The sequence below is a fragment of the Phoca vitulina genome, unplaced genomic scaffold (assembly GCF_004348235.1).
Source record: "Phoca vitulina isolate PV1807 unplaced genomic scaffold, GSC_HSeal_1.0 scaffold11, whole genome shotgun sequence".
Lineage (NCBI taxonomy): Eukaryota > Metazoa > Chordata > Mammalia > Carnivora > Phocidae > Phoca > Phoca vitulina.
This window is the reverse complement of record NW_022589714.1, coordinates 45,319,059-45,462,860: the sequence shown is the minus strand read 5'-3', so window position 1 is coordinate 45,462,860 and position 143,802 is coordinate 45,319,059. Positions and strand designations below refer to the sequence as shown.

Sequence of the window (143,802 nt, the reverse complement as noted above, 5' to 3'; positions counted from 1 at the left end):
ACCCCCTCCAGAGCCACCCACCCAATTCTCTCCATTCTTCCCAGCTCCTCCTCCACATGGCTCATCTCAATACACCTTTGAGATCCATCCTTGCAATCTCCATAAAGCTGCTGGCCCCACCCTCCTCCTTGAGACTCCTCCTCTGGTTTCATAACCCCTGGTTTGCCTCCGACCTCTTGGCCCCTTCCGCCCAGTTTCCGCTCACTCTCCTTGCCTTTAAACTGGGGTGTTCTTGGGGCATCTGGGTGACTCAGTCTGTTAAGCGCCTGCCTTCGGCACGGGTCATGGTCCCAGGGTCCTGGGATCGAGCCCCGCATCGGGCTCCCTGCTCCTGCAGGAAGCCTGCTTCTCCCTCTCCCACTCCCCCTGCTTGTGTTCCCTCTCTCGCTGTCTCTCTCTGTCAAATAAAGTCTTAAAAAATATATATTAAAAAAAATTTTTTTAAAAACCTGGGGTGTTCTTTCCCTTCCTCACCTCCCCCCCCAGCCCCCTCAGGTCAGGACTCTGGCAGGAAGCAGATGGCGTGCGCGCTTGCCTAATGTGAGGAGAGGGTGAAAAAGAGCAATTCACAGAGGTGTGGGGCGGGTGTTGGGAAAGGCGCACGGCGGTAGCCCGGGGCTAGTGACAGGGGGAGAATTACCCCCCTCAGGCCCCAAGTGTAGAGAAGGGAGCCCCACCAGCGTGGAGAAAGCCTGCCTGACAGGAGCTGTGACCTTCATTCGAGAAAAGTAGTCCGCCTGTGGTAAGCCCACCCGGAAGGGGCCAGCGAAGTAAATACCGTGGCCGCTCTCTCTTTCCACCCTCCCATCTCCTACCAGGGCCTCCTGTTGGCTGAGCTCAAGGGCTGAGCTCAATGGAGCCACCAGAAGGCAGGGGAGTCTAATGTGGTGCAGTCCTCACAGGTCAGCCTCTGGGGGCACAGAGCTAGATGGAGAAGGCAAAGGGAAGAAGATTCAAGAAGATTCCAGACGTGGCAGGATTGTGCCTCGTACCCAAGCTTCACCGACCATCTTCTCCATGATGATTCCCAAGAATCCAGCACACACGTCCCTCTGAGCTCTGGGCCAGGGGATCGATAGCTTCCTAGATACAGTGCCAGGGGCTCCCAGGAGCCAGGAACCGAACATCACTCACGCGACTGCCGGAACATGCCAGCCTCTGAACCCTATCCTGCCACAGCTCGCCTCTCAGATCCACTCATGAAGTTCCCAAGAGACACAGATGTGCACATATTTTCCAAGGGAAAATAGTTGTTTTTTTCCCCTGCTTATAAAGATGACACATGCTTTTTAGTAAAAATAATGGTATCAAGTGGATTAAAGCTATGTGATGAAATCCTTTTTAACACATCCAGACATCATACATATATATCCATCCATCCATGCATATATGTAAAATATTTGTATATATACACACATATTTTAGATTTATTTCTTTATTTTAGAGAGAGAGGGTGGGTGAGGGGCAGAGGGAGAGAGTCTTTTTTTTTTTTTTTTAAGATTTTATTTATTTATTTGACAGAGAGAGAGAGAGAGAGAGAGAGAGCAGGAACACAAGCAGGGGGAGTGGGAGAGGGAGAAGCAGGCTTCCCGCAGAGCAGGGAGCCCGATGCAGGGCTCGATCCCAGGCCCCTGGGATCATGACCCGTGCCGAAGGCAGGCGCTTAACGGACTGAGCCACCCAGGTGCCCCTTGGGAGACAGAGTCTTTTTTTAAAGATTTTTATTGATTTATTTGTCAGAGAGAGAGAGAGCACAAGCAGGGGGAGCAGCAGAGGGAGAGGGAGAAGCAGGCTCCTCACTGAGCAAGGAGCCCGATGTGGGACTCGATCCCAGGACCCTGGGATCATGACCTGAGCGAAGGCAGACCCTTAACGACTGAGCCACCCAGGCGTCCCGGGAGAGAGAGTCTTAAGCAGACTCCAGCTGAGCGCAGAGCCCAATGCAGGGCTGGATCTCACGACCTGAGCTGAAACCAACAGTTGGATGCTCAGCTATATATAGTTGAGCCACCCAGGCGCCCCTATATATACACACACATATTATCTATATATACTTCTACAGAACAGAGCTCAATTTCTGGTAACTTACCCCCCCCCCCCCCCCCAGTTAACAATGTACTATTGAAAAGTTTCCATTTCAAGAACTATAGATAAATATAATCATTTTGATATGGCCATAATATGGAAGTATATTATTAATTTGTGTAATTCCCAATTTTCTACCATTATATATGAAATATTCTGTTCCCAAATAAGGCTTTGGGCAGAGATTAATTGTTTCCTAGGCCAATCCATTATCCTTTTCTTCTTTGGTAATAGAACCTCTGATTTTTAACTCATCATATGGCATTCCTTAATACATATATATATATATATAATTATTATTATTTTTAAAAGATTTTATTTATTTGAGAGACAAAGAGAGCATGAGCGGGTGGGGGTTGGCAGAGGGAGAAGCATACTCCCTGCTGAGCAGCAAACCCAATATAGGGCTCAATCCCAGGACCCCAAGAATATGACCCGAACCAAAGGCAATCTCTTAACCTACTGAGCCACCCAGGTGTCCCTATATTTTTAATTTAATTAAAAAAAATTTTTAAAATATTTTATTTATTCATTAGAGAGAGAGAGTGCACAAGCAGGGGGAGAGGCAGAGGGAGAGGGAGAAGCAGACTCCCTGCCGAGCCAGGAACCCAAAGTGGGGTTCGATCCCAGGACCTGGAGATCATGACCTGAGCCAAAGGCAGATGCCCAGCCATCTGAGCCACCCAGGCGCCCCTAATTAAAACATTTTTTATGATTATTTTTAAAGGAGGCTCTCCACCCAATGTGGGGCTTGAACTCATGACCCCGAGATCAGGAGTCACATGCTCCACCAACTGAGCCAGCCAGATGCCCCAATATGGCCTTCCTTAAGAAGGAGGACTAAGGGGCGCCTGGGTGGCTCAGTCGTTAAGCGTCTGCCTTCGGCTCAGGTCATGATCCCAGGGTCCTGGAATCGAGCCCCGCATCAGGCTCCCTGCTCAGTGAGAAGCCTGCTTCTCCCTCTCCCACTCCCCCTGCTTGTGTTCCCTCTCTCGCTGTGTCTCTCTCTGTCAAATAAATAAATAAAATCTTAAAAAAAAAAAGAACACTTTAAAAAAAAAAAGGAGGACTAAATTCTTCAGATTTCCTTGCAGCTACCTGTGGACACACAACAAAGTTATGTCCAATGAGCAGACTCCGGGAAAATTCCTTAAAAGACATCTGGTGTGCCCCTCCCCCGAGGAATGGAAGAGTCATGTGACAAGATGGAGGATGATGGTGGCAGGGAGGCAGGCAAGTAGACACACGTGACAGGCACCCTTCTCTAAGCCCTCACTGCTTTAATTTCACCAGAAAAATTCTTTTCCCTTTTAAGTTGGTGATTTGGGGAAAATGTGTGGTACTTTAAGTATAGTTTCCTTGTGTCTTGGTGCCAGAGTCTATCTGCCTTCACATCCCTTGTGACACGTCCTTCCAACTTCATAGTACAAGTCAGTTAAAAAGAGAGATTTCTGGGGCGCCTGGGTGGCTCAGTCGTTAAGCGTCTGCCTTCGCTCAGATCATGATCCCAGGGTCCTGGGATCGAGCCCCTCAACGTGCTCCCTGCTCCACGGGAAGCCTGCTTCTCCCTCTCCCACTCCCCCTGCTTGTGTCCCCTCTCTTGCTGTGTCTCTCTCTGTCAAATAAATAAATAAAATCTTTAAAAAAGAGAGAGAGAGATTTGAGGGGCGCCTGGGTGGCTCAGTCGTTAAGCATCTGCCTTCAGCTCAGGTCATGATCCCAGGGTCCTGGGATCGAGCCCCACATCGGGCTCCCTGCTCTGCGGGAAGCCTGCTTCTCCCTCTCCCACTCCCCCTGCTTGTGTTCCCTCTCTTGCTGGGTGTCTCTCTGTCAAATAAATAAATAAAATCTTTAAAAAAAAGAAGAGAGATTTGAGGGGCGCCTGGGTGGCTCAGTCGGTTAAGCATCCAAGTCTTGGTTTTGGCTCAGTTTGATCTCAAGGTGGTATTGAGCCCTGGGGAGTCTGACACCATGGGGCTCCGAGCTCAGTGGCAAGTCTGCTTAAGTTTCTCTGTCTCTTTCCCTCTGCCCCTCCACCAACTCTTTCTCTCTTTCTCTTTCTCTCAAATAAATAAATCTTTAAAAAAAAGTGAGAGAGATTTGAAAAGAAAAAGAGTTTTGATATCAAACCCGTTCTCATTTATTTACACCAATCCATGGGGAAAATTATACAGTCATATGAATAATCTAAAATGAAAAATAAAATGTATATTTGGCTCTGGAATGTGTTCCCTTTTCTTTAAAACTAATTAATTTCTTTTTTAGAGAGAGACTGAGAAAGAGAGCGCGTAGGGGGAGGGGCAGAGGGAGAGAGCCTTCAAGCTGACTCCCTGCCGAGTGCGGAACCTGAGGTAGGCTCTGTCCCATGACCCATGAGATCATGACTTGAGCCAAAACCACGTGTGGAATGCTCAACCAACTGAGCCATCCAGGCGCCCCTGGAACATGTTCCTTAATCTAACCCATTTTCATTGATGGAGAAAGGAAAGGAATGAACTTAAAAAAAAAAAATATTATGTATTTGTTTATTTTAGAGAGAGAGAGACAGAACACGAGTGAGGGGAGGAGCAGAGGGAGAGAGACAAGCAGACTCTGCTGAGTCAGAGCCTGATGCGGGGCTTGATCCCATGACCCTGAGATCACAAATCAAGAGTTTGACACTTGACCAACTGAGCCACCCAGGTGCCCCAGAACTTTTCTTTTTTTTTAAACCAACTTTAGGGGCGCCTGGGTGGCTCAGTCGTTGGGCGTCTGCCTTCGGCTCAGGTCATGATCCTGGGTCCTGGGATCGAGTCCCGCATCGGGCTTCCTCCTCGGCAGGAAGCCTGCTTCTCCCTCTCCCACTCCCCCTACTTGTGTTCCCTCTCTTGCTGTGTCTGTCAAATAAATAAATAAAATCTTTAAAAAAATAAATAAGCCAACTTTACTGAGGGATCATTTACAAACACTAAATTGCACCCTTTTTATTTTATTTTTTAAAGATTTTATTTATTAGAGAGAGAGAGAGAGAGCATGAGCGGTGCAGAAGGAGAGGGAGAAGCGGACTCCCCTGCTGAGCAGGGAGCCCAATGTGGGGCTCGATCCCCACTTAACCAGCTGAGGTAACCAGGCGCCCCAATAGCATCCATTTTAAGTGCACGATTGGATGTATTTTGACAAAAGTACACACCTGTGTAAACACTATCACAATCAAGCTATAGAACACTTCCACCACCCTCAAATGTTCCCTTGGTCCTTTGCAGTCAATCTGTCCATCCCACCCCCACCAGCCCCAGGCAACCACTGATCTACTTTCTGCCACTATAGATTAGTTTTGCCTGTTCCAGAATTTCATTTAAATGGTGTCATATGGCATGGGCTCATTTGTGAGGATGACCATTTATTGGGTGCCTAGCACATAACAGACACTTGACAAGTGTATAATCATTTCCCTTTCAGAAATGAGAAAACCAAGACTCAGGGATTAAACAATTTACCAAGGTCACATGGCTGGGAAATGGCAGAGAGTAGAATTCTAAGTTTATCTGTCTCCAAGTTTAGGGCCTTTCCTTATATACCACATTGCCACTGCCCTTGGTTTTCCAGAGATCCTAAAAGAGGAGTATATTAGGGGCAGATGTAAGGTCAAGGTTTACCATCTTCTGAAAAAGCAAGAGCAAGGCCCGCGGAACATCTGGAGAACAGACAAGAAGATACATAATCAAATGATGAAATAAATTGTAACCAAGCACCACAAATATGTTGTCTGCACCGTACAGATACAAATAGCTACTGGAGGCCTAAGAAGAGAATGTGGGCTAAAGGTGTCAGGTCAGGCTCTCCGTGAGGCAGGATTATCTATCACCCTAGGCATTTACTTCAGACAAAATCACGGAGCTGGACTGGGCAAATCTGACTCCAGTGGGGGTAAGGGGGTGCGGGGCAGATCTCGGGTCTTCTTCTTTCCTGTCTGGTCAAACCCATGTTGGAATCCGAAGTTTAGAAAATTATCATTTAATAAGGCAAACACAGACCTCGTCCCCAAATCCCAGAACAGTGGCAGGAGGAGGGCAGCTGGGACACTCCAAGGAGTTTAAGGACAAGGAAAAAGAAGAACGGACAATTCTCCACCTTCTATAGGGTCATGTTTCAGAAGTTTGTTTGTGTATCGTGTGTTTGAAATTCAACCCATCTTCCCAGAGAAACCCCATTACAAATGGATGTTGGGCACTCAGATCCGCCCTTAAATGCTGAGTTAACACATGAGGTGGCCAAAATACCACACAACTGCTATGAAAACAATGCCGGGCCGATTCTAGAACTCAGACAAAACAGTGGCTTGCAGCCTTGTAGACTTGAGCTGTTGTCTAGACCTTCGTCCTATCTGGTCTAGGGATCTGCTCCACCACGTCCCTGTCCGTACGCATTCTACCTTAGCTGGGGCCACCCCCCCCCACCCCCGCCCAGCAAGACAGAACATTCTTCCTTTTTTCAAGCTGAAGTTTGTCTTCTGCTACCTTCCCCGCCTTGGTCCTAGCTCCGTTCTTAGACTCTGCATGAATCTGATCACCTTCTCATATGACAAACCTTCAAAGAGTTTAGGAATTGTTCATTCTACTGTTTTTTCAACTTTTCTGTAGATTGACCTTTTCATCATAAAAAGTTGTAGGAAATTTGGGAACAAATTTCAAGTGAGTAAGTATTTTCAGTAAGTATTTTCTCTTTGAAATTGGCAAGGACAGAATCTAGTCATCGGGGAAAATTATCGGCCTCCTTGAAAAAAAATGTGACCACAAATTACCCAGCTAATCAGACATCTGTCAGGGGTGAGAACATGGCAGAAAAGCCAGCCAACTTCAACACTTACATGACTAGTAGAAACTCAAGACAAAAACCTTTTTTTTTTAATTTATTTTTTAAATTCAATTAATTAACATATAATGTATTATTTGTTTCAGGGGTACAGGTCTGTGATTCATCAGTCTTATATAACACCCAGTGCTCATTACAACACATACCCTCCCCGATGTCCATCACCCAGTTACCCCATCCCCCCACCCCTCTCCCCTCCAGCAACCCTCAGTTTGTTTCCTAGGATTAAGAGTCTTATGGTTTGTCTCCCCCTCTGGTTTCACAAAAATCTTTTTACTAGGATGTTGTAAGGAGTACTTGAGACCATGTCAAAGAAGGCATAGGGTGGGCCAGACATGCAGAAGGCACTACTAAATGCTGTCAATTCTCACTTTTCATAATAGCTGTGTTCTGTGAAGTCGCTGTTGAACACTGAACCAGCACTCCTAGGTGAATACAGGGTTGGGTTCCTGTGAGCCTCTGGTCACCAACATTCCATATGTGTTTCTGTTTAAAGACATCTGATTTAATATATATATTAACTCATTCACATTGAACTCATGGCCAACAGCCTTATAAGTCATGTCTGAGGGAAGCTTATCTAACACATGTGTTTTCGCCGTGAGGCGTGTCACTTAGGGACACTGCACCACCCCAGTGGGGGCAGTTTTAAACAGCAAAGTCACCAATACAAAGCACAAAAATGTGAAAAACACAGCACTAAATATATCACAAGTACTGGTTTTTGTGGGGTTTTTTTTGCAATTAACCTTTCTTTCATATGTTTTGTTTCTTTGGGAAAACGTGAGGTAGGCAAGGGAAATGGTCTTTTGTTTGTTTGTTTATTTTCTTTTTCTTTTTTCTTTTTTAAGTAATCGCTGCATACAACATGAGGCTCGAACTCATGATCCTGAGATCCAGAGTCACACGCTGCACAGCCTGAGCCAGCCAGGCGCCCCAAGGGAAACAGTCTTATCCCCATGTTATAAATGTTTAGGGTGACAAGACTTAAGTGGCAGAGATAAGACTAGTGCCAGGACTTTACCCTTCTGTTCTAGGACTTGTCCACTACAAGTGGGTTTTGGTTTCAGTTACCACTAAGTGTCATTATTCAAGCCCACCCAACTGAATTTTGAAATCTTTATATTTCCAGTCATCTAGATCCTCAGTTGAGGAGATCATTTGTTTCTGCAATGATTGACTTTTTTATTTTATTTTATTTTATTTTATTTTATTTTAGAGATTTTATTTATTTCTTTGTCAGAGAGAGAGAGCGAGAGCACAATCAGGGAGAGCGGCAGGCAGAGGGAGAAGCAGGCTCCCCGCTGAGCAGGGAGCCCGACGCGGAACTCGATCCCAGGACACTGGGATCTGACCTGAGCCGAAGGCCGACGCTTCACCAGCTGAGCCACCCAGGTGCCCCTCCTAAGCACTTTCTTACTTTCTGCCACCACAAGATGCTCCAGGCTCATCTGGGGCTTTCCCTTCCCAGTCCTGGAATCAACCACTGCTCCAAGGAACCTTGGTTTCTTTCACTGAAGAAAGGTATTTAAAAACAAGTCTGGGCCTTGGATGTGCTCCACTGTGACTGGGGCGTCAACAGCTTCTTACAGCCTCTTAGGCATCAGAGCTCGGAAACACACGGACGCGTACTCATCCGCGCGTGGACACAGAGCCATACTTACTTCTGTGTCTATCTATGATGCCAGTTAAGGAGCTTTTCAGGAAGGTCGTTCCTGTCTTTACAATCCAGTATATGGTAGGTTTACAACAAATATTTTCTGATTTGAATTGAGTTAGATGATTAGAGAATAATGTGATGCAGAAAAATGTTTGAAGATTGAAAGCGAGAGCAAGGTAAATGAATCTTTGTTGACTGGCGACATTGAAGGGGCCTAGTCAGGGGGCACCTGGTTGGCTCAGTGGGTAGAGTATGTGACTCTTGATCTCAAGGTCATGAGTTCAAGCCCCACCTCAGTTGTGGAGCTAACTTAAAAAAAAAAAAAAGTCTGAAGGGGCCCAGTCTTGGATAAAGAGATCAGAGTTCAAGGACCAGCTCCTGCCACTTAGCTCCAGGACCTTGAATCAGTTATCTAACCCCTAGGGGCCTAAGTTTCCCTATCAGTTAGAAGAGGGAGTAAGTGGGCTAAGTGATCCTTAAGATTCTTTTCAGCTTGGGAACACAAACTTACCACATTTCTCACTTGCTTAAAACAGCTTTTAAGGACAGGCAGTTTCTCTCTCTTTCTCTCTCTCTCTTACCACAATCCATAGTAATGAGTATAATATACAATATGGCCTGGGGGGTGTGTGTGTAAACACATATACCTATATGAACACGTGCATACATGCATACACATACATATGTGCACTAGGGATTGGTCTGAGATAATGTAATATAAATGTTAGCGTGCCTTAAATAAGATAGATGTTAACTTCTCTTTCATGTAACTTGATTCCTCTTTTATAGTCTGGGGGTGTTGTGCCTTTCAAGGACTTAACACACTCAATGCAGAGCTTCTAACTCTGGGCCCAAGGTGACTGCTCCAGTTCCTACCATCACATCTCTATCCCAGCCAGTGGGAAAAGGGAAAGACACAAAGAAGTCAATTCTTTTAAGGAGCATGCTGCATTGGCCAGAACTTACTAACATGGCCACACCTGACAGCAAAAGAGGCTGGAAAATATAGTCTGGGCAAGCAAGTGTCAACACTCGAGGATCCGATATTAAAATTCAAAGAGGAGAATGGATTGATGGAAAGCTTGCAGTATCTGCTACCCTGTATATAACTGAAATAACATTTTCACAAAACGGTACTTACTCTTTTTAAACATTTTTTAAAATGCCCCCTTTATTTATTTTTTTTAAGTAAACTCTGTCCCCAACATGGGGCTCAAACTCACGACCCCAAGACCAAGGGTCGCATGCTCTCCTAACTGAGGCAACCAGGCAACCCTAAAATGGTACTTACTTTTTTAAACTTTTTTTTGGTACTTACTCCTTTTATTGCTATTTTGAGAGAGAGAGAGAGGAGTGGGGAGAGAGGCAGAGGGAGAGGGAGAGAGAGAATCTTAAGCAGGCTTCACACCCAGCGCGGAGCCCGGACACAGGGCTCGATCTCACCACCCGAGATCATGACCTGAGCCAAAACCGAAAGTCGGACGCTTCACCGACTGAGCCACCCAGGTGCTCCTGGTACTTACTCTTAATACCAAAAGTATTGTATCTATTTATTCTTGTCTATTCCATTCAATTTTCTTTTCCTTTTTAACAATACTGGTCTTGACCTACTAAATCGATTTCACATCCTCAAATGGGTTACAACCCTCATTGTGAACAACGCTTCCCCGGGGCACAAAAGCGCAAACCCTTCGGCACAGCGCGGTGGTCTCTTCGAGACATGGCTGCCCCTCCCTCTGCAGCCTCCCTTCTAGCAGCTGCCGCTAGCACTGTGGCAGCCCAGCTGAGCTCCCACGCCCTCAGACACATCTTCGTGTTCCCCACCTCCTTGTCTTTGCACTTGCTGTTCCCTCCGTCTGGGATGCCTTCTGCCCTTCCCTCAATCTGCGCCCACGCCAACCCCACCCAAACTGGCAGCCTGGCAAACCGTCATCATTGTTCAAAGCCCCACTCGTATGTCCCCTCCTCTAAGAAGCCTTTTCTTACCCGGAAGTCCCCTGCAGGGTTGATACACCCCGTGGGCTATCTCTGCTTCCGCCTACTTGGAAGCCCTTCTTATCCCACATCACAATTAATGTTCTTAGCTGTCAGCTTCCCCTCCTACCTAGGAGCCCGTCAAGGGCAGGAAGACAGGTCTCCTTCACCTTTCTACGCCCCGCACGCTTCTCAAGGACCAGCACAAAATCCAGGTCCGATGCGCATTTGCCGAATTGACAGAAGATGCACGATTTCTTTCGGAGGAGGGGAAGCCTGCCCTGATCCCCTCAGGCTGAATGACTTCTGTCTTCGCTTTGCTCCCCTAACACTGTCATGGAGACTCACACATTGCCTGGATGCGATTAGCTGCAGAGGCTCTGGAGCCAGGTTGCCTGGGTTCAAATCCTGGCAGTGCACTCGACGTGTGACTCTGGAAGAGTGACTTACCCTTCCCGGGCCTTAGTTTTCTCACCTGTAAGATGGGGCAAACAATAGGACTTATTTCAGAGCATCGTTGTAAGACTTAAGTTAGTTCATGCATTTGGAGGAGTGCCTCGGAGACCCTCTCCCAGCATTCGGTATTTGGTCTGTCTGCATTTCTCCTTCCTAGACTCTCGGCACCTGGAGGGAAGCTTTGCATCTCCCTTGGTGCTTTTTGTACGGGTTTGCTTATAGTAACACCCCGTGAGTGTTGACTTCAATTGGCAAGTCACCTGGAAATTCAGAGCAGTATCATTTCCATATCTGGTTAGCCTGTGGGAATTGTAATAAAAGGCAGGTCAGTGAACATCTAGCCACATATAACCTACTCAGGCAAAGACAGCCAGAGGAAACCAAGCCTGTCACATCTACTCACATTTTTTTTTTTTTTAAGCAATTCAACAAGGATGGCAAACAAAAGGAAACTTGTGGACTTGTTTATTAAGACCGCCAACAATTGGGTCCCTGGGTGGCTCAGTCAGTTAAGCGTCTGCCTTCAGCTCAGGTCATGATCCCAGGGTCTTGGGATGGAGTCCAGCGCCGGGCTCCCTGCTCAGCGGGGAGTCTCCTTCTCCCTCTCCGTATACTCCTCCCCCTGCTTGTGCTCTCTCAAATAAATAAATAAAAATCTTAAAAAAAAGAAAAGACTGCCAACAATTCTTTGACCAAGTTTGAACTACCCTGAGGTAGTGAGGGGACGTGTTTTGTTACAAGCAGGGAGTTGGCTCTGTGCTAGGAGACAGGAGGCGGGATCAGATGGGCACTTGTCTGTTTAATGGAGGGATCTCCCCCAGGTGAGCACTGGGTCTCCCAAACCCCCAGATCACTCAGGACCAGCTGCAGGAAACCAAAGACCACTACATTGAGGCAGAAAGGGATTGCACATAAGGAATTGGTTCCTTCACAATCTGCGGACGGGCACAAGAGGTTTGGTGCTGGGCCTCTGGGGTAACCCATGGCATCACCCTGCCAAACCACTTGCCAAGGGATCAGCTGCTGCTGCCCCCTCAGGAAAGTGGGGATCAGGAGGCCACCCTTGGACCTGTTGATTTCCAGAAAACACCACAAATGTAACCCAGGGACCGGGAGGTTCCAGCAGACAGCAAAGCTAGTGACCAAACACTGGAAGGTGGCTGCTTAGAAACAGGGTTGGTTACTCCACAGTCTTGTTGGCTGGCAGCAAAATCAAAGGCAATAGGAATGTAGCCTCTGCCTCCCCCCTTTTATTAATTAATTAACCAATTACTCAATTAATTAAAGAAATCTGAGTATAGTTGACACACAATGTTATATTAGTTTCAGGTGTACAATATAGGGATCCGACACGTTTTCTTTTTTCTTTTTTTTTTTTTTAAAGATTTTATTTATTTATTTGACAGAGAGAGACAGTGAGAGAGGGAACACAGCAGGGGGAGTGGGAGAGGGAGAAGCAGACTTCCCGCTGAGCGGAGAGCCCGATGCGGGGCTCGATCCCAGGACGCTGGGATCATGACCTGAGCCGAAGGCAGACGCTTAACAACTGAGCCACCCAGGTGCCCCCCGACACGTTTTCTATTATGCTATGCTCACCATGAGTGGAGCTACCCTCCATCACCATACATTGCTCTGACAATATCATTGATTATCTTCCTTGTTCTGTGCCCTTTTCTACCTATGACTTACTCATTCCACAACTGCAAGCCTGTACCTCGCACTCCCCTTCACCCTTTTGTCCAGCCCACCATCCCTTTGTCTTGCTTCTACCTTCCCAAGACCACACTCCGTGTCCAGTCTCCAGGACTGTAGCTGCAAGGGAGTCTGGAACATCGGGTTTGGGGGTTCCACTCTGAAGGCACATCGGAGCGGTTGAAAGGAACACAAGACTAGTTGAGCCACCTTATCCCTCCAGGCCCTCATGCACTATGCTCCAGTCACTGGCCTTCTGACTGGTCTTTGAAGGCAATAACCTTGTTCCTGCTGCTTAGAACTTGCATTTGCTGCTCCCTGTGGTTGGAATGTCCTTCCCACAGATCTTCCCAGTCCTGTTAAACTTCGCCTCTCCAGAAGGACATTCCTTGTCCAAAGGCCTCCTAGATGCCCCTCTCCACTGGGTCTCGGGGCTGTTCCGGAGACAATCACAAGAGGCAGTAATTACTAGGACTGGTGAAATCTCACTATCTGGGATGAAGGGCTATTTTATCACCTTGTTTCATTTTCTTCTTAGTACCCATCACTAGCTGAAATTATTATTATTTTTTTTTCAAGATTTTTTTTTTTAAAGTAATCTCTACACCCAAAGTGGGGCTTGAACTCACAACCCTGAGATCAAGAGTCATACACTCTTCTGGCTGAGCCAGTCAGGTGCCCCTGAAATTATTGTATACACTTACACGTTCCCTTGTTTATCACTTGTCTTCCCTCCTTAGAAGTTTCATGAGAGCAAGAACTTTGTTTTCTTCTCCCCTGAAGCTCCAACATCTAGAACAGGGCCTGATGTGCAGCATGTGCTTAGTAAACATTTGTTGAATGAACCGCTGAGAATAGAGATAACATAACACTTTGCACTCACCTCCATTACCTGATTTATCATATCATATCGTAATTACTTCCTCACATGTTCCCCTTCTTGATTCAGGGCTAGGACTGCATCTCCTTTTTTATTTTTGCCTCAGTTCTTGGCACAACGCCCAGCATACAGTTGGCAAACCATGCGTTTTGATGAATGAATAAAAGAAGAAAGAGAGAGAGAGAGAAAGCATGAATGCACATGTTTAGGGAGCATAAGTGTGTTCCAGGATGTCCGAGGGTGGAGAAGGAGAGTGGTTATTTTACAAAGGTGATACAATGATAAATAAAATCGTCTCAATTAGGGGCATCTGGGTGGCTCAGTTGGTTGAGCATCCGACTCTAGGTTTTGGCTCAGGCTGTGATCACAGGGTCGTGGGATCGAGCCCCTTGTTGGGCTCCGAGCTCAGTGGGGAGGCTGCTTGAAGATTCTCTCCCTCTGCCCCTCCCCCCACCCCGCTCTCTCGCTCTCAAATAAATAAATAAATCTTTTTAAAAAATCATCTCAGTTCAGAAAATGCAAGAGATCCTCAGATCAGAGGGTGAAGCAGGTGGGGTTGGGTCAAGGTCAGCTTGGCTGGCAGGAGCCTAGCCCGGGCTGAGGAAGGAAGATGGAAAGAACTGGGGATGCTTGGCCAGGAGTCGCAAACTGTCTACTTGCAGAACTGAGAGGACTTCTAGTTGCTTGGGCACTTTTTACAACTGCTTTCTCCCAATCCCTCTGAAAGGGATCATTTGTTTCCCTAAAACGCTGAGAAGCAGGATGGCTCAAATCCCAGTCTCCACATCATTCATAGACTATGTCTTGTCAGTGTTACATTGTTGGGGCAAGAGAAAAACCAAACATCCCCTTTTATTTGATTTTATATTTGTTTATTTATACAAGATCTTATTTATTTATTTATTTATTTAAAGGTTTTATTTTTAAATAATCTCTATACCCAACTTGAACTCACAAACCTGAGATCAAGACTCACATGCTCCACTGACTGAGCCAGCCAGGCGCCCCCAAACAACTTTTACAGAAGATGCTGTCTGGTGTGGCCCCTTTTGGGAATTATTTCTGGAGAGGAAAGGCAGCCTTGATAGGAGGCAGAAGCAACTGTTAGAAAAGCATAAAGCCTGAGCATTTTTTTTTTACCTTTTTATATCTTTATTTTTATTTTTTATTTTATTTTTTAAAGTAATCTCTACACCCAACTTGGGGCCTGAACTCACAACCCCAAGATCAAGAGTTGCATGCTCCACCGACTCAGCCAGCCAGGCGCCCCAAACCTTTTTATATCTTTAATGTGTAAGTTATTTCTGGGCACCTGGGTGGCTCAGTTGGTTAAGCATTCAACTCTTGATTTCTGCTCAGGTCATGATCTCAGGGTTGTGAGATCGAGCCCCTAAATGGGCTCTGCACTGGGCGTGGAGCCTGCTGAAGATTCTCTCTCTCCTTCTCCCTCTGCCCCTCCCATCCCCCTCTAAAAAGAAATGTAAGTTATTTCTGACAATCACCAGATAATTGTTTGACTCAGCCTTTTACACATACACAAACACACAGACAATATGTCATAAACACAAATACATAAATATGCACACACACAAACCACAACATATACAAACACACCCGAACATTCACATACACAAACACATACACAGAAAGCCCTTGTTTGTGAAAATTAATATGGTCAGAAGGCATTTGTAAAACCTATGTCCAGGGAAGAAAATCATAATTCATTTAGGAAAAAAAAAGTAAGCATTTTTTAATTTTTACTTTATTTATTTTTAAAGATTTTATTTATTTATTTGAGAGAGAGAGACAGAGACAGAGCATGAGCAGGGGCGAGGAGGCAGAGGGAGAGGGAGAAGCAGGCTTCCCACTGAGCAGGGAGCCCGATGCGGGGCTTGATCCCAGGACCCTGAGATCGTGACCTGAGCTGAAGGCAGAGGTCTCACCTACTGAGCCACCCGAGTGCCCCTGTGAGCATTTTTTTAGGGTTCGAACTCACAACCCCAAGATCAAGAGTCACACCCTCCTCTGACTGAGCCAGCCAGGCGCCCATATTTAACCATTTAAACAAGTTCCTATTTTACTAACAACTGGTGAGGGGATGGCAGGGAAGGGAAAGGACGCTGGGGAGGGTTTCACTGAGCAGCTTACCCACGTGAAAGGCTGTCTCAAGAGTCAGGGGCTGGCTCTCAGAGGCCTTTATTAACCTCTTATCGGGTGGGCCAATGGATTGGAAAAATCAGCAAAGCATCAGGCCATGGGTAGAGACTGGTGGTTGGGAGAGACCAAAGAAAGGGAAAGAGAGGGGCTTTGAGGGGCGCCTGGGTGGCTCAGTTGGTTAAGTGTCTGCCTTCAGCTCAGGTCATGATCCCAGAGTCCTGGGATCGAGCCCCACGTCGGGCACCCTGCTCAGCGGGGAGGCCTGCTTCTCCCTCCGCCTCTGCCCTTCCCCCCCCCGCTCTCTCTCTCTCTGTCAAATAAATAAATAAAATCTTAAAAAAAAAAAAAAAAGAGAGAGAGAGGGCTCCGAGGGCTGATGATAGTAGCAATTGATGTGGGCAGTTCTGGGAGAAAGGAGGCAGGGGGAATGGGGACCTAGGCCCTGAGAAGAAAGAAGTAAAACGGATGGAAACATTTGACACATCTTGAAACCAGGGGGGAGAAGTGAACCCAGAATGAAATCTGTCCTCAAGACGTGGCTGCTGGGAGAAACTTGGAGTTATAGGTGAGAGCAGCGAGGCAGAGAAGACGTTTAGAAATATTTAGTGGTCGTGTGCTTAAGAGGAAACACCTTCTGGGAGCAGCCAGCAGAGGCCGTGGGAAAAGGGGAGACCCTCTTCTCTCTGGGGAAGTTCGTGTCTGCTTGCTTCCTCTTGACACCATCGTCCCCCACACAGATCCGCTTCCTTCACCCTGAGGTAGCTCTGCTCTCCCAGGGCTATCTGCACCTTCTCAGGCTGCCACCCTTCTGTTTCCTCTCCTCTCTTCTCACGGCTCTTTCGGCTACACCTTAAATGTCTCTTCCTCCAAGAAGACTTCCCTGACTCTCCATTCTTCAAGAGTTAGGACTCCTCCTGTGGCCCCCAGTGCTTCCCTCAGCACCCATCATATGGGTCCAAAAGGCCCTGAGTGACTCAGCCCTCCTTAGGCTGGGAGCTTCTTGAAATGCAGCCTGTGTCTTACTTTCTAGGATATTCCCCAGTTCCTATCTCAGGGCCTGCGACACAGCAGACACTCAGCAAACCTAGCGAAGCAAGGGAGGACAGAAGGCCAGAGATCTTCACGGCCCTGGGGGGGAGGGCGTGGCGGTGACAGCTCTCGGAATATGCCCTTCCCAGGGACACCTGCTCTGTTTGGGAAAGGCTTGTTTTAGGCTTGGTGAGGTTGAGCTGCAAGATGAGGTATTTCTAGTGTCAGCAGCTGGTGCAAAGGAAAAGAGTTAGGGAAGGAGGGGAGGGATAAGGAAGCTGAAATTGTATCCCTTGCGAATATTTCCCACCTGTAACTTTCTGCAGACTCCAGAAGTGAGAGAAAAAAGAAGGAAGAGGAGGCTGAAGAGCTGTAGGACTTTGCCTGTGTCTGCCATAATGACCAGGTGGAACACGGGCGACAGTCGCTCTTTCTATTCTGCCGAAGGTCTGTGTCCATTCATTCCACAAATATTGATCGAGCACATGCCATGTGCCAGGTGTTGTTCTAGGTGCTGGGAAAACAGCAATGAAGAAAATATGGTGCTTATATTTTGGGGGGTAGAGGAGGTAACTATGTATAGTAAGTCAGGTGATAATACGTGTTATGAAAAAAATAAAGCAGGCAAAGTGGGTTACAGAGGGAGTGGGGAGGGGCTGGGTTCATATAGGTTGGTGGGGAGAGCCTCTCCCATGAATTTTGAGCAGATATCTGAAAGAAACAAGAGAGGAAGCCAGGGGATCTGGAGTGAGAATGTTCCAGACTGAAGGAAAAACAGGTGCAAAGGCCCTGAGGCTGGCATGTGCTGGGTGTGGGGGAGGAACAGCAGGGAGGCCAGTTTGGCTGGAGCAGAGGGAGGGCAGAGAGCAGTTAGAAGGGAGATCAGAGGGATGACAGGGAGCATTTCCAATGTCTGGAGGTCAGGGAGATGAGAAGGGCCAATGAGGCAGATGGCAAATGGAGAGTGATGGCCCTGGTGTCCCAAGACCAAAAGAGAGAGCGCTGTTTGCAGGTCAGGGAGGTCAAAAGCCATGGAGCAGTCTGGCACTCTAGAGAAAGCTGAGTTCAGGACTGGGCAATGCGGAGACCACCTTACCAAGAGCAGACTCGGTGGAGTGGAGCACCGGGTTCTAGAGAGAACGGGAAGCTGGGATGGGGAGGCCGACAGACAGACAATACTTTGAGGAGTCCTAGTGTAGAGGGGTGCACAGCCTTGTATCTGATCATCTTAAGCTTCCCGGCGTCAGGTAACTCTTAGCTGAGCTGATTCTTGGAACTCTGCTTCCCTCTCCATCTCTTCTGTACACAGGTCTCTGGTCTCCCAACCTCCCCACCGGTACCCCAGCTGAGAAGGGGGACTAGAGCCTGAAGTCAGCCCATGTTTTATTTTTTGTTTCTGGTACCAGTCAAGGCACGCCTTGTGAGACTAGGGCGGGGACGCACACTGTTAGTCCTCAGTCATCAGCTTGAGGCTCCCTAAATCCCTCATCAGCCACCCCTAGAGGATCTGGTTGGGAAGGCAAACAGCGCTAAGCAAAAGCTTATTGCTGACTGCCATCTGGTGGTCATTTTAGGAACTGGCCTGGGTCCAAATCTGGGACTCGCAGGGTGGTGCGAAGAGTTGAGTGAATTGTTAGAATAGCACCAGGCACTTATCAAGTGTTTGGTAAAAGTGGGCTACTGTCATTATGCTCGCGGTTTGGAGGAATGTGGTTAAAATAAATGTGTCCCTTGACTTCACTTCCAACAGTTCTTGAATGAAAAGGAAATATCCTAAAAGGAGGTCCCTCTTTTTTTTTTTTTATCTTGGTAAAGATAAGAGTGCTTCAAGGAACCAAGTAGGATATTGTGTATACAGTCAGATGATCTAGATTCAAATCCTGCTTTTGCTACTGTGTGACCTCAATCAAATCACTTAAGTGCCCTGAGTCTCTGTTTCACCAAGCCATAAAATGGGAGCATTAGAATTAAAACAACACCAGGTAGTGAATGTCAAGAGCTCTCAGTAAAAGATGCTCTCCTGGGGCGCCTGGGTGGCTCAGTCGTTAAGCGTCTGCCTTCAGCTCAGGTCATGATCCCGGAGTCCTGGGATCGAGCCCCACATCGGGCTCCCTGCTCCGCGGGGAGCCCACTTCTCCCTCTCCCTCGCTCCCCCTGTGTTCCTGCTCTCGCTATCTCTCTCTCTGTCAAATAAATGAATAAAATCTTAAAAAAAAAAAAAAAAAAAAGATGCTCTCCTTTAGTTAATAGTAGATGGTATCGTCTCTCAACATGTATACACAATATCCTACTTGGTTTGCTGAAGCACTCTTATCCTTACCAAGATAAAAAAGAAAAGAGGGACCTCCTTTTAGGATACTTCCTTTTCATTCAAAAACTGTTGGAAGTGAAGTCAAGGGACACATTATTTGCTCTAACGTAGTGGTTTTCAGGGCACCTGGCTGGCTCCTTTGGAAGAGTGTGCGACTCTTGATCTCAAGGTCATGGGTTCGAGCCCCACATTCGGTGTAGAGATTACTAAAAAATAATGAATAAACTTAAAAAGTAAATAAAGTAGTGGTTCTCAACTGGAGGCCATTTTGTCCTCCCAGGGAACATTTAGCAACGTCTGGAGATATTTTTGGTTGTCACAAGGGTGAGGGGATGCTACTGGCATCCAGTGGGTAGAAGTCACAGATGCTGCTAAACATCCTCTAATGCAGGGAACAGCCCCCTACAGGACAGAATTATCCCATCCAAAATGTCAATAGTCCTTAAACTGAAAAAAATCCTGGAGCTTTCTTAAATGCGGATCTTCTTGCCATGTTATGGACCAATAGGACCATACCTATCGGAAAAGTACGAGAGTGCAGAGTGATATATGAAGCTGGAAAGAGATTCCTTGTACTTATATGCAGGAACAAAATGAGGCTCCAGATTACCGTGCTCTCCCATATGGTAGCCATGAGCCGGCCATATGTGGCTACTGAAATTGAAATTACTTAAAATGGAAAAAAGTTTTTTATTGATCCCTGGGTTGTAATAGCCACCTTCCAAGTGTTCCATAGCTGTAGGTGACTAGTGGACAGCACAGATACAGAACATTTTCATGAGCACAGAAAGTTCTACAGGACAAGCATTGCTCTACAAGGGCTCAGCAGAACCAGGCATTGGTGGGACAATCCCCAAAAGAAAAATGAGAAACTAAGGATGTGCAGGGAGTGGGGGGAATCATGAGAAGTAACAGCCTACACCCATGAGCTGGTTAAGAACAAAGGAGGTATATAATAAAAGGCGAAAACAGGTTACAAACACATGCACAGTAACTGATCCAGGCAACCCACCCTCCCCCAAGAATACTCTTCAGTGCACAGAACTCAAGAACCCTGAGAAGGTAAGCAGAATCAACAGAAGGCAGGCTAGGGAGAAGGGGAGCTGTTGCTGGGGAGCACCTCTCTTTCTCTTCTTCCTGGCACGGTTCAGTTCAACTTGCGGTACAACGTTCCCATCCCAACAGGGGGCCACGAATCGACCATACTGATGGAGGAATGCCTGCGGCGGCCTATTTTACTTAAGATCTTGGGGTCCTTGTAAAGGGTGTAGGTATGCTTGGTGAGGAAAGGCAGACAGAGGAAGTGCAAGAGCATACGGGAGATTTGGAAGATCAAGTACAGGTAACTCAGCTCCTTGAACTGCTCTTTGATGATCCTGTTGATGCGCATGACCATGGAGAAACTGATGAGCTCGTAGGTGATGACCCACATGCTGTAGCACAGCAGCCCCATGTACTTGTTCCAGCGGATGCTGTAGAGAAGCAACAGGCTGAACATGATGGTGATGGTGGATAAGACAACGCTGATGCTCTTCTTGTGGGTCATCATCCAAGACACTACCTCAGATTTGGTTTCCATGTAGATGTTGACTTTGTCCTCGTAGCCAACGGCTGTAATGTGGTTCAGGTCAAAGATGAGGAACTGGATGGTGTTGAGGACAGAGAAGATGCCCACCACGAGGCAGAACGTCCTGTCGTTCATTTTATACGTGTTTCACCACAGCATCCACTGCAGGGAAAAAAAAAATGGAGATGCATCACAAGATGGTAGAGTCAGCCCTCGACAAATTCCTCGAGCCACTGATGTAAATGGGAGAGCTAAGAGTAAGTTGGTATATGGGTAGGCAATGGGCCCAGGGTCAAGGGACATGGCGTCTGGCCTAATGAGCTATAGGTCACGTCACTGGCAAGTGAGGGCCTCATTGGCCCAGGACACTCCTTAGGTAGCTCCCAGCTCTGCTGTTTCAGGGGCAGCTGTGCTTTAAAGTGGCAAAAAGTGTGTTCCTCTTGGTGCCTGGCTGGTGGGAATTAGGAAGCTCCTATATCTAGAATGATGATGGAGTCAGTTCTGGATTCTTCTCTGGGATAATTGTCTCTCTGAAGTCAGAAAACTAGCATGGGTGTGCCTGGGTGGCTCAGTCGTTAAGCATCTGCCTTCGGCTCAGGTCCTGATCCCGGGGTCCTGGGATCGAGCCCCGCATCGGGCTCCCTGCTCAGCGGGAAGTCTGCTTCTCCCTCTCCCACTCCCCCCTGCTTGTGTTCCCTCTCTCGCTGTGTCTCTCTCTGTCAAATAAATAAATAAATAAAATCTTTAAAAAAAAAAAGAAAGAAAACTAGCATGGCTCCTCAAGGGCCTGGAATCATCCCTGCATTTTTTTTTTTTTTTATTCTGTCAGTAGCAATTGTTTTACTGTGGTAAAATATACATAACATAAATTTGTACCATTTTAGTCCAGTGGCATTAAATACCTTCACACTGTTGTGCAACCATCCCCACCAACCATCTCCAGATTTTTTTATATTCCCCAAGAAAAAATCCTGTACCTATCAAATGCTAACTCCCCGCGCCCCTCTCCCCAGCCCTTGTTCACCACCATTCTACCTTCTGTCTCCACAAATTTCACTACTCTTGGTACCTCATCTAAGTGCAATCATACAGTATTTGTCCTTTTGTGCCCAGCTTCTTTCATTTAGCATAATATTTTTCAAGTTCATCCCAAATAACTCTTTGAAAGATTTATTTACTTATTTGGGGGGGGGGTGCACAACTGGGGGGAGGGGCAGAGGGAAAGACTCTTCAAGCAGACTCCCTGCTGAGCGCAGAGCCTGACACAGGACTCCATCCCACGACCCCTGAGATCAGCACCTGAGCCGAACCCAACAGTAGGCCGCTTAACTGACTGAGACACCCAGGCTGTCCCCAATATCCTTATACCTCATTCCCCACTGTCGTTGCAACTCTGTGTGACTCCAGAGTTCAGTCTTTGATACACAAACCTCTTGCTGCACTTCAGGCTCTGGAGGCTCCCAGGTCGGCGGGAGGGGGGAGGGAAGAAGCTGTGTGTTGGCTGGCAGAAAGCTGCATTGAACCTTCCCTGTCCCCACCAAGCAAACTGCACTGTGTCCCCGCTCACAGAGCAACTTCCAGAGCAGCCGCGTCCCACGGTATACTCTCGTGCACCCCTCAAAATGAGGGCCCCAAACCACACAGGCTTATTCCTTGGTTTAAGACTGTTTTGCAGATTTCAAGCCATTGTATTTACAAATCCCATTGGCTCTTTGTCCCTCCTGCCCCAGCCTTGGTTTTAGCCTTTAATGCCGCCCTTCTGGTCACTGTAAAAACTGCCTCACTTCTCTTTCTGCCTCCAGTCATGTTCCTCTGGTACATTCTAGTCACTCAGCATTCACTCAGCAGACATCTAAGGAGCATTAACTATGTACTGGATACTGAGCGTGGTACTAGAAATGCACAGAGAAATGTCCTGGTGAGGAAGCTAGACAAAAACAACAAAAAAAGCAAATAAAGTGTTTTTAACTTTTTTTTAAGGAAAAGAAAATTTACAATGCATTGTGATAAATGCTGTGGAGGAGGTGGTCCAATGCCCTCAAGATGTAGAAAGATCTAATCCAGAATCACTATCTTGTACACCTGAAACTAATAGAACACTCTATGTTAATTAAGTGGAATTAAATTACAAACTTAAAAAAAAGATCTGATCCAGAATGAGAATGAGGGGAGGCTTTCTGGTGGAGGCAATCATTAAGCTTGTGTCTTAGAGGATGTGGCCAATAACTGGGTGGAAAAGGGAGGGACGTCACCTCTGGCAAAATGGACAACACCCAGGTAGGCACAGGGACAGGCAAAAGCCATTTGGGAAACAGCAAATTTGGTGTGGCTTGAGCAGAGGGGTAGGCTACAGGGGACGGCAGGGGCCAGAAAAGAAAGGGGACTTACCAGCCATTTGGAAGTTTCTCTGGAAGGCAGTGAGAGAACTGGAAGCATCTTATGGATGTGTGTGTGTGTGTGTGTCTGTGTGTGTGTGTGTGTGTATGACGATCTGATTTGCATTTTAGAAAAATCTTTCTTTGCTAGTTTGGGGACCATGGGTCAGAAAGGAGGCTGGAATGGAGGTAGGCAGAGCAGTTGAGAGACTTAAAGGAAATGGTGAAGCAAGGCAACATGAGGTGCTGGGGGCCTGGGCTTGTGGGAGGAGTCTGGGATGAGCACCTGGGTAAAGGTTGGCCCATTCAATGAGGTGGGGAGCACACTTAGGATGGGAGTGGGAAAGATGAGGAGGAGGTAGATTTGTGTTCCCCTGGGACATCCAAATAGACATGTCTATTATGAAGTCACCTCCATCAACCTGGAACTCAGAAAGAAATCTGAGCATTTCTGAAATACAGCTTTGCTGGATACAGGATTCTTGGTTAACAGTGTTTGGGAGGGGGGAATATTTTGAAGATGTTATCTCACCACCATCTGGTTTCCATTGTTTCTGCTGAGAAATCAGCTGCTAATCTTATTGGGATTCCCTTATAAGTGTTGAGTCATTTTTCTCTTGCTGCTTTCAAGATGGTCTCCTTGTCTTTGACTTGAGCATTTACTAAGCAGTGTCTGTGATCTCTTTGAATTTATCCTAATTGGAATTCTTTGAGCTTCCTGGGTGTGTAGGTTAGTGTTTTTCAATAAATTTGAAAAGTTTTCAGGCATTATTTCTTTAAATATTTTTTTCTGTTCTTTTCTCTCTTTCTCTTTCTTTTAGAGAGAGAGAGAGCGCGCGTTCATGCACACGAGAGCGGGGGAGGGAGGGGCAGAGGAAGAGAGAGCATCTTAAGCAGACTCCACACTGAGCACAGAGCCCAACATAGAGTCTGATCCCTTGACCCAGAGATCACGACCTGAGCCGAAACCAAGAGTTGGACACTTAACTGACTGTGCCACCCAGGCGCCACTAGAGAGAGAATCTTAAGCAGGCTCCATGCCCATTGTGGAGCCTGATGCGGGCCTCCATCTCATTACCCATGGATCATGACCTGAATCGAAATTAAGAGTCAGTCACTTAACACTGCTGAGCCACCCAGGCGCCCCCTCCTGTCCTTCTAATACCACCATTATGCATATGTTGGTTGGTATGATTCTCACATTTTTCTGACGCTCTGCTTATTTCTCTTCACATTTTTTCTCTCTGTTATTCAGATTGCATAATCTCTAGCAGCTATCTTCAAGTTCACTAATTTTTTCTTCTGTCAGTTAAAATCTACTCCTGAACCTCTCTAGTGAATTTTTTCACTTCAGTTATTGTACTTTTCAACTCCAGAATTTCCATTTGGTTCTTTTTTTTTTTTTTTTTTTTTAAAGATTATTTATTTATTTACTCGTTAGAGAGAGAGACCGAGCGCAAGCAGGGGGAGCAGCAGGCAGAGGGAGAAGCAGGCTCCCTGCTCAGCAGGGACTTGATCCCAGGACCCTGGGATCATGATCTGAGCCGAAGGCAGACACTTAACTGACTGAGCCACCCAGACGTCCCCATTTGGTTCTTTTTTATAACTTTTATCTCTTTTATTGATATTTATTGATATTCTGTATTTGATGTGACATTGCCATCATATTTTTCCTTTACTCCTTTAATCATGGTTTTCTTTAGTTCTTTAAACATATTTATAATGGCTACTTTGGAGACTTTTTCTGTTAAATCTGATATCTTGTCACTCTCACAGGGAATTTCTTTTTTTTTTTTTTTTTAAGATTTTATTTATTTATTTTGACAGAGAGAGACACAGCGAGAGAGGGAACACAAGCAGGGGGAGTGGGAGAGGGAGAAGCAGGCTTCCTGCTGAGCAGAGAGCCTGATGTGGGGCTCGATCCCAGGACCCTGGGATCATGACCTGAGCCGAAGGCAGACGCTTAACTGACTGAGCCACCCAGGCGCCCCTCACAGGGAATTTCTGTTCCCTGATTTTTTTTCTGATATATGAGTCAAACTTTCCTGTTTCTTTACATGTCTTATATTCTTTTTTTGTTGGAAACTGGACATTTTGGACAATATATTATAGCAATTCTAGGCGAGGGAACACCTGCAACCCTCCACTAAGCTTGTTATTTGCTTCTTGTTTAGTGACTGGCTGGATTATTTTGGTAAATGATATTCTTCTCCCTTGCACCTCAACCCCCCAAAGGGTGAAGCTTTTTTTTAAAGTAATCTCTACACCCAACGTGGGCCTCAGACTTAAACCCCAAGATCAAGAGTCACATGCTCTACTGACTGAGCCAGCCAGGTGCCCCATGGTGTGAAGCTTCTGATGCTGCTTGTCAGGGAGGTGCAGCTTAGGGTGTGCCCACAGTCACTCTAGGATGGAGTGGTTTCGGAAGAACTCTTCCCTCTTTTCCTAATCATACCTCAGCTGTTAAGGTTTACTAATTGCTGGCTGATTGCTTGATTGTTTTCAATAATGCCCTAGGACAGAAATTGCTCTACAGACGAATCCAATCAAATTCAGGCTCTTTTGAAGGAATAGTTTCAGAAGTCAGTGTTTGATATTTTTTCTGACCTCAGGAGGGTTTCTCCTAGTTATTTCTTTCTCCAGTTCTCTCCTGAAAACTAGCTAGCCTACAGTTTAGCCTGTAACTTCATTGGATTTACATATCTCCTACCAAGTGCCTTTTGCCACAGTCTTTACTGTTTATTTTATTTCATTTTATTTTATTTATTTCTATTTGACAGAGAGCGACACAGCGAGAGAGCAGGGGGTGTGGGAGAGGGAGAAGTAGGCTTCCTGCAGAGCAGGGAGCCCATCTGGGGCTCGAACCCAGGACCCTGGGATCACGACCCGAGCCGAAGGCAGACGCCCAGTGACTGAGCCACCCAGGTGCCCCGTCTTTACTGTTTTAAAGAGTGTCTTTAGATTTAAACCTCTCCATGCTCTGTTGTAAATGAATCCAGTTCCTTTGGGAAGAGATTATGAACAATCTGTTTTATGGCTTACTTCTCCCCTGTCCCAGACAAAATATCTGAGCCACAGCCCTGGAACGGCAAGTGGGGACAATTACATGCTTCTGTCCTAGTGACATTCCTGCATTAGGAGCTGAGTGCTCTGTTCAGGAGGGAAGAGATCTGGATAAACAAAATGTGGTATACACATACAATGGAATATTACTCAGCCTTAAAAAGGAAGAAAATTCTGACCCATGCTACAACATGGATGAACCTTGAGGAAATTATGCTAAGTGAAATAAGCCAGTCAAAAAAGGACAAAAGTTGTTTGATTCCCCTTACATGAGATAGCTAGACTAGTCAAGTCATAGACACAGAAAGTAGAATGTTGGTTGCCAGGGGCTGGGGTTGGGGAGAGGATGGGGAGCTATTGTTTAATGGTTATAGAGTTTCAGTTTTGCAAGATAAAAAGAGTGCTGGAGATCTGTTGCACAACAATGTGAATGGACATAACATTATTTAACTCTACACTTAAAAATGGTTATGATGGTAAATTTTATGTTATGTATATTTTACTACAATTTAAAAAATTAAAATTATTTAAATCTTAAGAAATGAAAACATAATAATCTTTTTCAGGTATAGAAAAGCTGAAAGAATTAATCATCAGCAGATCTGCACTACAAAAAATGTTAAAGGAAGTCCTGGCAGAAGAAAAATGATACCTGTAGAAATCTGGATCTGTACAAAGGAATGAATAACCCTGGGAATGCTAACAATATGGGTAAATATAAAAATAGAAAATAAAGATTTTTTTCCTTGTTATTTAAAGCTCTTTGAAAGACAATTCAAGCAAAGATAATAACAATATATGATGAGGTTTATAAAAGTAAAATGTATGATAACGATAGCACAAATAAGAGAGGAAAATTGGAAGTATAGTGTTATAACATTCTTATACTATATGTGAAGAGGCTTTATATCACCTGAAGGTAGACTGTGGTAAGTTAAAGCTCTTTACCATAAACTCTTAAACAACCACTAAAATGCACAACAAAGAATTACACATAGATATAAGTTGGCAAAGGAGATAAAATGAAGCCATAGAAACATCAAATTAATCCAAAAGAAGGTTAAAAAAAAAAGAGGAAAAAGAAACAGAGAATAGATGAGACAAAAATAAAACAAATAACAAGATGGCCACTAAATGTAAAAGATCTAAATACTCCAACAAAAAAGTAGAGGTTGTTAGATTGGATTAAAAAGGAAGACCCGGGGATACCTGGCTGGCTCAGTCAGTAGAGTATGCAAACCACCCCCCCCTTTTTTTAAAGATTTTATTTATTTATTTGACAGAGAGAGAGAAAGATCACAAGTAGGCAGAGCTGCAGGCAGAGGGAGAGGGAGAAACAGGTTCCCCGCTGAGCAAGGAGCCCAATGCGGGGCTCAATCCCAGGAGCCTGGGATGATGACCTGAGCCCAAGCCAGATGCTTGACGGACTGAGCCACAAAGGCATCCTGAGTATGCAACTCTTGATTGCAGGGCTGTGAGTTCGAGGCCATGTTGCAGGTAGAGTTTACTTTTAAAAAAGCTAAAAAATATAAAAATAAAAATAAATACCCAACTACATACTGCCTATAGTTAGAATACTTTATATATAAAGACATACACTGGCTGAAAAAAAAGAGATGGGAAAAGATATACTATGTCAATACAAATCAAAAGAATACTGGAGTGGCTGCTTTAATATCAAATAAAGAAAATTTCAGGGCAAAGAATAATCTCAGCAATAAAGAAGGTCATTTCATAATGATAAAGGGGTCGATTCATCAGAAGGATATAACAATTCTAAACATTTATTACCCATTAATAGAGTTTCAAAATATATGAAGCAAAAACTGATAGAATTATAAAGAGAAACAGACAAATCCATAATTATAATCAGAGATTTCAATACATGTCTTTCAGTAATTAATAGAACAAGTAGACAGAAAGTTAGAAAAGATATTAAAAGATTTGAACAATATTATCAACCAACTTGATCTAATTGACATTTGGAGAACACTGCACCTGACAATAGCAGAATAAATATTCTTTCCAGGAGCACATGGAACATTTATCAAGATAGAACATATTCTGGGCCATAAAACTATTTTCAATAAATTTAAAATGATTCAAATCATAAATGTATGTTCTCTTATACTGAAATTAAGTTAGAAATAATTAACAGAAAACTTTCTGGAAAATCCTCAAATATTGAAACAAAGTAGCACATTTATAAATAACCCATAGATCAAAGAAAAAAATCAAAAGGAAATTAGAAAATATTTTTAACTGACTAAAAATGAAATACAACATAAAAAATTTGTGTGAAGCCATTAAGGTAGCACTTGGGGGAAATTGTATAGTACCAAGTGCCTATCTTAGAAAATAAGTAAGGTCTTCAATTAATGGCCTCAGCTTCTACTTTAAGAAAAGTATAAAAAGAAGAAAAAATTAAATTCAAAGTAAGTAGAAGAAGGAAAAGAATAAAGATCACAGTGGAAATCAATGAGACATAAGACATAAGGAAGAGATAAAAATCAATGAAACAAAAAGCTGGTGTCATTAAAAACTTAAAACCTCTAGTCAGGCTGATCAGAAAAAGAAAAAGAGAAAAAAATTAACAATATCAGGAATGAGAGCAGTGACTTCACTGCACATTCTACAGATGTTAAAAGGATAATAAGGGAATATTATGAACAGCTTTATGGCAATAAACTTGACAACTTAGACAAAACGGGCAAATTAAAAGACACAAACTAGGGGCACCTGGATGACTCAGTCAATTAAGCATCTGCCTTCGGCTCAGGTCGTGATCCCAGGGTCCTGGGATGGAGCCCCGTGTTGCCCTCCCTGCTCAGCGGGGAGTCTGCTTCTCCCTCTGCCCCTCCCCTCACTGGTGCTCTCTCTCTCTCTGTCAAATAAATAAAATCTTAAAAAAAAAGAAAGATGCAAACTTCTAAAGCTTACTCAAGAAGAAATAGATAACCCCAGTAATCCTTATACCTTTTTTTTTTTAATTGAATTTGTAGTTTAATACTTCCCACAAAGAAAATTCCAGGTCCAGATGACTTCACTGCTGAATCCCACCAAGCATTTAAGGAAGAAATAAATATCAATTGTATATAAACTCTTAAAGAAAATTGAAAAGGAAGAAATACTCCTTTCTATGAAGTAAGCATTACTCTGATACCACAATCTGATGAAGACATTATAAGAAAACTACAGACAAATATCCCCTATGAACATAGATTCAAAAATTCTAAACAAAATTGAACAAATCTAATTCCACAATATATAAAAAAGATTATACAGCATGACCAAGTAGAGTTTATTCCAGGAATATTCATGTTTGGTTTATTTATTTTTTATTTTTTAAAGGCTTTTTTTTTTAAAATATTTAATTTATTTATTTGACAGAGTACAAGCATGGGGAGCAGCAGGGATAGGAAGAAGCAGGCTCCCCACTGAGCAGAGAGCCCAACGTGGGGCCCAATCCCAGGACCCCGGGATCATGACCTGAGCCAAAGGCAGACGCTTCACCAACTGAGCCACCCAGGCATCCCTGAATCTTTTTTTTTTTAAGATTCTATTTATTTATTTGAGAGAGAGAGAGAGAGAGCACGTGTGTGTGTGAGCAGGGGAAGGAGCAGAGGGAGAGGTAAAAGCAGACTCCATGCTGAGCACATGGAGGTTGACAGGGGAGGAGGGCTCGATCCTATGACCCTGAGATCATAACCTGAGCCAAAATCAAGAGTCAGACGCTTAACAGACTGAGCCATGTACTGACCCCACAACATGGATGAATCTTAAAGGTATTAGTCTGAGTGAAAGAAGCCAGACCAAAAAAGAGTGCATACTATATGACTCCATTTATGTAAAATTCTAGAAAATGCAAACTAATATATAATGACAGCAAACCACTGCCCTTGAGATGGTGGGGGGGGTGCAAGAAGGGGAGGGGGCAGGTATTAAGAGGAAACTTTTGGGGGAGATATGTTTAGGAATTCAGTTGTGATGGTTTTACTGGGATATACTTACATCAAAACTTATCAAATTATATATTTTAAACATATGCAATTTATTATATGTTAATTATACCTCAAGAAAGCTATTAAATAAACAAACACTTAACATAATGCCTAATGGGGTGCCTGGGTGGCTCAGTCGGTAGAGCATCGGGTCATGGTCTCAGGGTCCTGGGATCGAGCCCCGCATCAGGCTACCCGCTCAGTGGGAAGCCTGCTTCTCCCTCCCACTCTGCACCCCCCTTGTGCTTGCTCTCTCTCTACTTGAAGTAGAAATTTGCTCAATTTGTCTTCCATCCTGGCTCAAACTTCTGACAGTTTCTGAAACTGAATGCAAAGTGATGTTTGTTGATCTATGGTAATGCATAGTCTTGTGCTGTCTTATATGATTGGCTTATTAAGTCATCAACAGTGATTTTGTTTCTTCCACTAAACTGCAAAATCCTCAAGGTCAGGCCTTGTACCTTGAACTTTTTTGTATCCTCCCACGAAGTCCAGCATAGTGACAGACAGAAAAGTTTAACAAATATCTTTTGGTGAACCAAGTGCAGTTTGTGCTTTTTGACAAATTTGGGGGAGGGGGGACTCAAGACAGAAAATGAAGAATGATTTTCTCTATTTTTTATTCTTCTACTTATCTGGAATATAGCATAGAGGACATAAGGAGAAAGACCATGGCACAAACCTACCCCAAGGCACCACCTCTACCCCTTATGCCACAGCTACCTGAGATATAGATACAGATCTGCCTGTCCCAGGGTTGGATTAGAGAGCTGTGGGTTGAAGGCTGATGTGAAGACAAGCACCAAGGTGAAAGGATTGCCAGACTGCAAGTCAGCTTCGTTTCATTCCCTTGCTGTCTTTATTTTGACCTCTAAGGTGGTGCTGACCGACAAAGGAAGGAGGAACTCAAGGAGTGCTTGAAATAGAACCATGTCCTTTCACCAAATGCCTTCAATGAGCAGGTGGTCCCAGTTGTGATTATAATGACATTTCTCTCCACGTTCCCCCCAAAAGGTGGCAGTAGGGGCTCTACAGCCGAACAGATCAGCAAAAGTGAAAGAGATGGAGCTACAACTACCATCAGAACCTGGGATTTTTGCCTGTGGAGGGGAGAGACAAGGGTAAACATTATCCACTATAGTGGTGGGTAGAGTTGATGATCTTTGATTTCCGTCGTGGGAACTCTCCATTGCCTGTAGAAATACGTCTGTTGTAGGAGATTATATTGCCCTGGCTTTGACTTTTATAGATTATGTGGGCATAGGAGATGATATAAAACATCCAGAAACAGTGCATGAATATACGGGACAGCAAGCCAAACCAGCGCACGACCCTGACCTCTTCAATGACAGAGTCATTGTTGGTAAGGATTTGAACTACAATGTTTACAATTTCATAGAAAATGATCCAGATGATGTAGATCACCAAGCCCTGGTATATTTGGGCATATACCGAGTATAGGAGGAAGCAGCTGATGATGATGGTAATGAAAGACAGGAAGAAGACAACATTGGAAGTCCAGCAGATGATGAACTGCTTTACCAGGACGCCTGCGCTCTTTGTCTGTACATAATTCTCAATGCAGTCGTTGCTCTTTATGTACTTCTGTTCGAAGATGAGGTACATGTTGGTGGCCATGATGGTGAAGACCCCTGATAACACGGTGCCCATCCTGGCTGTCATCCCAAACCAGTGCTGTTGTCTCATGCTGAGACCTCCTGTGAAGACAAACAGGATGCAGGACAATCCTGGTTCCTGCCAATGTGGTAAATGATCAGGGTTTCTGCTCCCTGCCCCAAAATCCACCCTGGAAAACCAATAGAGAGAGATATGGAAACCAGGAAATAACAGCTTTGGGAAGACATTAGACTCTAAAATCGCTTGGGAGTGGGAGTGGGGAGGAGGGAGGATGCAGTCTGGGGCTGGTGGCCAGGAGCAGATAAATGAGAGAAGTGGTTCCTAGCCCTGGCTTCGCATTCGAATCACTGCAAGTACCCATGCTCAGGCTCCACCCCAGACCAATGAGAACATTCTCTGAGTTCGACCTAGAGATCGGTATTTTTCAAAACTTTCTAGTGATTTCCATACGTAGCCAGTCTTGGAAAACCTGGAGTAGAAAAGGTAGTTTACTTATGCTCTTATCTTTCCCGGCGTTGCCTTAGGCAACCATTCCTGCCCCCTGAGGGGGGAAATTGGCAGCACTTGCCAGACCTTGAGGGCAGGTGTCTCAGGAGAAAAATTAGCAGTACAATAGCCCTGCTGGTGTGAGGAGTTGATGAAAACAGGTGGGCACCAACAGGCTTTCAGCAATCGCTCCTGCACTACATATCAAAACTTAAAGACTACAAAGAAAGGTGTGCTTGAAGGGAAATTTACAGCTTCAAGGATGGAATAGCCTAATAATAGAAAAGAAAAAGCAATAATGAGCTGTGTGTTCAGCTAAAAGATTTAAGGAAAAAGACCAACACAACAATAAGAACAACAAAAAATAGGAGAAAAAAATAAATAGAAGGGCAGAAATCATTGAAAAGGAAAGTAGAGGGATTTCTGATTGGGTTATGGGGGTCAACCTGCTACTTAAAACAACTAAAAATGCTGGATAAAATAGTTTTTAAATATTCTTAAAAGCATAGAAGGGCTGGCAAAGTACGAGGTAGGAAGCCAATCTCGAGGAGTTCAGAAATGGGGAGAGGTAAGCAAGCATGGGAGGCAATTTTGCACTGAGGATATTTACCAATCTGAGCAAACTCTGTAGGCTAAGGATGAATGAAGTCAAAGCTCAGGGTTTACCAAGGTGGGTAGTCTATTAGAAAGCCTTCCTTGTATTAGTCATGGCTCCCCAAAGGGCTGTCATTAAAGGTGAATCAGAAGTAAACCTGACCCACATCTTTCTCTCAAGAGACTCCAAGAAAGAGAACTTAGTACGACACTGAACATAAGGGGAGAAACTCTCCTCGGGACTTTGTAACCGTAGCTAGACTTTTTGTCGATTTGTAATCCAAATTATATGAAGTATTCAAAAAAGCTTGTAAGGGGCACCTGGGTGGCTCTGTTGGTTAAGGGTCTGACTCTTGGTTTCTGCTCAGGGTCGTGGGATCCAGCCCCGCGTTGGGACTCCGTGCTCACCACTGAGTCTGCTTGTTCCTTTCCCTCCCCCTCTGCCACTTGCGCGCTCTCTCTCTCTTAAATAAATAAATATATAAAATCTAAAAAAAAAAAGCTTTTAAGTTACAAATCTAATTTAAAGTAGTCCTGAGCTGGAATTATCTCTAAGTTCCTGGCAGAAACAAACTCAAATCTTCTCTGGAGGAATGCATCTTTGTGCTGGTCCTCAAAGAATCTCCATCAGTACATCTTCAGGGACAATGACTACTACACAGTAAAGAAGAACCTAGCACACAAGGAACAAGGCACTGCAAATGAGAACCAGCAGAAATAACAGAAGAAACAGAACTGCAAAAATATGAAATTATGAAACAATTATAGTTACTACATTTTTTTGCATTAAAATTTTAATTTTATTTTTGATTATGGTAAAATACACATAAAATGTACCATCTTAACTATTTTTTAAGTTTACTTATTTATTTATTTTAGTAATCTCTACTCCCAATGTGGGGCCTGAACTCACGACCCAGAGATCAAGAGTTGCATGCTCTTTCAACTGAACCAGGCTGGTGCCCCACCATCTTAACCATTTTTTTTTAAAGATTTATTTATTTATTTTAGAGAGAGAGAGAGAGAGAGCCCAAGCAGGGGCGGGGTAGCACAGAGGGAGAGGTGGGAAGAGAGAGAGAAGCATACTCCCCACTGAGTGTGGAGCCTGATGCCGGGCTCGATCCCATGACCCCAAGACCATGACCTGAGCCAAAATCAAGAGTCAGATGTTTAACCGACTGAACGACCCAGGTGCCCTGTGTACAGTCCAACAGTGTTAACTATATTCACATTGTCATGCAGCCAATCTCTAGAACTTTTTCATTTTGCAAAACTAAAACTTTCTACCCATTAAACAACTCCCTATTTCCCCTCTCCCACAACCTCTGGCAACCATAATTCTACTTGATTTTCCTTTTTTTTTTTTTAAAGATTTTATTTTTTATTTGACAGAGAGAGACAGTGAGAGAGGGAGTACAAGCAGGGGAAGTGGGAGAGGGAGAAGCAGGCTTCCTGCCGAGCAGGGAGCCCGATGCAGGGCTCAATCCCAGGACACTGGGATCATGACCTGAGCCGAAAGCAGATGCTTAACGACTGAGCCACCCAGGCGCCCCTACTTTATTTTCCTTTTAAGTAGGCTCCACACCCAACATGGGGCTTGAACTCATGACCCTGAGATTAAGAGTCGCATGCTTTGGGGCGCCTAGGTGGCTCAGTTGGTTAAGCATCTGCTTTCAGCTCAGGTCAAGATCCCAGGGCTCCCTGCTCAGCAGGCAGCCTGCTTCTCCTTCTCCCTCTGCCCCACCCTCCCCTGTTGTGCTTTCTCTCTCTGTGTCTCTCTCACTCTCATTCTCCCGCTCTGGCTCAAATAAATAAATAAAATCTTAAAAAAAAAAGTTACACGCTTTACTGACTGAGCCAGCCAAGTACCCCATCTACTTTTTGTTTCTGTGAATTTTACTACTCTGGATATAATATATAATATACCTGGATGTGATATATTCAGAGTAGTAAAGTGGAATGATACAGTATTTGTTTTTTTGTTTCTAACTTATTTTACTTAGTGTAATGTTTTTAAAGATTTTTTTTAAAACATTTTATTTATTTATTTGACAGAACAAGAGAGCACAAGCAGGGGGAGCAGTAGAGGGAGAGGGAGAACCAGGCTCCATGCTTAGCAGGGAGCCTGATGTGGGGCTCAATCCCAGGACCCCGGGATCATGACCTGAGCTGAAGGCAGACGCTTAACGACTGAGCCACCCAAGCACCCCTACTTAGCATAATTTTTTCAAGGTTCATCTATGTTGTAGCTCGTATCGGAATTCCCTTTGATTATAACATTTATATAAATAAAAGATAATATTGAAAATATATGTGGAAACCTGAAACCATAGAAAATAACCTAGCAGATGTGAAAGAGAATCAGATAGAATTCCTAGAGATGAAAAACTTAAGACCTGAAATTAAAATTTTGGTGGGCATATTGGTAGCAGATTAGACACGATGAAGTGATAATTAGTTAACCAGAAGATAGGTCAGAAGACATTATCCAGACTGTAGTACAGAAAGACAAAAAGATGGAAAATATGTATGAGAAGTTAAGAGACATGAAGAATATAATAAGATGGTCTGATGAGAGAAAGAGAGGGAGAGAGAAAGGGAGAGAGAGAAAGAGAAGAAGGAGGTAGGGGAGGAGGAGGAGGAGGAGAAGAAGGAGGAGGAGGAGGAGAAAGAGAAGGAGAAAAAGAGGAGGAGGAAGAAGAGGAGGAGGAAGGAAGAGGAGGAAGGGAGGAGAGAGAAGAATAGGGTAGTATATTTGAAGAGATAACAGCTGAGTGTGATATTGTGATTTATTATAAGAAATATATATTTGGGGTGCCCGGGTGGCTCAGTCGGTTAAGCGTCCAACACTTGGACTCTTGGTTTTGGCTCAGGTCATGATATCAGGGTTGTGAGATTGAGCTCTGTGTTGGGCTCCACGCTCAGTGTGGAGTCTGCTTAAGATTCTCTCTCTCCCTCTCCCTCTGCCCCTCCCACCAAAATAATGAATGAATAAATCTTAAAAAAAAAAAAGAAATATATATTTGGTCTTCATCCCTGGTCCTGGCTTATAGTTCCCCAAACCCTTGACACTTCCTAAGTGTTGAGAAGGATAAAGGTGTCTTTTGTCATGTTAACGAGTCCGTTCCCTCTACCCATCCCCACTGCTTGTGCACCTGCACTCTCTCTCAAATAAAATCTTAAAAAAAAAGAAAAGTAGTTGATAACTGTGCAAGTCTTTTTTATTTGTGAAATGTTCTGAAAATAATACATTATTTCAACTAAGTACACCACTAGAAGTGATTCTGATTCCATCTTTGAATATTGACATTAAACAAAAATTTGAGAGAGAGAGAGAGAAGAAAGGGGGGGGAGGAGTGGAAGGAGAGCGAGAATCCCAGCAGACTCCACAGTGAGTACAGTGCCTGATGCTGGCTTGATCTCATGACCCTGAGATCATGACCTGAGCGGAAATCAAGAGTCAACAACTGAGCCACCCAAGCGCACCTACATTTTTTTTTGAAGTAGGCTCCACGCCCAGTGGGGCTTGAACTCATGACCCTGAGATCAAGGGTCACATGCTCTACTGACTGAGCCAGCCAAGCACTTCGAATATTGACATTTCAAATGCTTTTAAATGAAAGATATGTCTACATTGATTTTTAAATGAACTATACACTAGAAAAATAAAAAATTATTAATATGACAAAATATTGTAAAAGAGTTTACTTTTATCCTTCCACTTCATTTTAACATTATCCTTTTTTAACTGATTAACATTTATAATGTTTGTTTAAAAATATTTTCCATTTTTTAGGCCCTGAAGTAAACTTTTATCTTACTTGAGTGTTCTCATTTGACAACCTGCAGATCAGTCTAGTTTTTTCTGAGTGGTCTATATCTAGGACATCAGCAAGTATATTTTTTGGGGAGCACTGCTCTCCCAGGTTCAATCCCAGGGTTGGGGGAGCAAGTTAATTAATCACATTCTGAACCATCAAGGGTATCGTGAAAATTGCAAGGGAAGAAATAGCTTTGGGGCGCCTGGGTGGCTCAGTCGTTAAAAGGCTCAGGTCATGATCCGAGGGTCCTGGGATTGAGCGTCGCATCAGGCAGGCTCCCTGCTCAGCGGGAAGCCTGCTTCTCCCTCTCTTACTCCCCCTGCTATTGTTCCCTCTCTCACTGTGTCTCTCTCTGTCAAATAAATAAATAAAATCTTTTTAAAAAATAGCTTTACAATTTGTAAGGGGGGCATCAAGGTTAAGAACAGCAAATTTTCAAGTCAAATGGTCAAAGTTCAGATCTTGGCTTTTCCATTTACTGTATATTTATCCTCTCCAGGACTCAGTTTCCACATCTTTTTTTTTTAATTCATTATTATTGGGGCGCCTGGGTGGCTCAGTCGTTAAGCATCCTTCTTTGGCTCAGGTCATGATCCCAGGGTCCTGGGATCGAGCTCTGCATCAGGCTCCCTGCTCAGAGGGAAGCCTGCTTCTCCCTCTCCCATTCCCCCTCCTTGTGTTCCCTCTCTCGCTGTGTCCCTCTCTGTCAAATAAATAAATGCAACCTTAAAAAAATAAAAAATAAAAAATAAAATTCATTATTATTATTATTTTTAGTAATCTCTGCACCCAATGAGGGGCTTGAACTCACAACCCCAAGATCAACAGTCACATGCTCTTCCAATTGAGCCAGTCAGGCATCCCCAGCTTCTACATCTTTAAATAGGGTGTATTAGTTCCTATTTTTATTTATTTTTTTACTGATCTTACTAGTTTGCATTAAAAATTACCCTAAAACTTAATAGCACAAGACAACCACTTACTATGCTCATGGCTTCTGTGGATGAAGGTTTTGGGCATAACATAGGGTTAGCTTAACATTGTGTGTGATGAGGAATTTGGACAGGGGACAACCAGGATGACTTCACACCACTTGCAAATTTGGAGGGGGGCGGGGGGCCTCTTCCTGAAGACTCATTCACTCACATGTCTGACAATTGCTGTGGGCTGTCAGTTGGGGGCCTCAGTTCCCCTCCATGAGGTCTCTCTGTGTGGGCTCATTTGGGCTTCTTTTTTTTTTTAAGATTTTATTTATTTATCAGAGAGAGAGAGAGCACAAGCAAGGGGAGCAGTAGAGGGAGAGGGAGAAGCAGACTCCCCACTGAGCAGGGAGCCCGATGCGGGGTTCGATCCCAGAACCCTGAGATCATGACCTGAGCCAAAGGCAGACGCTTAACCGACTGAGCCACCCAAGCGTCCCTCCCTATATCAGCTTTTCTTAACTGGGCCTTGTAAGTCCCACGGCATAGTTTCTACCGAAGTTTATTCTTTAGAGCCACCAGGCTGGCCTGTATTTAAAAGAAGGGGAATTAGATTCTGCCTCTTACGGGAGGAATGTTAAAGAATTTGCCCAGGTACAGGGGATTCCATGATCCCAGTGCTCATAATACAAATTCTCAGATTTGCCAGGTTGCCCAGGGAAGCAAAAGTGATCATAACAAAGAAATATTCACCAGTGGACTAACATTCTTCACCTCTCCCCACCCCCCAACATTCCACTTGAATGGAACTAAGGGCTCTGTGTGCTAAGCCCATCAAATCAAAGTCTTTATTGGTCAGCTTCTCTCTGGTAGCCCAATGCAAACAACTGACAACACAAGGCAAATCATTTGCAAAGCATGATTGCAAGTCTTGCAGAAGAGGCAGGATTTTATGCAGCCATAAAAAGGATGTAGAAAAATTGCTCAAATCCCACAAAACTACTAGTGAATGGATGTGACAGAGTTAGACCAGTTAATACCCACAGAAGAAAAAAATCTATAAGCATGTAAAAGGTACTCCAATAAAGAATGGTTTGAGGATGACTACAACTGCTATATATTTATACAATGGGATCTTAAGTGGTCATCAAAATGAATGACTATAGCAACACACAATATGAAGGAATCCTAGCAATGTAACAGTAACGAGGAAAAGTAGCAAAAGAAGATACACAGTTAAGAACAGTTATAGAACGGGGCGCCTGGGTGGCTCAGTCATTGGGCGTCTGCCTTCGGCTCGGGTCGTGATCTCAGGGTCCTGGGATCGAGCCCCATGTTGGGCTCCCTGCTCCACGGGAAGCCTGCTTCTCCCTCTCCCACTCTCCCTGCTTGTGTTCCCTCTCTCGCTGTGTCTCTCTCTGTCAAATAAATAAATAAAATCTTAAAAAAGGAAAAAAAAAGAATAGTTACAGAGGGGTGCCTGGGTGGCTCAGTCGGTTAAGCCTCTGCCTTTTGCTCAGGTCATGATCCCCGGGGTCCTGGCATGGGGATCCTGCTTCTCCCTCTCCCTCTGCCCCTCTGCCCCTCCCTGGCTTGTACTCTCACTCTCTCTCACTCTCTCTCATAAATAAATAAAATCTTAAAAAAAAACAAAACTTTAGATATATATTATAACACATGCACACATACATTTTATGACTGTATATATAGGTGCAATAAAACTATAAAACTGTCTAAGAAAACTATATAAGGAAAGCAGAGGAATGATGAATTTAGGATTCTAGATGATGGTCACCTCAGGTCAGGGGAGGCAGCAAAATGGTTTGGGCAGACCAGGCAGTCAGATCCGAATTACTGACAAGATCCTAATTTTATTTTGGTTGGAGGATTTGAGGGTACCTATCACATGATTAAAAATAATATTTAAAAAGTAAATAAAAGAGCCATGACTGGAACAATGAGGAATACATCATGAACCAAGGATTATGGTAAGTCTAACTGTGAGTACATGAGGCATGATAAAAAATACTCACATAAAACAAGGATAATAACACCATTTACCTCAAAGTTACTGTGAGGATTAAATGAGTTAATTAATTAATTAATTAATTTTAAAATTTATTTATTTGACAGAGAGAGACACAGCGAGAGAGAGAACACAAGCAGGGGGAGTGGGAGAGGGAGAAGCAGGCTTCCCGCAGAGCAGGGAGCCCGATGCGGGGCTCGATCCCAGGACCCTGGGATCACGACCTGAGCCGAAGGCAGTCGCTTAACGACTGAGCCACCCAGGCGCCCCTAAGTTAATATATTTAAAACACTCAGTTAATATATTTAAAACACTCAGAACAGTGCCTGGAACCTAGTAAGCATCGTACTATGTAAGTATTTTTGCTATCATTATTTTTTGTTTTATGCCAAGCGGTAACTCCTTTTTATTATGTATGTAAAACTACTATTTATTAAACAGTGTTGCAGCAGACACCATTAGCTTCATTCCCAATACCCAGTTCCTTCTTCTTTACTAATAGAAGTCTGGTTTTGCTCGGGATGGCAATGAACCTAGACACAGGCAAAATATTTGCTTCTCTAGATATTTGCTTGTATGCGACACAGTTCTAGCAAATGACATACAAGCAGAAATCCACTGGGGGCTCTAGGAAGACTTTTGCTTTTTCTGATAAAAGAGGGTAATGTGGCTGATACCATTCCTACCTACCTCTTCCTTTTTCTTTTTTTTTTTAGATTTTTTATTTATTTATTTGAGAGAGAGAGAATGAGAGAGAGCAAGCACAGGAGAGGGGGGAGGGTCAGAGGGAGAAGCAGACTCCCTGCCGAGCAGGGAGCCCGATGCGGGACTCGATCCAGGGACTCCAGGATCATGACCTGAGCCGAAGGCAGTCGCTTAACCAACTGAGCCACCCAGGCGCCCCCTTTTTCTTTTTCTTATTTTTTTATATTTTGTTTTTTTAAGTAATCTCTGCACCCAATGTGGGGCTCAAACTCACGACCCCAAGATCAAGAGCCGTATGTTCTACAGACTGAGCCAGCCAGGTGCCCCAGTTTCTCTTTTTCTTAACTTGAATGTGGTGTGATGCCTAGAGTCTCTGCAGCTCTTTTGTTACTACGAGGCAATAGGCATGAAGACAAAAGCAGATCTGCTAGGCATATCAACACTGAAAGAAAGTCTTTTTGCATTTTATTGCTTACCCCTAAAGTTGAGCATTCTTCTAGGTATTGATAACTGATTTTAAAATCTGTCTAAATAAGTCTAGAAAATCTTTTTTTTAAAGTAGGCTCCATGCCCAGCATGGAGTCCGATGTGGCACTTGAACTCATGACCCTGAAATCTAGACCTGAGCTGAAATCAGGAGTCGGACACTTAGCCGACTGAGCCACCCAGCCACTGCAACAATTATTCTGATGAGTAGAAAATAAAAATTCAAAGTGATAAGAAAGCATTGAGACATAATTTAATTCATAATATTGTTCCCTCCAGTGGTACCTGAAATAAAAGTGCATCTTGCAGTTGATGGCATTTTAGATTTTCTCAGTGATGGTAAGAATTTTATATTTTCTGTTCCTCTCATTGTTTGACTTGTGATCCCAGCAGAAGACATTGCTACTAGCTCCTTCCAGCTGAATCTCTTGCGTTATTGGGTCAGGGGGAGGAAAATAACAGTGACAAGGAGCACCTTTATTTTATTTTTTTTAAGATTTTTAAATTGATTCATTTGAGAGAGAGAGAGATAGCTAGAGAGAACACAAGTGGGGAGCAGGGGAGAAGGAGAAGCAGGCAGGGAGCCTGACGAGGGGCTCGATCCCAGGACCCCGAGATCACCCCTGAGCTGAAGGCAGACACCTAACAGACTGAGCCACCCAGGGGCCCCAAGGAGCACCTTTAGACGGCTTTACAGCCTAAGGCACCTGTATCAGTTAAGGGTACATTTGACTGTAGAGAACAGAGATTCAAACAATAGTAGTTGAAACAAATAGAGATTCACTTTCTTTTCATAACAAAAAAGCCTGGTGGCTGAATCGGGCTTTGGTCATTGGCCTCTGAGGGGCATGTCTGGGTGGCTAATGAGAGGTAGGATAGAACACTTTTTTTTAGCTCTTTAAGTGTATTTTACTATTCCCCTGCCCCCAACTATTGTATATCTATTTCTTTTTTTAAAATATATTTTATTTACTTATTTGACAGAGAGAGAGCACAAACAGGGGGAGGGGCAGAGGGAAAGGGAGAAACAGACTCCCCACTGAGTAGGGAACCCGATGCAGAGCTGGATCCCAGGACCCCGAGATCATGACCTAAGCCAAAGGCAGACAACGCCTAACCGACTGAGCCACCCAGGCGCCCCTGTATTAGTTATCTATTTCTTTGTAACTAATTACCTCAAACTTTAGAAGCTTATGGTAACACATATTTGTTATCTCATAATTTCTGTGAGTCAGGGATGTGCAAGTGGCTTAGCTGGGTGGGTCTGGCTCAGGGTGTCTCCTGCATTTGCAATCCAGCTGTTGGCTGGCGCCGTGATCCTCTAAAGGCTTGGCTTGGGGAGGAGATTTCTTGTCCAAGCTCACTCTTTGGGTTGTTGGCAGGAAGTCTCAGTTTTCTGCTGGCTGTTGGTCAGGGACCTCAGTTCCTCACCTGTGGGCCTTTCTATAGGCTGCCAAGTGTCCTCAAAACATGGCAGCTGGCCTCACCCAGAGCAAGCAATGACAGAGAAGAAGAGAGAGAGAGCAAAATAGAAGCTGCAATACCTTTTATTGCCTAATGTCAGGAGTGACATCTATCATTTCAGCTGCATTCAGTCTCACACACCAACCCTGGAGGAGAGTATGGGGAAGGGGCTCCACAAGGGTATAAACAGCAGGAGGCAGGGATTATTTTTTTTAATTAAATTTAATTTAAATTAACATACAGTGTATTATTTGTTTCAGAGAGGTAGAGGTCAGTGATTCATCAGTTGTATATAACACCCAGGGCTCATTACATCACGTGCCCTCCTTAATGTCCATCCCCCAGTTACCCCATCCCCACACTCCCCTCCCCTCCAGCAACCTTCAGTTTCTTAAAGTTAAGAGTCTCTTATGCTTGTCTCCCTCTCTGATTTCATCTCGTCTTATTTTCCCTCCGTTCTCCCGTGATCCTCTCTTTTGGTTCTTAAATTCCACATATGAGCCAAGTCATATGATAATTGTCTTTCTCTGACTGACTTACTTTGCTTAGCATAATACCCTCTAGTTCCATCCACATTGTTGCAAATGGTAAGATTTCATTTTTTGATGGCTGAGTAATATTCCATTGTGTGTATATATAACATCTTCTTTATCCATTCATCTGTTGATGGACATCTGGACTCTTTCCATAGTTTGGCTATTGTGGACATTGCTGCTATAAACACTGGGGTACAGGTGCCCCTTTGGATCACTATATTTGTATCCTTTCGGTAGATACCTAGTAGTGCAATTACTGGGTCATAGGGTAGCTCTATTTTTAACTTTATGAGGACCCTCCATACTGTTTTCCAGAGTGGCTGCACCAGCTTGCATTCCAACCAACAGTGTGGGAGGGTTCCCCGTTCTCCGCATCCCCGCCAACATCTGTCATTTCCTGACTTGTTACTTTTAGCCACTCTGACTGGTGTGAGGTGGTATCTCATTGTGGTTTGGATTTGTATTTCCCTCATGCCAAGTGATGTTTAACATTTTTTCATGTGTCTGGTAGCCATTTGTATGTCTTTTTTGGGGAAATGTCTGTTCATGTCTTCTGTTCATTTCTTGACTGGATTATTTGTCTTTGGAGTGTTGAGTTTGATAAGTTCTTTATAGATTTTGGATACTAGCCCTTTATCTGATATGTCATTTGCAAATCTCTTCTCCCATTCTGTCGATTGTCTTTTGGTTTTGGTGACTGTTTCCTTTGCTGTACAAGAGCTTTTTATCTTGATGAAGTCCCAAAAGTTCATTTTTGCCTTTGTTCCCCTTGTCTTTGGTGATGTGTCTAGCAAGAAGTTGCTGCAGCCGAGGTCACAGAGATTGCTGCCTGTGTTCTCCTCTAGGATTTTGATGGATTCCTGTCTCACATTTAGGTCTTTCAACCATTTTGAGTCTATTTTTGTGTGTGGTGTAAGGAAATGGTCCAGTTTCATTCTTCTGCATGTGGCTGTCCAATTTTCCCAACACCATTTGTTGAAGAGACTGTCTTTTTTCCATTGGACATTCTTTCCTGCTTTGTCAAAGATTAGTTGACCACAGAGTTGAGGGTCCATTTCTGGGCTCTCTATTCTGTTCCATTGATCTATGTATCTGTTTTTGTGCCAGTACCATACTGTCTTGATGATGACAGCTTTGTAATAGAGCTGGAAGTCCGGCATTGTGATGCCCCCAGCTTCAGTTTTCTTTTTCAACATTCCTCTGGCTATTTGGGGTCTTTTCTGGTTCCATACAAATTTTAGGATTATTTGTTCCAGCTCTGTGAAAAATGATGATGGTATTTTGATAGGGTTTGCACTGAATGTGTAGATTGCTCTGGGTAGCATAGACATTTTAACAATATTTGTTCTTCCAATCCATGAGCATGGAATGTTTTTCCATTTCTTTGTGTCTTCCTCAATTTCTTTCGTAAGTGTTCTATAGTTTTCTGAGTACCGATCCTTTACCTCTCCGGTTAGGTTTATTCCTAGGTATTTTATGGGTTTTGGTGCAATTGTAAATGGGATTGATTCCTTAATTTCTGTTTTTTTCTGTCTCATTGTTAGTGTATAGATATGCAACTGATTTCTGTGCACTGATTTTATATCTTGCCATGTTGCTGAATTCCTGTATGAGTTCTAGAAATTTTGGGGTGGAGTCTTTTGGGTTTTCCACATAGAGTATCATGTCATCTGTGAAAAGTAAGAGTTTGACTTCTTCTTTGCTGATTTGGATGAGGAGGCAGAAATTACTGAGGGCCAACTTGGAGTGCCTACCACAACTGTGTGTGTGTGTGAAAAGCATAAGGTTAATTTAAAACAAGAAAGTAAACAATTACAAAAATACTAGATATAAACAAAATACCAAATGATTGTTACTAACTCACTCTTCCACCAAAAATACATATGTATACTTGTTTTAGGACATATTTGCCATAATTTGGTATTATTATTATTTAAAGTTTTATTTATTTAGGTAATCTCTACACCCAACATGGGGCTTGAACTCATGACCCTGAGATCAAGAGTTGCATGCTCCACTGACTGAGCCAGCCAGGTGACCCATAATTTGGTTTTATTTATTTATTTATTTTATTTTTTGTTATTATTATCTAAAAATTCTTTTTTTAACTTATTCTTTCCATTCAATCTATATAGTAGGTGAAAATTCATATTTTAAATTTTTTACTCTTCAGTTTCAATATTTTAAAAGTATTCATTAAGCATTTTTATTACTTTTTACCAGTTATTTATGTCCTTTACCTAATACTTTCATGTGTTAAGATGCTATTTTTAAAAATTTGTATGAGTTCTTTATATGGTAAAGGTATTACTGTTTTTAAAAAAAACATGTAGGAGGTGGGTAGCCGTTGAGACCCTGCAATCCTCAGTGGTAGAGCTGCAGGCTGGGAGCAGGACCTCAAGATGCATGTCCGGATATTGTATCTGGGGAGGAACGAGGCCTCGAGGACTAAGAACTCCCCCCTTTACCAAACTTGAGTCAGTCTCTTGAGTCTTCTTTTTTTTTGTTAAGATTTTATTTATTTATTATTTATTTTAGAGAGAAAGAGAGGCCGCAAGCAGGGGGAGGAGCAGAGGGGGAGGAAGGGGGAAAGAATCTCAAGAAGACTCCACACCAAGTGCAGAGCCCCACTCAGGACTCAATCTCACGACCGTGAGATCACGACCCTGAGATCATGACCCTGAGATCATGACCTGAGCCGAAACCAAGAGTGAGACGCTCAACCAACTGAGCCACTCAGGCCCCCCTCCTGAGTCCTCTTTTTGACTAGGCCCTGACCTTAGGCTCTGTCCTTGACCTGCTAGGTCCAGTTTTAGTAAGAATGCTGCCACGTGAGTTGAGTAAGAATTCTCCATCCTTGGTATCTGATCACGATGTCCTGCCTTTGGCAAAAATACCACTAGCCTTGATGTTTTGCCTTGGTAATTTTCCATCCACCGAGCCCACCCTGCTACTTAGCTATAAATCTCCACTGGTCCTTGTTGTACTTAGAGCTGGGCCCCCCCTCTCTCTCCTACTACAAAACCTCCATGGCAAGTGGTCCCTCTTGAATGAAGTCATCCTTACAGTCTTTCAGAAGTGTTGTGAAAACTTTTTTCAACACCTCAGTGAAGATGTCTATATCTCACGTGGGGCTCGGATCAGGAGCTGGTGGGCTTCAAGGCTCCATTCTGTGGGCTTATGTGAGGTGCCTGTCAGCACCCCTCATGATGGCTGCCAGTAAGAGGCTGGCCCCTATTTCTGGCACCAGGTTTTACACTTGGAATCTGAGGCATCCCTGAGAGCCAGAGGATCCCCAGTGGTACAGATTGGATTTTCTTCTAGCCTGGCAGTATCAGGCCAATTTAATTAGATTTTTAAAAAATGAAAATGGATGCTTTGTATATATGAACTTGAGTTCCTAGAGACACATCTATACATTCTTGTAAAAAAAAAAAAATCTATCAATTTAAAAAAAAAGCTATGGAGATAATTTATGATCTCTTCTCATTCCCTTTCCCTTGGCTTTATATACCACAGAATTAATTTATACCATAATTGAACACTCTAATGTAAGAAGTAGCCTTATTATTTTATTTTTTTAAAGATTTTATTTATTTGTTTGACAGAGAGAGAGACACAACGAGAGAGGGAACACAAACAGGGAGAGTGGGAGAGGGAGAAGCAGGCTTCCTGTGGAGCAGGGAGCTGGATGTGGGGCTCGATCCCAGGACCCTGGGATCATGACCTGAGCCGAAGGCAGATGTTTAACGACTGGGCCACACAGGCACCCCTATTATTTTATTTTTTAAAAATAATATAAAATCTGACTCAGCCCTCTTCCTCAAGGTGTTAGGGAAAAATTCTATCTCAATCAGTTTTTGTTTTTTTTTCACTCCCTCCTCCCCGTCCCTTGCTGGAGTCATATAGAACTAACTCCCAAGTTCACCCAATCCTAGAATCTCAGGGAAAGGCTCTGGACTTCAGGCTGGTATGGTTACTGTGGAGGCTTGATGTTCAAGCCTCAGTGGTCCCACTGCTCATAGCCCTGAAGGCTATGGCTTAGAGCTTAGTTCCCAGCCTGTGGTCCTCACAGCCAACCCATCAGACATCCTGTCACTCCAGGGTCTGGGAGGGAGTCAAACATAGGCCGCATGGTGAGCAGAACCACACACCTCTCCATCCTCCCAAGGGTAGGGAAATCCCACTGGCTCCCATCTTCCCCAACTTTTCAAATCAGCATCCCCTACCGACCCTCATAACCTAGGGCTCTGCCTTTGAGAGTGTAGTTTCCAAAACAAAAGTCTTTCAACCCTCCAGTGGGGAAAGAGATGGGCAGTACTCTTAAACCTACAAAGAGAAAATGCCTGTGTCATACTTCGGTGGTGAAGCAGCCAGCAAGCAAGGAAAGCAGCCCCAACACTGAATGAGGTAATGCTGACAAATCACACTGCTACATACAAAGTCCTCACAATCTGACTCCCATCCAACTTTCCAGGGGCATCTCTGAGCATTTCTTCTCATGTATTTAATGCACTCACTTCCTCAAATATCTTTATCCGCCTGGCTCATCTCCTCTCATCTCTCAAGGTCATTTGAATCTGCAAAAGGTGTCAGGCTGTAGGTTAGCATCTTAGTTCTCTTGGCCTTTCTTTTATGGCCATAAACCGACTGCCAGGTGCCTCGCACCAGTATCCCAAGCAGGACTGTGCCAGTAAGCTGTCTTTACGTTTGTCTCTTTCATAGGAAGGAAAGCATTTCCCGGAACCTCCCAGCAGCCTGCCCTTCATGGCTCACTGGTCAGAACGGGGTCACATGGCCACCTATAGTTGCAAGGGAGGCTGGGGAAGCCAGTTCCTGGCAAAACGGAGTAGGATTGCCATAACTGGTTTAGCCATATCGTGATTGATGCCCAGACTGAGAACACAGTTACCCCACCCCTCCAAAACATGAGTCCCCTTAGCAAGGAGAAGGAAGGAAATGGCTAATAAGTCTACCACAGAGATCTTGCTCCATTAATTACTTTTCTTCTCCACTGACATGGCAGGAAACACTGCTATCTATTTGCCCCTTCTTCCAGAGAAGCAGAATTTTTAGGTATACACATGGTTGGCTGGAATAAGGTTTGCTTTTCCCAGCTTTCCTTGCAGCTGAGTGTGATCATGTGACCAATTCCTAAGAATGAGTTGAAAGGGGAAGAAATGAATATAATTTTTTTAAGATTTTTTTTTGGGGGGGCGCCTGGGTGGCTCAGTTGGTTAAGCGACTGCCTTCGGCTCAGGTCGTGATCCTGGAGTCCCCGGATCGAGTCCCGCATCAGGCTCCCTGCTCGGCAGGGAGTCTGCTTCTCCCTCTGACCCTCCCCCTCTCATGTGCTCGCTCTCTCTCATTCTCTCTCTCTCAAATAAATAAATAAAATCTTTAAAAAAAAAAAAGGATTTTTTTTTTTAAGTAATCTCTATACCCAGTGTGAGGCTTGACTCACAACTCTGAGATCAAGAGTCACACACTCCACGGACTGAGCCAGCCACACGCCCCCAAAAGGGGAAGAAATGAGTATAAGCACCAGATAGTAAGGAGAAAGTCATGTTTTTCCTTTCCCTTTCCCAGTGGTTAGAACACGGATGTGGTTGGGAGTCATCTTGGACTCACTGGGCAAGGACATAGTGGAGCGTAGAGAGAGGGAGCCTAGGCTTCTGAGGATTTCACAGAACACAGCTACCACGCTAGCTTAGACTTTTACATGAGAGAGAAAACCTGTAAACTTCTCTCAGGTTTAAAGCACTGTTATTTTGCAGGCGTACTTATATCCTAATAAATACAACTGCCTCCAATCCTCTGCCTGAAAGCATGCTAAAATCTCCCCCACCTCAATCTCTCCCTTGACCCTATGTTTCTAATTTACATTCAGTCTTTCCCTGTGTTAGAAAAAGCAACAGATACCAACCGTTGCCTGATTTAAGCAGAAAAGGCATAGCTCATAGATTGTGGAGAGGGCCAGAGAACCATCAGTTAGTTATCTATTGCCACAGTAACCCCAGTGGCATATTAACAATGAACAGTACTTAGTTCAAAAGTCCATGGGGTTCGGCTTATCTGGGGCTGGGCTGAGCTGGGCTTTCTCAGCTGGATTCCCTGAAGTGTCTGGGGTCAACTGTTGGTTGGCTGGATAGTTCTGTTGATTTTGGCCGAGCTCATTCACATGTCTGAGGCTCAACCGGTTGTTGGCTCATCTAGGATGGCCTCAGCTGGGATAACTCAGGGAGGCTCGGCCGAGTGCCATATGTCTCTCATCATCCAACAGGCTGGCCTAGACCTATTCTAACAGCAGTGCTGGGGACAACAGTGACAGTGCTACAGAATGAATGCTTATAGCCCCCCAGAATTCATGGGTTGAAGACTTAATGCCCAAGGTGATGGTATTAGAAGGTGGGGCCTTGGGAAGTGATTGGGTGGGGCTCCACGTTCATGAAGGAATTAGTGCCTTTATAAAAGAGGTCCCGGAGAGACCCTCGCTTCTTTCACCACATAAGGACGCAGAAAGAGGTTGGCAGGCTGCAATCTGGAAGAGGGCTTTTACAAGACCCAATCATGCTGGCACCTGGTCCTGGACTTCCAGCCTCCAGAACGGTGAGAAATCAATTCCTGTTGTCTATAAGCCACTAGTCTGTGGTATTTTGTTATAGCCACCCGAACAGGCTAAGACAGAGAGCAAGCACAATCACACCAGGGCTTCTCAAGCCTCTTCTTGTATAACATTTGCTAACATCTGTTGACCAAAGTAAGTCACAGGGGTGAGTCCAGACTCAGACTCAGAGAGGGAAGGTCCGACGGGACAGCATGGATGCAGGGAGAGGCCATTAACGTCATCAAGCTACCACCCACGTTCAGAGGTCTCGCTCACGGGTGGTAGCCAACAGCAGAGCACAGGGCCAGTCCGCTACAGACACTGCTAGTGCTGCTGCCGAGCGTTTGATGCTCTAGTTACACTGAGAGACCCTGTGGTACCCACGCTGGGCGCTGTCGCCGCCGCCATGGCTGCTCCCCCAAACCAGGTGCTGCTGTCACGGCTGGTGCCGCCCACCGAGAGCATGGGCTCTTTTCTGCTGGTGTTTCTTTACACCACAAGCTCCTCCTCATTCAAAGTCTAGGTTGGGCGGAGTTTATCCTCAGAGCCTATGACACACGCACGTGACTCAGTTCACAGGGAAGGATGGGAAAGTGAGCAGCTGGCGTTTTGAGCTACGGTCCCGGGAGATGGGCTTTGCTTCCTGTGAAGTTTCATATAGTGAAAAATCCTCTGTATGTGGGAAAGGGGCTTATGTCCCGGGCAGCTAAAGAACCAAAACAGAACAACAACAATGAGGAGGATGAGGACAGAGAGGAGGATACTAGCCTCTTATCCCCTTCACAGCTAAACCTTTTTTTTTTTTTAAGATTTATTTATTTTATTTGGTGGGGGAGGGGCAGAAGGGGAGGGAAGAATCTGAAGCAGACCCCCTGCTGAGCATGGAGCCTGATGCAGGGCTTGATCCAACAACCCTAATCACAACCTGAACTGAAATCAAGAGTCGGACGCTCAACCGACTGAGCCACCCAGACGCCCCCCACAGCACATGTCACGCCTGAAGTTCTGGAAAGAGTACGCCTGGCTCACTTTTCTCATCTACTTCTCTTCCATTTCACTCCTGTCGTAATCAAGTATTACCACCCTAATGATGCAAAATCCACTGGTTTACAACCACTAGCACTTATTTTTCTCACTCATGCTTCAGGCTGCATGTTGGCTGGGTTTAGTTCCAGGCTTCAGTTTGGGTTTTTGTCTGCTACACATGCCTCTTATCCTCCTTGGACCAGCAGCCCCCAGGGTATGTTAGGATGGTGAATGGTAGGAGTGCAGCAGGGTGCACAGAAATCTGTGATGTCTCTTAAGGCACACTGTTATTTTTGCTCACATTCCATTGGCCAGAAGAAGTCTAGCAGGGAACAAGACTCCACCCACCCTCATGCACTGCAAGGTCACATAACAAGAGGGAGTAAAGAACTGTGAACAGTAGTCCAGCTGAGCCATTTGGGTCCATAAGAACTCTACAATTGCCAAATCAAATAGAGAGTTTTCAGAGGAGGGGGGAGCAGGCACGTACCTGGTCATGCAGTACCTTTTAGGGCATGGTTAGGAGTTTGGATTTCATTCTAAGTGTAGTGAAAGCCATTTAATGATTGGATAGGTGACTAGGTGGCCTTTCTACAATGCAAATCTGGTCGTGCCATGCCCCTACTTGAACTTTCATTGAATGTCCCATTGTCTCAGGAAAATGTCCCACAACTCTCATATGGTGTTGGAAGTCCACCATGATAGGTAGGCTCTTGCTCCAATGTCTACTATCACTGCACCCCATTCTTTGCACTCTTTATTATTACCAGGTAGTGCTACTTAGGTTTCATTTCAGTTTTGACTCTCCCAGGAGCGATCCTGAGACAAGGACTTAAGAGCAAGTAGTTTATTTGGGAGGTGATGAAAACACCAATGGAGAAGAGGTAGAAAGTGATACAGGGAAGGAAGACAGCCCATAAAGGAAGAGCTATTAAGCCAACTACCGCAGTGAATGACAGGAGCTTAATCCTGTTAAGAAACTGGGGAACACATGCCTCAGAATTATCCCATCCGAGGAATGAAGGAGCTGGGGGAATTTATACACCAACTCCTGAGAGTCGTTGGTTGAGGGCTACTCCCAGGAGGAGTTAACTCCTAGGCACTAATAGTACACCATGAGTATGGGCAGTATGTTTTTTTGTTTTGTTTTGTTTTACAGTTTTTGGGAGCTGAAAGAAGAGCCTTTGGGCAAAGAGAGCATATAGAGAGGTTGAGGGATATGGGTGAGGTACTGACAGTTTTTCCTATGTGGTTTCCCAAATGCAACTTCTCTTGTACTCCCATAGTTCCATAAATGTTTTGTTCTTCTGCCTAGGATGCTTTTCCCTCCCTCTCTGCCTGCTAAACTCCTACACATCCTTCAAGACCTTTCCCATCTTCCTAAACAGAGAGGACCACATCCCACTCTGTTTTCTTAGGTCATTAGTACACACCCCTATTTTTATCACTTATCAGACTGCTTTACATAGGAGACTGCTCTCCTACTAGATAATACATTTGTTAAGGGCGGGAGCTGTATTTCACAGCTCTTAATATAGTTTGGTGCCTGGAATATAGTAGATCCTCAATAAAAGCTATCTGGATGGAAGGACTAATTTCTATCTACAGACAGAGTCTGGCAAGGATCTGGTGGAGTGCTACAGTGAACTGTGGTCAACCTGAGGTTAAATAATAACAGTTTTTGTGCTCCCTTATCATCTCCATGACTTTACCCTTCCTTCATTCACCTAATATCCTCCTCTTCTCTCTCCCTATCCTGACATCAAAATCTGCTCCTCATACTTCTTTTTTATCAAAGGAGGATAGAACCAAGAGATAGGAAACCTGAGTTCCTGTTCTTCTTTGGCACTGACTGATTTGGAGGTCCTTGGGCAAGTTTCTTCCTCTGAGCTTCAGACTCCTCATCTGTAAAGTGATCTTGAATGTCTTGCCACCTATGAAGGGGCTCTGTAAGAATATCTCTAGAAGGATGACACACAAGGAACTGTCAGGAGTGATTGCTGCTGGGAAGGATGAATGGGTGGCTAAGGGTCAAGGATGTGAGGGAGACCAACTTTCTCTTTATATCCTGTGTTAGTTTCTTAGAACCGCTACAACGAGGTACCACAGATTTGGGGGCATAAAACAACACAAGTTTTTCTCTCACAGTTCTAGAGGCTGGAAGAGCAAGATTAAAGGGTTGTCAGGGCCATGCATCTCTGAAGATTTCAGGAGGAATCCTTCCTTGCCTCTTCTGGGTCCTGGCTGACTCCAATCTCTGCTACCATAGTCCCGTCACTTCCCCCTCTTCTGTCCGTGTCTTCTCGTCAGGGGTTTAGAACATTTGTCATTGGGTTTAGGACCCAACCAAATAGAGGAAGATGATTTCATCTCAAAATTCTTAACTTTATTATTTCCACAAAGACCCTTTTTCCAAATAAGATAACATTCACAGGTTTCAGGGATTTGGATGTGGACATATCTTTTGGGAGGCCACCATTCAATCTACTACATACCTATTTGCACGTTTTGAATTGGTAACATGTACAATTTGAAGAAAAGAAAGAAGGAAAGAAAAAAGGAAGGAAGGAGACAAAGAAGGACTCCATTGACAGAATCATAGGAGATTTTTTTCTAGGGTTCCTAATAGTTCAAACGAAGGTGGTCCACTCCCATTATTGATCACAAGCCCAATAACTCCCATGTCCATGATTTCTTTTCAGGAAATCTCCATCATTTCAAACAGCAAAACATTTGCTTTCAGTACAAATTTCAACACAAGAGAGTGGGGAGGAAAAGGAAGTAAGAAAGAAAAAGAAGAGGATTTATGTGACTCAACAGATATTATGTGACTGAACAGAAAAAGGAAAGAAGAAAGGAAAAGAAAAAAGATTTATGTGACTGAACAGATATTAAGATTTCTATTTTTCTGCTTCCAGTTCAATCCAATTTTGAAGGATCTGGCTTTGATCTATCTTTCTCCCCCCATTTTTTATTTACTGTTTGAAACCATGTTATAGGAAATGAAAATGGAACTCTTACCCAAGCAGTTAGAAGTATAAAGTAGGACAACCACTTTGAAACACAATTGAAAATTATTTTGCAAAACTGAACATATGCACACACTCCAGACCAGCACTCCCACTCCTACCTTGATCTCCTAGAGAAACCCTTCCACTTGTCCACTTATTCAGGAGACATGGATAAGACTGTTCATAACAGCAGAGTTCACAGTAGCACAAAATATGAAGCAACTGAATGCTCATCAGTAGCAGCACAGATAAACTGTGCTATTTATAAAATGGAATAACAGGGGCGCCCGGGTGGCTCAGATGATTAAGCGTCTGCCTTCACCTCAAGTCATGATTCCAGGGGTCCTGGGATCAAGCCCCGCATCAGGCTCCCTGCTTGGCGGGGAGCCTGCTTCTCCCTCTCCCTCTACTGTTCCCCCTGCTTGTGCTCTCTCACTCTCTCTGTCAAATAAATAAATAAAATCTTTTTTTTTTAAAAATGAATATTATACAACAGTGAAAATGAGCGAACTCTAGCTACACTCCTCAACACAAACAATAACTAAATCTCAAAACCCTACTGCTAATAGCAGCAAACAACAGAAGAATAGATACAATACCATTACTACAAACAATATATTATTTAAGGTTACAAACATAAGTGGAAAAGTATAAAGAAAACAAGAGGACGATACAAAATTCTTTTTTTTTTTTTTTAAGATTTTATTTATTTATTTGACAGTGAGAGAGACAGCGAGAGAGGGACCACAAGCAGGGGGAGTGGGAGAGGGAGAAGCAGGCTTCCCGCGGAGCAGGGAGCCCGATGCGGGGCTCGATCCCAGGACCCTGGGATCATGACCTGAGCTGAGGGCAGACGCTTAACGAATGAGCCACCCAGGCGCCCCTACAAAATTCTTTTTTAAAAGAATTTATTTATTTATTTTAGAGAGAGCGAGTGCACGAGCAGGGGGAGGGGTAGAGAGAGAGGAAAAGCAGACTCCCCGCTGAGCGTGGAGCCTGAGCAGGGGCTTGATCCCAGGACCCTGAGATCATGACCTGAGCCAAAATCAAGAGTCCGACGCACAACTGACTGAGCCACCCAGGTGCCCCGAGGTCAATACAACATTCTGCACAGTGGTTGTACCTGGAGTGAGGGGAATGCCTATAGGAAGGGACCGACCCACCCACCCCCATGCAAGAGGCTTTTAAGGTACTGGTGATGTCCTACTGCATAGTGTGGGGAGTGGGTCCATGAGTGCAAATGTTATTATTCATTGAACTGTATGTATTAGTTTTATACATTCTCTTGTGTATATGCTATATTTAACATCCCATGAGAAAGACCTACTATAGGTGAGGATGGGGAGCAATGAAAACTTACTCATTGCTCTAGGTTGAATATAAATTGGAAAAACCATTTTGGAGAGCATTTGCAATTTATAGTAAAGTAGAAGTTGTACATATTCTGTGATTTAGCAGTGCTTCTCCCAGGTATTCCCTATGGACCTTAAAGCAGTGGTTTTCAAACTTTCTGACAATCACCTGTAATTAAGAAATACATTTGACATTACAATCAAGCAGACACATACGCACACAAACACATGTACGTATAAGTGTGTATAAAGTTGAAACAACAATTTTGCAAGACAATGCCTATCCTCATTACATGCAGCACACTCTGATCTTTTCTAATCCCATCTATTCTTCTTAAAAATTGAGATATAACTGACATATAACATTGTGTAAGTTTAAGGTATAACTGTTCTTGTCCATTCTATTTCATTAAAGGTCCCAAACTTTAAATTCATTTTAACTCACTAACAGTTCACAGACTAATTTGAAAAATACTGTACTAGAGAGAATTTTGCACATGGTAATATGTAAAAGAATGTTAATTGAGCACTGTTCAAAATTAAAAAAATTGGGGAGAACAATTGAGGAATATTCATAGAGTGGAACACAATATTGCAGCTCAGATAAATAAACTGGAGCTCCATTTATCAAGAAAATACTGAGTGAAAAAAGCTAGTGGCTGAAGCTTATGTACAGTGCAGTAATATTTATAAAGTTTCAAAATGTGAAAAACATGTTTATGGATACTCACATATATGTTAAAATTTGCAACGTGCATAGAAAGCTGAACACAGAACTCAAGATTGTGGTTTCCAGTGGAGAGAGGGAGGGGAATGGGATCAACGAGAGACAAAAAAGAGGACTTAAATTTTATTGTAAAGTGTTTTTTTGTTGTTGTTTCTTAACCTTGTTCTTATATGTTATTTATTCTTTATTCTTTTTTAAAAGATTTATCTATTTATCCCAGAGAGAGAGAGAGAGAGAGAGAGAGAGCAAGTGGGGGGGAGGGGCAGAGGGAGAGAAACCCAAGCAGACTCCCCACTGAGTGCAGGACCCTACACGGGGCTCGAGTTGGGGCTCCATGGGGGCTCGATCCCACAACCCTGAGACCATGACCTGAGCTGAAATCATGAGTCTGAAGCTCAACTGACTGAGCCACCCAAGAGCCCCTATTCTTTATTCTTTATTGCAGGAGTTGGCAAACTACCACCCATGAGCCAAATCTGGCAGGCTTTTTTTGTATGGCCTGTGAGCTAAGAATGGTGTTTACATTTTTTTTATTTTAATTTTTTTTCAAGATTTTATTTCTTTATTTGACAGAGACAGAGACAGAGACAGAGACAGAGAGAGAGCACAAGTAGGCAGAGCGGCAGGCAGAGGGAGAGGGAGAAGCAGGCTCTCTGCTGAGCAGGGACCCTGACTCGGGACTCGAGCCCAGGATTCTGGGATCGTGACCTGAGCTGAAGGCAGACGCTTAACTGACTGAGCCACCCAGGCACCCCTGGTTTTTACATTTTTAAGTTGTTGAAAAAAAATTGTAAGAATAATATTTTATGTTGTGAAAATTACATAACATTCATATTTTTGTGGCCACAAATAAAGTTTTGTGGGAGCACATCTACAACTAGTTTATTTTCATATTGTTGGTGGCTGTTTTCATGCTACAGGACAGAGTTGAGAAGCTGCAACAGAGATTGTATTGCCAGAAAAGCTGAAAATATTTACAGTCTGGCCCTTTATAGAAAAAGTTTACCTACCCCTAGTTAAGTATCCGACATATATTTCTTTCTAAGATTTTATATATTTATTCAGAGACAGAGCATGAGTGGGGGGAGGGGCGGAGGGAGAGAGAGAATCTCAAGCCGACTCTGTGCCACGCATGGAGCTGACCCAGGGCTGGATCTCACGATCCTGAGATCATGATCTGAGCCGAAATCAAGAGTTGGATGCTTAACCGACTGAGCCACCCAGGTGCCCCTCCGATATATATTTCAAAATAACAAAAGACATGGTAGCATTAAAGAAAAATTCTGGAAATAAAAAGATGTATAATCCCACCATCTACCAAAATTTCCTTAATTTTCCTATGTTTTCTTCAGTCTTTGACAAAACCCATCTTTTCTAATTGAAATCAGGCCAAGACATTCTTGCGTTCTGCTTTTTCCCTGCTGTACATCATTTCATAAACTTTTTTGATGTGCTATGAGGCATTCAAATTTGCACGACTTAATGACATAGCATGGTTCAGTTTACAAACCACACATCATACTTTGTGTAACTACCATCTCATATTTAAACCTTTATATTCTTTTCATTCTCCCCCCCTTTATTATTGGTTACAAGGCCAAGATCATCTTTGTACACAGAGCTTTCCCCCCCTCCTTTTGACTTTCTTAGAACAAATTCCTAGGAATGAAATTCTTAATCTTCCCTCCACCCCCCAAACTGTAACCACTCTTCCTCTCTTTACTCCAATAACCTCTTGCTCCTTCAGCCACTTTGCTTATCCCTTTGCTTTCTCTAATATAATTGATCTCTCTCATTTTGCTCTTTCTAGAGGATGTTTAGGTACCGAGACACCTCTGTTGCCTTTAGATTCCAGATTGACTTCACCATCCCTTTGGTAACCCAGCACAACATTCTGTGGTGCATTGTGAGAGCTGCTTCTTTTTCTTCCTTTTTTTTCCTTTAAGATTTTTATTTATTTGGGAGAGAGCACAAGTGGAGGGAAGGGGCAGAGGGAAAGGGACAAGCAAGACTCCCCGCTGAGCAGGGAGCCCAACATGGGGCTCAATCCCGAGATCTCCAGATCATGACCTAAGCCGAAGGCAGACGATTAACCAACTGAGCCGCCCAGGCACCCGGTGAGAGCTGCTTCTTGCTCACCTGTCTTAACCCTGCCTCTCACCATAGTGTCCACTCCACTCCTTTGCTGAGGTTAAAGTCTGCCAGCGATCTCTTCGTAACTAAGTCCAAAGGATTTTTATCTTCCCCAATCAAGCTCCTTTCTACTGTTCTTCAAGCCTTTCTCTCTCTCTCTTTTTTTTCCCTGCATGTCTCTACTCAGAGCTTATCTCTTCCACAGAACTTACTCTAAGGATTGTGATACACCCACCTCTTTTGAATCCACATGCAACCCACATGTGGCTCATTCCCTTAACTCTACTTTGCCCCCAATTAAGTTGTTTTACTCTCTGAATGAAGATGAAGTTAAGGAGGGAAAAGTTAAAAACTTGCAGGCAGATAACATTGAGAGTCTTCTATTTACATTTTCAAAATAATCAAATCCGGGGCACCTGGCTGACTCAGTCAATAGAGCATGAGACTCTTGATCTTTGGGTCGTGAGGTCCAGCCCCACACTGGGTGTAGAGATAACTTTAAAAGATAAATTTTAAAAAAATAATCAAATCTTTGGAATAAATTCAAGGGTCACAGGTCATACTGTGCTAGAAACAGACCTACAAAGTGAGGTCCACAAATGAGCAGCATCAGTGTCACCTGGGGGCTATTAGAAATGCAGAATTGTAGACTCTAGCCCAGACCTGCTGAATCAGAATCTAGGCTTTTAACATAATCACACGTACTCTGAGGTATGAGAGGACTTAGTGAGCCAGCAAGTATCTGCACTGAGGCTCCATCAAAAGTGCTCCAGGGACCCCTTGGGAACCTCAAACCAATGATTTTCACCTCCAGTTGGGCAAAGTTTGCTGCGAAGATAATTTGGCTTCCACAGCTATCACCCCTTTGATGGACAGGGTTGAGTCAATTCATCTCTTGGCTAGGTGGGTGGCCTCCCTCCCTCATCATTTTAGGTACAGCTTCATTTCTCTGAAGCTAAAAGAGTTTGAAGAGGACAATCTTTCCCAAGATAGGAAGATTGCTCTTCAACCAAGAGCACAGGCAAGCTTATAGAAACTTTGGTAAAGTGGACACATCCTACTAGCTGTTAGAAAACATGGTTTCTATCATCTTTTCCAACAAAAAAAAATGTTTATGAACAACAGAGGGCCAAAAGACAAGAACAATTTATACTTTTCATTCTCTTACTTAGTACATATTAAGTGCTTGTGCACTATGTGCCAAGTGGTATTCTAGGTGACAAGAGCAGAGAACAAAACAGACAAAATTCTTGCCTCAGTGGAGGTTACATTCTAGGAGATGGAGATAGACAACAAAAATACAGTGGTGGAGACTGTTTAAGATGAGTGGTTAGGGGGGCACCTGGGTGTCTCAGTCAGTTGAGGGTCTGACTCTTGGTTTCAGCTCAGGTCACGATCTCATGGGTCGTGAGATTGAGCCTGTGTCAGGCTCGGTGCTCAGTGGGGAGTCTGCTTAAAGATTCTCTCCCTCTGCCCTTTCCTCTGTGCACGCTCTCTCTCTCTCAAATAAATAAATAAAATCTTTTAAAAGTTAAAAAAAAAGATGAGTGGTCACGGACGGCACCCCCCCCCATGTGAAGACTCTTAGGAATATATCTGAATGAGACAAGAGAGCAAACCATCCAGATATTTGGGGGGAGAGAATTTCAAGCAGAGGAAGTGGCTAATACAAAGGCCTTGAGGTGGGAATGTACTTGGAGTACTCAAGAAGCAGGAAAAAGGCCAATAAGTGTGGTTGGAGCAGATGAAGCAAGAGAGTAGAATCAAATCATTTAGGTTCGTTGAGGAGCTTGCATTTTATGCCAAGTGTGATGGAGTCATGGTATTGAGCAGAGGGATGACACAATCCAACTGACATTTTAAAAAGGCTCACTCTGAATGCTGTGTGGGGAATAGACTCTAAGGGGGCAAGAGTGTAAGCAGGAAGGACTGATAGGAGGCTGCTATAAAAATGTGGTTGGTTTAGATTCTGGTGATGATGATGGCAGTGGTGAGAGAGGGCCCAACAACCTCAACTTCCTTAATAAAGATGATTTAAAATGTTATCAGATGACTACAGGGAAATATTTTTCTTTTTCTTTTTTTCTTTTTTTTTTGCTTTGGATGAGAATTTGTCTTCGATGTAGAAGACAAAGAGTAGGAATAATAGAGCTTCTCCAGATCGAACAATGTTAACAGCATCCCCTGGGAATCTGTGTTATTTAAGATTTCACAAATGATTAAGAAAAAGCAATACTTGGAGACATTTCTAGGTACACAAATTATACTCTGCTTTCCACACAGTGAAATGTCAAGTCAATGGGGAGCATCTTCTGGAACATTTCTAAAGTGATGTGAGTAGGCTGGAAAGTGGCGGGTGACTTGCCACGTGGACAAGTGTGAGGCAGCTCACATAGGGGGAGACAATTCAGATGATTCCTTAAAGATAAAGAACTCTGAACTGCCTGCCAGTTGCCACCAAAGAAAGGGATCTAGAAGTTGCTGTACACGATTTCTTCAAGATGTCAGCTCTTGTAAAGTCCAAAATGCCAGCAAAAGTTCTGGCTGTTCAGATTAAAGACAAAACATCAGCTTCAACAAAAACCTCAGGAAACTCTTCCTGGAGCTCAGGGAGCAGTGCTGATTACTGCATTCTAAGAAAAAGAGCCAAAGAAAGGTAGATAAAACGATTAAAAGACTAGAGGGGCTTTTGTTTGATGGATTAAATGCCCGTGAAAGTGACTACCTGAGATGATGAAAGTCTATGGAAGTTTGAAAAAATTAATAGAAAGTAAAAACAGCCCCTTTCATACAATATCATGGTTGTAAAATTAGGGTGTAAAAGAAGCTTGAAATGAGGGTAATGTCTACATAGTAAATGGACATTTGAGGGCATACGTTCTTTTTTAGACAGGGCGTCCTTAGATGTTCTCCAATATGTGGAAGGGCGTGTTGCAGCCCTAAACCAAAGCAGAGATGGAGGACAGGAGCCCACCTCAACAGTTCTTTGTTGGGACAAAAACTACTCTGGACTGGGTACTCCCTGCCCCCCCTTCACCCCTCCCACCGCAATCACTGTGGTATACAATCACGGAAACTCAAAAAGAGCAAAAACACCAACAAAACATTCAAAAGATTCAAAATGCTATATCAAATCTCATTCTGAGTAAAACTAGATTGAAAATTATTCAAGGGTGATAGATTACATTAAAGATGTTTGGGGGTATATCTTTAAATCTTCGTGATTCGCGCCTTGGAGATATGCTATGTCCTCGCAAGAAATGTTACTTGGTAGTCTGAATTGGATGGATAAAATAAGAACATACCTTAACACTCTCAGTATCTGGGTTGTCATAGTCAGAAAGTGGCAGTTAATGGTGAAACAGGGATTAAATCATTTGAATTTTACCCACAGCACACAATCCTTTAATGTGATCAATTACCAGAGGAGTGGGAGACCCTTATGAAACAACCGTTACTCACGTGTTGAACAGTTAGCAACCCCGGTCTACTGGATCCGTACTGATCTTCCTTCATAGATTAAAAAAAAAATCGGACCCCAAACGGAACGGGGAAGTGTGGGGAGGATAATAACTAGTGTCGTTGATTGAGAAGATGTTAAGAATGGGCTGCAACCAACACATGGGCCCTTATTTTTAGGTCAAAGATTTATGTACCTAAATACATATGCTCTCTCTTTCCAAAAAAATATTAGGCTCAGGAACCTCATTCTCCCTCCCCCCACCCCCCCAAAAAACAGTACCCTTTCTTCCTTCCCATGGGTCCTTTTCTTTACCTGCTTCTTCCACTCCTGGGGTTAGGGAACTTTCAGCCCCGCCTCCCTGCTTGTCCAAGCTCCGCCTTCCCGGTCCACCTGTGTGCCCAGTCCCTGACGTTACCGTTAGGCTTCAGTGGCCTGCAGGATTCCGGCTTCCTATTGGTCCGTCTGACCACGGCCTGCGCAACCACCAATGGCAGCGGCGCTGGGCTGGGGGGTGCCCACATCCAAGATGGCGCCCCCAGGAGCTGGGAGCGGGTGACCGGCGGCGGGGAAGCGGCCTGGGTTGGCCCTCCGATTGCGGGGTCCTGGGGGCATCTCGCCGGGTACCCCCCTGGCCCGCCTACAAGGCCTTCCCCGGCCAGAGCAATGGCCGCCGAGAACAGCAAGCAGTTTTGGAAGAGGAGCGCCAAGCTGCCGGGAAGGTAAGCCCAGGACGCCGAAAGGAAGAGGAGATTGGACCAAACCCTCCAGATCCTAAGCCTTAAATCCCGCGGCCCTGGGGCGTCAGCGACCCCGAAAGGCTGGTTTGGGGAACCTGGACTGGGGGAGCTGGGACTGCCTGGTGGCGGCGGGTCAGCTGTCGGGCAAAGGAGCGGGCAGCGAGCTTTGGGAATGGCTGGGTGTGGGAGCAGACCAGGATCTGGGGGCGGAGGGCGCTGGAGCGGCTGCCCTTAGCCGGGAGGTGGCCGCAGTCTGGCATAAGGGACAGTGGAGTTGGCTGAGTAGCCAGCGTCCGTCCTGGGTTTGGAGGGTCATCACCAAAACTGCCTCTCACTTTAAATAGAACTCCTTCTTGGGGGTCTCCACCACGCACGGGTGGTTGTTTGCATAAGGATGGCCGCTTCCCTTGCTCCCTCCAGGTCAGTACATGAGAATCTTTCTCTTGGACTCCCAAAAGGTTCTGGTGGGAGCTTGGAATTGTATCCAGGGGGATAGGAAAAGTGAGGAAAATTCTCAAGCTCGACCTTACTTTATCTTGAGTTGGCCACTTCCCATTAGAAATGATTACAGAGTGACTCAAGAATCGAGGTTATTTCTTTAACATTTTCTGTGAATTTGTTCAACCCCAAGTGACCTCTTACCCCCCCCCACCCGTTGTCAAGCTCTTCTTGTGCAAATGCTTTCATTCTTCAGTTGTTTAGTTGGAGAGCAGACCTTCTAAGCTACTCGCCCCCCTTCCCTTTTTGATGTATGTTGAGAGCTTAGCATTTGTTCATCCATCAGTCCGCTGTTGGTTTATAGTTTCAGTGTGTTTTGGCCAGAGCCCTGAGAAGTATAAGGAATGTGTATTTCAGTCGTGAATTTAAGATTTCTGCCAGCCATAGTCTACTTGGTGATGAAATTCATGTTTGGTTCTGCCCCACATGCTACCTTTCTTAATTGATTAAGGTCTTTTCCTTTAGGGATAATCCTTTGAATTTGTGTGTGTGTATGTGTGTGTGTGTGGTTTTGTTTTGTTTTTAATAGCAAGGCAGAAATTAGGGTCAGTGGTGGCTATAAGCAGTCTTATTTTACTTAGGATTCTATTAGACATATGGAGAATGGGAATCAGCTTTTAGTAATACAGTATTAAAATAATGCAAGGGAATGCAGAAATAGCTTCAGATTAAAGAGCTGTGGAATGACAGTGTTAATATTAATGCTGAAGACTTCTATGTTTTTAGATAGGCACCACTTCCTGGCAACTGATTCCTTTTCCTTCCTGGTCTAGTGAGCTCTCTCTCCAGTCTCACAACTGCTGTTCTCTGGGGTTTTCCATGGTGAGATCATTAAATTTTGACCTCCTAAGGTTGTAATCAGAATCAGTGGGAAAACTGTTAAATCAGGAAGCAGTATTTGAAATGCGGGACATGGCATGGTCTTTTGTGCCTGCTGACTGCTGGTTGTTATTAACAATTTTTTGTTTTCTATATTTCCTGTTTTGGACTCTAGGAAGAGTCAACTTTTTTTAGAGCATTGCTTTTGTGAGAGGAAGAGGAGTCTTTTCAGTTTCTTCATGTTTCTGGCTTTTTCATTTTGAAGAGGAATATTGAGGAATAGAGAACATTTGATTTCAGAAAGACGAGTTATTATTTGGACTCTCATACCTGTGTGATCAATGACAAATGATTTATTCAATAGCTCTGGGCCTCAGTTTCTTTATCTATGAAATGAGAATAAAAATAGCTTCCTCAGGGTTACTGTGAGGACCAAATTAGACATCTATTTGTGAAGAACCCAAGACAGTGTTTATTTGGCGCATTATAGTTTCTTGATAAATACTAATTATGAGGATTCCTGTTATTATTAGAGCAAGTAAACATTTAAAAGAATGTTTCTCAGATCCTTACTCCAGTACTAGGTATTTATGTTCATTGTTTATCTTAAGGCATTAAAATGTTGTCACAATTCATAACAGTTTTTAGTACCTTGCTGGTTGAAGAGAACTATTATTTAGCTGGGTGCTTTTAGTGCGGAGCCCTAGCAGCCGCTGGTTATGGGAGAAAATTAAAGTTTTTTTTAGATAGAAAGTGCTTTGATTTAAGGAAAAGATTAGGGCATTTTCTCAAGCATAGAACTTTTTCATTTACACTCTTTCAATGTTGGTGAAGAAAAACTTTCTCCTGGGGAGGGAAATGACATAGATGGCTGTTTCTGGGTCCATGGCAACCTAGAAGTGAAACTAGTTTTCTCTGCAGATTGAAAGGTAAAAATTCAAAGTGATGGCAGTTACTTTCAGTTTCTTTGATTGTGGTCTGGCAACCTTAATGACAACAAGTAGGAATTTTATTTAGTAAATTAGCCTAAGTTTAAAATGAATTAAACATCCTTTTAAAAAATAACAGCTTTATTGAGATAATTCACATACTATAAAAATGCACCCTTTTAAAGTGTACAATTCAGGGGTATTTTGTATATTCATTTAAAGTATAGGTGGTTCCATGTAACCATCACCACTAATTTAGGTACATTTCATCACCCCAGAAAGAAACCTTGTATCCATCCCCTCACCTCAGCCCCTGGCGACCACTAATCTGTCCTTATGTATGTATGTATGGATCTACCTATTCTGGTAAATCTATTTCATATAAATGGAATAATGTGAAAAGAGGCCTTTTGTGATTGGCTTCTTTTATGAAACATATTTTCAAGGCTCATCCATGTTGTAGCATGCATCAATATTTTATTCCTTTTTATGTCTAAATAATATTCCATTGTGTTACTATACCTCATTTTGTTTATCTATTCATCAGTTGATAACATTTGGGTTGTTTCCACTTTTTGGCTATTCTAAACAACGTTATGAAGTTCATGTGCAGGTTTTTGTTGGATGTGTTTTCCATTCTTTTGAGTTATTGTAGGAGTGGAATTGCTGGGTTATATGGTAACTTGATGGAATTAAACATCTTTTAAAGTTCTCTCAGTTATTCGTGGGAACCTCATGTGCTTATTACATCAAATGGTTCTTGTATAGATGTCTAGAAAGATAGGGGACACTCTATACCATGTGGTTAAGAATGCAGGCTCTGGAAACTCAAAACTAGTAGATAAGTTCTGGGGATCTCATGCACAACATAGTGATTATAGTTAACAGCACTGTATTATAAACTTCAAAGTTGCTAAGAGACTGGGTCTTAATTGTTCTCACCACAAAAAAGAAATGATAATTATGTGACTTGATAGAAGTGTTAGCTAATGCTAAGATGGTAAGCACATTGTACACTTTAAACTTACACAATGTTATATGTCAATTATATCTTAAAAAAAAAAAAAAGAATGCAGGTTTTGGAACCTGACTGCCTGGGTTCAAATCCGAGCTCTGCTACTTTCTAGCTGTGTGACCCTGGGCAAGTTATGTAACCTGTCTGTGCCTCATCTCCTATCTCCTTATCAGAGTACCTATCCCATAAGGCTGTTTGGAGGGTTCATGAGATAATGCATAGAAAGTGCATACGAGGTGCTCAATATTATTATGAACGCAATAGTTGTGATTGTAGTAGTTCCTTTTTTATTTTCCTTTATTTTCTTATTTTTATTTTTAGTTTCTCCCCCTTGCTTTAGTTTCTGAAACTGGAATTCAAAAACTTTGATCAGTGATGTGTGTGGAGCCCCCAGTGAGTCTTGGGTTAAAAAACCAGAAAACAAAGCACCACCTATTGTTCATTAGGCCGAGGGTTTACAGAGGCACAGAGAAGCCTAATGCAGGGCGGCTGTGGCTATCAGGTGTTCATTATTGATGAGCAGTGGTCCTCAAACTTTAGTGAGTCACCTGGAGGGCTTGTTGAAACATAGATTGCCAGCCCCATATCCAGAGTTTCTGACTCAGTAGGTCTGAGGTGGGACCTGAGGAGTTGAGCTTCTAGAAGTTCTCAAGTGATAGTGCTGCTGCTAACCTGGGGGCTGCACTTTGGGAACCACTGGGATTAGAACCCTGAATTAAAATGAAAGAAACCTGAGTCCCAATGTTGGGAGCTCTTGCCATGTGGATCTTGAACAATGAATGCATCTCTGCTTGGCTGTCTGATAGGCATCTCACACTTAACACATTCACACAGAATTCTTTTTTTTTTCTTTTTAAAGATTTTATTTATTTATTTTACAGAGAGAGAGAGAGACAGCGAGAGGGAACACAGGCAGGGGGAGTGGGAGAGGGAGAAGCAGGCTTCCCGCTGAGCAGGGAGCCCGATGCGGGGCTCCATCCCAGGACCCTGGGATCATGACCTGAGCCGAAGGCAGACGCTTAACGACTGAGCCACACAGAATTCTTGATTTCCACATCTGCCCTCTCCTGCAAATCCATTCATTCAGTTTCACTTAACGGTCCCACCGTTCACCAGGTTCCTCGGACCAAAAATCCTAACATTTGATTCTTCTCTTTCCTTTCCTGCCACACCCAGTTCGAAAGCAAGTCCTGTTGGCTGCTCATAATATACCCTGAAACTGAGTCGTTCTCACCACCTCCACCTTGACTGCTATGGATCAGACTGAGTCCTCTCTTGCCTGAACTACTGCTATAGCTTCCTGCTTCTCTTCTTGCCCCTCCGCAGACCTCACTTTCATTTGTGATTAGAATGAAATCCAAACTCTCTAAGTCTTCCAGGCCCTTCATGTTGGAAAGAGAGGCCAAGTTAAGGACTTTGATATTTATCCCAAGAGCAGTGGGATGCCATTAAAAGGTTGGTGGGGGCTGTGACACGATCACGTTCCCATTTATAAAAATATTCTGGCTGCGCTGGGCTGCCTGGGTGGCTTAGTCGGTTAAGCATCTGCCTTCGGCTCAGGTCATGATCACAGGGTCCTGGGATCCAGCCCCGCATCGGGCTCCCTGCTCTGCGGGAAGCCTGCTTCTCCCTCTCCCTCTGCCTGCTGCTTCCCCCACTTGTGCTCTCTCTCTCTGTCAAATAAATAAATAAAATCTTAAAAAAAAAAAGAATTAAAAAAGATATTCTGGCTGCCCTGAGGAAAATAGTTTGGACCAGTGTTTTCAACAGTTAGGGGTGGGGAACACACAGTTGGTGTTTTGGGTGGGTTAATCAGAGCTCTACTGGATTCTGGGATGTTTAACATCCTTGGCCCTTGCCCACTAAATGCCAGGAAGACCCACCAGTTATTAGGACAAATGCCCTTCGAACGTACACCTTTCCAAACACTCCAGCCACCACCCACCTCTGACCCCCACTGGGGATCAGGGTGAGTATAGTTAGGTGGCCACTGCAGTCAATAGAAGGAGAGGTGATGATGGCTTGGACTAGGGCGATGGCAAGTAGGGGTCAAGTTAAGAATATTGATAGGACTTGGTAAACCATTAGATTTGGGGAGTGAGGGAAAAGTTAGGAACCAAGGAGTTGCTACTCCCAGGTCTCTGACTTAGGTGGTCAGGTAGGATTGTGATGTCATAGACTCAGAGAAGAAGCCAAGTTTTAGGACAAAGTACTTAAATACTCCATGTTCAATTTCCTTATCTGTGAAATGAGAATTTTGGATTCAGTGACCTCTAAGGCTGAAGTTGAGTGTTCAGTTTAAAGTTAGTGGCTTTAGGGCGGCTGGGTGGCTCAGTCGGTTAAGTGTCTGCCTTTGGCTCAGGTCATGATCCCAGAGTCTCTGGGATTGAGCCCCATGTCGGGCTCTCTGCTCAGCGGGGAGTCTGCTTCTCCCTCTGCCTCTCCTCTCTCTCTCTCTCAAATAAATAAATAAATAAAATCTAAAAAAAAAGTAAAGTTACCAGCTTCAACTCACATCAGTGGATATTTCTCTTTGTCACTCACAGCAGGCATGACTGATAGGTAGTAGTAGATGGTGTGGGGGGCACTGAAGGTGGGCTTTTCTATATTGTGCTTTTGGAAGTAGGGAGTTGCTGGCCCCATGAACATCTGAGTGTCATGAAATTGTAGAATGTTAGAATTTGACTCTAAGGCCACTGCAAGTAAGGAAACTGAAGGCAGAGAGGGAAAGTGACTTGCCCCAAATCACATTGCAGAACTGCAGATTTCTTGACTCTAAGTCTACTGCTCTTTCAGTGCTTCTTCTGCCTTCCCTCAGTCTCTGCTAAGATTAGGACACCTGTTGAAGCACCTCATCCAGTCCAGGGGTGTGGGTGCTTCCAGGGAAAAGATGTAGATAAGACCTGGAATGGGAGAGACAAATGTGAGCCAAAGCCCAGCTTGTTTCCCACATTCTGATTTCCAATCCTTCTGGGAAGGCCTTACCACCCCCCCTTTTCTTTTTTAAGATTTTTTTTTTTTTAAGATTTTATTTATTTGACAGAGAGAGACGCAGCGAGAGAGAGAACACAAGCAGGAGGAGTGGGAGATGGAGAAGCAGGCTTCCCGCTGAGCAGAGAACCCAATACGGGGCTCGATCCCAGGACCCTGGGATCATGACCCGAGCCGAAGGCAGATGCCCAACGACTGAGCCACCCAGGCGCCCCTTTAAGATTTTATTTATTTGAGAGAGAGAGTGAGAGTGAGCGCACAAGCAGGGGGGGAGGGGCAGAGGCAGAGGGACAAGCAGACTCCCCACTGAGCAGGGAGCCCAACTCGGGGCTCAATCCCAGGACCCCGGAATCATGGCCTGAGCCGAAGGCAGACACTTAACCGATTGAGCCACCCAGGTGTCTCTGCTTGGGCTTCTCCTTTTTAAGCAAAAGTGTTTTTGGTTTTTTTTTTAAGTTTTATTTATTTAATCTCTACACCCAACATGGGGCAAGCTCATGATCCCAAGATTGAGTCACACACTCCTCCGACTGAGCCAGCGGGGCGCCCCAAAATTGTTTATTATTAAAGTTAAGGAGCTCTCTTTAGCATTAAATGAAGTTGTGAAAGTGTCTAATCACTTAGGAGCCTGTAGATTTCCAACTAAAACCTCTGTCATTTGGTTATTTTCCATAACATGGACTCAGTGTTATGCTCCCAGTCTGGGCAGGTACATTATATTACAACCTATTCTTAACTTGGAAATGTTTTACTGATAAAGTAAGTGATTCAAAGGTACGAAATTATCCCGAAACAGCATAGAGCCCAAGCTCTGGAAGACTTCATCAAATGAGTGTGTGAACCCGAATCAGTTGCGAACATGTTTGCTTTAAATCGGATAGGTCTGTTCCCATATTTGCTTTCGCTCCTTTGTCAGCGCTAAACAAACACCTGTTGGTTTTTCCTACCGAGGGTTCTGCACTGTTGCAACTGTGCAGACAAGCTATGCCGATACACCCCATGGTGTTGGTTTTATTAAGGAGAATGTTGGAGGTTGACCAGGAGTTTTGCTGTTTTGTCTCTGTTGTGGCATCTGCTGTGGCATTCATTTCTTTGCATGTGCCGTGTGATTTCTCCAAGATGTGGGCTTTGCTTCTAGTGTTGAGGTCTAACGAGCCACTAGCCCGCTTAAGCAGAGGCCTGGGGTTTGTAGAGCTCCCGTCTTCGCTCACTAACTGTTGTTAATTGCCTGCTGGGGTGTGTTGCACTCTGCCAGGTGGTGAGGGGACTGCAGAAAAAGACATGGCGTCACCACTGCTCTCTAGAAAATCTGCGCGGCGCCGCTGTGGCTTCCCCTGGTGAGGATGTTGCGTATCATTGACTCTGGTGTCTCCACTACACATATGTTACTTTGTAATCAGAACAAAACTGCAAAGTGCAGCTGGGTGAAAACACACGAGTGAGTGAGAAAAGCAAGATGTGGAAAGATAAGTAGTGTGCAATCTTTTGTGTACAGTTTTAAAACAAAACAATATTGTATGGTGTTTATGTGTACGGGAATGTGTGTAAAAGTATAGAAACAGATGGGACGGATTTCATACACCCTTCAGGATAGTGGTTATCTCTTGGGGAGAAAGAGGAACAGGACTGGGGACTGCAATTAGGACTTCAGTAGTCTCCCTGATGCTTTATTTTCTTAAAGAAATGTGACACATACTAACATTTGTTAAATCAGAGTGATGGGTTCCTGGATGTTTGTTAATTTTTCTCTATATTTTTCTTTTCATTTGAAAATGTGAATGAAGTGCTTTCTACACTTGTGTGGAGCAAATGTTTTGTTTTGTTTAGAGAGGAGCAGGGAAAGGCAGAGGGAGAGGGAGAGAGAGAATCTTAAGCAGGCGCCACGCCCAGCACAGAGCCCAAAGCCGGGCTTGATCTCAGAATGCTGAGATCATGACGTGAGCCAAAATCAAGAGTCAGATGCTTAGGGGCATCTGAGTGGCTCAGTCAGTTGAGCAGCTGCCTTTGGCTCAGGTCCTGATCCCAGAGTCTTGGGATTGAGCCCCAAGTCAGGTTCCCTGCTCCGCGGGGAGTCTGCTTCTCCCTCTACCTCTGCCTGCTTGTGCTCTCTCTCTCTCAAATAAATAAAATCTTAAAAAAAAAAAAAGTCGGATGCTTAACTGACTAAACCACCCAGGGGACCCTGGAGCAAAAGTTTTTAAAATTTTGTCTCGGAGAGACCAGTTAGCCAGCCATGAAATTAAGTAATATTTAAAGTAGTATTTAGGGATGCCTGGGTGGCTCAGTCGGTTAAGCGTCTGACTCTTGATCTCAGCTCAGGTCTTGATCTCAGGGTCGTGAGTTCAGGCCCCGCACTGGGCTCCATGCTGGATGTGGAGCCTACTTTAAAAAAAAAGTAGCATTTATGATTACTAGTCAAAATAAGTCATATGTATAGTGTGGTACCATTTATATAATGTGTTTTTTTAAATATTTGAGAGAGAGAGATAGAGAGATAGCGAGAGCATGAGTCTGGGGTGGGGTGGGGGCAGGGAGAGGGAGAAGCAGACTCCCTACGGAGCAGGGAGCCCAGTGCGGGGCTCAATCCCAGGACCCTGGGATTATGACCTGAGCTGAATGCAGACGCTTAACCAACGGAGCCACCCAGGCACCCCTATATAAAGTTTTAAAAACATGGAAAACAATACTATAAATTGTTTAGGGATACAAACATGGAAAATAACATAAAAACAAAGATGAGGGTGAAAAATGGCGGATGCAGTAAAGTGATTTCCAAGGGCAGGAGGGAGGGGTGTGCAGCGTTTGAACTCCATAATGTCTTTTTTCTTATGTACGTATGAGTTGAACACTGACCTGGGTGTGCCTTATATTATGATCTAAATTGAGTTTATTTTAAAAAATTATTTACTTATTAAAAGCAATATAAGCCCTGATTTATGTATTTTAGGGAATCAGAGAAGGCATGGGGTAGTGGATGCTGGGGGCTAGCGTCGGGGAAGATCTCATGGTGGGGGGGGTATAGATCTTGAAGGGGATGTTTCAGATTGAATATGATACTGAAATGGGAGAAGAGCCTGATTTAGTAGCTAAGATATGTTTGGAAGGCAGAGTGGAGACCAGTCTGCTCTGGAGTTGAGTGTGGTTTGGGAGGAGTAGGGATGGTTCAGACTGACAGGTGAATTATAAATGCCAGGAAATTAAGCACCTTCATCACCAGGCTTCAGTCTCTCTTCATTTCATCTCTGTGATCATCTTGGTTTCTCTTCTTTTTTTTTTTTTAAAGATTTTATTTATTTATTTGAGAGAGAGAGAATGAGAGAGAGCACGAGCGGGGAGAGGGTCAGAGGGAGAAGCAGACCCCCCGCTGAGCAGGGAGCCCGATGTGGGACTCGATCCTGGGACTCCAGGATCATGACCTGAGCTGAAGGCAGTCGCTTAACCAACTGAGCCACCCAGGCGCCCTCTTCTTTTTTTTTTTTATTAAAGATTTTATTTATTTATTTGACAGAGAGACAGCGAGATAGGGAACACAAGCCGGGGGAGTGGGAGAGGAAGAAGCAGGCTCCTGCCTGAGCAGGGAGCCCGATGCGGGGCTCCATCTCAGGACCCTGGGATCATGACCTGAGCCGGAGGCAGACGCTTAACCAACTGAGCCACCCAGGCACCCCCTTGGTTTCTCTTCTAATGTCTTGCCTCTCCTTTTTGAGATTCAATAAACTGATTAATTAAAGTGTTCCAGGTATAGATACATCATGGTTTAGTTCAAGAATGTGTTAACAAATTCAACTTGGGCTCTGATACCTTTGCTGAGGAAGTCCATCACGTATCTTGGCCTTTCTGGCTGTGCCAGCACATTGGGGTTGACGTATTTAAGAAACAGTCTACTGTGATTTTAAGATCCCCTACCTGGATAGTAATTAATGGCCTTTGGCCTTTAAGCCTGCACAATTAGGTTTGCTTTTTTTCTGCCTGGATTACTGGCAGATGGTAATACTCTTTTAAAAGAGGGAATCTAAGGACCCTCTCTTTTTTTTTCTCCCCATTCACCTAACCAGCCCTTTGAAATCTTCCTGCAGAGTTTATCCCTGATCTTTATATTTTGCTATAAAGAGGTTTGTGGACTTGGAGAGCTCACGTGTAGTCATCTTAGAGTATTTGCAAACATTAAAATACAAATCAGTGACCCTTTTAAAAAAGTTTTTATTTTAATTCCAGTTAGTTAACACAGTGTTATATTAGTTTGAGGTGTACAATATAGTGATTCAGTAATTCCACACATCACCTGGTGCGCATCACATCAATGCACTCCTTAATCCCCATCATCTATTTAACTCATCCCCCCCTTCCCCCTCCCTTCTGGTAACCATCAGTTCTGTATAATTAAGAATCTGTTTTTTGGTTTGTCTCTCTCTCTTTTTCCCCCTTTGCTCGTTTGTTTTGTTTGTTAAATTCTACATATGAGTGAAATCATATGGTATTTGTCTCTCTCGGACTGACTTATTTTGCTTAGCATTATACTCTCTAGCTCCATCCACGTGGTTGCAAATGGCAAGATTTCATTCTTTTTTATGGCTAAATAATAATCCATGGTATATATGTACCACATCTTCTTTATCCATTCATCAACTGATGGTACTTGGGTTGCTTCCTTATCTTGGCTATTATAAATAATGCTGCTGAAAAAATAGAGGTGCATGTATCTCTTTGAATTAGTGTTTTTGTATTCTTTGGGTAAATACCCAGTGGTGTGATTGCTGGATCATAGGGTAGTTCTATTTTTAACTTTTTTACAAAAGTTTTTATTTATTGTTTTTAGTAATCTCTATGCCCAACATGGGGCTTGAACTCACAACCCCAAGATCAAGAGTCACATGCTCTTCCAACTGAGCCAGCCAGGTGCCCCTATTAACTTTTTGAGGAACCTCCAAACTGTTTTCCAGTGGTTGCACCAGTTTGCATTCCCATCAACAGTGCACCAGTATTCCTTCTTCTCCACATCCTCAACATCTGTTGTTTCTTGTGTTGTTGATTTTATTTCATTTTATTATTTTTTTAAAGATTTATTTATTTGAGGAGCAGAGGGAGAGGGAGAGAGAATCTCAAACAGACTTCACACTGAGCATGGAGCCTGATGCAAGGCTCAATCCCAGGACCCTGAGATCATGACCTGAGCTGAAACCAAGAGTCAGACGCTCAACTGACTGAGCCACCCAAGCGCCCCTTGTGTTGTTGATTTTAGTCATTCTGACAGGTATGAGGTGATATCTCATTGTAGTTTTGATTTGCATTTCCCTAATGATCAGTGATGTTGGGCATCTTTTCATGTGTCTGTTGGCCATCTGTATGTCTTATTTGGAGAAATGTCTGTTCATGTCTTCTGACCGTTTTTAAATTGGATTATTTGGTTTTGGGGTGTTAAGTTTTAGAAGTTCTTTATATATTTTAGATACTAACCCTTTATCAGATATGTCATTTGCAAATATCTTCTCCCATCCCATAGGTTGCCTTTAGTTTTGTTGATTGTTTCCTTCCCTGTGCAGAACCTTTTTATTGTGATGAAGTCCCAATAATGTATTTTTGCTTTTGTTTCCCTTGTCTCAGGGGACATATCTAGAAAGAAGTTGCTACGGCCAATGTCAGAGTTCTGTGTTCTGTTCTTGGATTTTTATGGTTTCAGGTCTCACATTTAGGTCTTTAATCCATTTGGGATTTATTTTTCTGTATGGTGTGAGAACGTGGTCTAGTTTCTTTCTTTTGCACGTTGCCATCTGGTTTTCCCAACACCATTTGCTGAGGAGACTGTCCTTTTCCCATTGGATATTCTTTCCTGCTTTGTCAAAGATTAATTGACCATAGAATTGTTGTGGGTTTATTTCTGGGTTTTCTATTCTGTTCCACTGATCTATGCCTTTTGTTTTTTTTGTTTGTGTTTTCATCTTTGTTTTGTTTCAGCTTTTTCTCTGTAAATCATACTCTCCCATTATTCTTTGATCCCTCTTATTTTCTTTCTCCTTTTCCTCTGCCTACGAAACTCTGTAAACTCTGTAAACGTGTTAAAGTTGTATTATTTGTATCTCTGTAGTATATGTAATGGTTTGTTTACAAATTATTGAATAACCTTTTAGAAAAGTTTGGGGAGTTAGAGATTCTTAATTGCTAAAAAGGTCAGAGTTGTATCCATAAAGATTGTACATAAGAACATTCTCTCTGGAATCTTAGTAGAAATCAATGTGAAAATGATTGAATTGGCTGCATTTTTATTTAAAAGCACCTTCAGGATCACATCTGTTACGTCGAACGAAGTACTTGATAACCTTGTTCTACTTCCTAAGTGTTGGGTAAGGAATCAATTACCAAATGGGAGGGAGGAAGAAAGCCAACGTTTCTTGGACACTGAGTGTGTGCCAGGTGGCCTTCTGATGTTTGCAAATTTACCTCATTACCTGCTACTATTACTGCCTGCCAGGAATTGTGCTAAAGGGCTTTTTACATATTGTCTCGTTTAAACTTCCCAACCCACTTAAGATCACTTAATTTATTTCTTAAGAAGGTGGTACATGTACATGATACTAATTCGGAAGGGCACAGAAAAGTTCGTAAGGCACAAAAAAGCAGTCTCTCTGCTGCTGGGTCCTCCAGTCCTCCAGTTCCTCTTCCAAACCCTTGCTATTGGTGTCTTGTGTATTCTCTCAGAGATACTCTAGGCGTGTGTAAGTATGAGGATATGTTTTATTTTAAAGGTTTTCCACAAAAATGATGACATGTTATGCATACAGTTCTGCATCTTTTATTAATGTTTTTTTAGAGTTTGTTTCATGTCAGTGGGTGTAGAATGGCCTCATTCTTTTTAACAGATGTACCGTAATTAACCAGTCCCCTCTTAGTAACAATCCTTTTTCTTTTAATAGGCAAGTTCAGCCCTTTTAGATTTATTGGAATGACTGTATATTTGATTCTAGTTCTGTTTTTAATGTTTTCTTTAAAAGAAAAATCTTTCACCGTAAGGACTGTACTTGCTTTGGGAGTTGGGTGTTCATGTGTCTATTCTGATAATTGGGGAAGTTTGTTCTTTTTATTTTTATTTTATTCTAGTGATTGCATTTGTAAGTATAATTTTATACCATATTTCTTGAGACATCTATTGACTGCTTACCATGATCAGTGATGGAATTAGTAGTTATATTTACTGCCCTTTCCTTACCTGCTTTTAGTTGATTATATTATTTTTTAGTTTTATCTTATATCCTAAAACATGCTTATGCCTCTATTACTCGAGTGATCAGCTTTTAAAAAAATGTTTTTATTTAAATTCAGTTTAATTGACATATAGTGTATTATTAGCTTCAGAGGTAGAATTCAGTGATTCATCAGTTGCATATGAAACCCACCGCTCATTACTTCACGTGCCCTCCTTCATGCCCATTACCCAGTTGCCCCATCCCCCCACCCACCTCCCTTGAGCTATCAGCTTTTAGTATCTCTTTTTTTTTTGATGTAGTGTTCCATGATTCATTGTTTGCGTATAACACCCAGTGCTCCATTCAATACGTGCCCTCTTTAATACCCATCACCAGGCTAACCCATCCCCCCACCCCTCTCCCCTCTAGAACCCTCTTTTAAGGTTTGTCAGTGAAAGACGAGGAAATCAATATACTTATTCACTCTGTCTCTGTCCCATTTTAACCTTTGCCAATTACATTGTTTTTACATTCTCTTCTCTAACCATAACGCCTCAAATTTAGGAGTTAGTCGTCAGACTAAATCCATTAAATGCTCTGCACCACTCCTTTAGTTGTAGTTTCTCCATTTAGTTTATTGTTCATTAAGTTTTTCTTCTCGTAATTTCTTCAGGAAGGAGTCAGGGAAACCATATTTCCTGAGTTCTTACATGTTGCAACATGTTTTTCTGTCACCTTTGTATTTGAACAACAGTTCGGCTGGATAGTCACTCTTCTTTTTTTTTTTTTTATTGTGACCTATTACATGAAACAACTATGTGGTATGATAACTTGATGAATATCACAAAGTGAACCCCCTAGAAGTGAGCACCTCAGAAGCCTCCTTGTGTCTGTTCTCAATCACACCTCTCTCCTTCCTTCCAAAATAACCACATCTTTTATGTTAATTCTTCCTTGCTTTATGATGTTTCTACTATGGCTGCATCCCTAGATGATATAAATCCTTTTTGCCAGTTTTTGAAGTGTATATAAGTAGAATCATACAGTATTTACTCTTGTATTATTTGCTTGTTTTGCTCAACATAACATTTGGAAGATTCATGCACATTGTTACTTGCAGCCCTACTTCGTATGTTTACGTTGCTGTATAATATTCTATGATATGAACATATTACAGTTTATTTTCTGTTGGACACTTGGGTTATTTCTAGTTTTATGCTAAAAGGAACTATAACGCTATAAATAGTTTTGTATATTTCTCGTGACACACATACGTATTTCTCTTAAGCTACAGATTTGAGGGCAACCCTCTCAGGTCCCTTCCCTCTTCGGGAGCTTTGTACTATCACTTTACCATCATTCAATAAACCTTGTTTTGCTGCCCATCAAAAAAAAAAAGACACAGATTTGAGAATGAAAATACTGGGCCTTAGGGCATGCATATTTATTTCTTCCTGGATATGGCCAAACTGTTTTTGGAAGTGAGTTGTATCACTTAATACCCCCACCAGCCATGAGTCGGAGTCACTTGGGTCACCCTTCCCTTGATATCTGCTGTTGCTTCGCTGTCTTTTAGTCCAAGTGATCCTTTGGGGTAGGTGATGCTCCCATTTTACAGATGAGAAGACAGGGTCAAAGTAGTCATGTAATTCAGTGCCAGGTTACAGAGATGGTGGATGCCAGAATTGGCATTCAAACTATGCTCTCTCTAGCTCCAAAGCCTGTTATCTTTCCACGCTGCCTTCTTTACAGATAGGACTTCCAACGGTCAGGTATGTAGGGTGCTGAAGCCCCAGTGGAAGATGAACATTCTCCAGAGACTTTATTGATTCATTTTTAATTATTTTTTAAGTTTATTTATTTAAGCAATCTATGCACCCAATGTGGGGCTCGAATTCACGACCCTGAGATCAAGAGTCACATGCTTTACCTACTGAGCCAGCTGGGTGAACCTTCTTTTTTTTTTTTTTTTTTTTTAAAGAGCAGGTTGTGGGGCACCTGGGTGGCTCAGTTGGTTAAGCCTCTGCCTTCGGCTCAGGTCATGATTCCAGGGTCCTGGGATCGAGCCCTGCATCAGGCTCCTTGCTTGGCGGGAAGCCTGCTTCTCCCTCTCCCACTCCCCCTGCTTGTGTTCCTGCTCTCACTATCTCTATCTCTGTCACATAAATAAAATCTTAAAAAAAAAAAATAAAGAGCAGGTTGCTATCCTTTGGTGTGGATATAGTTGTTCTTGAGGTAACCTGTTTCTCAAAGTCCCTTCCGATTTTGTAATGCAGATGGTACTTACCCAACATGTTTAGCTTCCTGACAACTTGCTGCTTTTTCTTTTTTCTTGCTTTTAGCATCCAGCCTGTGTATGGAGCACAACACCCTCCTCTGGACCCTCGACTCACCAAAAAGTAAGTCAAGATATTTTTCCATTCATGCATGTACTTCTTTTAATGAACATTCCCCTACTTTGTTGAAATGACAGTTTCTACTTTGATCTTTTCTAGCTTCTTCCCTCCTCTATTTTGGATCAGAAGATAAGCAATCTTCTTACCTCTAAACAGTCTATTACTAAGTGGGAAATTAACTCACATCAGAGATTTTGGTTTTCCTACATCAGAAGCTGGTTTATGCAGGGTTTGGTGTTGGACTGTGTTGTGGTGGAAGGATCTTTATTGATTAAATATGGTCCCCAAATTGGACGATTGATGACCTTCTGGTTTCTGGGGTTCATTGCTTCTGAACATATATAGGTCTGCTACCTTTTCCTTACTTATGTTTTATGAGAATGAGGGCAAATAGAATATAACTGTAGGTCTGGCATTCTTCAGGTCCTCTTTTTCTCTGACACCCTTAAAGAAACCCAGCCAGACAGTAGAGTTAAAAGCTCTCTGGAGGTTATTTCTCTAGTAAAATTCTAATAAATTATTTTCAAACACAATAGAAATGCTGGTTAAATCCAAGATGTGTGGGTGTGTATTCATACCCCCGATTATCACTTTATCACTCCTTTCTCTCATGGGCCATCATTCAGCCACAGTGAATTTAAATGAGGAGATGGGTCCTCTTAGATTTTCTAAGAACTTTGGGTTCTGTCTCTGGGTATGCTAATCTTAGAGACTTATTTCTAGGAAAGCTGTAGTTTGTAGTGAAAGCTGAATGATTTAAGAGGTACGGGAGGCCTAGGTTTTCATCCTTCTGGGGCCTGTGTAATAGTATCTACCCTTCCTCCCTTCACAGTCAAGGAGGGAGTAAAGATAATGTATATTAAAATATTTTGAATACCTACAAAAATGCTCTGTCAGATGTACATTATCAGTATTTTAATATTTAAAAAAGCAGGGCCAGGCGCCCCAGTGGGTTAAGCGTCTGCCTTAGGCTCAGGTCATGATCCCAGGGTCCTGGGATTGAGTCCCACTTCGGGCTCCCTGCTCAGTGGGAAGCCTGCTTCTCCCTCTCCCTCTGCCTACCGCTCTGCCTACTTGTGCTCTCTCTCTCTATCTCTCTGTCAAATACATAAATAAAATCCTTAAAAAAAAAAAAAAGTAACTTAGCTGGATATGTGGTGAACTTTCTGTAATTCTATCAACTCATTTTTTTTTTTTTTTAAAGATTTTATTTGAGAGAGAGAACATGAGTGGTAGGGGGAAGGGGCAGAGGGAGAGGCTGAGCAGGGAGTCCGATGTGGGACTCAATCCCCGGACCCTGGTATCATGACCTGAGCCGAAGGCAGACCCTTAATGACTGAGCCACCCGGTCACCCCCCAAACTCATTCTTTTTGCAATTTGGCCAGTATGTGGAAGGTATGGGCTTCTGAATGACTGTGGAAGCGTGACTGCTGTTCTTTTCTGTAATGCACGGGTTTTATATCAGAACCACTAGAGTATAAGCTCTTTGAGGGCAGGGACTTTGTTTTATTCACCACTGTGCACTTAGTCCCTGGAACAGCACGTGGCACCCAGTAGGCACTGGGTAAACATTTATGGAATGGAAGAGTGAGATCACTGCATTTACTTAGTCAGTGGGCTTTACTTCAGTGCTTCTTAGTTCGTACCTTGCTCTTCTTTGGGGGGCGGGGGGAGCATGTTTTCTGTGACATTCCCATTAAGTAAATGCATTCTGTTTCTTGGTTTTACCAATAAGAGACTATCTGGTCTGTTGGCCAGCGTAGCAGGCACTCCTCAACAGTCTTCCCTGCCCCTGCTGCTTCTTGCTCAAGAACCATAATTTTATTCAGCTTTTGAGCCAGTGAAAGGTACTTAGAGCAGGTATCCGTATTAGTTTAAGCCTTTTATAATAATTTCTTGGTAATCTCAGTGACTGGCCTACTGTGGGCTTATCTCATTGGTTCTGGCCAGTGAGATGTAAAAGTCTCCTGAAGGAAGGTACTGGGAAAGATTTTCTGGTTCGACCAGAGAGATCATTTTGTGAAGAGAGCCTCTTTTTGTCTCCACTAATGTTTCCTGCTTTTGAATGTGGTAGTGGGAAAATGAGATGCTGGAACCTTTAGCAGCTACCTTGTAACGTGAGGGAAAGGCCAAGAGACCTACAGAGACACCTGCCCAAGTGCCTTGACATCATGGTCTTGACAATTTAAGCATTATAGTTGAGTATTCTGTTCCTTGTAGCCAGTTCTGTTCATGTCCAGGATTTGTTGATTGGTAGTAAGTCCATTCCAGTGTATTTTATAATGGCCTTTGATAAAAACAGAGCTAACCTAGAAATCAGTCCACCCACCCACACATAAGGCAGCAGAGTGTGCTGTCTTGTTTTATGTTCGTGTCAGACTCACCACACCTTGTCTGCATCCGTTACTGAGTGAGTTTTCCCTGATTCTCTATTAAGGACAGGTCTTGAGGAATATTGCCATACCCCAGACTACCAAGACACATTTTATCCACTTTTGTTTTCCCACCTATTAGTTATATAAAACCACGAATGTTCTTTCTGATCATTCAGCAGAGTTGCAATCATACTTCCAATAGAAGTAATCACTTAGCTCTGTGATTTGGGAGGAACATAATTGTCACTGAATAAATTGCTTCCCCTTTACATGCACATGGAGGTCTGTTATTAGTACTCTGCAACATGGAACAGCATCTAGGTCTGCATGGACCATTTTACAATTCCAGATTGTTACTATAAAACATTTATTGCCCTTATTTTAGTACCTTTGTTGGGACATTTTTATTACTTTCTCCGCTACATGATTATCGTTCCACTTCAGACTGCCATTAATTACTGCGTGGTTAATCCCCATCACAGCAGAAGCCTTTACGCTGGGTCTTCAATCATCTAAACTGCATGAGCAGAGTACACCGTTCCCTGTCTGGATATAGTGACTTCAATTTGCCAAATTATTACCATTAATGATAATATTGCCTGCAATAATTTTTACAGCTCAAATAAAACTGGTCTTACTGCAGAGTGGCCCCATTGGCCACTGGATGGTATGACAAGCTTCTAAATTTATTATTTTCTGAGTTGATACTAAAATATGATAGGTCCTAGTTCCGGGTTACAAAGCTAGTTCACAGGAAGCCACCCTGGTTATTGCGATGACTGGGTTTATTTGAACGTTACTGAATACCCCCACTTGCTTCCTGCCCCTTACCAGTGTCAGACGTTATTTTTCTAAATAAATTCATGTCCTGTTTCTATTAAGTGAGCAGCCCTATCAGCAAAACAGTGTCGTATCCATCAAATTACAGAGTGATCAATCCTTTGTTTCCTAACCAGCAGAGCCTGCAACCGCTCTTGTTCAAAATATCCTTCGGGGTTTGTGTTCCCCATTTAACAAGTTACCATTCATCAAACAACTAAGTTTCTCTCAGATGTGCCGTTTATTTTTTATTACGTTTTGTGCACTTCTTGAGTCTCTTTTTCTTCACCACTTTCTAGCTCCATGGTCTAGGGCAAATTACTTGACCTCTCTGAGCCTTAGTTCCTTTATCCATAAAAGAGAAATAATAAGACTCATGTCAGAGTTGTTGTGAGGATTAAATGAGGTCTTTGCGAAAGTGCCTTTTATTTTTAATTGTTAATTTTTTTTAGATTTTATCTTTATGTAATGTCTACACCCAACACGGGGCTTAAGCTTATGTCCCCAAGATCAGGAGTTGCACACTCCACTGACTGAGCCAGCCAGGCGCCCTCAAAAGTGCTTTTTAAATGATAATTTGGCATTCAGTTGCGAGGAGGTGTGATGAAGGCCTCTGTGAGAGGCCAGCCTGGTTGTGAGTTTGATACAGATCTGTTTAAACAATCTTGGCTAAACTTCGAGCCACACTGTATTAGGATGCCTTGGGTTGGTTATTAATTAGTTGGGACCATGTTAAAATGAGGCAGCCTATAATCCAGAGGTACCCCCAGCTAGGATTACCTGGATTGGTTTTTTGACTGTGACTGCTGATGTCAAAAGGGAAGAGAGAGACTTCACCAATGACTGTATTCCTGGATGTGGCTTCTTCCCATTCTGGCCACCAACATACACAGCCTGTTCCGTGTAGACAAGAAGTGATTGCTACAAGGTGAGAACGTTGGGGCTCCCAGCTGTGCACAGTTGGGAAATTAAAGCTGTGGTGTTACATGCTCGGTTCACTTGGCAACAACTCTACCCAGGCCACGGATCTTACTAGACCTCTTTTTCTAGGTAGATTAGTTAAAAAGAGTGTATGCAGGCTCTCAGGTCGGGTAGACCTAGGTTTGAGCCCAGACTTTGCTGCCTGCTCATAACCTCAGTAAGCCTCAACTTCCTTATCTGCAAATGGAAATAATAATAATAATAATGATGATAATAGTACCTCATAGCCTTATGAATGAGCATTAATCAGAAAATGGGTGTATATAGCAGCACAGAACCTGGCACCCAGTAAATAGCCAATCCATGTTAACTTTTGGGTATGTGTAAATTTATATTATCTCCTCTGGAGAGAACAGAATGAATAAACATGGAAACGCTTCAGCTTTAAATCTTCGCCCCATTGTTGCTGGTCTGTAGATTTTACTGCTTTCTCTCAGTGGCAACCCAGGTACCTTTTCACTCTGACATGCCTCTTTGGTTCTGTGAGTGGTTCTCACCAACCTTCTGTCCTCAGACTCCTACCCCTTTAGGGGTATGAACCCCCTCCTCCATGAAGGCCTCTTTCCTAAGAACAGAGCTGACTTTTTTAACTGGTTGGTTGAGTTTTGGGCTTTGTGGAATAGGTATCCCTAAAATGACTTCTAGCAGCCTCAAAATGATCTGCTTTGACTGTCTGTTTTTCTGTTGAAGGGAATGACATTCTTTCCTCCCTTCTTTGCTCTTAATGTGTTGGAATATGTCCTTCCAATTTCTATTTGTAAAAGTCTTCATCTGAGGAAATTCCAATTCTTAATCTCAATAATTGACTTATACTGAATCTTTATCTGCTTCAAAAAATATAATGAAATACTTAAAATGCATAAAAAGGTGTAAAGAAAAATATAACAAACCCTCATGTACCCACCACTCAGATGATTTACCTCCTTCATTTATATAGAAAGCTCAGCGTCAGTTAGAGCCTGATGCTCAGCACGGCCCGTCTCTTGGTATAGTGTTTTAATCCACTCCAGGGTGTGCATGTGCTTCAGCCAGTGTTAATTCAGCATCCAGCCAATTCTTTCACCAGAGTTAAAATTCAGCTTCTTGATTTGATGGCTTATTTTTAAAAAATCCTCAAAATATCAAGAGAGTATTTAGGATGGGCACCTGGCTGGCTCAGTCAGTAGAGCATGCAACTCTTGATCTCAGGGTTGTGAATTCAAGCCCCATGTTGGGCGTGGAGCCTACTTAAAAAGGGGGATGGGCACATGGGTGACTCAGTCAGTTAGGCATCTGACTATTGATTTTGGCTCAGGTCATGATCTTGGGGTTGTGAGATCAAGCCCTGTGACGGGCTCCATGTTCAGCAGGGAGTCTGCTTAAGTTCTCTCCACCCCTCTCCCAACCCCTACCCCCCCCAACAGGCACATATGCATGCTCTCTCTCCCTCTCTCTCTCAAAAAAAAATAATAATTATAAATAAACAAATAAATAAAAAATAGAAAAGTATTTAGGAAACATCAACCAGAAAAAAACAGTAGTGAACCCACTCCATATCGCTCTGTTGGGTTCATCATGTGCAATCTTGAGGTAAACACTGCCTTCAAAGAGGAAAACAACAATAACCATGGACTCTAATGCAGTATTTTATTGATGACAGATCTTACACATCTGCCTATTTGTTCTTTTTTTTAAAGATTTATTCACTTCATTTTATTTTTTTAAAAGATTTTATTTATTTATTTGACACAGAGAGAGAGAGAGCGCACAAGCAGGGGGAGCAGCAGACAGAGGGAGAAGCAGGTTCCCTGCGGAGCAGGGAGCCCACTGTGGGGCTGGATCCCAGGACCCTGAGATCATGACCTGAGCCGAAGGCAGACGCTTAACCGACTGAGCCACCTGGGCGCCCCCTGCCCATTTGTTCTTGACAGTGGACCCTCTGAGGTGTGTACTGCAGGCAGTGAGTCCTACATCCCCCTCGACAAAGGAGAAGCGGGCATGGTGACGAGTTCAGAACATGCAGCCTCACCAGGTCCGCGGAGGAGTAATTTGCCTCTTCTGGCTCATGGATGGATTTTTGACAGCAGATACTCACAATGTGTTGGCCCAGTTTTATTTTCTTTGATTTGAGCTCTTGTTCATTTCTGATTGTTCGTTCAGTAAGTTTATAAGTACTCTTACTTTGGGGATTGCTGAAAGCCAACAACCTTATCCACTGATTAATAAAAATAATATGCTCACTGTAGAAAACATGAATAATTCAGAGACCTATAAAAATGAAATCAAATATCACCTATAATTCCACAGCCTAATGATAAGCACTGTTAACATTTTGATGTATTTTCTTTCTGGTCTTTTCTATGCATATACTTTTTTTTTTAAGATTTTATTTATTTATTTGATAGAGAGATAGAGCAGGAACACAAGCAGGGGGAGTGGGAGGAGAAGCAGGCTTCCCGCGGAGCAGGGAGCCCAATGCGGGGCTTGATCCCAGGACCCTGGGATCATGACCTGAGCCGAAGGCAGACGCTTAACGACTGAGCCACCCAGGTGCCCCTACTTTTTTTTTTAATACAGAGATTATAAAAATATATTTTTTGGTTCCAGTTTTCACTTTGTTGAGATCATTTGCTAGTGTTATTAAATAGCCTGTAAGATGTGCTTTTCATTGGCATTATAACATTTCGTCTGGTGGCTGAACTGTAATTTATTTCATCATTTCCAATTTCTAGATGTTTATGTTGTTTTCAGTTTTTAACCAAAATAAGTAACACCATGATAAACTGCCTTAGAGCGTCTTTGACCCTCTGGTTATTCTGTTAGGGTCAGAGATTATGGTGTGTATGTTGCCAGATTGTTTTCCAGAAGGCTGTACAGAATTACATCCCCCTCCCCCCCCCACAGTATCAGATGGAGGTCCCACTGCATCTTGGTCAACACTGAGAACACCCTTTAGATCTTTGCTAACTGAGCAGGTGGGAAATGGTATTTTGTTTCCAACACATTTGAACTGCTACATCTTGTAATCTAGTTTTCTCTCATCACACATTTTGTGTGATGTCTTTTCTTCCTTTACTCTGTATGAGACCAGTGTTTGAAAGTAACGCCTCAGAAAATCTTATTCCTTTTCTGATGCTAATAGTAGGGACGTTCTGATGAGCTGTATGAGTTGTCAGACTGTATTCATCAATGTTAATAACCATTATCTCTCAGAATAAGCATTGAACTCCTCTAGGGAGATGAGATGGGTTATTAGACCGCCCACCTCTGCCCAAGAGGAAGAGACAGCTCCTGGAAATGGGGGAACTTCTGCTCTTCTGGCAGAGCCTTGTTTCCCTGCTAGGGTCACTGTATGTTGCTGGAGGAAACAGGCATTTAATGATGTCTTTACTCCAGTGCATTCCAGTCCCCGGGTGTAAATTTATATGAGGCTTGGGGTTCGAGGGGTGTTAGACGAGACTGAGTTAGAAATGTCCCAACCAGCATCCAACTCTTGGTTTTAGGTCATGATCTCAGGGTCATGAGATAGAGCCCCAAGTTAGGCTCTGGGTCAGCATGGAGTCTGCTTAAGATTCTCTCTCCCTCTGCCTCTGACGTGTACGTGTGCGTGCACATGTGCTCTCTCTCTCTCTTTCTCTGTTTCTAAAATAAATAAATAAATCCTTAAAAAAAAAAAAAAAAGAAGGACTGTCCCAACTACATAGTCCCCTGGATCCAGAATAAGGGCCCGTAGATGTTAATGGGGAGACAAAGAGGAAAAAGTCAGGAAAGTAGGAATGGTCTGCATGACTCTTAGAACTAGGCTCTCTTTCATCAGTGAATTTGGTATTTCCCAGACTTTAGTCATGTACCATCTTTACAGTTTTTTGCCACAGTCTGTACGATTATTTACCAAATGCATTTTAAAAAATGAACTTTTTAAAAAACTCAATTAGATTTATATTTTATTATTTTTTTAAGTATTTTATTTTTAAGTAATCGCTATACCAATGTGGGGCTCTAACTCACAACCCTGAGATCAAGAGTCGCATGCCCCACCAACTGAGCCAGCCAGGCGCCCCAGATTTATATTTTAAAGTAAACCTATCACTTCTATAAATTAAAAGTAGAAAGCCAATTATCATTTGCCAAAAATGGAAAGTAACTTTAAAAAATAAATACAGCGAGAAACAAAACAATCTTTTTTTTTTTAGATTTTATTTATTTGTCAGAGAGAGAGAGAGCACCAGCAGGGGGAGCGGCAGGCGGAGGGAGAGGGAGAAGCAGGCTCCCTGATCCCAGGACTCCGGGATCATTACCTGAGTCAAAGGCAGTCGCTTAACCAACTGAGCCACCCAAGCACCCCCAAAGCAATCTTATTAATAAAATTCTAAGCCAGCCGATGTTGCTTGTAAATGTGTTGATCCTGAGGCTGCCCTCTCTTTGTTAAAAAATAGTCTTAAAGACTGAGTAGTACCAAATGAGACCGTCTCCTCTCGGCTAGCAGAAGGGCTTTAACAGAATGGAAAAGGAACAGCTCGTTCATTCTGGAACTCAGTGTTTAATGCTGCATATGGACTACCTAAAATTATCTCTGGTTCTGCCAGTGCTTTAAGTTCTACTCTAAGGAATAGGTTATGTTGCCGTAAGAGATTAACTCTGGAATCTCAGTGGATTGACACAACAAAGGTTTCTTTCTTGCTCAGGCTACATGTCCAAAGTTGAGTTGAGTGGGAGAGGGGGGCAGGCCCTGCTCCACGCAGCCACTCTGTTTCCCAGGTGAGGGAGGTGCCACCCTCTGGCTCCCCGCCATTTACCAAGGTAGAAGAAAGTTTATAGAGAGAATTCACACCTTTCTTGTCTGCTTTGGCTTGGCAGTGATTAGCCTCACTTCTCTCCTCAGACCATTGGCTGGAACTAGCCATCTGACCTCACCTAAGTACACGGGGGCTGGAAATAGGAGCACATGGGATATTTGGGTGCATTGCGATCTTTACTACATCTGTATCTGTAGCATAGTGCTGGTCCAGATGTGTCTACATGAGGCATGGATATGAATGGGTTTTTTTGTTTGAAAAAGTAAGGACTGTGTATTAGGTAATTTGTCATACTGGTAATATTAAGCAAGTGAACGTGGTCAGACGTATCAGATCATTCCTTGGTAACAATGTCTCCTTTATTAAAGCTTCATCAAAGAACGGTCCAAAGTCAACGCAGTTCCTTTGAAGAATAAGAAGGCCTCCAGTTTCCATGAGTTTGCCCGGAATACCAGTGATGCTTGGGACATTGGTGATGATGAGGAAGAGGACTTTTCCTCTCCTTCTTTCCAAACTCTAAACTCAAAAGTTGCTCTGGCAACCGCAGCCCAAGTCCTGGAAAACCACAGCAAGCTGAGGATGAAACCAGAACGCTCCCAGTCAACAACATCCGATGTTCCTGCCAGCTACAAGGTCATAAAGTCCAGCAGTGACGCTCAGCTGTCCAGAAATTCCAGTAAGTCCATCCTGTTCCCCTCTATAGCCTCAGCCTTTTCAGCAGAGTGCATTCTAAATACACAGTTTTCTTTAGGGCATCACTCAGATCTTTCACTGGATGATAAACGTGAAAGCTCAAGCCTGTTGTACAACATCAGTGACCTGATGGGTCATAGGCTGTACTTACTCCTCCCACCTTGATGGCTCCCTGGGGCTTCAGTTCCTGACGCCCAGCGTTGCCTGCCATTCTCTTCTTCCTTTCCCAGACTTTTGCAGTTTGGTTGCTTCACTTTGCTTTAGACGTGGTCAGGTTTAAGAATATTGACTGGCGTATGTAAAGCTGGTGGTGGCTGAATTCCACAAACGTTTGGCACTGTTGGCTGGCCTCCTCAGCCCTGGGGAGCACCCGCTAGCATCGGGCTGGCTTTTTCCTGCTCCCGCGGGATGGAGCAACGTGGGCCTGCAGGCCCTGTGTCACAGCTCCCTGCCCATCAGGTGGGAGGCGCGGGAGGAGACACCCCTCCTGTTTCTTTTTTCAGCAATTGGTCAAGGTGATGGTGGCTTTATCCGATGTTTGGGGACCGTCAGTGTACTCTTTTTAGCATCCATGGCTGTATGTAATGTTGCTCTAAGGGGTTTTATGGAAGCCAGTTATTCTGAGCTGGAGAGGGAAGTGTCATCATTCCAGTGAAAGTTAGAACAGCTGACTGGGAAAGGGTGAAAAGGAAGCGGACGAACGGCAGAGCCCTGGAGTGTGTCCCGACTTGCGTTCTAAGGGAACAACTTCTCCAGTTTCAGAATAAGCACATAGTCGTGAAATTAGGCCCTAATGCCTTTAAAATTATTCCACGGCCACTTTCCATCACGGACTCAGGGCCATGCCCACGTGGGCATTCGCTGTTGGTGGACGGAGTGGCCATAGCTGTAGGCTCTTGGAAGTGTCTGTGTGCTGTGACTGAGGGTCTCCAAGGGTCCCATTGTGAGGGAGGCCCCCGCCACAGCCTCTAATGAAGGTGCTGCACTTGTGCAGCCAGGACCGTCCAGAACATTCCCTTTATGAGGGTCCCTTCTGTGAGCATCATCCGTTAATCTGGGATATCAGAGGTGCACATCGCTCTCTAGGCCCCACGTGTCACGAGGCACCCCAGCTGAATACCCTGTGGCAGGCGTTTCTGTCAGCCCTCTAGTTGTGTGGGTTGCGGAGTGTTCATCATTTAATTCTTGTCGTGGCTACTGCTTTTTAAGGCCCAGACAGTTGAAGAATATGAAACAGCCATGGAAGGACAGTCAGAATTTAAAACTGAGTTTTCTTTGGGGTCGTAAAATAAATAAGGGTTTTGGAGGCAGACAGACCTAAGGTGGCATCTCAGGTCTCACTAGCAAATCACCGTTAACCTCTCTGAGCTGCAGTTTCGTCCTCTGTAAAGGAGTACCAAATCCCTACCGTATGTTGTAAGAATCAAATGAGACATCCTAGGTAAATGTGACCTGCCTGATGTCTTAGACATAGTAAGAGCTCAATAAATGTCAGTCCGTCACCGCTCTTCTCTCCTGCCTACTATCTAGGTTAGAAATGTCTAGAACCAGACGTATGGTTCTGCTCGAGTCTGTATTCCTGTTATTTCAGTCATATCCCAGCAGGATTAAAAGCTGGTTCCTCTTGGTGGGAAATGTGGGAGCACAGAGGAACTTTAGCCTCCCCAAACAGGATTGTGCCATGGCTCTTGATCCTCCAGCCCTTGGGGCTGCCGCGTGGGGCCTGGGGTCTCAGGCCAGCAGCCACCTGTTTTTATCACACGCGCTCTCCTGTGTCGTCATTGCGCACGTGCTCTGTGATGTGGAAAGGGAAGGCAAACGCTGCCTTAGGCTCTGCTGCCCCCAAACTCAGTATTAGGCATGAAGGAACGTTCTAAGTTGGGGTAGGATGGAAACATTTGGTTTCCCTCTGGAGTGGCCAAAAAAGTGCTCAGAGTTGCTACGGCATCCGGAGTCTCTGTGAGCACGGAAGGCGCCTTGGTAGGATGTGATCACAGCGCAGCCCTTCCTCCGGGCAGATGCGTGGGGTGCAGCTGGCTTGCGTCGCCGGCCGCCCCTCAGCGGGCACCTTCGGGCGGCCCGCCTGCGGCACAGACACGCTTCCGGCGGCGGGGCCGGTGCTGGGCAGCCAGCGTGGGGCTCCTCCGAGGCCGTGCTCCACACGCCGCCCGGTCTCCTTTTCACTCTCGCAGGTGATACATGCCTGAGGAACCCGCTCCACAAACAGCAGTCACTCCCTCTCCGACCCATCATCCCCCTGGTTGCCCGCATCTCGGACCAGAATGCGTCCGGGGCGCCCCCGATGACCGTCCGGGAGAAAACCCGCCTAGAAAAATTCCGTCAGCTTCTCTCCAGCCACAACACTGACTTAGGTGAGTCCCCGTGAGCCCCCTGGGCAAGGTAGGAGCTCTTGGTGACTGGAGTTCTCACAGAGAGACCTGGAAGCTATTGCTCTTTATTCTTCCTTCTTTTACTTTTCCAGCATCACCTGATCTGATGCCCATTGCAGTGACATGCCGGTATTAAGTCAGAAGTACGTTACTAGAAATTAGGGACCAAATTAGGTGGGACTGGATTCTGTGGCCCGTAGACCATAGTGCAACTCTTCTGGCTTCGGTCTCCCCTACCTCGAGGCAGTTCTGACTGAAACCCACACTCACTGGTCTGCCTTTTCCCCTCTACGTCTGCTCTCCGAGCTGACTGCATCACCACCGCCGAGCCGTGTCGTGGCCACTCTGTTGCTCAGGGCTGCTGCTCGGGGCTTCTTCCCTGTGCTTGTCGGTAGCCGCTGCCGCTGCTGGTGCTGGTGCTGGTGGTCTTTCTTGAACGGTGGGAGGAATCAGGCAGTGCCGGCTGAGGTTCGTCTTAGGGCCTTGGTGGGAAGAGCTAATCCAACACAGCTGTTGTCTGTTTGCAGATGAACTGAGGAAGTGTAGCTGGCCAGGGGTTCCCAGGGAGGTTCGACCTGTAACCTGGAGACTCCTGTCGGTGAGTTCTGCCCACTGTGTAGAGAAGCGTGAGCCTCACACAGCCCTTCTTACCTGATGAGGTTAGTCTGGACACGTTCATCTTACTGCATAGACTTCTCCAGTCCCAATGGGTACAGCAGATCTGTGGGACTGTCCTCTTATTTCTGTGCATGAAGAAACACACTCTTGCAAGCTTACTCACACACGTATAGAAGAGCACCGCTTTTCCCTGTGGTCACAATCTCACGTTCTCAACACCAGGGAGAAAGAGTGTAGTGAGCTGGGGATCCCGGCACTTGTTTGGGCCAGCTCCCACGTTCCCTGGACTTGCCTCCTTTTCCAGTAGGAATAACCAGAGCAGGGGAGAGCCACTCTGTAGCTGTGAAGGGCTGAGAAATGGGCCTCCCTCAGAAGCCTGCACTCGTCCTGCTTTCCCAGAGCACTGGGCCAGCCCCTGGGATAGGGACACTAGGATTTCCTGAGCTGGTCACATTCATTCATCCATCTAGTCAGGAATGATTAAGGGCCTGTTGTTTGCCGGGCACGGATAGGTGGCCATGAATAAAGCACAGTCCCCGCTCTCCAGGCACTGGCCATGGGATATAGTACATAAATGTCTGCGAGAGGAAGGGCCTCTCTCCTGAATGCTCCCCGCTCCCCAGTCCCGCAACCGTGTTATCAGTGCCTAGGCCACTTCCAGGAAGGGCAGGTGCAGTGAAGAGTAGATTTGGTGAGAACGGAAGGGGAGCAGGAGATGCAAGAATGGAGAGTGGGATCTAGACCAGGGGTGAGGAGGGAAGTTGGCCTGGAGTTTGGCGAGGCAGCAGGCCCCTGCCAGGAGTTCTGTGTCTGCGCATTGTCGCTGCTATGTCCCAGATTCCATTCAGCTTCCTAAGCTGGGAATTCTGACTGTTACCGCGGAAAAGATTATGTGACTGGCCCGTACGTACATGGCCCGCCACTGAGATGCGTCATCGAGGTGGCCGTATTGCTGGGATTCTTGGACGTATTACCTTGCACACATGCAGCCCTCAGAGGCCCCGACTTGGGTCCAGTTCCCTCCCGTTGACCTACATTCATTGTTCTGCTGAGCCAACTCCCAGAGCTCTGGAGTGCAGGCCTGCAGAATGCGCACCCCATGCGGTGTGGGGCCACGGGTGTAAGTAACCCTGGGAAAGCGGGCCTTGCTTCATCTGCCCACATGTGGGGCTCGTTGAAGGAGGAGAGCGCAAGCACTGGGTGGCCCAGACCCAAGAAGGGATGACTCTTGTCCTCTTGGCAGTTGTCCTTCCATTCCTTCCACAGTTTACAAGCCACTCCTCAGGCTAAAATAAAAAGGATTCATCCTACCAACGTGTGTCCCCATCTGACCAGCAGTCCTGTTTGTAGGGCTATCTCCCAGCAAACACCGAGAGGAGGAAGTTGACCCTGCAGCGGAAGCGGGAGGAATATTTTGGCTTCATTGAGCAGTATTATGACTCTCGAAATGAGGAACATCACCAGGATACCTACCGACAGGTACAGTCGTCACCCTTTTCGATTACTAGTCATAATGGTTTGTCTCCTGGGAGTACTGTCATGGTGCAGGATTTCCAAGTCTTCCGGCTCTGATGTGCTGGTTAGGAATTAAATTTATTCCTAGAACTGCTTCCCCTCTTTCTAATGAATAGCTCTGATTTTAGCCATTTTAAATAGATTTTTTTTTTTTTTTGGCATTAATCACTGCAGTGCTTCTCAGACTTTAATGTGCATACAAATCACCAAGGATCTTGATAAAAGCCCACCTAAGGATTATGATAAAACGCAGATTCTGATTCAGTGGGTCTAGGGTGAGACCTTCACTTCAAACAAACTCTCAGATGGTGATGGTGCTACTGGTCCCCAGACGGCAAGTAGTAAGGGTCATGGGGCACAGAGTGAAAGATGAGCTCGCCCAGGAGTGGTGCAGTCCCTCTGGACCGTGTGACATTAATATGTCCTTCTGGCAGCCGTAGCGCCTTCTCAGGGCCCCAGTCTGTCCGTCTGTCTGCAGGAACAGTAGTTACCAGCAGGCTCGGCAGGGAGTGTCCCGTCATCCTCACAGCTGTCCCTGCAGCCTGCTGAAAGAGGAGGGGAGGGAGAAGAAGGGGAGGGGGAAGACCTCAGCAAGCCTCAGAAACTGAAGTAGCCTCTGCTGCCGCCGACACAGTCCTTAGGGTCATCAGACTGGGCGCTGAGACATCCTGAAGCTGAAACCAACCGTAGTGATCTCTTTGGTAACAGAAGTGAGGACTTCCAGTGCCAGCTCCCTTGGGCTCCCCATCCTGGCACATGAATGCAGCCGTCAGAGCCCTTCCAGTCCTTGGCGACTGTTGAGGAGGAAGATTCTGAAGAAGGGGTACCCATTTTGATCATACCTGTTGAGTAAGTGCCAGCCCAGAGTGAAACAGACTCCAGAGCAAGAGGAAAAAGTGGTTGATCCTCTTAGGTTGTGAAGCCTATTGCTAGTCGATGTGAGTGGTTTATTTGGGGAGGTTTCCTCACTTTCAGTAAGCTCTCGCTCTCATGGAAATGTATTCCAGATGGACAGGTGGGTTTCACTAGACTTTTTTGGTGTGTCTGTCAGTTCTTTCTAAATATAAAATGTGCTCTCACTCTTACTCCCTGGATTCCCAGTTCCTAAGAAAACAACTTCTCAAAAGAACAAACTGGCATTTGTGTTTTTAGACCTGACTTCTCTTTTTCAGATTCACATTGACATTCCAAGGACAAACCCGCTCATTCCGTTGTTCCAGCAGCCACTTGTACAGGAGGTGAGGGAAGTACTTGACGTTCTGGGCCCTTCTCCCCAGCCCCCTCAGCACCCTCCGCCCCACGGTAACCCCCGCAGCGCCTGTTCCGCATGGCCATGCCCTAGGCCTCCCTCCGACCGTGGGCAGGTGGACGGCCGATCGTGGTAGTGCCTCATGTTTGGATATGGAGCTGTGGTCCCTGCAGAGCACATTCTTGGGCTTTCTCATCTGCTCTTCTTAACAAACCTAGGGGCCAGGTAGCGCTTTGAGAAGTTAAGGGACTTACCCGGAGTCTTACTGAAGACTAGAACTCACACCTTAGAATTCCTAGTCCTGTGTTTGCTCTACTTTATCACGCTGGGGCGGTGTTTGGTTTTTACTGCAATAAGTATACGTAACATGAAAGGTACCATTTTAACCGTTTTCAAGTGTACAGTTTCAATGCCATTAAGTACATTCACACTTGGACAGCCGTCACCACCACCCATCATGAGGACTTCTTTCCATCTTCCCAACCTGAAACTCTGCACCTATTAAACAATAATCCTTCATTCCCCAGCAACCACCATCCTACTTTCTGTCTCTGTGAATTTGAATATTTCGGGTACTTCAAATAAGTAGGATCCTATCATGTTTGTCCTTGTGTTACTGGCTTATTTCACTTGGCAGAATGTCTTCAGAGTTCATCTGTGCTGTAGCAGGTGTCATAATTTCCTTCCTTTTAAAACTGAGTAATAGTCCTTGTGTGTGTATAACACATGTTGTTAATCCAGTCGTCCATCCATGGGCAGTTGGGTTGCTTCCCCCTTTGGGGTATTGTGAATAACACTGCTGTGAACATGGGTCTGTACCTACCTGTTTGAGTCCCTGGTTTAAATCCTTTTGGGTATACGCCCAGAGGCTGAATTAGTAGTGATATCGGGAGACCTAACAGGCTAGTGAAGCACATGGAAGGTCTCAGTGGGACTATTATTTTTTGACCCAAGCAGTAATTATAACCATCTTGAGATTAGGGATTTCCTTAGCAGCTTCACAGTAGCTAGGACACTGAGTGTAAGTGCTTTCTGAACTCTGTTTTCAGTTATCCTCGTATAGAGAGGGATGGTGATAACATGGCTCAAGATAATTTCTATTTGACTTTAGATTATATTCATAATTTTATTGGTGGGACCCCTCATAACTTCCCAATAGCTTAAAGACGATTTTGAGGGTGACACCATTATTTTACCTCTAAGATTCAGCTCAGAGGAAGCTAAAAATCCACTGAGGATCCCTTTGTGTCTCTCATTGTTTCCACAGCTCAGCCCTGCTTATTCCTCACTTTAACTTGGAGATGTTCAGCAACTTCTCTTTTACCTGTGCATGCTGACTGTAAACTTTGAGACAGGGAAAGTAGTTTGTTGAAAATGCTTTTCCTAGTAGTGGAACATGAATACAAAGAAGGAAACTCAAAGTATATTCTTTCCATTTTTTCTTGAATCATCTTTACATCTAGCAGGCTATAGTCAGAGTATTACTTAATCCTAAAAATGCCAACCAAGGAGCAGGGAACTAACACTGAATATTGAAAGACTTGCTTTGCATATCTGAAAGATACTTGAGAATTGACTATAATAAGTCAGACTTACCCGCACAAGTACAAGAGGTACAAGAAAAACCTTTAGGGATTATCCTCTTTGCTCCTCTCTACAAGGCAAGATTATCCCAGGCTGTTTCTCTCTCATGAAGATTCCCTGGTCTCCCCTGGTAACCAGGCCTGGTGCTCTTCAATTTCCATGTTTTCAGCATCTTCACTTGTACAGTGTGTGTGCGTCTGCATTGTCCCATCCTTTTTTTTTTTTAAAGATTTTATTTATTTATTTATTTGACAGAGAGACAGCAAGAGAGGAAACACAAGCAGGGGGAGTGGGAGAGGGAGAAGCAGGTTTCCCGCCGAGCAGGGAGCCCGATGCGGGGCTCGATCCCAGGACCCTGGGATCATGACCTGAGCCGAAGGCAGACGCTTAATGACTGAGCCACCCAGGTGCCCCTGCATTGTACCATCCTGACCAGAGAGGGACTCTCACAAGTCTCCTGACGATGAACCGCTAGCTTCCAGGCACTTGGCCATTGTTAAAACCAGTCAGTTGGGATTTGTGTATTCACAAGGAGCTGATAGCGTGGAGTAGAAGCCCTGGTGAGTCCTTCAGAACTAACAGAGACGCCCAGACAGATATAGGCCACCGGGCAGGGGCTACTTGAGATCTTTCTGAGCATGGTGGGTCTAGCTTGAGCTTCTGTTTCAAGGGAGGTAGGAAAGAATTTAAAAGGGCCTCCATTAGCATATTGGGCCTAACACAGGTGAGGATGCCACACCCTTCCCTTGGCCCCAGAGAGCAAGTGGGCAAGTCTAGTGGAGGCAGAGAGGCCATCTCGTTTCCAGGCAGGGCTTTGTTCTCATTGCCTGTAAGGGCAGGAGTGTTGACAATGGGTGTGTTTCTCAGCTCTCTCTGCCAGCTGGAAGGCAGACACAACATGGGGGCTGGGAAACATCCTTTATTGTGTCTCTAGATTCTCTACTTCTCTCCTATGCTAGCTCACCAACTCCAAAACCATACAAGCATTTCCTTGCTATTGTTCTCCCTGGGGGTGGGGGTGGTTCTCCCTTGCACCTGACCTCTGAGAAGGCCTCTGCAGTCTTCCCCAGAGCCCGTGCGCTGTGGGGGCCCACTCATCTCCCGTACCCCCGTGCGCAGTCACCATCAGCTCTGCCATTCCTCTGGTGTGGCTCATAGAGACATGAGGCAGCCCAGTCAAAGCCAGTGTAAAGAATTTGTTGAACTGGGGAGTTGCGGTCACCAGGATGAAGCCAGGAGATAAGCAGCATCAGAGAAGATGGGGCAGGAGGCGGGGGGAGGATTGAGAGGGCCTAATGAAGGCAGAGGGACCCCAAAAATCTTTTCTTTCTCCCCACTGTAGGTCTCTGGCCTCTTGTGGCCAATATACTTAACCCCAGCAGCTTTCCCATGGAGTCCCAGGCTGATTTCTCTGTTCTCAAGTTCCCAGCTGTAGGATTAGTTTTATTTGACTTCCTGTCCCCAGCGAATGTCCGGGTTGCATCCTGATACACGAAGTGACTTCCTGCATTGACAGTCTGTCACTGGCTCCCAGTCAGGCGGGGCTAGAAGTACATCTAAGTCTGTGTTTCTTTCCGTCTCCGTGGGGAGAAAGAGCGTGGTGGAGAGGGTGTTTCCTCTTCACCTCCTGTGATGATAAAAAAGATTTAGAAAAGATATCAGAACTAAGATGTTCTACCATCTTGCTTCTGGAGATGGAGAACCAGTTATCTACAAATGAGAGTGTGGTGGCCCGGTCAGTGCCATCCATAGCAGACCTTCTCCTCAGCCATTTGTGTCACTGTCCTGCCCTTTTCCACTTTTAGATCACAGTGACTGCCTACTGCAAAGAGAAACAGAGGGCAAGAACTGTCCACCCCTGCTTAAAAACAACCAGCTTCTTAGAAACTTTCTGCATTTTTATATACTTCCTTTGTCCCACAGTAGTTTTAGAATTTAATAAAAGTTCGGCCACATCCCTGAGGTACGTTGTGAGGTGGGTAAGTGCAGGGAGGGAGCGTATCCCTATGATTTAACAGTCATGTTTTCTTTCTCATTTTCCTAGATCTTCGAAAGAATTCTATTTATCTGGGCCATCCGACACCCTGCCAGTGGGTATGTCCAGGGAATTAATGACCTGGTCACCCCGTTCTTTGTCGTCTTCCTCTCAGAATATGTGGGTAAGAAGCATGAGTACCAAGTTGAACAAACTATTGCTGTTTCTTATCTGCGGTGTGTTTGTTTTTCCCAAGAGTGCAGCCAGTAGGCATGTCTTGCTAAAAAAGAGATCGTGGCCCTCGAATACACAGCTAACCCTGTTGTGACAGCAGTAGCAGCCTGGAATTAGTTTCTCTCTTGAGATGGCCACAGTTCTCACCTGGAAACGACCTGCTTTGTCACAGAAGGACCAAATGGATACCTTTATGTTCTGCCATACACAGATGGTTCGAAGCTTTATTTGAGGTCATTTTGGGATTGTTTTGAACTTGTCTCAAACACAGGCCATCCTCCATGAAAGCTGGAATTTTAGATTGTACGTGAGGCCTTCACACTTGAGTTCATGTGCTGTATCTTAGCAGCAGGATGTGGCCGTGTAGAGGAGGAAAGCTGGGGGCACCAGAATCGAGCTCACGTTGGAGGTAACGGAAGGGGCCGAGGAGAGCTCCAGGACCTTGATTTCTCCCTTCCTCCTTCGCCTCTTGCCTCATTAGGTGTTTGTCACTTTGGATAGAAGGAGTGGATATCATGGCGGCAGTTAAGTTTTCTTACAGCTCCAGCCTCCTCCTCTGGCCAGGCCTGAATTAGGCAGAGTCTTAAAAGGGGTTAAGGATCCTCCCCTTCTCCTTTTGGTTTCCTCAACCTCTTGTGCTTAGAGATTCACAGGAAAACCTATCTGTCATGTTGGTTCTCTCAGCCAGTTAAGGGGGAGCTCATGAGGAAATAAGAACGTTGGAGGGGTCTCAGAACACCATCGTGTGATCCTCTCATTTCACCGATGGGTCGTGAGATGCCCTGTCTCCTTATTGGTGGCAGAGCAAGGACTAGAACCCTTTTCTTTAGGCTCTGGAGGCAGTGGGTTTTTGTGGGTTTTGGTGGAAGCCAGTGCAAGGGGGAGGAGGGTAATGAGAAGTAGACCAGAGCAGAGCCCTTTGGAAGGTAAGGGCGTAAAAATGTCTCATTTGATCCATCTCATTGTTTTCTGATGGGCCTCAACGGATGGCGTTTTGGTCTTTTATGAATGAGGCAGTCTCTGAAAAGTAAGGCAACTGAATGGCACCATCCCTAGTCCCCCTTAGTGGCAGCAACCAGGGCAGAGCTGGGAGTAAGGTCACCCTTGCTCACTCAACCAGGGGATCCTAAGCAAAAGAAAGATAAGTTAAAATGTAGCTACCAAAAGCATATAAATAAAGCTTTTGCTATAGGACTTTTCATTTTCCCTTCACATTAATAGGTCAGCTTTCGGAGGCAGCTTAATTCTCTGTGTTTAACTTTATTAAGAGCAGTGCAGCTGATCTGTTGGGATTTGGGGGTAGTTTCTTGCAATAGCACTTTTCTGAAATAGTATTAAAGGATGAGCCTAGAAGGGTATTAAGCCATTCACTAATCGACATTTGGAGTGTAAACGCTGGCGTGAAATCTTGGTAACAGTATTAAGCCAGTTTGAAATAATCCGCAGCAGCTGCAGTTATAATTGGATGTTTAATTATCCTGTTAGCTGCCACTTATATTTTGTACGAAATTTTCCTTTTCTTTCTGTAGGCACAACGCTGTGGGTCCCACCAAGCGCTGTGCCTTTCTTTGATAGATGTGACTGCGCTCTGATCTTGGTATTTGTCAGCACCACCTGCCCGCCCGCGGCGTTTACGCAGTAAAGCGTGGGCTTCTCCGCCCTTCCTTGGGGCCAGTCTTGGCGAGGCGCTACCCAGTTTTACTTCTGCAACAGACTTCAGAAGGGTCTTGGTACCTCCTCCTAGACTGAGGAAGGTGGGGTCCATTCATTTTTTATAAAAACTTTAATTAGGTTAAGTTTCAAACATTTGTAAAAGTAGAAAAATAGCATGCCACAAATCTTATCTCTCACCCACCTTCACCAGCCAGTCTTGTTCCATCCCTGCCTCTGGCCATTTTCCACCCTTTCCTCTTTGTGAATTATTTGGAAGCAATATCAGATATCATATCGTTTCATCCATAAATATTTTTGTATGTACCTCTAGAAGACAGTGATTAAAGAAACCCACAGCCATAAATGCCCTATTAACAGCTAAAAAGTTATAATAGCTTCCGAGTATAATCTAATATACAATCAGCATCCACATTTTTCTCATTCTCATAAATATGTCTAATAGTTTGTTTGAATCAGGGTGCAGATTGGGTCCACACGTTCTAATTGGTTGGTGTGTCTCTTAAATCTCTCTTATTCCATCAGTTCCCATCCCTCTCTTTTCCCCTTAGGATTCTGTAGCTTTAGCACCTTGTTTTTCCAGTTTTCAACCTGGGGCTTTGCCATGCCAACCGGTGATAACAACCTGATTCTTAAAGCACTTTACCATTTTGCAAAGCACTTTGACATACTGTATTTCACTCAGTAGGCCCCAGTATTTCTTTAAGGTAGGTGTATCAACTCAGTTTACAGGTGAGAAATCCAAGGCTCAAAGATTTAATGAGCTTTCCAGACTCAGACCCAGGTCTTTTGACCTTAATACCTGTCCTCTTTATATGATTTGGTGGTGTTTCAACTTAGATTCCTGTTCTTGGACTTCTAATGGCTCCCTCTACTCCATTCTGTGCCCCAAAGAGGGCAGTACCTTTCTTACTGCACCTTGCCTTTAAAAAAAAAAAAATTGTGGTAGAAGTACATGCTCATTAAAAAAATCAAAACGGGCGCCTGCTTCTTCCTCTGCCTGCCGCTCCCCCTGCTTGTGCTCTCTCTCTCTCTAATAAATAAAATATTTTTAAAAATACATATTTCTCTGAAAGAGAGTCCCAGAAGTGCGATTGGTAATCCTAAGAGCATGCCAAACAGGTACTACTAAATCACATTCCAGAGAAGTTTATACCAGTTTATACTGCAACCACTAATGTGTGGGTGCACTTTTCTTCGAATCCTTAGCAAAACTAGATATGTCAATCTAATCCTATTTCTGCAGCCTGGTAAATTAACCATGGTCTGTGTTTCAGTTTTTGCTTCACTTGCTCTGGAGTGAGGGGTACATATTAGCATTTCTGTCTTTGTGATCTGCTTGTTCAAATTCTGTACCATTTTTTCCTGTTGGATTGCTGGTCTTGTTGTTCTGTAGGGACTTTTGTAAATTAGATAGATTCATCCTTTATCTGGTATGTGTTAAAAATACTAGGTCCCACCACATGAAATTGCTAATATTCAGCCATTTTTACCCCTGCACCCCCCCAAAATGGGAATTTTATATGGCTCAACCTAATATTGTTTTTCTCCAAGACCATCACTTGTCTTTTAACTTTGTTTGTTGTGTCTCCTTATGTAGAACTTCCTAATTTTTACGTAGTCAAATCTGCCCATTCGGCAGGTGTTTATGAGCTCCTGTTACGTGCCCGGGGATAGAGGGGCTGAGCCGACAGGCGCGGGCCCTGCCCTCTAGTGGAGGTGCTCGAAAACCGTGCTGAGGACCCGAAGGAGACTGCTCCTCCTTCGTGGTTTTGGGATTCAGTATCTTGCTTAGGAAGTCTTTCCTTCCCCACTCCAATATTACGAAAATACCCTCCCGTGTTTTCTTCTCTTGTGGGTTTGTTTTTACATTTAGCTTTTTAAATTTCATTATTAATTTGCTTTCCCGTATGGTGAGGGTTGAGATTAAAGTTCCCGTGCAATCCAGTGGCTCATTATTTCAGCACCTTTTATAAATAACCATCCTTTCTTTGCTGCTGTGACATCCCTTTTCATAATATAATACTAATTCCTTTATTTACATGGCTCTACTTCTTTATTCTGTTCCATTTATCTCCATTTCTATGCAAGCAGCACACAGCTTGGGGTTTTGAGCTTTATTATGTGTTTTTATCATTATTCCAGGGCCCTTTCCTCATCCTTTTTAAAAAATTGTTGTGGCTCTACTTCCATATGAACTTCATGTTTCTACCTTTTTCTTTTTTTTTAATTTTATTTTAAATTCCAGTTAGTTAACATACAGTGTAATATTAGTTTCAGGTGCACAATGTAGTGATTCAACACTTCCACACATCATCTGATGCTCATCACAAATGCTCTGTTCAATCCCCATCACTTGTTTCATCCATCCCCCCCACCTTCTCCCCTCTGGTCACCATCAGTTTGTTCTCTATAGTTAAGAGTCTGTTTCTTGGTTTGCCCCCCTTTCTCTCTTTTTTTTTCCCTTTGCTCGTTTGTTTCGTTTGTTTCTTAAATTCCACCTATGAGTAAAATCATATGGTATTAGTCTTTCTCTGACTTATTTTGCTTAGCATAATACCTTCTAGCTCCATCCACGTCATTGCAAATGGCAAGATTTCATTCTTTCTTATGGCTGAATAATATTCCATTGTGTATATCATCTTTATAAATTCATCTGTCGGTGGACACTTGGGCTGCTTCCATATCTTGGTTATTGTAAGTAATGCTGCTATAAACATAGGGGTGCACGTATGCTTTTTAATTTGTTTTTGTATTCTTTGGGTAAATACCCAGTAGTGTTATTCCTGGATCACTGGGGAGTTCTATTTTTAATTTTTTGAGGAACCTCCATACTGTTTCCCAGAGTGGCTGCACCAGTTTGCATTCCCACCAACAATGCAAGAGTGTTCCTTTCTCCCCACATCCTCACCAACACCTGTTGTTTCTTGTGTTGATTTTAGCCATTCTGACAGGTGTGAGGTGTTATCTCATTGTGGTTTTGATTTGCATTTCCCTGATGGTGCGTGATGTTGAGTGTCTTTTTCATGTGTTTATTGGCCATCTGTATGTCTTCTTTGGAGAAATGTCTGTTCGTTTCTTCTGCCCACCATATGAACTTTAGAATCATCCAGCCAAATTCAGGAAGTAGGAGCCTTTTAGAATTTTTATCGGAGTTACAGTAAATTTATAAGTTAAGTTTTGTGAGCTTTTTTTATTGTAGCATCTTTATTGAGATGTAATTTGTATACCATATAATTCACCCATTAAAATGTACAGTTCAGTAGTTTGTAGTATATAGAGTTGTGTAACCATCACCACAACCAATTTAGAACATTTTCATCACCCCCAAAAGAAACCCTGTATTCCTTAGCCATCACCCCCAAGCTTCCTGTCCCCTCTACCCCTAAGCAATTGCTAATCTATTTTGTCTCTATGGGTTTGCCTTTTCTGGACATTTCATATAAATGGAATCTTACAGTATGTGGTCTTTTGTGCCTGGCTTCTTTCACTTACCACATTCTTGAGATTCTTCCATGTTGTAGTATCTGTCAGTACTTCCTTTTTATGGTCAAATATTCCATTGCATAGATATACCACATTTTATTTATGTATTCATCAGTTGAGGGATATAAATTAAGCTTTAAAGAAATAAGGCATTCAGACTTCTCCCCAGCCTCAAGATCTTTCTTGAACAGAGATACAACATTGTTTGTGGCCTTCAAGAAAAATTCTTGGGGCACCTGGCTGGCTCAGTCAGTAGAGCATGTGACTCTTGATCTCAGGGTCGTGAGTTCAAGCCCCATGTTGGGCATAGAGCTTACATTAAAAAAAATAAAAGGAGAAGAAGAATTCTCTTGTCTGGGTAATAATGCTGCTTTTCTTCCCTTCTCTGTTGGTGTCGTATCCTAATAAGGAGCTGCTGTGACACTCCCTACTGCAGGAGGCCTCAGGTATCCTTCGCCTGTGGGATAAGCCACACTGTTGCCCTCGTCATCCTGGGCAGGTCCCACCAGGTAGCCTTCCCCCGCCGCCCCATCTCGCTGAACTCTAGCGTGGACGATCTGCTCTATCAGAGCTGCTCCTGTATCTCCTCCCCGATCTCCTTCCCACCGCTGTCACTTCTATAAATTAGCACCTGATCTTACTTCATGGTGTGTCATATTTGTTGTAAAAGTGACTCCCTCTGAGCTGACAGAGAAGTTGTCTCTAGCTAGCCTGGCCCCCAGGCAGCTTCTTTATCTGCTGAAGCCAGCTGCTCACGTGGAGGTGGGTCACCTGTGGATAAGGCAGCTGTGTCTGGGCCCAGGGTGACGGTGCTAAAGGAGACGGAGTCTCCGGCCTGTGACCCCTGGGACTGCAGATGACCTCCAGACTCTCATCTACGAGAACTTCTGGGCTCAGATGATATTATTGATCTAGTTATGAACATATTAAGGTCCAGTATAACTGATAGTGTGGTCATCATCAAAATAAATTGCTTAATGGCAACTATTTAAGGGATACATATGAAGAAATCCTTCAGAAGAGCAGAGTTCATGATCTTGTTTTCAAAAACAGAGTGGTGTCTGCTGGTTTCTGTTAGTACAAAAAGAAACAGCATTAAATCACTCTCCCTCTTCTCTTCTGCAGGAAGCCGTATAGTAGGATTTTCATTTCAAGTTTTACTTGAAGTGTGAAGTTTTCAGAAGCATCACAGCCATGGAACCCCCAGAAGGGAAGTCTTTCCCAGGCCTCTGACTTAGGAGTCCAGTTCCCCATGTGACATTTCCACTTGGATATGTTGTAGATGATCAGGTTAGGGCTAGCGTGGCTACGTGTGACTGGGAACCCCAAATAATAGTATCTTAAGATAGAAAAGCTTATTTCTCTCACATGAAAAGTCAAGAGGTCAGTAGTCCAGGGCTTGTATGGTGCCCTAAGATATCAGGGACCCAGGCTCCTCTCTCTTATTGTTCTACCATTTTCATTCAGCCTCTGGTTTCCTTCTTGTGATCCAAGACAGTTATTTGTGCTCCAGCCATCATGTCTGGATTCCATCCAGTATGGAGGAAGAAAGGAAGAAAGGCATACTCCTTCCATTTAAGCACACTTCCAAAAGTTGTATGTAGTGCTTGGGTTTGAATCTCTTCTGTCTGCACTCAGTGATATGGCCATAGCTAGCTGCAGGTGAGGCTCAAGCCCGGGTGCCAGTACCCTTTAGGGGTCCCTTCACCAAGAAGTAAAGGGGAACAGTTATTTGTGGACAGCCTGCAATTTTTGCTACCCCGAGGCTCCGCAGCCTCCATGTTTCACCGACTCCTTTTCTCCCCACACCCGGCCACACTTTTGTCTCAGTTGGCAGCATTTCCTGACTCTGAAGTCAGAAATGCTAAGAATTGGGCATGAGTCTCAGCCTTCTATATCCAGTGAGTTACAAAGCTCTGATGATTTTCTCAATGTTTCTTGAATCTGCCTCCCTCTCCATTCTCCTGTGACCACCCTAGGTCAGGCCTGGATTGCTGAAATGGCCAAGCATGTTTTCCCTTCTCTGGTTTTATACCCCTTTCAAATCTGCCTTACACGCCGTTCAGACACAGACCGGCCCATGCAGCTCCTCTGCTTAAAGCCCTTCGGTAACATCCCGTCACGTACAGGTTCAAGTGGCCGGGTTATCTAGCTTGTGCAAGGCCCTGTGGGATCTGCTTCCTCCTCACCCCTTCAACTCAGCCCTCCCAAATTGACATTTGTCATCTAAAGCTGGTCCTGCACCATCTCCTTCTTCTCCCCTGGGCTAATCCTCGTGCATCCTTTACAGAAGGAAGCCTGCCTCTCACCCTCCCCTTGCCCACGTCACCCCAATAGTGCTCTTTCCATGACCCTGTACGTTTCTTTTGTAGCACTTTACCACACTGGTTATCGTTTGTGTTGTCTTCCTGCTCTCTGCCACCAGATTATAGGATCCTTTGAGACCAGAGACTATTTTAAATATCTTACATTCCCATTGCTTTCATTTTGATGTCCAAAATAGGCCTTTCATACGTGTCTAGATGAATGACAGAATGAAAATGTCACTATAACTTTGTCCAAGACATTTGGGGATTGGTATGGCTTTGCTACACTTGGCCACCAGAGGGCAGTGAATTACAATATTTTGGTGCTGTGCTGAGTTAGCCAGTTTTCTCTCTTCTAAGGGATGGACAGCATGTATTCATTGAGCGTGTGTACTGGGCACTGGGGATATGAATCATAAGTAAATCAAGTAGACAAAAATCACTGGCTTTTACTTTTATTTATTCAAGGAAAATGAAAGCTTACAGTTTCCAAAAGACTGTATAAGAATATTCGTAGCAATTTTATTCTTATAGACAAAAATTGGAACCAACCTAAATAATCTGATACAGGAAAATTCAATGGATTTGTACTAAGCAATAAAAAAAATGAACTATTAATAAACACAATAACATGGAAGAAACCATCCCAAAATCACTATGTTGAACAAAAGAAGTCAGAAACCAAAAAAGTACACGTTGTGTGATTCCATTTAAATGGAATTCAAAAATAATCCATGGCAACAGAAATCAAGGCAGTGGTTGACTGTGGTTGGAGATTGGGAAGAGGCATGAGGAAATTTCTGGGGTGCTGGAAATGTTCTCTATTTGGACTGAGGTATCTTTTACACAGATGTATACATGGGTCAGAATGGAACTGTGGGGGCGCCTGGGTGCTCAGTCGGTTAAGTGTCCGCCTATGGATTTCCTCTCAGGTCGTGATCTCAGGGTCGTGAGACCGAGCCTCATGTCAGGCTCTGTGCTGAGCATGGAGTCTGCTTGAGATTCTCTCTCCCCCTCTGCCCCTCCCTGCCTCCCCACTTGCACACATGATCTCTTGCTTTCAAAAAAAAAGGGGGGGGGGCTGTGCACTTATGTGTAGTCTACTGTATGTAAATTATACATAAAAAGAAATCCCTTCACAGAGCCTAACTTCTGATGAGCAGACACGGACAATGAATAGAAAAGCAGGTATTTTTTGCCGGATTGTGACGAGTGCTGTGGAGAAAACTGAAGTGGGGTTGATGCCGTGTTGGCAAGAGTGGTGACGGCAACAGGTTTCAAACAGGGCAGTGAGCCAGGGTCACACTGAGGAGAGGACATTGGCGCTAAGTCCTGAAGGAGGTGAGGGGCGAACTGTGCAGTTACTTTTTTGATAGTTGGCACGCAGATTTTCAGAGAAAAGGGCTTGTTCTTACCAATAGGCACCATGGACTCTGCCGCCAGGTCCTGGTCCCGGGCTGTTGGGGGTTAAACCCCAGCCCGTGCTCTCGGTTCCTGGGAGACTTCCTTCTCCGCCTCATCTCCGACTCTCTGCATGTGATACCCACCCTGCCCATCCTGTTCCTCCCTGTCTCGTGATGTGTGGAGGCCAAAGATGAAACTGGACGGACTTCTGTAGTAATGGTGGGTTTTCATTACGGGCTTAAAAGGACATTCCTTGTTTGCTTTTTATTTATTTATTTATTTATTTATTTATTTATTTGGCAGAGAGAGAGCAGGAGAGCACAAGTAGTGGGAGCTGCGGAGGGAGAGGGAGAAGCAGGCCCCCTGTCAAGCAGGGAGCCTGATGCGGGGCTCAATCCTAGGACCCTGGGATCATGACCTGAGCCGAAGGCAGTCACTTAACCAACTGAGCCACCCAGGCGCCCCTCTTGTTTGCTTTTAAAGCATAAACTTTATATTGAAGAATAATACACTTTTTAAAAAGCACGTATCTCATACATGTGCAGCTCGACACATTTCCTCTAACGAGCCAGCACCCGTGTCAAGTCATGGGACATTTCCAGCACTGCCGAAATCCCCGTGTTCCCTTCTAGTCCTACCCCTCAGAGGTAACTGCTTCACTGACTGCTTCCCTTCTAGTCCTACCCCTCAGAGGTAACTGCTTCACTGCCGGTCAGTTCTGCCTGTTTCTGAACTTCCTATAAATTAAATCATGTAGTAACAGTATTCCATTTTCTATCTTAATGCTCTTGGTTTGGAGGGAGTTGGGGAGTGTGGTTGATGCTGAAGTTTTTAGCGCCCACCTTATTTAGACGCTTTCCTCAAGATGCCTCCTGGCCCCGTCTTCATAGATGAAGGAAGCAGCCTCGTATGTGCCAGGCAGTTGAGGACTATGGGAGGCTCTTCCCAGTAACACACAGCCAGAGCGCTGAGCTGAACCACTTTGAGCTGACGCTTGAGAGCAGTGTGTGCATTTGGTGGCATGTCCAGGGCTGGATTTCTTGTCTCAGAGGAGGGGAGTTCTCCAAGGGCAAATTGTGGCTTATCATCTCTGGGACTTTCAGACCTCGCCTGCCCTCTCCCTGGCAGTGAGCTGAGTGGCACGTGCGTGCCTGCCTGCTGGCTCTGTCTCTCTGGCATCTGACCCAGAATAAGTGAGAAATTGTAACCGAGGAGAAATTGTGATAGCTAACATATGCAAGATGTTTGAGCCTAGATGAAAAGCCTCTGAGCAGCTGACATTGGGGGCCCTGGACTCCCCAGAGCCTGTTCACATCATGGTGTCTTGGTGACATGCTGCCTGTCCCTGTGAGTGGTCTCTGGGCAGGTCCTAGAAGAGTAAGTATGCTGGACTGGGCCCTTCTTTGGCCCCTTTCACCTGAATACTCGTATGGTCTGTGTTTATACGATCTGGGGTCCTAGAGCCTGTGCCAGGAGGCTGAGTTAACCAGCAGTCACGAATGTTTGCTAAGTAAAAGTAATACAGGAACCTGAGGAAAATTGAGAAAATGTGGCAGTATGCTGTTTTTAAAATTAATTTTAACTGGGTTATCATGACACACGTATACTCAGGCTACTCCACGCTGAGTAGGGTACAGCCAGAGATCATGTATCGTTCTGAGTTAATCCTTACCTTTTAGTCACCTCACTGACTGACAAGCACAGTGTCGGGAGGGGCTCCCTGGTCAGCTGCTTCTCTGCATCTTTGAGACAGCACGCCTCCCTTCTCACGAACCGTAACACAGTCCTCATGAAACAGAACCGTCTCCCTGCGCGTCTCTGCTCTGTAGGACACTCAGAAGTCTTTCCTCTGACCTTCTCCCTGGACGAGACCAGCTCTCCTTACTCTTCTTTCTCTGTCAGGTCGTTTGACCTTCCAGGGATTAGCCGGGGGTCCCTCCACCCTCTCCATACTAGGTTTTGTGGTGGCATCCTTGTCTCAGCTACTGCCATCATATGCTTACCTGGAAATGCCAGATGAATAGTGCCCAATAATATTTATTTATTTATTTGAGAGAGAGAGCGAGAGAGAGAGAAATCCTAAGCTGTGGGGAGGGGCAGAGATAGAGGGAGAAGCAGACTTCCCAGTGAGCAGGGAGCCCGAGACCAGGCTGGATCCCAGGACCCTGAGATCATGACCTGAGCCGAAGGCAGACATCCAACTGACTGAGCCACCCGGCGCCCCCCAATAATACGTTTATATTAGCACTTAAGAGTGATTACATACAGGTGATCAGATGAATTCCTTGACCCTTTTCTTGGCGTTTTCCTGGATGAAATATTTAAGTCTTATTTTATGAGGTTCTTTAGATGTATGACCCCAATTTTACTTTTTTCCTTTTGTCAGTTTACTTTTGTGTTCAGAAAACATTACGTAAGGTATTCTTATGCGTCTGGTCTTAAAAAAATAAAAACAGGAATCAGGTAAACCAGAGGCTTTGGGAAATAGAAAGGCTGTCTGAATTCTGATGCTTCAAACCTTCTCCTGTCTGCCAGTTGGGCTGAATCATTCTGACCCAACAGATCACAAAATCTAGAAATTGCCGTGCAATCACAGATGGTTCCTGGGAAGTGCCTAGAGCAGCAAAGAGACAAGTTACTCTTGTCAGTTTAAGCAGAACCAGTTCTTCCCAGAGCTGTAGGGGAGTATTTGAGGCATATACAAGCCTGATTTCAGGCCCAGGACTTGGAGTTCTCAGAAAAAGAAACACTTGACTGGAGTCACCACTCAAGTACATTTTATCTGCTAATAAATGGGCATGTTCTCGTCAAGCCCAGAGTGGGCAATTTGATTCTTATAAAGAGCTTTTGGGCTTCCTCTTTTTGGATGCTTTGCCTTTTAAAATAGCCATAAAATATCCTTAAAATCTCATTGCCTCCAGTCTGAGTCCTGGCTGTTGTATGCTCCATAATGACAACCGAAGACGCTGCCCTCATTCGAGACTGCATTGCTGGCATGGTTTCCCATTCCAACTTCAATTATATGTTGAATTTTCTCAAGTGGAATGTTTAATGATCCTTCTGAACAGACTGTTTATGCTGAATGAAGCTCTTCAGAGAGCATTTGGGCCTCCCTTTCTCTGCTGCTTTTTGCTGGTGCACTCAGCTCACAGTTTTTGACTGAATGTGTGAATTTTATCCTCCCAGCAGGCAGAACACTAGAACTAAACTCTCCTCCCACTCCCTGAAAGGCTGCTGCACTCGCTGTCTGTGAAAGCAAAGGGCTAATGGGCAGGCCAGGCATCAGGGCAGCACATGGGGAGACAGGAGCCCCCCAGGAGGGCTCAGCATCTTGTCTGTTGGTCCCTTTGCTCCCTGGACAGCCCAAGGTTTGGAATTGGTACAGTTACTGAGAGTGGCATCTTACCGACTTAAGACCTCATGTTGTTAGATTTTCCTCCTTTAGACCGAATGGTGGAAATGGAAAGCTTTGAAAATTGACTTATTTTTAAGGTATGTGTTGGGATTAGGTTAAATTTGGCTGCGAATAGAGATCCAAAACAACAGAGGCTTCAGAAGAGTTAGAAGGTTATTTGTTCCTCATTTAATGACAATGACACTAGCTAACATTTACATAATGCTAATTTTGTGCCAGGCAGGGTTGTTCGCACCTTTCATGTATTACCACCTTAACCAAGGAGGCATTGAGGCACCCAGTAAAGTCATTTGCCCGAAGCCACGTACCTAGTGAGTGACAGAGCCAGGATCTGAGTCTGGCTCCAGAGTCTCTACTCTCAGCCCCATGCTATTCTGTCTGACAAAAAACCCACAGGCTGCCAGGGCCAATCCTCAGTGTTCTCGGGGACCCAGACTCTTTCTCCCTTGTTACCCTTACCAGTTACATTTCCACTGCAGTGTTCTGGAATTGTAGAGTGCCCAAGTTGGGAAAGACTCCTCAAATTCTTAGGGAGTTCTGGATGTTCATTTGGGAAATGTGTGTGGGAGTACCAGGAGTGGTTTTTGTCTGGAGCCTTTCTCGTGGGTTTCACAGTTTTCTTATAAGCCTCTTCTCTCAGAAAGGGGGCTGCTGCCTAGGACAGGGTGGAGCAGCTGTGGTCACTCAAGGAAATGGCACTGTCCTCCCGTACTGCTGGCCGGGCCCTGGAGAGTGGGCTGGCGGAGCCTGTGGGTCAGGTTGTCTGTGGTGGTGGGAGTTGGAGGTGACCGGGAATCCACCCCCGGGGAGGGGAGGGGCGGATATGTAACGTGGTGGGGGTGCGTGTGGTGCACCACGGGAGCATCTCAGAAATGTAATATGGAGGCCAAGGGAAAAAGGAAGATTCTGAACTGGGACTTAGAGCTCAGTAGTATTTAACTAAATCCATAGTATGTATATGTTACATAGTAAGTGTTGAAGTTGGCGGGGGGGGGGGGGGGGCGGTAGAGGGGAAGATGATATTTCTTGGAAGGTTTTTTTTTTAATGTGATTTCTCAAGTGGACCTTTATATGTTATCTGAAGTCTTAGTTCCTGCAAGCTTAGTGTTAGTTTACAAGCTCCTTATTCCTTTTTAGTGATAAAAGGCAGGTGTAGTCAGTTGTAGCCCCTTTTTTCCTAAAATAATGTGCATTTTTTTCCTGACTGTAAAAATTATGCTTATTGTAGAAATTTTGAAAAGTCTCGTAAAGCTTGAAGAAAATAAAAATCTTTTATCCCTACTACCTAGGGAATAAACACTGTAAACCTTGTGATATATTTTGTCTTTCCTCTGTGCTTATATAAGCACACATAAATATTGTATGTACAGTAGCTGAGAGTATACCATAAATAAATTTGTATCTTGCTCTTTTCCCTTAAAACTGTGACTTTCCTGTGTCATTACAAATTCTTAATAAACTTCATCTGAAAGAAACTGTATTGTACCTACTGCGTGCCAGGCACCGTTGTTAGCACTTGGCTGGATTACCTGTGGCCGTACTTCGAGTCAGACTTTCAGGTTGTTTCTAGCATTATAGTTTTTCTGACAAAGCACCCCACCCTCCCCAAAAAGGTTTTTCTAGCCCTTGATGTCCATTTAAAAATGCAGTTTATACAGGATGAAAATCCAAGAATTGTTACACGTTGCCCAAGGGGGTTCACTTGTAGGTCTTAGTAATAATTCTCATAAATGAAAGGGCTGGATTCTGAATGTTTTGTCGGGTGCCTCTGTCTCTGCAGCACCAGGGACTGCAGTGAACGTCCTGTTTTCAAAATAGGGCTCTGGGTCTAAAGAGAAAAGCCGCCTCTGTCACAGAACTCGAGCCTGAACGTTTCCTCCTGTGGCCTCGGCCGAGCACACAGGGGCCTGTGGGTTGAGGCGGCCCATCGTGTCGGCCAAGGAGGGCCTTTCTTAGTACTTCCACTCCTGTGGCAGGAAGGAAACCTCCCGTGGCCTTTTCCTTCTTCAGGGTTCTAGAAGACTCTCGATGTTGTCCCCACTTGGATCTCCGACCAGATAGACTACCTCTCACTACTGTTACTTAGTGTGGGGTTTCCATGAGAAGCTAATAGATGATCCTCTTTAAAAGAAGTCCTGTGGCTAAAGAAGCCTGGAAAGTGCTGGATAAATAGGGTACAGATTTACTTAATGCAGAATTCGTTATAACTCCTCATGTCCTTCTGTATATGCTATGATCTTTGTGAATCTCCATGATGAAGATATGTGAGGCACCATTTCTCAACCCTATTCGTCTATGGAACCCCCTTCTTTTGGAGTATCCTATCGTTTTGATGTTTTATGGAACCTTGTTTAGGAACTACCAACTTGGTGAAACTAAATCCCAGAAGCCCCCACACCTTTGGCCCATCTGCCCTCACGTGCTCATCTTTACTTCTGAGTGGTAAGACCGTGGGTCTGCCTTCTCAGAATATGGAGATTCGGTCTTTAAAATGAACCATGGGGGCCATTTGGCCCCAGCTTTCTCACTACATACAAGTGTGAGTGTGCCAGACAGCTTACTGAATTTCTGAAATCAAAGAATTTTTCCAGACCATCTCCGAGGGTCTGGGTAAAGCTCACTGAGCATGAGGCCTGAAATACCTTTTTCTAAAACTGAATGACAAATGCAGAAGAGAAGGGTATGTTGGACCCAGGGGAATTGGCGTGAGAAATGGCCTGTTCCGTGTTGTAATGAGGTCCTCAAGCACTTTCCTGGGACACGCTTGCCCACCTGACCAGGGGAGGAGGAGGGCAGGCCCTTGTTCCTAGGGATCAGGTTAGCTGGGCTCTCCCCTGGCCTTAAGGACCCTGTTGAAGTTACTAGACTCTGTCTTTCTCCATTTTTTAGAGAAGACCTTGACTTTCTTCTCCTTTTGTTTTACAGAAGAGGATGTGGAGAACTTTGATGTGACCAATTTGTCTCAGGACATGCTTCGAAGCATTGAAGCTGACAGCTTTTGGTGCATGAGCAAGCTGCTAGATGGGATCCAGGTGAGCCGGATCTGCCCTTGTGGGTGGCCTGGGTCCAGGGGCTCCCCGCAGGCCTTTGAGGCCCTTCCTGCCCTTCTGCATCATGCAGGGTCCCCCACCCAGCATGGTTCTTCCTCGTTTCGGTCCATCCATCTTCACCTCTTTTGTTAACTTTACAGTTTTCCCCCAAAGGCAGTGGTCCAGCGTCCCCGGGAGTCTAAGGAAGTCTCTGTGTTCCCCTGGCTTTGTCCTCAGAGTGTGCCACTCCTTTCCACTAGACACCCCGAGCCAGGTGGTGTGCCCCCATATTGCAAGGCTCTGTCAGGCTCTCCCCACACTCTGCTGTTCTGTTTATTCCTTTGTTTCTTAGAATGCTGGTAGCAGCTTTGGAAAAACCGCCTGTGCTTTTTTTTTTTTTTTAAGATTTCAATTTATTTATTTGGCAGAGAGAGACACAGTGAGAGAGGGAACACAAGCAGGGGGAGTGGGAGAGGGAGAAGCAGGCTTCCTGTGGAGCAGGAAGCCCGATGCGGGGCTCGATCCCAGGACCCTAGGATCATGACCTGAGTCAAAGGCAGACACTTAACGACTGAGCCATCCAGGCGCCCCAAAACCGCCTGTGCTTTTAAACGTGTTTCAGTGAACTTGAGAGCGGTAGCACAGCTTTGGAGTCTGTGTTCATCCTGGGCTCTCTGTCATTTGCAGGATAACTACACCTTTGCACAACCAGGGATCCAGAAGAAGGTCAAGGCGCTGGAAGAGCTTGTTAGCCGGATTGATGGTAGGTGGAGGGAAGAGGAATTCTCTGGCATAAAGCACAGTATGATTCTGACACAAGCCAGGGGTGCTGGTGGGGCCTTTCCTCAGCCCCCTGCCTTGCCACGAGCCTCTTCAACTCTGTGCCATTGGCTGTACCACGTCCTTCGGCGTCTTGGCAGGAAGGGGAGGGGAGAGCTTTGCTGGCACCTCAAGTTCTTCTTTCTCCTTTGCATTCTGTCACCAAGTTCTACCAATTCTCTTTCAGCGTCTCCCTTCACATTCACCTTTTTTTTTTCTTTTTTTCCTCTCCCTTAACCACCCCCCCCTTTTTTTTTCTTTTCAAATTCACCCTTTCTGCTCCATTTCCCTAGCCACAGCTCTCGTCCAGCCATGCCTGGGTTTCTGCAGCTTCCTTCTAGAAAGACTTGCCTCCTCCATATTCTTTCCTCTTCCAAACCTTCTGTCGCTCAATTGCATCGTTCTAAAGCACTGTCCTGGTCACGTCCCTCTCTTGCTCAGAAGCCTCCTGTGGCTCTCCATTGCTTTTAGCGTCAAGCTGTAGTCCGACCTTGTCCTTGACGTGGTGATGTCACTCGGGGCTCCTGGGCTTGATGCACAGTCCTCAGGTCTGACTGATACCCTGACAGGGCTTTTCTACAGCTCCCTGGGACCTGTTTGGGGGGGGGGGGCAGGGAGGGAGACATGGCTCTTCCTAAAGCAGGATGTCTTTGAGGAGCAGGAGCCTCGCAGTCATTCCTTGGCTCTGGCTTGGGATCCGAGACTCTAGAACTAAAAGGCAACTCGGGAAGCCCTGCTTTTTACTGATAAAGAAACTGAGACCCAGTAAGAGACGTCGGAATTAAGTTTCATAAAGAAAGCCTAGCACTTCATAGCGAAGTCTTCTGCTAAGTGGGCTCTGTAGCACCAGCTAAGTTGTAAAGGTTTTTTAGGACTCCGCCAGAAACTGCACAACTAAGAAATCTCATTCCAGGCTTTTTATCAGGGATTTTGCGCTTCACCAGAGCAATGGCTTCCCCGGCCCCCCACCCCCACCCCCACCCCCCGGACAAAAACTGCGTGTCTTTCTTTCTTCCCCAGCTTCTCTTTTCCTGAAAACCTTCCCTGATTTGTACCACTCATTCCAGCTTCCTTTTATGACTTAGGATTTCAGTCTTCCCATCTTGTTTGCTGATTTACAGTGGTTTCCAACACATCGTCCGTAGGATGTTTTCTCCTCTTTGTCTCATTGCCCTGACCCAGCTGTTAGTCCCAGTGTGGGGCCCACATGCAGCTCTCTTGCATCCCTCATCCCAGGTTCCAGAGGGCAGAGGCTGCGGTTTCTGCCACCATCTGCGTCATCCTTGTTTTTTCTGCCCTCGCAAATACCTGATCAGTAAAGGCATAGTACTTGAGGATAGGGGATTTATAAATGTCTATGGCCTTATTGTTTCATTCAGTTATACAAGTAATATGCATTAGAAAAATTAAAACAATTTGGAAAAACACAAAATAAAAAATAAACATCCTCCCCCTTCCTTAAATTCTATTCCCCAGAAATAACCATTGTTATTAGTTATTCTTTCAAAAAATTGTATATTTACCACATGCCAGGTGCTGTTGTACGCACTTTTGTTTTCTCATTTTATCCTCTCCCAAACCTTCTGAGGTATAAATGATTATCTGCATTTTATAGATTAGGAGACTGAGGAAGATAATAATTTTTTTAAAATGCTAGTAAGCACTGTTTAAAGGGCTATCATGTAGAACAGGGATCCGGTTGGTTTGGGGTTGTTCCAGAGCACCACACAAACACCGAGGGTGGGAGTCAGGAAGGAGCTAGTTTCTATTGAATACAGCGAAGCACTTTCTGGTGAATCACTTAATACATCAGTGGGAGAGGCTGCCCTTGCTGGAGTCAGTGAACCTCATTCTCCGGCAGTGTTTAAGTCCCTGCTGGCTGCCATCTGTCAGGGATGCTGAGGAGGAAGTCCTCACCGGCGGGAGGATGGCCAAGGTGACCCCCATGGTTCTTTTCCATTCTGGCTCCTCCTCTCAAGAGTTAATAGGGTCAAGCAGCCAAGTGGACCTCACGTCTGCCGCTTTATGGTGAGAGCAGGCCTGTGAGGGAAGAAAGGGACTAGAACATCACCATGGATGTTAAAATAGTCTCACTACGTGTGGGGCTGTGTTAGCCAGGCAGTGTGGCTGTGAGATGGTGGAAGCAAGCCTAAAGGATGGTCAGATGCCTGTTTGGCCCTTCTATGCCTGGCTTCCCCAGGAAGAGGGGGGAGAAAGAGATGGAAACTGCCTTTGTGGCTCATGTGACTCTCTCAGGGACCAGTCCCCTAGGTTGAACCCTTGGGGCCAATGACGCTTCCTGTTTCAGAGCAGGTACATAATCACTTCAGGAGGTACGAGGTCGAATACCTACAGTTTGCCTTTCGTTGGATGAACAACCTGCTCATGCGGGAGCTTCCCCTTCGCTGCACCATCCGCCTATGGGACACATACCAGGTATGAAGGGACCCCTGCCCGCTCCATGCCAGGCTGTCCCTGAGGCGCCCAGCTCCCCGCCCTGCTGGAGTGTACTGCTCAAGAGCGCCCCCCCCCCTTTCTGTTTCTGTGTTTGCCTCAGTCTCGTGGGCAGGGCCGCTGCAGAATCTGCTCAGGCCTCTGTGTGCCCAGCCATGAAAGGAATGCTGTGCTGTCTGCCCACCTTGCAGCAGGATTGGAACCGAGAGGCCTAGAGCTGGCTCTTTGTCAGGGCTTGGAGACCTAACAGTTCTTTCCCTTCCCAGTCTGAACCAGAAGGGTTCTCCCACTTTCATCTCTACGTGTGTGCAGCCTTCTTGATCAAGTGGAGAAAAGAGATCTTGGATGAGGAGGACTTTCAGGTGAGTGGCCAGGAGCCCAGCCTGGGCCAGGATGAGCATCAGAGTGGGAGTTATCCCGTCCGTGGGGCTGTACAGATAGAAGGGGCCACGGCAGGTACGTGGCCAGGAAGAGGGAAGCAGACAGGCTGCTCAGAAGAGGTTGCCCCTCCTGGTTGGCAGAATGGCCAAGTCAGCGGGCCCCAGAGTTCTTCGGTGTGAAAAAGGGTCTTAGGGCCAGAGATGCTGCAGAGCATGTAGACAGGCCTAAGAGATGTTTCATTCATTCATTGAGAAGCATTTGCTGAATGCTTGCCCTGTGCTGGGCACTATTGAAGGCATAGGATATATTGAGAAGTAAGTCAGACAGAGATCTCTATTCCCACAGAGCTTACATGCTAGTTGGGAAAGAGACTTAACAATAAACAAGAACATAGTAAATTAAACAGAATGTTAGGTGATTTTTTTTTTTTTTTTAAAGTAGAGCAGGATAAAGGGATTATTAGGTGGTAGGGAAGGGACAGTTTACAATTTCAAAAAAAGTAGGGTAGGCTCACTGAGGTGACATTTGAGCCAAGGCTCGGGGAAGGCGAGAGAGTGAGTCATGGACATCTGGGGCAAGAGTGTCCAAGCAGAAGGAACAGACAGTGCAAAGGCCTAAAGGCGGTGGTGTGCCTGGGCTACTTGCAGAATCATGGCGGTGGCCAGTGTGGCCTGGAGCACAGGGGTCCAGACAAAGAAGAGGAAAAGGTGAGGCCAGAGAGTCACAAGGGACCCAGATCATAGAGGACTTTGTAGCCACTTGGGCTTTTACTCTGAGTGGACAGGGAGCCCTAAGAGGGTCTTACGCAGAGGAGGGACGTGATCTGACTTATATTTTCAAAGGCTCACTCTGGCTTCTACAGAGATGGTGGGTATGGACACAGGTGGGAGCAGGGAGACCAGGCGGGAGGCTGTTAGAATCCTCCAGGGGAGACACGAGGGTGGCTTGGATCCGCATGGTGGCAGTGGAGGTGTGGCAAGTGGGTAGATCGTGCATATATTTTGTAAATAGAGCCAACAGGATTTCCTGATGAACTGGGTGTAGCTTAGGACAGAAAGGCATGAGTCAAGATGACTGAGTTCATGTGAAGGCTGTAGGAGGAGCAGGTTTAGGGAGGACTTTCAGGAGTTCAGTTTTGGGCATGTCGAATTTGAAATGCCATTAGACACCCAAATGGAGATCTACGTAGGCAAATAAATGTTAACGAGTCTGGAGCTCAAAAGAGAGAGAGAGGTCTGGGCTGGACACGTATGTTGAGGAGCCTTTGGCTAGACGGTCCTTAAAGCCGGGACAGTAGGTGAACCCCCTAAAGAAGTGGGTGTGGACAGAAGAGAGGAGAGGCCTGGGCCTGAGCCCTGGCACATCTTGGCGAGGAGGCCGAGGGGGCTGCCAGGGAGAGTGGGGTGTTGTCCTGGAAGCCTTGGCCGGGGATGTGAAGAAGACTGAGGGCACGTGTTAGCGGTGGATAGCCAGGCCGCTGCTCCAGGAGGCCCAGGAAGGGGGGAATGGGGACTGGGGGATCGAGGAGATGGACTGCGAGGCTCTGCAGTCTGCAGGGACAGGCCTGGAGCTGCTCACGGTCGTTCTGTCTGGGGACAGCTGGGGGCTTTTCTTTCTCCGCTTTGCACGTTTCTGAACTGAGGGGTTTCCTTTTTCTTTCTTTCTTAATGGGCATATATGTCTTTTAAGAGCAGGCGGGGGGGAATGCCAGAGAAGGTGGAACGTTCTTCTGAGCTCTAACTAATAACGTAGGTGTTCTCAAGAGCAGCAGCTCCCCGTGATCCCTGAGCCCCTGTGCTGTGCCTTTCCGTGCAGAGTCTGGTTCACGGATGGATGGAGAGGCAGGACCCCACTTGCCCACGTTAGGGCTCTGGGCAGAAAAGGGCAGAGTGGGCTTCTGGAAGTAGACACCAGCTGTGGTGCGGAGGCCGCAGGCAGCTGAGGAAGAGCCACGGCTTCTGCCAGCCAGCCGTGTGTGCGGCGTCCTAGGATAAATGAGCACGGGGGGCTGGAACGGCCGTGTGCTGGGCTAAGCTATCAGTTTTGATCATGTGGTTGAGGTGGAGCAGGCTATCAAGAGCATGAAGTCTAATTTAGTTCTCATGAGCCAGGCTCAGAGGGCCTTGTCATATGTGATAAAAGTGCTTCCCAGATTAGCTCAGAGAGGTGGAGGTGATTCCTGGAATGGCTCTTAGCGGTTCACAATATCGGCAGAGCACAGGACCATAATAGTCGATGCCTTTAAACCTATGTTAGACACAGAGATGTTCTTCTTCACTGGGTTGCACATTTGATTATCTGACCGATTTGAGGTCTTTGTGCCATAACCCACGGAAGGACAGTGTGGATTTGTGCCTGCTGCGTAGGTATTAACACCTCAGGTGGCCTACCGGAGGGGTGTCACCTCTTCCTTTTAGACAAAACAGAATGGGCAGTTACACTCGATGATCTGCAGAGTGCCTCCTAGCCCCACAGTTCCCTAATTGCATGGCTAAGAAAAGAAAACATGTGCCTGGTGGTGTTAAGATAGGCAGGCGGTGTCCCTTAGGGGACAGAAGCATGGCGCAGGTTGGAGGAGCAGGGTGCAGGGGCATCGTGCGAGATTGTGTGAGGCTGCCCGTGAGCTCTGCGGCGGACGAAGGCTGACTGCTAACGGGCCACCCGTAACGAAGTCACTGCCGCAGGACCTCTCGAAATGAATACCGGGATCCCAGGAGGCCAGACTGGCCCAGCCTGGATGAGAGAAGTTTTAGGGCTAAAAACTGCGACGACTTGGTGCACCTGGGTGGCTCAGTCAGTTGGGCGTCTGACTCTTGGTTTCGGCTCAGGTCATGATCCCAGGGTCCTGGGTTATCGAGCCCCGCGTCGGGCTCTGCGCTCAGCGAGGAGTCTGCTTGAGAATCTCCCTCTCCCTCTTCCGGTCACCTAGGGAGTAAGTGGTAGATAGCCAGAATCCTTATCACACACCTGCGTTGCGCTCTGCTGCCTCTACCTTGGAGCCTGGCCGGGCACCTCCTGGGGCACTTGAGCCGAATTCATACAGTAGCTACTCAAGGATCCCAGGCAAGGATCTGCCACCGTTCCCAAGCCTCCCACTTCCCCCTCCCCTTTCCCCTTCCCCTCCTCTCCCTCCACCTCTCAGGGCTTCCTCTGCCCTCCACCACTCCTCACCTTTCACTGACAATCCCTTGCAGACTTTCTTCTCACAAAGTAAATGTTTAACAAAAAATTGGTTGTTTTAAGACTGAGAAACAAGTGCTCCAGGGTCCTCCTTTTGATCTACTATTCTGGCTCCTGGGTTTTTCTCCTCCTACTGCCTGAAGTACCTGTGACCTCCTCATTCCTTTTCATGCCCTCCCTCCCCGGGGCTCAGAACCACCCACTCTGTGGAAATGTAGGGCCCGAATGACCACCAGGCCTGAAGGCAACAGGGAGTTCTGGGCATGGGTGCAAGTTGCTGGGGCAGAGGGTGTGGGCTTCTGTCTGGGAAGTCCTGGAGCCCCGCCCAGGCCCCGAGAGAGCTGCCAGACTTCAGAGCCACCAGCACTCTAGGGGCTGAATGTCAGCCTCAGGAGGGGCTGGGGAGGAGGGACCCCACTCAAACCAGGTTTTGAAAAAAGTGTTCTCTCTCTCTCATTTATTTATCAGAGAGAGAAGCAGCATGAGAGGGGAGAGGGTCAGAGGGAGAAGCAGGCTCCCTACTGAGCCAGGAGCCCGATGTGGGACTTGATCCCAGGACTCTAGGATCGTGACCTGAGCCAAAGGCAGTCGCTTAACCAACTGAGCCACCCAGGTGCCCCGTGCTCTCTCTCTTTTATTTTGAACTAATTTTGTGCTTATAAAATGTTGCAAAAATAGTCGAGTTCCCAAATAGCCCACCCATATGCACTTAATGTTTACATCTTATATGCCATACTATAATTAACCAACCAGGAACTTCAAGTTGATAAAATATTACTAATCTACAGGCCTTATTTAAATTTTACCAGTTTTCCCATTAATGTTCTTTTTCTGGACCAAGGTCCAATTCAGGATCCTCATTTGGGACAATTCCTCAGTCTTTGTCTTCCTTGACAAAGAAAATTTTCAAAACTTTTGAAGAGTACTAATTAGTTATTTTATAGAATGTCCTTTACTTTGGGGTTGTCCTATGTTTTCTTATGATGAAATTGAGGGTCATGCCTTTTGGGGAAGAAACCACAGAGGTGATACGTCCTCAGGATATCCTGTCAGGAGGTACAAGGTGCTGGCATGTCTCATTCCCAATGCTTTCGATCACTTGCCTTATGTGGGTCTACCAGGCTTCCCCACTGTAAAGTTACTATTTCTCCTTTGGTAATTAATAGGTACCTTCTGGTACCTATTAACACTTTGATACTATATAATTCCATTGTTTCCCATCATTCTTTCACCCACTAATCTTAACATCCATTGATGGTTCTTGCCTGTAACAGTCATTACTGTGATGTTTGCCTAATGGAGATTTTCTATTTTTACCACTTCTTCTGCATTTATTAATTGCCATTCTACTCTAAGGGAGAGCAGTCCCTGCTCTCCCTTTTATTTATTCAACTATATATTTATATCGGTATAGATTTATGGGTGTTTATTTTATTTCATGGGTTATCTGACACTGTCATTATTTTGCTATTCAGGTTGTCCCAGCTTTGGCCCTTGGGTGCTCCTTAAAGTTGTCTTTTTGACCCCATCATTTTTTAAAGATTTTATTTATTTTAGGGGTGCCTGGGTGGCTCAGTTAAGTGTCCGCATTTGGCTCGGGTCATGATCCCAGCGTCCTAGGATCAAGCCCCATGTCGGGCTCTCTGCTCAACAGGGAGCCTGCTTCTCCCTCTCCCTCTGCCTGCCACTCCCCCTGCTTGTGCTCTCGCTTTCTCTCTCTGTCAAATAAATAAATAAAATCTTTTAAAAAGATTTTATTTATTTTAGAGAGAGTGCACGTAAGCAGGGGGAGGGGCAGAGGGAGAGAGAGAATCTCAAACAGACTTCATGCTGAGCACAGAGCCTGATGCAGGGCTTGATCTCAGGACTCTGAGATCATGACCTGAGCTGAAATCAAGAGTCCGACGCAACCGACTAAGCCCTCCAGGTGCCATGATCCCATCATTTTTAAAGCAGTTCCTTAGTTTCTGGTGCCATGACATGTTCCCAGCTTGTATTTTCTTTGCCCCACCTTGGAATCAACCATTCTCCAAAGAGCCCCGGTTAAGCCAGTATCTTGCCACTCAAAAATATTCAGAGATATCATGATAACTTTGGTAATAAGATGGTGGGAAAGCATGTACGTGAAGTTCAAGAAGAGGCAGACTTTTTCATGGTTTATATCCGGTCACTGGTTGTGGAGGGAGTATTGACTGGGGAGGAACATGAATCTTCTGGGGCCCAGGAAGTGTCCTTTATCTTGATCTGGGTGGTGGCGACATACGTAAAAATCATCCAGCTGTACACTTGAGATTTGTATAGTTACTGTATGCAAGTTATGCCTCACTGAAAAAGTAAAAAACAAACAAAAAAAAAGACAGCAGAGTGCTTGATAGGAGAAGGGCACGTGGTTCAGTTTGCTGGGAGGCCACCATTCCACCATTGAAAGGTTGAGAGGAAAGTAAATGATGGAGGAAAACACACTAACACTAAAATCTGCCTACTAAATAGACAGTTGACCATGTAAAAATTACCCAAAACGAAATGGATACATGCTTCCTTTCTCACATAGGAATCTTGGTATTAATTGAGGATCTTGATGTTATTTGCCTTCTGGGTGCTTGAAGGGAAAAGGGTGACCATAGGATTTAAGGCTGCCGCTGTGAGGGTGGTGGCCTGCAGAAGAGGCTATGTGACACCAGGTGTCAGGGGCGTGAGTGGTGACGGTGGCACACCCTTCAGTGGTGGCTGGAGAGAGTGAGGTCTGCCGTGGATGTGAGCACCCTCATCATAGCCGGCAGATCTCCCCGTGCAGCCATGCCCTGCCTTCGGGGGGACTGGGTGCTTCTCCCCCCCAGCTGTGAGCCTAGAGAGAGCTCTGTCTGCCCACAGAGGCCCGTGGAGGTCTCTTGTTGCCACCGCAGGCCTTCAAAGGAGGAGGTGAGCAAAGGGGACCGTCCAGGGGCCCCAGGTGAGCAGGTGGGAGCTGGGAGGCCCGCCGTATCGCTCAGCCCTTCCTAGCGCTGGCCCGCACTTTGCTGGGTGCCATCTCCCTGGGGGTGAGGTAGCGAGATGCTGTCGCAGCTGCGGCCAGCCACGCAGAGATCTGCCGTGGAAGAGTTTTCCTGGCAAAGGAGCAGCCAGAGCAAAGCCCCTGCAGAGGTTGGAGGTTGAGGTGTTGGAGGAGGGAAGAGGCAGAGAGAAGGCAGTGGGGCTGGAGTGTCACAGGGGAGAGGACAGGGCTGCAAGACCCGATTCTGGAGAAGCCTGTGAGGAGACTGCACTTGACCCGAGATCACGGGGAGACTTGGGCTCCCTTTCCTTGTCGTATCCACAGCCCCAGCCCTAAAGCCTGGCCCGGGAATGTCTGGGCATTCAGTTGCACTGCCAGCTCTTTGTGGAGACGGGATGAGGACAGACGCCTCGGTCCGACCCCAGAAGGCCAGCAGAGTCAACTGGGGAGTTGAGGGCTGCATGCTGCACTGTTCAATGACAGAAGCGTAGCAATGAGAGTAGACTTTCCTGCCCCTTGGCCAAGGCTGAACCTGGAATGTTACATGAGCCTGGAGAGCCTCAGAATTTGGTCACCCGGTGGCAGAGGACAGGCAGGTCGTGGGCAGCAGACTTGAGGAGAGGCTTCCCAGAGCAGGGTAACCTGTCAAACCCAGAAGGACAGGAGATGGTCGAGTGAGTTCTGTGAGTGAGGGAACGTGTGGCAGGCCCTGTGTGGGGCAGCAAACCACCACATCGTGACACCAAAACAAGGGGCTGCTGCAGGGGAGAAGGGCAACACCTCCAAAAATCAAAAATTCAGTGTGCATTTGGAAGAACATGAGTTATGCTGAATTGCGGGTACTTGGGGGGAAAAGTATGTGCAGAACGCTTGTGCGGGCTGGCAGCAGGGGGTGAGGCAGCTTCTTGGAGAACTGGAGACTGGTCCCCTCCTCGTCTGTGAGCACTCTGGGGACACCTGGTGATTGTGGACGAAGAAGACAAGCGGGTTCCCAGCAGCAGGGGTGTGCACGTGGGGTCTTTGATCCGATTTGCTTCATCAATGTCCCGGAGCTGCCACAGCCCCTAGAAGAATGGAATGTAGTAGAGTGAGCCCGGAATCAGGTGAGCCACCCTGAGAACATGGTGGCTGTGGCCTTCATACCCTCCCTCCCGCACCGCAGCACGGCCACCCGTATTGGCCTGTCCGTCAAGGTCTGGGTTCTGTGATCCTTACCCCAGCATTTCAGGAGGGGCATGCACATGACACTGGGGATCCATGCCTTGGAGCATGCAGCGTACAGGCAGTAAGAGAAGAACTAGGTGGCAGCGACCCTGGAGAGCACCCATCTGCTGGGGTTTGTGCACCAGTGACTTTTGGCCTGCTCCTGAGCCTGGCTTCTGGCCCCCAGCCCCTCCCAGTGTGGGCTCATGGCCTTGGATTCTTGAATCCCTGATAATGAGCAACCAACATTTTGTATTTTGTAATAAACCCTTAATTTATATTAGAAAGAAAGAAGGGAGGGAGGGGGAAAGAAAGAGAAAGAAAAAGGGAGGGAGGGAGGGAGGAAGGAAGGAAGGAAGAAAAATTTGTACTGAGTAAAGTAACCCACAGGAAGCCTGAAAACTATTCCACTGTAAGTAATGTATCTAGGAAAAGTGTGTGTGCCCGAGAGAGCAGGCACCTGAGTAAATAAATGCCTGCTCACTCGCCCCATAGTCTAAAAAGTCATCTCAGGAAAAGCAGCATCTCTGAGAGGCCAGAAGAGCATGGGACCCTACAAGATGTCAGGCAGGTGCCAACAAGGCCTCAGATGGCTCCGAACTGATTTTGAGAAGCACCGTGTGAGGGGACTCCAAGGACTAATAATCAGAATTCCTTTACATAAAAAGGGAACCTACAAGGGAGTCAGTGGGGCCAGCCGATGACTCTAAAGCAAAGTGGCGGCTGATCTGAGAATCTTCTGCTTTCATCCTGTGGAAAAAAACCTTGGAGACATTCCTATTCTGAAAGTATCTTTGTGGGAGGCAGGGCAGAGTTGTTCAGTGCAACAGTGCTAAGCCTACGAGGTGTCCCAGGCCTAAATAATTAACCATAAGTAAATCCCTTGAACCCAATGGCATCCACCCACCACTTCTGCAGGAACTCAAATGTAGGATTTCGGAACATTGTCCAACGCAGGCCCCATCTTTAACAGACATCCCATGAATTGTCGGTTTGAATCCTGCCCAGAAGAAAGGTTCAGAGGGAACACTGGGAACTGAAGATCTTTCACCCTAAGCAAGCTGGCGTGAGAAAGGGCACAGTCCCCAGGCGTAAAACAAGCCATTAAGGGGGACTTAGCCAGGCCTTCTTTGATGGGAAACTTGCTAAATGCACTTTGGGAGAAAACCAAGGAATAAGTTCGATTCTCAAAAAGTTTACATTCAAGGACATGTTTTGGAAAGTTTATATTGTAACCAGGGGAATTGTTTTGCTACCTCATTGATTGTCAAAACCGGGATTTGTTTTAAAGTACTACTTATTTGACTAAGAAAATATTTTTACATGCCTGAATACACTTCACATTCGCAAAGGATGTTCCAATATTGCTAAGTGATTATACACACAGTATCTTAGTTAGTGATGTATATTTTATGTGGTCTTTAAGTTCTTTTGCTGTTAATCATTACACGTCCTATCTTTGGTTGTGCTTGGTTCTCATCACTGAGTAAAATCAAGCAACTCTTCCATTTTTCCTTCAAACGGCCTCTGCTGTGACTTCCTTTCTTTTGTTCCTATTGCGTACTGCCCCACTTGTCTTCTTGCTCCAGGGCAAGCAGTATGTGTTACAGTGGTTATGAGCCAGAGGGCCTGGGTCCACAGTCCAGCCCAGCACTGCCCTATGGCCCTGGGGCAAATTCCTTAATCTCTGTGCCTCGATTTCCTCATCTGTAAAATGGAGGGAATATTATGCATCTCATAGAGTTGATGTGAAGATTAAATGAGTTAATAGAGAGCACATGTAAAGCACTTAGAGCCCTATCTGGTATGTAATAAGTGCTCAATAAATGATAGCTATCACTGTAATGATTATTATCCTTGATGTTCTCCCTCTTCAGTTCCTCCATCTATTGAATATTCTCTAATGGGTTTCCCCTGTACCTTTTCCTTACAGAGTTTCTTTAGTTATAACCTCTATCCCTTCTCCTTTGGACCCCTTACCTAATTGTTGTCTCCCCCACCCCCATGCCTCCAGTTCCTTTTCTGCCATATTCCTTTTCCTTTAGGATCTATGGATTCTCAGCCAGTACCTATGTCAGGCTGTTTCCTGTGATTTTAGCCATTTCTAGCTTTTCTTTGCTCCTTTCTCATTAATTTGGAGCTGCTCTCTGCTGCTTGCCCCATAAGCTGTCTTATCATCGCTATAGTGTTTCATCCAACTGCATCTCATGCCTAGTGCTCCCATGAGCTGGCTTTGTAACAAATCTTCAGTTATTCCCTGCCCCAACGGTATCTCTTCTCTATCCCTATATAAAAGCACCTGATTTTTGATTAACGCTTTCTTCCCACAGCCATTTGGTTTTTACTTCTTTTCTACTATCCCAAGTTTATCAATGCATTAGGCAGGGTTTCCCATTGTTGCAGCAGTATGATAAAGGATGCAGTTCCTAGAAATAGCCACTAGGTGGCAGAGTGCTTTCTCACGCTACACCTCACGGCCTGGGGGCACACAGGGATGTCACCTTAGCCACGGTTAGAATTATTTCAAGGCTTCCAGGAGGTTTCTAGCAAGGTTAGAGGAATTGGCAATTATAGGTAGATGCTATCCCAGCAAAGAAGAGGATAGTCTTCTAGAGAGATCACTCCTTTGTTATCAATTGTGCAAACATGTGCATTCATTATAGAAAATTTAGAAACATCAATAAGCAAAAAGAAAATCAAGTACCTGAAATCTTACCACACACAGGTGATATAGTTCCTTCCAGACATTTCGCCATGCAAATCTACACAAATAAATACATGCTCTGTATGTATAACCATTAATGCAACTATTTTATATGCTCTGTTTTATGACCTCTTTTTATCACTTTACAAAATATGGTAGATGTTCTATCATGTCAAAAACTGTAAATCTGTGTTTCCCCCATTTTTGTACTTTTTACACGTTGCATGAGTACATGCTTGTACAAAAATTGTGAAAACATTAAAATAATGAATTGGCTACAGGATATTTTATTTTATAGGGGCACCTGGGTGGCTAAGTCAGTTGGGCATCTTCTGACTCCTGATTTCAGCTCAGGTCATGATCTCAGGGACATGAGATCGAGCCCCACACCAGTCTCCGCGCTCAGCATGGAGTCTGTTTGAGGTTCTCTCTCTCTTCCTCCGCCCCTCCCTACCGTGCTCTCTCTCCCTGTCTCTAAAATAAATAAATCTTGGGTTGCCTGGGTGGCTCAGTCAGTTGAGCCTCTGCCTTCGGCTCGGGTCATGATCTCAAGGTCCTGGAATTGAGCCCCATGTTGGGCTCTCTGCTCAGGGGGGAGCCTGCTTCTCCCTCTCCCTTTGCCTGTTGCTCCCCCTGCTTGTGCTCTCTCTCTCTCTCAAATAAATAAATAAAATCTTTAAAAAAATAAAATAAATCTTTTTTAAAAAGGATATTTTATTTTATAGATTTACCTTAATTTATTTAATGAAAGGCCACTGTCTCCATAACATCTAGGGGTTTCCTTCCTTGGGATCTCACTATTAGGCCTGCAACCCAAATATGCTTTTATTCCTTTAAGAGCTTTTTAATCCCTCTAGTGGTAACCCCACACCTGGTTGCCTACTGGAATTTTTGTAGAAGTGTGGTTGCCAGGTCCCACCCAGGTTTTTAGAATCCAAAACTCCAGGGATGAGGCTTGGGCCCAAGTATTTCTGAGAGTTCCTACAGTCGATTCAGCTTTTACAGCCTGGTTGGACAGGTAGGACCAACACTTGAAACCCAAGGGTTTCACTGAGACTCCCAAGTTCCCAGAGAATTTTCTTGCTTGTGTTCTGGATGAGGCTAAGCATGTACCATTCCTTCAGCTCCCATGGAAACTCCATGGAAGGCAGGGGTTGTTCTGAGTCAATGAAGTATGTCCTCAAGAAATAGGATAGCAATTTGACCTCACCCAGCAAGTTGATTGAAAATGGGACTGAAATTCTATAATGACAAAAGCAATTTGTACCAAAAAAAAAAAAAAAAAAAAGAAAAATGTTTTCCAACGAATGAAGTAATTAAAAATGTAATATTAGTTTTAATATGGATACTTGGGTGTTAAACTTACCTCCAAAGGGAAGTATAAAAATTTTTTTTTTAAATTTATTTATTTGACAGAGTGAGCAAGCACAAGCAGGGGGAGCAGGAGAGGGAGAATCAGGCTCCCCGCTGAGCAAACAGCCCCATGCCGGGCTTGATCCCAGGACCCTGGGATCATGACCTGAGCCGAAGCAGACGCCCAACTGACTGAGTCACCCAGGTGCCCCGGAAGTATAAGAATTCTTGTTGGCTGTGGTGTGAATCAAGAGAAGGGCAAGCTATAGGAGCAAGGGACTTTAACTTAGGGCTTACATTTATAAGTCAGGGGATCCCTAGAAATGAATGGAAACATAATTTCAGTTTTATTTTCAATAACCCCAAACTCAAAGTTAGCAATTCCTACAATAGTGAATGTAGCCAAGAAAGCACAGTAATATTTGCAGTACCTTCCTTTGTCACTTATTACTAGAGTTTTCATATCCTATGAAGTTGTTACAGATGTCTCAAAACGGTGTTTGTATTCATTACTACTTTGAAATAATGGTAGTTCTTTAATCTGCCATTAGATGGTGTTCTAGAATATATTAATAAAGGACATCTATGGTGGTATCATAAATTTGTTTACAAATATTTTGATGACTGTTTCAATTTAATTGGTCTCCTTTGTGACAGTATGTATTTTATGTATTTAAAACCATCATTCTGAGAAGGGATCCATAGGCTTCTCCAGGTAGCCAAAGAGTCTGAGGTACAGAAAAAGTGAGGACCTCTGTAGTAGAGAGTCTGCCAGAATTAGAATAAAAGTTGACTCCCTGGGGAGGATGCTGGCAAAAAGATGGGGTACCATTTCCAGTTCCAGTGGGGATGGAGACACTTGGGGGGAAGGGATAGGAAGCAGGAGGGAAGAGTCAGAGGGGCCAGAGGCCAGGAGTTCATGGGGGAGGGTATTGTATTCCAAGGGCAACATTTTTTTTTTTTTAAGTTGAGATTAAAAACAAAAACAAAAAAACAAGGTATACATAGAACAGAGGCCAAGAAACCCATGGAAAATTGTTAACCATGAGAAAAGAGCACTCCAGAGATGTTTAGATCAGCTAACGGGGCTTTCAAAAGCAAAGTTAGCATCTGGGTGGGTTGAGTGAGTATCAGTAACTGGTTGAGTAATGGGTCTGGTTGAATGAATTTCAGTGACAATGATGGGATGGTAAGGGGTGGTTACCTACAGGGTTTGGGGAAAGCATATAGCGTGATTCTCATTGTGTTCTTCCTGGGAGTTCACCACCATTTTGACTTAAGGCTTTTGAGTTCTGTTCTCAGGCCTGGAGATCTCAGGGAAAAGGTTTACAATTAACAAAATTTGTCTGATAAGAGTATTCAGTGCTGGTGGAGATCTAGGGAAATGAGCATTTTTCTGGAATGCATTTTCTGAATGAGTGTTAAGGACCTTTAAAATGTTCATGTTCTTTGACACGGTAATTTCATTCCTAGGAATTCAGCCCAAGGAAGTCATCTAAAATATGGCTCTATGCAGGGGCGCCTGGGGGGCTCAGTCGTTAAGCGTCTGCCTTCGGCTCAGGTCATGATCCCAGGGTCCTGGGATCAAGCCCCGCATCAGGCTCCCTGCTCCGTGGGAAGCCTGCTTCTCCCTCTCCCACTCCTCCTGCTTGTGTTCCCTCTCTCGCTGTGTCTCTCTCTGTCAAATAAATTAAAAAAAAAAAAAAATCTTTAAAAAAAAAAAATACGGCTCTATGCACAAGGCTGTTCATTATAATTTCATTATAATGAAAAAACAAATAATTAAGTACTCAAAACAGGAAGATGTAGAGTAAATTATGGTACGTCTGTATCATGAGAAATTTTTTGGCCATGAAAGTATCTGCGAGGAGTTTTTATTATTAGAGGAAATGCTTATGATAAATGCTAAATAGATTCAAAATTATATAGAGAAATCGTTTCAACTATGGAAAATGTGCAGAAAAGGGAGTGGAAGGAAATATGCGAAAAATGTTTAAAAGTGACTTCTTCTTGATTATGAAGTTATAGGTAATTTATTTTCTGCTTTTTTACTTTTTACTAAACAAAACTACCACAGAATGTGTATTACTATGGAGAAAAAGTTCCACCACACAAGTAAATATAAAATCTTTATTGTTGGGGCACCTGGGTGGCCCAGTTGGTTGAGCATCCAGCTCTTGGTTTTGGCTTATGATCTCAGGGTCCTAAGATAGAGTCCCTTCCCCTTGTCTCTGCGCTCAGCGGGGAGTCTGCTTGGGATTCTCTCCCTCTGCCCCCCACCTCCCATGTGCTCACTCTCTATCTGGAATGAATGAATAAGTCTTAAAAAAAAAAAAGCCACTGAGGTGCCTGGGTGGCTCAGTCGTTAAGCATCTCCCTTCGGCTCAGGTCATGATCCCAGGGTCCTGGGATCGAGCCCCACATTGGGCTCCCTGCTCAGCGGGAAGCCTGCTTCTCCCTCTCCCACTCCTCCTGCTTGTGTTCCTGCTCTCGCTGTGTCTCTCTCTGTCAAGTAAATAAGTAAAATCTTTAAAAAAAAAAACCACTTTATTGTAAAAATTGAAAACACGGAGCTCAAATGATACAGAAGTATAATGGGAAAAAAGTGAAAATCTCTCATCCCCGAAGGTAACCACTGTTAACAGTTTACCTCCTCAACTTCTTAATTTTTTATATACATATGTGCATATACATATACAAATATATTGTGTTTTCTCATTTACCTAAGTGGGATCATACTATAAGTCTTTTTCTACAATGCTTTTCTTTCTTACTCCTAAAAATATCTTACCTTTCCACCGCGGTGCGTGTAGTCCTACTTCATTTGTTCTCTGTGCTTCCGTGCATTTCATGATGTGGATAACCGCGGTTTGTCTAACGATTCCCCACTATTTGAAGCCGTGGTGCATGCGGCGAGAACCTTTGCGCAGGACTGTGGATATTCCCTTAGGCCAGGGACACGGGGGTAGAGCTGCTGATCAGAGACCAGGCGCATTTCTGATTTGGATAGATACAGCCTGTGTGTGTTAAGATGACATAAACTTGTCTCCTGTAACCAAGACCCTAGAACAGCAGTGGCTCAAAGCAAGATAGTTGTTTACTTGTTAATTCCTAGTCTAAGTGTAAGCAGTCCAGGGCTAACATTCCGCCTCCAGAGTGGCGGGGACGCGGCTCTCTTCCGTCTTGCTCTGCCGTCTCCAACACATGGCTTTCGTCTTACGGTCTGAGATGGCTGCGTCCACGCCTCCATCCATACCCACTTTCTGCGAAGTGGGGAAGGAGAGGTCTAGGGCAGAAGCTGGAACTTACACTGTCCCAGAATTGGGATCTTAATCCTATTGGCCGTCCTTAGCAGTGATGTGCCCCGGGCAGCTGTGTGTGCACAGCTAAGTGTCTGTTTCTAGAGGAAGAAATCTCATAATAGCTTTGCAAGACCTTACCACTGAAAACTACAAAACACTGCTGGAGTGTGCAGCTCAAAGCAGGCTTTTTAAAAGTCCTCCCAGCGTGGGGGTGGGCCATGGGCCTTCTGCACATTACCTATTCGTATTACCTGTTTTTCTCTCTGGTGGTTTTCTTTATCTCTTACTGATTAGTAGGTGCTCCTTTTTGATTATGGATAGTATTGGAGTATGGATAGTATTTTGATTATGAATTTGGTCTTCTGAAGGTGTTACAAAATATTTTCTTATAGTCAGTTTCTTAGATTTTAACCGGGTTTTTGGCACCTTTTGACATATTGAAGTTATATGTAATAAAGTCTGCCTGTCTCCTTATGTCCCTGGGTTTTGTCTTGCTATTATAATTTTTATAATCAGAAGAATATCCAGTTCAGGAAGAGAGACAGGGGCACCTGGCTGGCTTGGTCGGTAGAGCGTGTGACTCTTGATCTCAGGGTTATGGGTTCAAGCCCCATGTTGGGTGTAGAGATTACTTTTTTTTTTTATTAGAGATTATTTATTTGAGAAAGAGTACTAAAGAGAGAGAGCAAGCACGAGTGGGGGACAGAGTGAGAGGAAGAAGCAGGCTCCCTGCTGAGCAGGGGGTCCGATGTGGGACTCAATCCCAGGACCCTGGGATCACAACCTGAGTCGAAGGCAGACACTTAACCGACTGAGCCACCCAGGCACCCCCAGGGGTAGAGATTACTTAAAAATAAATATAAGTAAGTAGACTTAAAAAAAGAGGGGAGGGGAAGAGAGAAAAACACGAAGCAGCAGCAACAGCATGGGGAACTAAATTACAGAGACAACCTCTCATTCTCTTTTTATTCTAATATCCTCTTTAATAGGCTGTCTCTCTGGAGCTGTTTGAGGGACCTGGGTTTTGAGAACTGAATAGGACTGAGATAGGTAGAGGAGAAAAGAGAAGGTCTCCCAAGTTAAAGGAACAACATAAATTAAACCCCAGGGGCACAAATAAATCTGGCTGAAATGGACCTAGCTGGAGAGACATGTGCATTGGGAACATAGGAAATAAGCTGGACAGGTAGGTCGAGAATGGTCTTTGGAGAACAGGGCAGAGGCTAAATGCGGTGATTAGAAGTGAACACTGGCATTAGGAGACATACAGCAAATGAAAAAGGATATTTATGAATATGAAGAAAGGGATTTTTTTTAATAAAGGTTTTTTTTTTTTTTCTTAAAGGAAGCAAATTAAGTGTCTAACAAAAGGCAAATGGTTGAGTAAATTAGGGTATAGCCACATGATGGAATACTAACACTGAGAATAGTCATTTTTGAAGGCTGCATGGAAAAACACTACAATTATAGTAAAAGGATGATTAAAAAGCATATAAAAATCATAATGATTACAGCTATTTAAAGAAATACGCATGTGAAAAGACTGAAAAGGAAAACTTGGAAATAAAGAGAGGTATATTTGGATGATGAGTGATTATTTTTCTCTTTTTCAATGTCTTTATTTGTTGGTGTCGTTTTCTGTTTGTAATATTTTTAAAAGAGGCAGGTGTTAGTGGATATGAGAGAATCAACAGAGGCTTTTCAAGGCTTCCTGAAGGTGAACTGGGAGCTGGGGGCTGAGTGCTGCTTGGGAGGAGGGAGCCCGACCCTCCGGGATGTGTGATCCAGGACGAAGGGACCCCCTTCCAGGCCCTGCTCGTCCCTTGGTCTGTAGTCCAGGGATGATAAAATTTCTTTTCTTGCATTCCAGGGTCTCCTGATGCTGCTACAAAACCTACCTACGATACACTGGGGCAACGAAGAGATCGGGCTGCTTCTTGCCGAGGCGTACAGACTGAAGTACATGTTTGCCGATGCCCCTAATCACTACCGTCGATAGGTGCTGTCTCCCCAGGGGGACCCAGACTGTCCCCATCTCTGATGGCAATCTGATCACTGTGGCCACTGTGCGAGCCGTGGACTCCGGCCAGGAACCACTCCTGTTGTAAAAAGCTCACATCCGCCGCCCAGGTCTTAACTCTTTGGCGTGCCTGTCCACCACTCCATGTCTCTGGATGTGTTTCTCGGACCACTATCAGTATTCCATGACACGTGGATGGGCCCGGCTCTGGGAGAGGACAGGAAAGGAGGTACAGGGTTGTCTGCCCCTTTAAAAGAAACTGGACAAAAGAAGGGGAAGGCTCAGGGTCTCAACTCACATTGTCCCTACATGGACTGACTGTCTCTCGCCTCCCGGCCCCAACTGATGCCGTTGCTTTTTGTGACATAGTTTGATTTGATCACAGGTCAAAAAACGCCTTATGTTTTCAGAAGACTCCTGGCCCTTCCTCCCCCCAGTTCCTAGCCCTTCCCCTTCTGCCCTGGTCTGAGCCAGTGAGGGGCAGCTTGAGACTTGTTCTCAGATGGAGGAGGTACTGATGCTTATAACTCTGGGAAGAGGCCTACACCCAAGGGCTAGGAATCTTGTTTTTCCTTTTCTCACCAGGTGTCTGTATGTGCGCCCGCGTTTGTGTGTGTATGTGGGTATACACACCCGTCAGCATTTAGTTACGTGTCTGAATTTATGTGTCCAGACTAGCCCCGTCACCACCAGCTGGGAAGGGCCCCGGTGACCAAGTATACAGGCGTCCCTTGAGAAGGATCAGGGCAGGGGAGGGAGAAGGGGCTTTATACCTCTCCAAACCCTTTTCCCATGATGACCCACTCCAAGATATTATGTGTAAATTGTGTTATTATGTATATGGGTAAAGATGTACAAATATATGTCCTCTTTGTAGCAGATATGATTTTATATTTATAATGTGCATCAACGTGTGCAAGCAATCTCGGTCACTAGCTCAGATGAAGTTGCCAGGCAGGGGGTCTGGCATCTCCAGGTTGGCTTCTGGGCGCCCTCCTGTGAGGGGGAGGATGGGAGTCTGCCAGAGCGAGTGTCGCCGAGCAAATGGACCTGCTTTGACAACCGGTGGCAGCTGTCCCAGCATCAGTGTCTCAGAGTTTTTCTCTTCCCTCCCCGCCCCTCCCCACCCCTCCCGGGGTCTTTGTGGAGCATCTGCCCCACTCCTTCCCCGTGTTGGGCAGACAGAGCCGCCCACCTCTCACCCCCAGAGGCAGAAGCCCTCCTGCATGTTTTCAGCCCCTCCCTTTCCCCAGGAGGCTGGGGGAGAGCTTTTGTTTTTCCGTTTAAGTCAGCATCGTATTCAAGCCAGAAGCTGTGACTGACTCATCAGTGCCAAGGAAAGGGGTTTTCTGTGTCGCCCTGGGGTTTGGGGCTCTTCTCAGAGAGAGGTATCCAGTGTCCCCCACTGTCACCACCATACCCCACGCAGCTCATGAGATGGGTGACATGTTTGATTTGGGGAGTTCCATAGCGGAGGGGCGGGGGGGATGGTGGCGAGCAGCTGCCCTTCTCCCGGGAAGCCGGTCAGTGTCCCCGGTGGGTGACGCCCTTGAGTTTCTGTCGGTGAAGCTCCACCGCGCTGTTCCATTTCTCATCTGGAGCTGTTTCTCAGGCATTCTTCCTAACCCCCTCCTCTTCCCCTTCAGTGTGCCTCAATAGTCTCCTTCACAGAGCGAGAGGGCTGTGACCCTCCCCTCAACCGGACTAATTAAAGAAAGACACTTGTGTTCCCAAGTGGTGGTTTTATTTTTTTAGTTTTTATGTTTGTATGGAAATTGTGGATAAAGTGAAAGAGTTGTAAATAAATAGTGTATTTCCTCCTCCAGTGCTGATTTTTCTCCCATGGATTTGTGTAACCTGGAACCTAACGCATCCCCCTTTCTCAGCTTTTTCTTGCTGGTATTAGTAAGTATGGGGGTCACATTTTCTGTAGGGCAAGCGGGGCATCAACAGAAAATCAGCAGGCAGTCTCAGAGGACGGAGCCCCTGCTGTGTGATGGATCCTGTGGGAAATACAGAAATGAGGAACACAGTGCCTAACCCCAGACATTATAGAGCACCTCACCATGTGCCAGGCAAGCCCTGTGATAAACACTTGAGTGGTTTCTTCACCCAGAACTTCTTCCTAGGATTCATTTGAGAGTGTTGCTTGGTTTCAGTAATTAGGAGCTAGATTAGGATTAAATTCAACATGCTGCATGAGCCAAAAAATAACTGTGGCTTACACAACTGGGGAATTTACCGGGGGGGGGGGGGGGGTGGCTCAGTTGGTGAAGCATCTGAATTCAGCCCATGTCGTGATCTCAGTGTCCCAGGATCGAGCCCTGTATGGGGCTCAGTGCTCAGTGGGGAGTCTGCTTCTCTCTCTCTCTCTCTCTCTCTCAAATAAATAAAATCTTAAAAAAAAAAGAAAAGAAAAGGAAACCAAGGAAATTTACTTCTCCCTCCCATGAAAATCCAAAAGTAGGCCTCCCAGGGCTAGTATGATCGGTCTGATTCACAAAATCTTTAGGAAGCTGACTCCTCTGGGTCTTCATGGGGGGATGGCAGCTGGCCCTCCGGCCACAGCGTCCTCTTCCAAGCAACAGCATGGGACAGAAGGGACCAAGAAAAAAGAATGAAGGAAATGTGTCAGCAGTGTTTTAAGGAATGTTCCAGAAAGCTGCCCCATAATACCTCCTTTTACAACTCACCAGAACTTAGTCCGTGGTAGGTCACACCTAGTTGCAAGGGAGGTTGGAGGATTAGTCTGATCTAGGCAACCATATGCCTGGCTCAAGATCAACGAGTGTTGCTCTTGACAGTTACATGTATTTTATTTATTTATTTTTATTTATTTATTTGACAGAGACATAGCAAGAGAGGGAACCCAAGCAGGGGGAGTGGGAGGGGGAGAAGCAGGCCTCCCACTGAGCAGGGAGCCCGATGCAGGGCTTGATCCCGGGACCCTGGCATCATGACCCGAGCCAAAGGCAGACGCCCAAGGACTGAGCCACCCAGGTGTTTTGACGGTTAAATGTATTTTAAAGAACTTCAGAGGAGACATTTACCATGTATGTTTCTCCCTCATCCCTGAAGCTCCAGCTTCCCCTCTGAAACTGATTTCCCTTCTGCCTGAACAACTCTTGAGCAATTCTCTTAGTGTTCCTTCATCTGAGAATGGTCTTTGTTTTGCCTTCAGTCCCAAATATATTTTCTCTAGATATAGTTATTTTCTTTTGGCACTTTAAAGCTGTTGTTCTGCTCTCTCTTCCACAGTTTCTGATGAGCACTCCACAGTCCTTGAAATCATTGTTCTATACATTTTTTTACTTTTTTAAGACTTTAATTGAGAGAGAAAGAGTGAGAGAGCATGAGAGCGAGGTGAGAGGCAGAGGGAGAAGCAGGCTCCCGCTGAGCAGGGAGCCCGACGTGGGGCTCGATCCCAGGACCCTGAGATCATGACCTGAGCCAAAGGCAGACGCTTCACCGACCGAGCCATCCAGGCGCCCCATTGTTCTATATTATCTTTCTCAGACTGCTTTTTAAAAAATTGTGGCAAGATGTACATAATATAAAGTTTGCCATCTTAATCACTTTGAGGTGTACAGTTCAGTAGTGGTAAGTGCATTCCCATTGTCGTGCGACCATCACGACCATCCATCTCCAGAATTCATCTCATCTTGCAAAACTGGAACTATACCCATGAAATAACAGCTCCCCATTTCCTCCTCCATATGGCCCCTGGCAACCACCATTCTACTTTCTGTCTCTAGGAATTTGACTATTCTAGGTAACTTAAATAAGTGGAACAATACAGTATTTGCCATTTGGACTGGGTTATTTCACTTAGCATAATGTCCTCAAGGTTCATCCATGTTGTAGCATATACCAGAATTTCCTTCCATTTTTTTAAGGCTGAGTAATACTACGTCGTGTGCACACATGCGCGTGCGCACCCCATATTTTGTTTCCATCCATCTGTTGATGGTCAGATGAGTTCCATTTTTTGGCTTTTGAGAATACTGCTGTTATGAACACGGGTATATAAACATCACTTAGAGGGGCACCTGGGCAGCTCAGGTCATGATCTCAGGGTCCTGGGATTGAACCCTACATCAGGGTTTGTGCTCAGCAGGGAGTCTGTTTCTCTTCCTCTGCCTCTCCCCCCACTTGCCTGTGCTCATTCTCTCTCTCTCTAAAATAAATACATCAAATAAATATCACTTAGAGACCTTGCTTTCAATTCTTTTGGGTATATACCCATAAGCAGAATTGCTGGGCCATCTGGTAATTCTATTTTTGATATTCTAAGAAACCACCATGGTTTTTCTCAGGCTGCTTTTAAGATTTTTTTCTTTTTCTTTGGGTTTTAGAAGTTCGATTGTGTATCTGAGTATGGGTTTTGTTTTTGTTTTTGTTTTTGGAGTTGGGGTTTTTTTTTGTTTTGTTACATTTATCTTGTTTGGGGTTTGAGTTTCTTCTTTTTTTTTTAAGATTTTATCTATTTATTTGACAGAGTGCGAGCACACAAGCAGGGGGAGTGGCAGGCAGAGGGCAGAGGGAGAAGCAGGCTCCCCACTGAGCAAGGACTCTGATGCGGGACTCCAGGATCATGACCTGAGCCGGAGGCAGACGTTTAACTGACTGAGCCACCCAGGCACCCTAGGGGTTTGAGTTTCTTGAATCTGTAATTTTATGTCTTTCCCCAAATTTGAGAAGCTCTCAGCTATTATTTCTTCAAATATATATGTATTTCTCTGCACCAATCTCACTCCTCCCTTGGGACTCTAATGATATGAATGTTGGACTCATAGTTCCTCCAATTGTGTTTTATTTATTCACTATTTTTCCTTTCTGTTCTTCAGATTAGGGACTTTCTCTTCATCTCTCATTAAGTTCATTGACTCCTTTTCTGTCATCTCCATTCTACTATTAAGCCCACACAGTGAATTTTTATTTCAGATATTGTGGTTTCGGGTTCAAACATTTCCATTTGATTCTTTTTATAGTTTCTGTTTCTCTACTGAGAATTTCTATTATTTTCCTTCATTTAAAGTGTGTTTACTTTCACCTCATGGACCATAATTGTAATACCTGTTTTACATTTTTGTCTGGTAATTCCAACATCTGGGTCATCTTGGGGTTGGCATCTTTCATGTCCTTCCTCTAAAAATGGATCACCTTTTTCTAAGTCTTTGGGTGTTGAGTCATTTTAGATTATATCCTAGACATTTTGAATATTACCTGTGAAAATCTCAGTCTTCTTAAAATCCTCTAGAGCAAGAGTTAGCAGACTATGGCTTGTGGGCCAAATCCAACCCTCTTCCTCTTTTTGTGAATAAAGTTTCATTGAAACACAGTATTGATTCATTCACACCTTGTCTTTGACTGCTTTCACACCACAACGCAGAGTTGAGTAGTCATGATAGGCTGTATGGCCCACAGAGCCCGAAATATTTACCGTCTGGCCTTTTATGGAAAAAATTATCTAATCTCTGCTCTAGAAAACACTGACTTCATTTTGTTTTGTTTCAGTTTAGTAGGCTATCTACCCAGTTAGGTTCCAAGTTGCAAGTTTTCTCTCATCTGTGGGCCATTGTTCCAAGGTCATTTCAGTTTTTCAGAGGCTTTGCTGTGCTGGGTTAGTTTTGACCATGCAAAACTTGTGCCAGTTCATACACAGAACTGGGGTCCCCTTCTCCAGATGGCTTCTTTCCAGGATTCCCCCTATACTCTCTGGCTTACTGGCGCTCTGTTTCCTAGTCAGTTAGCCAGAATGACAGTGCTTCTCTGGAAATTTCTGCTGCCCATACTAGTGCCAACTGCTACACAATTGAGTCCTGCCCTTGGGGCAGGTCTGGGAGAGAGAGAAAAAGAATTAATTGTGATCTCCGCCCCCCCCCCCGCCCCCGCCGCCCCAGCTCGCAGGGACACTTTTCCCACGTCCTATGGTCAGAGAGATGTAGTTTGTGACATAAGAAATATATATTTGGTCTCTGCCCCCAGTCCCTGACACACAGCTCCTAAAATTCTTGGAATTTCCTGAGTGATAGGAGCATCTTTTGTTCACCTCGTCTTTTGAGGTGACTCATGGTGATCTCCTGGATAGCTTCAGGATGGGGGGCTGGTCACCAGAAAGACCAAGCCATCATTGTAAGCTTGGAACTTCCAGCCCCATCCCCATCCTCTGGGGCAGGGGAGAGGGGCTGGAGATTGAGTTAATGATTATGGTATATGGTATGTGATGAAACCTCCCTTAAAAAGCCTTACCAAAGAGGGGCGCCTGGGTGGCTCAGTCAGTCAAAGCGTATGCTTTTTGTCAGGCGGTCAGGTCACAATCCCAGGGTCCTGATATCGAGTCCCGGTCGGGCTCCCTGCTCAGTGGGGAGTCTGCTTCTCCCTCTTCCTCTTCCCCTCCCCCTGCTCATGCTCTCTCTCAAATAAATAAATAAAATCTTAAAAAAAAAAACCCTTACCAAAGAGGTTCACAGAGCTTCTGGGCTGGTGAACACATCCATGCGCCAGGAAGAGTAACGCACCTCAACTTCCACAGGGACAGAAGCACCTGCACTCAGGACCCTTCCAGACCTCACCTTATGTACTTCATCTGGATGTTCCTCTATGATAGACCAGTAAATATAAGTAAGTGTTTCTCTGAGTTCTGTGAGCCGCTGTGGCAAATTATCAAACCCGAGGAAGGGGTTAAGGGAACCCCCCAATTTATAGCCAGTTGGTCAGTATCCCAGTGACAACCTGGGGCATATGACTGGCGTCTGAAGTAGGGGCAGTCTTTGGGGACTGAGCCCTTAACTTGTGGGTTCTGTGCTAGTTCCTGGTGGTGTCAGAATTGGTCCAATTGGACGCCAGTTGGACCGGTTGGCATCCAGAGAGCTGGAGAATTGTTTGATGTGGGAAAAAGCCCCACACATTTGGTGTCAGAAGTGTTGCCGAGTAGAGTAGAAGAAACGAGAGCTGTTTTCTTTTAGGTTTCTCTCAGTTTTTGCTGCCTCTGCTGCTGGGAGGCCCCTTACCTGGGACTTCGAGGCTCTCAAGTCAAAGCTGTGAGAGAAAAGATGGAAAAATTTTGAGAAACTCACCCCCTACGGATAGCATCTTCAAGCTTTGACTCCCTCCCTAATTTGCCTGCTTGTTTACTTTTCAGAGTTCTCAGGTAGTTCTATTTTGTCCAGCATTTTTAGTCATCATAAATGGAAGAGAGAGACTGCAGTGGGCATACGCCATCTTGTCTAGCACCAGAAATCCTCCAAAGGTTTTCGTCCACAACCTACAGTAAAAAATACATTTTACATTGAGCCCCGTACACAAACACAGACACACACACAAGTAATGAACATTTCACGAACAGTATGTACCCTTCCTATGTGTGATGGCCTATGACCTGTTCTATTGTATTTCATTTTTCAAAAATGCTGATCAAGAGTCATTACTGAGTGTTAGCTTGAATTTGAAAAACACAGCTCTGCATGTGACTACTGAAATGGGAGAGAGAAGCCTGCTGCTGAAATAAACGAGCACGTTTCAACAAGTCCTGAATAATAAATATCACAGCTGATAATGCAATAAATTTGTAAGTAAAAAAAATGTGATGAGAATTGCATTATAACCTTGGATTATAGAACTCAAGGTTCTCCGTGTGAGAAACACTCCCACTCCCTCTCCCTGTTCCCCAACCCTAGACAAAAGTGAATTGAATTAGGGATTTCTGAGTTTTTTTGTAGTCCAAAAATAGCCAACGCAGAGTGATAGGATTCAATTGTAAGTCACCCCAAGCCTATTTTATATTAGGCACCTGATACCATGTATTAGTTGCAAAATAAACGGCCTGAAGCTAACTCTGTAAGGAGAAGAAAACAAAGCAGTAATTATTGATACCTGATTTTCACTGCCTTCTTTCCCTCTGTCTTGCCTACCTCCTCCTTTCCTCCCTCCCTCTCCCCCTCAATAAAATCAGACGGGTAATAAATATTTGAAGTGGGTACTGATCCTTGGCAAGTTAAAGGATGTGGATGCTTAAAGAAACAGCCGGAGCCCCAACCAAAAAGGAATGTGGTAGTTTCCTACAGAACTACTTTCACGGACCTCCGAAACACCCACCTTAATTACTGATTAAGGTACCTCCAGAATACAATAAACTTGATGACTCATTATACACACTTCCAAAATATAATAAACTTGATTAAAGGTATCAGAAATATCTTAACAATTGTATACTTAAAATGCCATGTTTACACAAAATAGCACTTAATACACAAGCTGTCCAAAGCAGATGGTCCCTTTTTCCCTCCTCACTTACTTCTGATTTTCTAAAACATTTCCCTTTCAAAAATAAAAGGCATCTTTCCCTGATTCCTTCAGCATAGAGTCTTACAGCTGGGGGTGGGCAGGGAAGAGATCGTAGAATAAATGAGTAAAAAAAAAGGAAGAGTGAGTGAGAATGTGGAGCCAAGAACCCCACCTCCCCACTCCTGACACACACACCCCAAGGCTGGATCACTCCATCTGGGATCTCACCTCCCCCCAGACACCCCGAAATCCTCCAAGTCTAGTGAACACAGATGACTAAATGCAGCAGTCTATTGAAATGGTGGCCTGTGATCTCAGGATCAGAGAGTACCGAAGAAGAAACACAGAACTTCGCTTGAGATGCTACATCAAGACCCCTTTCTTTGCTCAATCTTTTGAAAACATAAAAAAAAGTTCTGCCTTACCCTTAATTGAACCTCACCGAGGGGAACCACGCTTCAAATCAGCGGGCAGAGCTGTGCCTCCAGAATGGATCAACCCTTGCTCACAGAGGGAACTATTTGCTTTAGACGTTTTAAAACACCCATCTTGCTTGGAGATGGGTAACAGAAGTCTAAAACTGATTGAAGGGATTTCTAACTTTATAATAAACCAATTTAAAGAGGAGAAGACATCTTGTTTCCGGTCTTTTAGACAAGAGAACATAGAGAAGGCCCAGGGAGAGAGACTTTCTACCTGCCGGGAGTACCTTACGCAGCACTGACACCCCATTCTTCCACGATAGTAGCTCGCGGTGATTGGGTGCTCACTGTGTACCAAGCAAAACTGTCTTACAGGAATTCACCAGATTAATCCTCCTAACAATCCTGTAAGTCGAGCGTTACCCTTATCATCACCCTTCTCTTATAAATGGGGAAGCTGAGGTTTGAAGAAGTCAAGTAACCTGCCTAAGGTCTCACGTCTGGTAAGTAGCAGAGCTAGGATTTGAACTCATCCGAACTCCACATGCCTCACCACCATGCCACTAAGTAGCCCTCTAAGTTTCCCACTGAATTAAGGGCTGACCTTACACAAAAGCCACAGAGTGAGCAAAATGTGATCACTTGTACTACATCCTTTCCCCCTCCCTCTATTCCAGGGAGATAAAAAGAAAGGAAATGGGAGAGAGGAAGAGAAAGCTTTGTCATGATCATCATTTTAGTTCATAAGCTTGGGTTCTAAAGTCTGCCAGAGACAGCTAGCTGTCCACCAAAATTCATGCTCCCCTTCCCATGGAATAGAGTAGTTTCCGGGAACTGGCTGCTCAACCAGGGATTACGTTTCCCGACCTTTCCTGGAGCTAGGTGGGGTCATGTGACCAGTTCTCTCCACACAAATGTGAGCAGAGGGAAATGTATGTCACACTGGGGACAAGACAGTTAAGAAGCAGGTGTGCCTTCTTGATCCTTCTTCCCCTGGTTTGCTTTGTAGATGCAGAAGACTCCAAGCCCTGGGGAAGAGAGGACTCCCAGCCCTCCAGGATGAAAGAAGTCTGAGCTCCTGAATGACTCAATGAAAGCCTGTCCACCAAGCAGGAACACTGCACTGGACAATTATGTGAGTAAGAAATAAACTTCTATTGCACTCAACCACTGAAACTTGGGGTTTGTATGTTACCCTAATACAGAAACAGAGAAACCCATGACTGTCCAACCACCCTCCCCCACACCTTTCCTGTTCCACTTCTTTTTTTTTTTTTTTTAAAGATTTTATTTATTTGACAGAGAGAGACACAGCGAGAGAGGGAACACAAGCAGGGGGAGTGGGAGAGGGAGAAGCAGGCTTCCTGCAGAGCAGGGAGCCCTATGCAGGGCTCGATCCCAGGACCCTGGGATCATGACCTAAGCCGAAGGCAGACGCTTAACGACTGAGCCACCCAGGTGCCCCTTTCCTGTTCCAGTTCTGTATTGCCGTAGAACAAACTACCCCAAAACTAAGTGGTTTAGCACAACCATTATTTTATGCTCACAGACTCTGGGGCAGGAACTCGGGTGGAGCACAACAGGGGTGACAATTCAGGGATCACTATTCCATGAGGCCTGGGGCCTCGGCTGGAAAGACTCAAAGGCTAGGGGTGACTCACTCTTGGGGGCCACTATCATCTAGGGGCACCTTCATTCCCATGTCTGGCAGTTGATGTTGGATATCAGTTGGGACCTCAGTTGGAGCTGTTGGCCAGATCTACATGTGCTCTCTTCATGTGTTTGTTCTCTCCACTTCCTTGTGGGGACTGTGTTCCAAGAGCTTCCCAAAAAGGCTGGGTGGAAGCTGTATTATCTTTTATGGCATGACATCACTTCTTCTGGTGTCGCATGCCCACCTAGGTTCCAAGGGGAGGAAATTCTCTCAATGGGAGGAGTGTCAGTGTCCTGTTTTAAGAGTGTGTGGGATGGGAGATCTTATAATCATCTTGGAAAACAGTCTGCCCCACTTCCTTTCCATAGATCTCTCCTCCCTTTCCCTTTCTTCCTCTTGCCCTGTGCTTCCTCCTCCTCTTCTTGTTTTCCTTTCCTACTTCCCAAGCCTTTCCACTGTCAACCCTTTCTAACATTCCTTAGCTCTGTTCAATTCTATTTTTTATTTTTTTAAAGATTTTGTTTATTTGAGAGAGATAGCGAGAGCAGGAACACAAGCAGGGGGAGTGGGAGAGGGAGAAGCAGCCTTTCCACCGAGCAGGGAGCCTGATGCGGGGCTCGATCCCAGGACCCTGGGATCATGACCTGAGCCGAAGGCAGACGCTTAATGACTGAGCCACCCAGGCGCCCCTTCAATTCTGTTTAATTGAGCATATGTAATGAGACAGGTGTCAGATCTACAGATACAGATACACCCTACTTCCTTTTCTGCATTCGCTCTCTCATCCCCCCTCCATTTGTCCCTCTGGAGATGGGTATAATGCAAGGTTTCTCAACCTTACCACTATTGGCAT

General features: G+C 44.7%; 3 protein-coding genes across 3 annotated transcripts; 1 reads left to right on the top strand and 2 right to left on the bottom strand.

Annotated features, from left to right (window-relative positions):
• Positions 1-20,242: 20,242 nt before the first annotated feature.
• On the bottom strand, positions 20,243-20,797 carry LOC116635809 (transmembrane protein 217-like). The gene has a single exon (XM_032410115.1). The coding sequence runs from the start codon at positions 20,795-20,797 to the stop codon at positions 20,243-20,245; it is 555 nt and encodes a 184-aa protein (XP_032266006.1).
• Positions 20,798-31,229: 10,432 nt separating this feature from the next.
• On the bottom strand, positions 31,230-31,808 carry TMEM217 (transmembrane protein 217). Its single transcript, XM_032410114.1, has one exon. The coding sequence runs from the start codon at positions 31,806-31,808 to the stop codon at positions 31,230-31,232; it is 579 nt and encodes a 192-aa protein (XP_032266005.1).
• A 29,808-nt stretch (positions 31,809-61,616) lies between these two features.
• Positions 61,617-134,772, top strand: TBC1D22B (TBC1 domain family member 22B). The gene is made up of 13 exons (XM_032409904.1): positions 61,617-61,815; positions 77,606-77,662; positions 86,979-87,286; positions 89,496-89,675; positions 90,221-90,291; positions 91,662-91,790; positions 92,999-93,064; positions 96,704-96,818; positions 112,076-112,182; positions 112,867-112,942; positions 115,307-115,434; positions 115,719-115,814; positions 132,438-134,772. The coding sequence occupies exons 1-13, from the start codon at positions 61,760-61,762 to the stop codon at positions 132,564-132,566; spliced, it is 1,518 nt and encodes a 505-aa protein (XP_032265795.1). The 5' UTR covers positions 61,617-61,759; the 3' UTR covers positions 132,567-134,772.
• The last annotated feature ends 9,030 nt before the right edge of the window (positions 134,773-143,802 follow it).

Bases quoted from the DNA above. Each gene is read 5' to 3' on its own strand.
- LOC116635809 (XM_032410115.1), bottom strand. From the start codon at position 20,797: ATGAACGACAGGACGTTCTGCCTCGTGGTGGGCATCTTCTCTGTCCTC.
- TMEM217 (XM_032410114.1), bottom strand. From the start codon at position 31,808: ATGAGACAACAGCACTGGTTTGGGATGACAGCCAGGATGGGCACCGTG.
- TBC1D22B (XM_032409904.1), top strand. From the start codon at position 61,760: ATGGCCGCCGAGAACAGCAAGCAGTTTTGGAAGAGGAGCGCCAAGCTG. The intron at 77,663-86,978 runs GTAAGTCAAGAT...CCTTTATTAAAG, and splicing joins GACCCTCGACTCACCAAAAA to CTTCATCAAAGAACGGTCCA. The intron at 115,435-115,718 runs GTATGAAGGGAC...TTCCCTTCCCAG, and splicing joins GCCTATGGGACACATACCAG to TCTGAACCAGAAGGGTTCTC.